The 130,532-nt window shown below is 36.8% G+C and overlaps 1 protein-coding gene across 1 annotated transcript; it reads left to right on the forward strand.

The window, feature by feature from the left end:
- The first annotated feature begins 55,633 nt into the window (after positions 1 to 55,633).
- Positions 55,634 to 105,311, forward strand: LOC136247844 (uncharacterized). The gene is made up of 15 exons (XM_066039665.1): positions 55,634 to 55,691; positions 55,742 to 56,011; positions 65,221 to 65,430; positions 66,185 to 66,352; positions 66,900 to 67,067; positions 67,245 to 67,412; positions 73,710 to 73,994; positions 74,731 to 74,796; positions 74,847 to 75,119; positions 78,634 to 78,732; positions 78,785 to 78,841; positions 91,243 to 91,527; positions 96,014 to 96,193; positions 100,932 to 101,000; positions 103,334 to 105,311. The coding sequence occupies exons 1-15, from the start codon at positions 55,634 to 55,636 to the stop codon at positions 105,250 to 105,252; spliced, it is 4,275 nt and encodes a 1,424-aa protein (XP_065895737.1). The 3' UTR covers positions 105,253 to 105,311.
- The last annotated feature ends 25,221 nt before the right edge of the window (positions 105,312 to 130,532 follow it).

Consider the following 130,532-nt stretch of genomic DNA (forward strand, 5'->3'; position numbering starts at 1 on the left):
CCCAACCCCACAAAGATTAATTGATTTACACAAGCACTTGCCTGAAAAGTTTGATTGCAAAATAATCCAGATTCTGTGGCTTAACTTTACAAGCCATTAGAAAGGCACCAAAGAGGCCACATTTGCATTGTACTGATTACAGTGTAGAAAACCTGTTCTCAGGTAAATAACGTTAGTGTCTTACTAATTGGCACAGTTTGACTTGAATTTAAAACTTGACTTGTAAACAAGATTAGTAACTTGAAACTTTGTCAACCTAAAGTTTTGAACAGTGCATGTACAATAATGGGACAATGTCACTATTGTCTTGAAGGCACACAAAGTTACGTGCTATCATACTGGACATCTAAAAGAGTTTATTCACTTAGCTAAATAATCATATTTGCACTTGTAAAATACTTATTTTAAGAGTAGACAAGATTGTCCTATTAGACATGGTATGTACATAGAGTAAAAAGGGAATTGAGCACTGTTTGTTACTCAGTAGTAAGATCAAGACACACGAGGGCTCAAGAAGCCGGCGCGCCACACCGTGAGTATATTGACAGGAAGAAAGAAAACGTCATTTTCACACATTTGTATCTCGGTGATACCTTATCCGATTGGAACCAAATTTGCTACAGAGTTGCCCGCCAGCTAAGGGAGTCTACATTCCAAATGTGAAGGAAATCACTCAAGCCATTTCCGAGATACAAGTGGCCAAAGTTTCGTTGTTTTTTCTTCTTCGTCTTTTCGCACATTTGCAAAAATTACTATAAAACGCAAACGCGTGCTCCGATCGCCTTAAAATTTGGTACACAGAAGGGGAGTCCAAAGGCGAATCCTAGCATCAAATTTGGTGCAAATCCAATGAATGATTCAGGAGTTATGACCGATTATTCGCGTAAAACAAGATCGATATGTTGTCACGACTACAAGGTAAACCGCTTCATGGAATGAGTTAAAAATTGCTATGTATATGGAGTAACCATCGTAGGAGTGCCTTTTGGTGGTTTGAAAGGAATCGAGATAAAGACCACGGAGATATGACACAAAACCCAACCTGTGTCACAATTACGCGATCGATTTTAAGGAATAAAAAAGTATTAGTTTTCACGCCTACTAGGCAAACTGCTTAGTGCAATGAGCTGAAAATCGATGTATAGCTGCAATAATTTTCATTGAAAGTTCTTGCAGTAGTATAGAAGAATTGGATTACAAACCACTGAGTTATGATTCGAAAGCCAACTCCGTGTAGCAAATGCGAGATCGAGATACTCTAATAGAACAGTCACCCTAATAGAGCATTCAGCTAATTTATTTACTCCATTATAGAATTCTATTACATTATAGGTTATTCTGTAGGGAGTTCAGCTGCAAACAGTTAATCTTATAGACAGTTCAGCAAGAAACAAGTCACCCTATAGAGAGTTCAGCTACAAATATATCGCTGTAGTGATTCAGAACATTACAAGTCACACTGAAGAGAGTTCAGCTACACTGTAAAAATTTAGTAGTGAATTGCTCTGCCACAATACTCACTACTTTTAAGTAGTGACATTCACTACTTTTTGTAGTGAACGTCACTACTTTTTGCAGTGAACGTCACTACTTGGTGGTCAATGTAGTGACGTTCACTACAAAATTAGTGGTGAACGTCACTACACAAAAATAGTGAGTATTGTGGCAGATATTAGTAGTGACGTTCACTACATTTAGTAGTGACGTTCACTACATTTAGTAGTGACGTTCACTAGTTTGTTTTTACTGTGTATAAACAAGTCGTGCACCCTGTAGAGAGTTCGGCTACACTCTCTAGAGAATTCAGCTACAAACAAGTCACTGTGGAGAGAGTTCAGCTACAAAGAAACTACCCTGTAAAGAGTTCATCTATACAAACAAGTTACCCTATAGAGATCACCTGCAAACAAGTAACCCTGAAGAGAGTTCAGCTACAGACAAGTCACTTTGTAGTTTATACAGTGTTCAGCTACAAGTAAGTCACTCTGGAGAGAATTCAGCTACAAGTAAGTCACTCTGTAGAGAATTCAGCTACCAATGAGTCACTCTGTAAAGAATTTTGCTACAAACCAGTCACTGTTTAGAGAGTTCAGCAACCAAAATACTACTCTGTAAAGGGTTCAGCTATATAAACAAGTTACTCCGTAGAGAGATCAGCTAGAAACAAGAGAGAGTTCAGCTAGACGAAGTCATCCTGTAGAGAACTCAGCTGCAAAGAAACCTTGTAGAGAGATCAACTACAAACAAATCACCCTGCAGAGCATTCAGCTATAAACAAATCATCCTGTAGAAAGTTCAGGTACAAACAAATCACCCTATATACAGTTCAGCTACAAAAAAAAAATCACTCTGTAGAGAGTTCAGCTACAAAGAAGCCATCCTGTAGAGAGATCAGCTATATAGAAGAGGTCACCTTGTAGAGAGTTCAGCTACAAAGAAACCGCCATGTAGAGAGTTCAGCCTCAAACAAATCACCGTGTAGAGAATTTAACTACCAACAAATCGCCCTGTAGAAGGATCAGCTAGAAGAGGTCACCTTGTAGAGAGTTCAGCTACAAAGAAACCATCATGTAGAGAGTTCAGCTACAAAGAAATCACCTTGTAGAGAGTTCAGCTAGAAGAAGTCACCTTGTAAAGAGTTCAGCTACAAAGAAACCACTATGTAGAGAGTTTAACTGCAACAAATCACCAGTAGAGAGTTCAGCTAGAAACACATCGCCCTGGAGAGAAGAGGTCATCTTGTAGTGAGTTCAGCTACAAAGAAACCACCACATAAAGAGGTCAGCTGGAAATAAATCACTTGTTGAGAGTTCAGCTACAAACAAATCCCCCTGTAGAGGGATCAGCTAGAAGAAGTCACCTTGTAGAAAGTTCAGCTACAAAGAAACCATCATATAGAGAGTGCAGCTACAAAGAAATCACCCTGTAGAGAGTTCAGCTAGAAGAAGTCACCTTGTAGAGAGTTCAGCTACAAAGAAACCATCATGTAAAGAGTTCAGCTGCAAACAAATCACCCTGTAGAGAGATCAGCTAGAAGAAGTTACCTTGTAGATAGTTCAGCTACAAACAATTCACACTGTAGAAAGATCAGCTAGAAGAAGTCACCTTGTAGAGAGTTCAGTTACAAAGAAACTGCCATGTAGAGAGTTCAGCCTCAAACAAATCACCCTGTAGAGAATTCAACTACAACAAATTGCCCTGTAGAGGGTTCAGCTAGAAGAAGTTACCTTGTAGAGAGTTCAGCTACAAAGAAACCACCATGTAGAGAGTTTAGCTGCAAACAAATCACCTGTAGAGACTTCAGCTAGAAACAAATCACCCTGTAGAGAGATCAGCTAGAAGAAGTCACCTTGTAGAGAGTTCAGCTACAAAGAAACCATCGTGTAGAGAGTTCAGCTACAACGAAACCACCATGTAGAGAGTTTAGCTGCAAACAAATAACCTGTAGAGAGTTCAGCTAGAAACAAATCACCCTGTAGAGAGTTCAGCTACAAAAAGATCACCCTGTAGAGAGTTCAGCTAGAAGAAGTCACCTTGTAGAGAGTTCAGCTACAAAGAAGCCATCATGTAGACTCTGAGAGTTAAGCTGCAAACAAATCACTCTGTAGAGAGTTCAGCTAGAAGAAGTCACCTTGTAGAGAGTTCAGCTACAAAGAAACCATCGTGTAGAGAGTTCAGCTACAAAGAAACCACCATGTAGAGAGTTTAGCTGCAAACAAATCACCTGTAGAGAGTTCATCTAGAAACAAATCACCCTGTAGAGAGATCAGCTAGAAGAGGTCACCTTATAGATAGTTCAGCTACATTTCAAGTCACCCAGTAGAGAGATCAGCTGCAAAATAATATCCTGTGGGGAATAATGGGCATGTTAATAAATATATGTATATAATTTGTACAATTACTAATAAAATCAAAAATAATTGAAGTATTAAAAATCTTCTTTAAGTTCTTTTCTTCTTCCTGTGGTAAATAAAAAAACACATGTGTTAAAAAACCCCCAAAGCCAGCCATTGGCCGGCTTTGCAGTATACAAATACAAAAAGAAGTGATATGTAATCAAAAACAGACAAGCTGTAAAAAAGGGTGCGGCCCCCAAAAAGGCCATGGTGAAAAAAGATGTGAAATCCAAGGTGGCGGCCAAGAAATGGCTGTGATGGTAGGTTAATGGTAAAAATTTTAATAACAACAATTCAGGTGAATTTTGTGCCGCTTGGTCTTGGCAACAAATTCACCTGAATTGTCATTATTAAAAGTTTTACCATTAACCTACCATCACAGCCATTTCTTGGCCGCCACCTTGGATTTCACATCTTTTTTCACCATGGCCTTTTTGGGGGCCGCACCTTTTTTACAGCTTGGCTGTTTTTGATTAGATTTAATTTAACTGGTACTTACACATTTTAAAGTATTATAAAATCGTACACAAGTTTTTTATTACCTCTGTACAATGATATCACAAATGGTTTTGCTTTATCATAATCACTAAAATATTTAAGAACATCACAAAATTGTAAAACATCCATGTCCTTTTTAATAACTGAAATAGCCAGTATAGCTATGATGTGTTTGTTGATTTCCAGGACAGATGGTAATCCTCTTAAATAAGGTAACAAATTATCTGGAACTTCACCGTGTTGTTTTAATTTTGTAATAGTCTTCTCATAATCATGGGGAAAACATTGACCCAATCTTGAGTGGTGCTTCTTCAGCATATGTCTAACTAAATTGCAAAGTATATTATTTATAAACACAGAATAACTAACAAAAGACTGTATAGCTAAAAACAACAATACTGAAATTGTAACACTTCTTACTTTCTTCATTATCAATGCAAATACAATTCATCAGAGTAGTATACTCTGTAGTCATATATTCCATGTTGCCAGCTCTGTGAAGATAATCTGAAATTGTATGTGCGTAGAATCATGTATATAAATACACATACAGCATAATATAGCTACAATCATATTATTTCTTTCTTGGTTAGAAATATTCTCAGCATTGTTGTTATAAGTTTAATTGTGATTTTACACATCTAAATTACAAAGTAAAATAGAGCATTTTAAGTCATCTTGAGTCTCAAGGTACGATAGAGCATTTTTACCAGGTATGTACCCACATGTTCATTTTAAGCCATTTTTGCTTGCGCTTGGCTAACAATTTACTTTAGAATTTTTTTTTCAAGCTGCCAAAAGAAAATTGGTTATGAGGATCCACGCTCCTCAAACAAAATTCCAAAACAGTTTATAAAGTGAAATTGCAATTTACAAGGCCATGGATTAAAATACAGGTGTGCCAGCTGGCAAATACATAGTGTTGGCTTAAGCGTACTTCTTTCTGTGTTGGTTGTATATGTAAGAATGCAAACTTAAAGTAAAAGGGGAGATATTAAATAAAGGACCCACTTATGCATGTACACATAATAATACCTCATGAATGGAATACACATGTATACTTCTGAAACAATAAATGTGACCAGGCCTGTGAAAACAGGGCATGTGGGCACAAATTACACCCCATCACCCTACAGGTCATATCTCAGTATTGGAACTTAATATTTGCATTCTGTAACTTGCATCATAAATCCAATTAAATACTTACTAAGAGATAGCATAATGGTACAAATGTTATTAGTGATGAAAGTTTGAAAAAATAGGAAAATTCATGTGCCCGCATGCCCTATTTTCACAGGCCCAGTCACAAATTTGATAAGCTGTGCAACACATGTTACCAGTACAAACCTTTATAACTGTGATGTTAAACTCTGTGAAGCATTGAGAATTATTACAAGCAAACAAAATAAAAGGTACAGTATATAAAATTAATACTCCTACTTATATCCTGAGTATTTAATGATATAAACTGCTGTCACAGTTACAGCATAAATGGCTTATATGAATCCATAGTAAAGTTGGTCTACCTAGCATCAATAAATGGGGCACACCCAGACATTATCAAGTAAACAAATTGTTGAATAATAATTCCAATTATCTCATGTTGTCATTCTTCAATGCTTTCAGATGGAACATATCAAATTGAAAATTTGCTTCTATAGCTACTGTCAATATGGGCATAAGAACAATTATAGCTACTTGATAAACACTGACAGCTTACTAGTCTAGTAGACTAGTACACAAGAACTTTGTAGTTGAACTTTTCCAGCTACCACTGGAGTTACCCCTGTAAACTTCTTTGACTTACATGGAAGTAATTATTATACAGAAATAGTGCGTGGTGGTCACTATGTGATGGGCATCTGGATTCAGTGGAATGGAATGGTGGAATGGACTGGAGTGGAATGGACTGGAATGGTGGAATGGAATTGAACAGTGCTTAGGTAATGTCAATTAGTGGTCACCTCTTTAAAAGGACTACCTTCTAACAAAGACCACCTCTTTACAAAGACCGTTTTACTTTAATATCTGAATTGTTGTTTTAGAGCCATATAAGACAGTCTTATTGATGAATTGTGTGCCACATGTTATGTCTAGAAAAGCCAGTGATATCTGATTTATGATACAATACAGTAATAGCTATACACCCCATACAAAAACAGCTTGGCTATACAAAAAAAGATGTGTCCACCAAACTAAAAGCAACTGGCAACTAAAGGAGCTAATATCTGGTGAGGCCAAGAAATGAATGTTAAGATATACTGGCAACTATGTATAATTTACAATAATCTTGGTCCTTTATCATTGACTTGTGCAGTCTAACTGTATTCCTAATTAATTCCCTGTAAATCTAATAGGCTAGTAAATTGGTACCTTTCTCAATAGTCCGGCATTGTAGAGGAGAAAAAAGGCAGCTAAATTACTAGCCAATTAGAGTTACAGGGAATTAATTAGGAATGCAGTAAGACTGTACGAGTGAATGATAAAGGACCAAATTTTTATAAATTATAGTGAGTAATTTGCCAGTATTTTTTGGCCTCACCAAAATATTGGCTCCTTAGTTGTCAGTTACTTATAGTTTGATGGGAAAGTCACCTTTGTACAGCCAAACTGTTTTTACATGTGGTATAATTTATGCTGTATTACAAATCAGATATCACTCTGACTTTTCTAGACATGTGGCATACAACTGATCAATAAGACCATTCCATGGGGATACACTCTAAAACAACAAGATAGCAGCATTTTAAACATTAAAGTAAAACGGTCTTTATAAAGAGGTGGTCTTTGTTAGAAGGTGGTCTTATAAAGAGGTGACCACCAATTGAAATTACCAAAGTACCATTCCATTCCACTGTTCCAGTCCATTCCACCATTCCATTCCACTGAATCCAGACGCCCCTATGTGATTAGTAGGCAATCACACACATTTTCGTGCAACTAGGTAATTGTACTCATGACAGCCAAAAATTTGACTGTTACTTGTACAATTATTCCCTAATTGTATTCATATGTATGTGATCACTTAGACTAATTGGGTTAAGTCGACATAAATACTGCTGATTTATAAACAAAAGCCCTTTTCATGCTTTGTAGTGAACATCTATCCAGTTTGTGTGGTCATTAACCTCTAACTGGTGCAATATTGATTCACTCTTTTAGGACTTAAAAAAGCTTCTAAGTTGTTTCACTTAAAAGGCTTCATCTGTCAGCAATTCTGATTGGCTATCAAAATTCCAATACTTGTTACACTTAAAAGGCTGCTACTTTCATGTCACACTTAAAAGGCTTTGTGATTACATTATTTCATTACTGCTTTACAGTGTAATAACAAAAATAAACCATTTGATTGCACTCCAAATATTTATTATTATTTTAAATTCTATCCCACTAGGGACCTGTGAGGACGCTAAAGCCTGTGAATACAGGAATGTTAGATCGCAAAATAAATCACTATAATGATAATAAAAGGGGAGTATGTGTTAATGTGGATAGCCCCATAAGGTTTGACCTACAGGGTGATTATCATTTTAGCTGTGAAATTAAAGTACATAATATCATATTGATGCTTCACAGGCTTAATGATTATACCTAATCATCTTTAGCAAACTTTACATACTGTGCAACTAATTATATACTATTATTTTGTGTTTTTTTTCAAGTAGTATTTGAAACTTTATATTCAACTGGGAAAAATATGTCCTGTGCAAACAGTGAGAATGAACTCTTCTATGAATTAATATATGTGACCGGATTTGCAAAAAGGTACCTTTTTCACACACAAAATTTGACCCATTTTGTGAACTTTAAAGCTTCATAACGTTTTAATCGTGGCAAATATTTGCTTGAAATTTTCAATGAATGTAGCTACAGTATCTGGCTACATTGTGATACTAAGAGCAAGTTAATCAGTATGACGAGTCAAATGTTACATCATTTTGTTTGCTGGTATGTCAAATGTGTGGAAAAGGTACCATTTCGCAAATCCGGTCACATATTTAGCTGTTTATAGTGATTAACGACAATCAGGTCAAGTCTTTATTCTAACAATAAAACACGAGTGAGGTGTTACTTAATGCAGACACTGTATTTGCCATATGCATTGCAACAAATTTCATTTCATTTAGAGTTTGCATAATCAGGCAGCACCACAAGTTAACTTTATTGCAAGAAAATCCACAATTCAATTGAATCTATAATTCAATTGGTTGTCTTATTACAAAATTTAGAGTAGAAGGTATAATAACATGAATTAAATATATATTAATTACATATATAATCACATATAAATGTGCTGTACTTTTGATGGAAGAATGATTAGCAGGCATGTAGTGTCATGTGGTAGCTAGTGTAGTAGTGTTTTTGCAATATCAGTTGAGAATTCATTGTAATTATGACAGGCACCATGCAGTGCTGAATAGTAGAAAGGAAACATGATGTAGTGAAATATTTCAGTATGAACTACAATACATGGTTCAAATGCTATTATGCCAAACAGCTTACCAAGTTGATAATGAAACATATTACGTTCCATACAACCTATTTAATATGATTGTAAACAATTATTATTTTATTATGGTACGTAGCTAAAGGCAAACATCTTTCATTTAGTAGCTTTCGCTTACAGTACAATATACCTCATATTTTTGGCTGTACACAAAAGACGAGAGTGTTTGTTCACACAAAGAAATGATTATCATGATCATACTTCTATAATAACCTAAATTAATGTGACTGGGCCTGCAAAAACAGGGCATGTGGGCACACAAAATTTGAGTACTTTTTCAAACGTTCCTGATCCATAACTTTTTAAGTCATTGTGCTATAGCCATAAAATGTTCCGCTCATAAGGGACATTAAAGTGGCTATGTAATACAATTTACAGAATGCAAATACTTTATTCCAGAACTGAGATATGATCTGTTAGGGTGTAGTTTGTACCCACATGCCCTATTATTGCTGGTCCGGTCACCTACAGGTACATATGTCTGTACACCATCAGTGGCGATTCTAGACCTGACATACACAGGTGGCACAGCAGAAATTTAGGAGGTTTGGCTGTGCAATCCCCAGAATATGTATGGTTTTGCACTTTTAAGGTTTTAAATGGCTTAAAATTGGTGCTAAAGACATGAAAAAATTAATGTTATATTAAACAATGCCGCTCAACTCTAAGATTCTTGAAAGCTTATTTTTCAAGGGGGGACTGTACCCCTATATGTATGCCATATATAGTTTAATCCTAGAATCACCATTACATGAATATTTTGGATTCAGCAATTATTTGGTAGAGTTGGTGTAAATTAGTAGAAACATTAACATTTTTTCATGGTGATTAATGGCTGAATCTAACCAGTGTACATGACTATGTATCTAGAGGTTAAAAAGTAATTGAAGTATCAATAGCCCATTAATAAATTAAAACCATTTTTGTGTGACTTCCAGTAATATGGTGTAACTACATGTTAATTACAGACAAATGCTTTGCAACAAGAATTTACCATGAAATTAATATGTGGCATTCATTAAAATTATTTTTATGTTTTTATGGTGTTTATAGTCATATCTCAGCTACTGAAGGATACGTATATGTAATAGGATGGATGGCTGTGGTATTCGGGATTAATAGTGCGAGCATTGTAAACAGGAAGGAGTAAAATAGTGCGAGGCAAAGCCGAGCACTATTTCCTTCCTGTTTACAATGCGAGAACTATTAATCCCGAATACCACAGCCATCCGTCCTATTGCAAATTAATCCGACAACCATAGCAACTGTTACTAGGCAACAGAAATTCAAAAATAACCACTGCAAAATACCAATCACACTTAGCAACCGTTGCCTGGCAACCGTTGCTATGGTCTCAAAATGACTTTTACCTTAGCAACGGTTACTTAGCAACCGTTGCTAAGCAACCGTATTGTGTCATACCTTGGGGACATTTATCACTATGGTAACAATAGTTGTCGAATCAGACATTTACTTCTAATATAAACACACCACACTATTTTAGCCAATCAAATTAGTATTATAGATTTTTGTCATGGGACCTTGACAAACAAGTGTAATACTAATTCTATTGGCTAATCGCTTGATGTATTTCAATATAATACGTCAAGCTGCTATTGAGAGTATTATACAGTAACACATTCAGTTGTTGGATTATACTTATTATATATTAAATCTTAATGTTGTTCTGTATATGTACCATTAAAATAATCTCACAATGACAAATCTTTTGGTATTAAGGTTACCATCTTGGGACAATGTATATTAAGGCTTTACCGCACAGGGGTTGAAGGTCTGTAGGACACCTGGTCCTACAGCCTGTTTAAAGTTGTTACAGAAACTGTGTTTGAAAAATGGATAAAGGAGAAAAAATCCATGACTGGACCTAGGCAGCCTCGAACCTGCAGCCATCCGATTACCGCTCGAACGCTTACAGGAGTATGCCAGGTGGTCAGGATGTTTTCTCCTTGTCAATTTCATGTATATATATATATATGTATCCAAGGAACTCTAGAGTGACTTATTATCTCGAAGTACCCCATGTGGAACCAAATGGATAATAGTTTATTTTTTAAGGCTATAAAAGAGTTGTAATAATATCAGTAACAATTGCCATTGTATGACCACTCAAGTGTGTCAATATCATTATAGTGAGACATGTTGGTGCAGCCAGTTACCTTGCAGTTCCCACAAGCGGGAGTACAATCAATGTTGTGTTTCTTGTATGAACATCTTAGTGTACTGCAGTCAGTCAGGTAGTTGCATCTGATGTTTAGCCAGAGCATTAGGTAGAGATGTTTGAAGTGGCACAAACCCCTCATCACACTCCTGCCATCCCGAGTCTGTGGGATGAAGGTCTCAGCGGTTGATCCTTGAACTTGAGGCTGTGGTGTTTTGCTGCTGCCAAAATTGGTAGCAAGGACTATGGTTTTCTTTTATGTGGGAAATGTTTGAAGTCACCTTTACACAGAACCAATTAGGCCTGAGGGAATCCAGTGTCAGTGCATCTACCACATCATGTGAATCAGAATTGAACACCTTTGTCTGCATGTTCATAGAACATACCACCTGCTTTGAATTTGCCAAGGGATATCCCCTTTCCGAATCTATAGAAACATGAATGGATGAATAGGATGTTGTTGCAGATATCTTGACCAAGCTTTTCTTTTGTGGCCTTGATCTTCCAAATGTGAATCATTTTTGTGTTCATCTTAGGCTGAGGATGAAAGGAGATGTTGTGGGACTCAGGACTTACATGGTAGATAGCAGAGCAGAACAATGAGGTCTGTGGTGTCATCACCAACTCATTATTGGTGGTAGCACATTGAACAGCCTTCTAAATGATCAAAATAATTGTCAGCATCTCCTGATGCATAGTAAGTTTTGCAGTAAACTGACTGGGATATTAGTTTGGTGCCATCACAACAGTATACTCCTGTTCCTGAAAATTTGTGGAAATCCAGAAATAATAAACAACTATATTCCTTAGTACATACATAGAGTCATAGACTGACCTGGAAATTCATGACACCCTTGGTGTCACTACAGTCTATGTAAAGTTGATAATTTAGAACTATAAAAAGAACACACAAGATTATACAATACCTCTGCATGTATAAACTGACTTGAAATTCATGACTTCCTACCTGGTCTCAAGTTATGTGCGTACCATAATATACCACATCCAACTGCTACTTCATATACAATATATGACCCTATTTTGGAAAACCATACATCTGGGCACATTGGCCAATTTTGTTTTTTTATAGCTACAATAAGCAGAGTGATTATCTACCTTGTGTGAAAATTTTGTGACGATATGTTGAAGCATTCCAAAGATATGGCCAATTTACTGTCTAACACATTACAAACTAACTTTTCATTATCAGTTTATAGAATTGAATAGTGATCAGATGTGACAAATTGATGACAAATCACTTTGTTGACAAAGATCATCATTCTTACAATCTAAAATTAATGGAAAGAGATTCTTGAGAGTTTAATCATGTGTTTTTTGTGCTTTTTCTCAAATAAATCACTTGTAATAATTATTGTGTAAAGACAAGAAAATGTTTGGTTTTGGGAATGAACAAATCACCCAATTTGTAAGTTAATTGTTGTCCCACGCATTGTGAAACTACTACATGGTCTGATATAATTTAGTATATCTCCTAGATAAAAGAAGCTATGGGTGTGAAATTTCACAGCAAGAAGGCTTAATAGTTGCTTTATCAGAATATGCAAAAAAAATATTTATTTTAAAAATCATTGAAATTTTCAATTGAGAATTCCCACAACTTTTACATGTGCCCAGATGTACGGTTTTCCAAAATAGGGTTACATATATGACCAGATTACCTGTAAAACCGACAGGCAGGCATTAAATGCAACATGCCCAAAATCTATGTCACTTTTCACACACATGACTTATTTGGGGATTTAAAAGTTGGCCGGTGACCTCATTACACAGTGTCCTGATTAGACAGGTTTCGCTGTAGATAAATTCAGTTATTTAGACCATGCAGTATGCAGTGTGAATGAACATTATTTTTGTACATGCATCACGTACATTTACTTCTTCCACTTACAGTTTTGGGACTCCTGATGATGTATAATTGGCAAGTGACATTACTGAGAGTTATTTGGTGTGTACATTATTTACGAGTACATCTTGTCGAAGATTCCTCCATGAGCCGGATAATACAGGCATTTGTTGCCACTCAACTGACTCAAGTTAGTACCATCAGAAGTTTTCAGGTTGGTATCCGTGAATTTGCACTAGTGGGGTCAACTAGTGCACATGTCTAAAAGCCAATCGCATACACGCGGTTTATCAGTGTGAGGTGATGTGGCACTTTACATACTAGCATATATCTAGCTGGCTTCATCTTTCTTCACTCCTCCTTTCATTACTGAACCTCCACTCCTCAGTTTGTTACTGAACCTCCACTCCTCAGTCTGTTACTGAACCTCCACTCCTCTTTTCATTCCACGATGAGCTGAGCACATCAGTATTCTCGACTTTTTAATATCCATTTGATTACTTCTCAGTGTACATATTTTAGTTTCAATTTAAAGTGTGTTAGTTAGTTACATCATTGTGTTTCTGTTCTCTTCCTTCGGCACGGTTGTTATTTGTGTTTTAAGCTTTCATCTGATGCTCAAGCCATTTAATAAAGACAGTAGGTGGTAACACGCTTCGCTCATAGGCTCTAGTCGTTCTCACAAAATCTGCAAAGCTTCATCAATGCCATTAAACTTAATATGTGATTCAAATTACAAGAATCAGTGGCACATTTTAAACATGGCTATTTCTGGTATGAGATACTGTTTCCAACCCTTATAAAGAGTTGCATATATATGATGCAATTGCATAAGTAGGATAGCTGTAATTAATGTTGTTGGAAATGTATTGGTCAGAATTGTGCTAAGACCATAATATGCAGAAGTTGGCGGAGAAGGTGTTACCTGTGTCACAGTGTGAAAGGTCATATGTAGCTGTACTACTGTACATGGGTATTAGAGCAACTTACGTATTACATTTTGTGCACTTTGTGATATAACTATAAATTTTCCATACACAATGTACTTTTTGTAACAATTTTTTTCAATATAATACCACTGCGTAGTCGACCTTTTGTGAGCTTTTTGCTTTCGTTCCTGTCTTTATTTCCCTTGAGGCAATATTTTACACTGTTAGAATGTAGTTTCTGATTTTAGCTATTGATTTAAGGAATTCTCTGATTAGGAATTCTGTCAGTCTCGTTGTATGGCAGTGTGTACTGAACAGCTTTGTTCTGGGAAGCTGAGGAAGCTGAACGGTTTCCATCATGGGTGTGTTGGCTACCACTACTCAATCAGGGGTTGTGCATACATACCTAGTCACTATAAGTGTTTAGGTGTGATAGAGAGGCATACTCAGGTGGCAGTATAAGAATACTGTATGTTTTGTTACCAGTTAGGCACTGGAGGGTGAACACAGAAGGCAGAGCCTGTGCAAGGTGTTTACTACTAGCCTAGGAGCCTAAGCGAAAATACATGCCATGCGAAGGGTGTTGGGTACCGAGAAAGCATGTCTAGTCAGGGGCGTAACCAGAAATTTTAAATAGGTGAGGCAGACTCCAGGGGCAGATCTAGGATTTTGCTAAGGGTATTAGAAGTTACCACACAGTGTCGAAGCACACTTCGCATTTTGCCTTCTAGGGGGGTCTGGGGGCATGCCCCCACCAGGAAATTTTTGAAAATTAGGTGTTTCAAGTTTGAATCTGGAGGAAATATTAGTCATGCTATGGTAATAATTATAATAAATAATTGCAAAGACAGTGCACTGGAAAATTAATACAATAATTATGTACAATAGCTTATATACCTTCTGTAAGTGCATGCCCCTTGGAGTTTTGAACTGTCAAAGAAGCACTTGGTTCAAGCTCACGTGTTGACTGAGGCTGAGAAGAATGAGCAGCAGACCCTACAAGCATAAAGGGAATTACTTAAAATCTATAAGGCAAAGCTATTCTCTAGATTAGTTAGTTATTACTAGCCTATTATATGCAAACTAGCATTGGTGTACTTACAACAGAAAGAATACTAAACATTAATATGTTACAAAGAATACAAAGGCAGGCTACAAAGTGGATTCTGAATGATTACCAATCATTATACAGGTCTCGTCTGATAACTTTACATCTGTTATCATTAATGTACGTTTATGAAATGAACGATTATTATGTTCTTTATTAAGTCTTACAAGCAACAGTCATCACATTTCAACATTACTGAGTGTGTCCAGTTTAGTTCTTCTAATACGCATTTTGGTTTATCCAAAAAAATGATCCATCACAGATGTTCCTCCAACATAGCTTGGAACTTTTACTTCCATCGTTTACCACACATTTGGAACTCACTACCTAAAATGGATCTGTCTCTATCTACAAACACCATTAAACACAAACTCTACAACTTCATGTGGGATCATTTCATACAGCAATTTAATGATAGTAATGTTCATAGTTTACATCACCTTTGTCCTTGCTGCCACAGTTCAACAGCATCACCATTGCCAATATATGAAGTACTATTGTGACTAATTACTTATAATTAATTTTGTTTTATGTAGTGAGTCACTGGCAGCACTTGCCAGTGGCTTTCAGTATAATTTTTTTGTACTGAAAAACAATAATAATAAAATAAATAAAATAGAATACTTTGGAATTTATTAACTAAGCTCACCCCATAAATGTGGAATAGTGTTTTGGCACTTCTTTTTTGGTTGTTGTGACCATAGGCGTAGCAAGATATAGTTTAGTGTTGAAGAGTAAAATAAAAAAGTCAATACCTACTAAGAATGGCTGCCCTCCTCTAAATAATAATTTGTATCACTGATAAAGCACATAAAAATCCTTATTTACAACTTCATAGTTTGCTACACTGCTCAGTTCTCTGAATGCTGTGACTGCTTTATTAGAGTAACTGACTGCTCTCAGCTCAAGATACCATGTATGGTAGGGATATATCACTTTTGTGATTTAATATCGTGCACTACTCCAGCTTGTTTCAGTACTTTTTATCAATGTGTCATGGTCCCTACTCTAGTTGCAAATTCCATTTTTTTAACGTAAATTATATCTAATCCAAAACAGCCAAGCTGTAAAAAAAGAGTGCGGCCTTGAGAAAGGCTATGGTGAAAAAAGATGTGAAATCCAAGGTGGCGGCCAAGAAATGGCTGTGATGGTAGGTTAATGGTAAAAATTTTAATAACGACAATTCAGTTAATTTGGTGCCGCTTGGTCTTGGCACAAAATTCACTTGAATTGTCGTTATTAAAATTTTTACCATTAACCTACCATCACAGCCATTTCTTGGCCGCCACCTTGGATTTCACATCTTTTTTCACCATAGCTTTTCTCAGGGCCGCACTCTTTTTTTACAGCTTGGCTGTTTTGGATTAGATTTCACTTCTTTTTGCATTTGTATACCCCAAAGCCGGCCTATGGCCGGCTTTAGGGCTTTTTAACCTGTCATTTTTTTCTTTACTACAGGAAGAAGAAAAGATGAAGCAGGGTGATTTCTTTGTAGCTGACCTCTCTGCAAGGTGATCCTTCTAGCTGATCCCTCTACCGGATGACTTGTTTGTAGCTGAACTCTCTACAGGGTGATTTGTTTGTAGCTGAACTCTCTACAAGGTAACTTCTTCTAGCTGATCTTTCTACAGGGTGATTTGTTTGTAGCTGAATTCTCTACAGGGCGTGTTTGCAGCTGAACTCTCTACATGGTAGTTTCTTTGTAGCTGAACTCTCTACAATGTAACTGAACTCTCTACATGGTGACTTGTTTGTAGCTGAACTCTCTACAGGGTGATTTGTTTGTAGCTGAACTCTCTACAAGGTAACTTCTTCTAGCTGACCTTTCTACAGGATGATTTGTTTGTAGCTGAATTCTCAACAGGGCGATTTGTTTGCAGCTGAACTCTCTACATGGTAGCTTCTTTGTAGCTGAACTCTCTACAATGTAACTTCTTCTAGCTGAACTCTCTACTGGTGGCTTGTTTCTAGCTGATCTCTCTACAGGGTGACTTGTTTGTAACTGAATTCTCTACAGGGTGATTTGTTTGTAGCTGAACTCTCTACAAGGTAACTTCGTCTAGCTGATCTTTCTACAGGGTGATTTGTTTGTAGCTGAATTCTCTACAGGGCAATTTGTTTGCAGCTGAACTCTCTACATGGTAGTTTCTTTGTAGCTGAACTCTCTACAATGTAACTTCTTCTAGCTGAACTCTCTACAGGATGACTTGTTTCTAGCTGATCTCTCTACAGGGTGACTTGTTTGTAGCTGAACTCTCTACAGGGTGATTTGTTTGTAGCTGAACTCTCTACAAGGTAACTTCTTCTAGCTGATCTTTCTACAGGGTGATTTGTTTGTAGCTGAATTCTCTACAGGGCAATTTGTGTGCAGCTGAACTCTCTACATGGTAGTTTCTTTGTAGCCGAACTCTCTACAGTGTAACTTATTCTAGCTGAACTCTCTACGGGTGGCTTGTTTCTAGTTGATCTCTCTACAGGGTGACTTGTTTCTAGCTGAACTCTCTACAGGGTGATTTGTTTGTAGCTGAACTCTCTACAAGGTAACTTCTTCTAGCTGATCTTTTTACAGGGTAATTTGTTTGTAGCTGAATTCTCTACAGGGCGATTTGTTTGCAGCTGAACTCTCTACATGGTAGTTTCTTTGTAGCTGAACTCTCTACAATGTAACTTCTTCTAGCTGAACTCTCTATATGGTGACTTGTTTGTAGCTGAACTCTCTACAGGGTGATTTGTTTGTAGCTGAACTCTCTACAAGGTAACTTCTTCTAGCTGATCTTTCTACAGGGTGATTTGTTTGTAGCTGAATTCTCTACAGGGCAATTTGTGTGCAGCTGAACTCTCTACATGGTAGTTCTTTGTAGCCGAACTCTCTACAGTGTAACTTATTCTAGCTGAACTCTCTACGGGTGGCTTGTTTCTAGTTGATCTCTCTACAGGGTGACTTGTTTCTAGCTGAACTCTCTACAGGGTGATTTGTTTGTAGCTGAACTCTCTACAAGGTAACTTCTTCTAGCTGATCTTTTTACAGGGTAATTTGTTTGTAGCTGAATTCTCTACAGGGCGATTTGTTTGCAGCTGAACTCTCTACATGGTAGTTTCTTTGTAGCTGAACTCTCTACAATGTAACTTCTTCTAGCTGAACTCTCTATATGGTGACTTGTTTGTAGCTGAACTCTCTACAGGGTGATTTGTTTGTAGCTGAACTCTCTACAAGGTAACTTCTTCTAGCTGATCTTTCTACAGGGTGATTTGTTTGTAGCTGAATTCTCTACAGGGCAATTTGTGTGCAGCTGAACTCTCTACATGGTAGTTCTTTGTAGCCGAACTCTCTACAGTGTAACTTATTCTAGCTGAACTCTCTACGGGTGGCTTGTTTCTAGTTGATCTCTCTACAGGGTGACTTGTTTCTAGCTGAACTCTCTACAGGGTGATTTGTTTGTAGCTGAACTCTCTACAAGGTAACTTCTTCTAGCTGATCTTTTTACAGGGTAATTTGTTTGTAGCTGAATTCTCTACAGGGCAATTTGTGTGCAGCTGAACTCTCTACATGGTAGTTTCTTTGTAGCCGAACTCTCTACAGTGTAACTTATTCTAGCTGAACTCTCTACGAGTGGCTTGTTTCTACTTGATCTCTCTACAGGGTGACTTGTTTCTAGCTGAACTCTCTACAGGGTGATTTGTTTGTAGCTGAACTCTCTACAAGGTAACTTCTTCTAGCTGATCTTTTTACAGGGTAATTTGTTTGTAGCTGAATTCTCTACAAGGTAACTTCTTCTAGCTGACCTTTCTACAGGGTGATTTGTTTGTAGCTGAATTCTCTACAGGGCGATTTGTTTGCAGCTGAACTCTCTACATGGTAGTTTCTTTGTAGCTGAATTCTCTACAATGTAACTTCTTCTAGCTGAACTCTCTACAGGATGACTTGTTTCTAGCTGATCTCTCTACAGGGTGACTTGTTTGTAGCTGAACTCTCTACAGGGTGATTTGTTTGCAGCTGAACTCTCTACAAGGTAACTTCTTCTAGCTGATCTTTCTACAGGGTGATTTGTTTGTAGCTGAATTCTCTACAGGGCAATTTGTTTGCAGCTGAACTCTCTACATGGTAGTTTCTTTGTAGCCGAACTCTCTACAGTGTAACTTATTCTAGCTGAACTCTCTACGGGTGGCTTGTTTCTAGTTGATCTCTCTACAGGGTGACTTGTTTCTAGCTGAACTCTCTACAGGGTGATTTGTTTGTAGCTGAACTCTCTACAAGGTAACTTCTTCTAGCTGATCTTTTTACAGGGTAATTTGTTTGTAGCTGAATTCTCTACAGGGCGATTTGTTTGCAGCTGAACTCTCTACATGGTAGTTTCTTTGTAGCTGAACTCTCTACAATGTAACTTCTTCTAGCTGAACTCTCTACATGGTGACTTGTTTGTAGCTGAACTCTCTACAGGGTGATTTGTTTGTAGCTGAACTCTCTACAAGGTAACTTCTTCTAGCTGATCTTTCTACAGGGTGATTTGTTTGTAGCTGAATTCTCTACAGGGCAATTTGTGTGCAGCTGAACTCTCTACATGGTAGTTACTTTGTAGCTGAACTCTCTACAGTGTAACGTATTCTAGCTGAACTCTCTACGGGTGGCTTGTTTCTAGCTGATCTCTCTACAGGGTGACTTGTTTCTAGCTGAACTCTCTACAGGGTGATTTGTTTGTAGCTGAACTCTCTACAAGGTAACTTCTTCTAGCTGATCTTTTTACAGGGTAATTTGTTTGCAGCTGAATTCTCTACAGGGCGATTTGTTTGCAGCTGAACTCTCTACATGGTAGTTTCTTTGTAGCTGAACTCTCTACAATGTAACTTCTTCTAGCTGAACTCTCTACATGGTGACTTGTTTGTAGCTGAACTCTCTACATGGTAGTTTCTTTGTAGCTGAACTCTCTACAATGTAACTTCTTCTAGCTGAACTCTCTACAGGGTGATTTGTTTGTAGCTGAACTCTCTACAAGGTAACTTCTTCTAGCTGATCTTTCTACAGGGTGATTTGTTTGTAGTTGAATTCTCTACAGGTGATTTGTTTGCAGCTGAACTCTTTTACATGGTGGTTTCTTTGTAGCTGAACTCTCTACAATGTAACTTCTTCTAGCTGATCTTTTTACAGGGTAATTTGTTTGTAGCTGAATTCTCTACAGGGCAATTTGTTTGCAGCTGAACTCTCTACATGGTAGTTTCTTTGTAGTTGAACTCTCTACAATGTAACTTCTTCTAGCTGAACTCTCTACAGGATGACTTGTTTCTAGCTGATCTCTCTACAGGGTGACTTGTTTGTAGCTGAACTCTCTACAGGGTGATTTGTTTGTAGCTGAACTCTCTACAAGGTAACGTCTTCTAGCTGATCTTTCTACATGGTGATTTGTTTGTAGTTGAATTCTCTACAGGTGATTTGTTTGCAGCTGAGCTCTTTTACATGGTGGTTTCTTTGTAGCTGAACTCTCTACAAAGTGACTTCTTCTAGCTGATCTATCAACAGGATGACTTGTTTTTAACTGAACTCTCTACAGTGTGATCTGTTAATAGCGGAACTTTCTACTGGGTGATTTGTTTGCAGCTAAACTCTTTGCATGATTGTTTCTTTGTAACTGAACTCTCTAAAAGGTGACTTCTTCTAGCTGATCTCTCTACAGGGCAATTTGTTTGTAGCTGAATTCTCTACAGGGAGATTTATTTGAGCTGAACTCTCTACATGATGGTTTCTTTGTAGCTGAACTCTCTATTAGGTACCTTCTTCTGGCTGATCTGACTACAGGGTGACTTGTTTGTAACTGAATTCCCTACAGAATAACTTACAATGTAATATAACTGAGTAAATTATAAATGCAGCTGAATGCTTTATTAGGGTGACTGTTAATAAGTTATTTTTAAAAATTCCGTAGCAACTTGTTAAAACCGTTTCAGATTGATCTGAAGGCTTGTTTGGGCTTAGTTTTACCTAACCAATACTGTCTCATCGTCTTCAGAGAAAAGTGAGGCTGGTGTTTGAGTGATGTTTTTAATGGACGATGCCCGTGCCTTTGTTGTCCCTACTATACAGTATTATACTACATCTCTACCCATTGTGTAATATGGTTATATTATTCAGTGAACACTTTCAGTTTATAATTATATACATTGTACACACATGAACAGAGACCATTATATACACAATAGCAGTGAATTAATTTACTACATGGTATTCACATAATATAGTAAATATACATGTTGTTTTGATTGGTAAATAATATTGAATCAAAAACAGCCAAGCTGTAAAAAAAGGAGTGTGGCCCTTGAAAAGGCTATAATGAAAAAAGATGTGAAATCCAAGGTGGCGGCCAAGAAATGGCTGTGATGGTAGGTTAATGGTAAAAATTTTAATAACGACAATTCAGGTGAATTTTGTGCCAAGACCAAGCGGCACCAAATTCACCTGAATTGTTGTTATTAAAATTTTTACCATTAACCTACCATCACAGCCATTTCTTGGCCGCCACCTTGGATTTCACATCTTTTTTCATTATAGCCTTTTCAAGGGCCGCACTCCTTTTTTTACAGCTTGGCTGTTTTTGATTCGATTTCACTTCTTTTTGTATTTGTATACCCCAAAGCCGGCCTATGGCCAGCTTCGGGGCTTTTTAACCTATATATATTTTCTTTACCACAGGAAAAAGAAAAAGATGAAGCAGATTTTATAAATACTTTAACTCATTCTGATTTTATCAGTAAATGTACAAATTATATATATAATGCATATATGAAGAGTTCATTATATTATGAACTCTTGCATAAATTTATTACATGTCAATTAATCCCCACAGGATAATTTAACGCTGATCTCTCTACTGGGTGGCTTGAAATGTAGCTGAACTCTCTACAGGGTGATCTGCCTGTACGTAGATGAACTCTTTACAGGATTCTCTCTACAGGGTGACTTGACTCTAGCTGAACTCTCTGCAGGGTTATCTGTTTGTAGTCGAATTCTCTACAGGGTGGTTTGTTTGCAGCTGAACTCTCTACAAGGTAACTTCTTCTAGCTGATCTGTCTACAAGGTGACTTGTTTCTAGCTGGTCTCTCTACAGGGGATTTGTTTGTAGCTGAATTCTCTACAGGGTGATTTGTTTGCAGCTGAACTCTCTACATGGTGGTTGCTTTGTAGCTGAACTCTCTAAAAGGTGACTTCTTATAGCTGAACTCTCTACAGGGTGATCTTTTCATAGCTGAACTCTCTACAGGATGATTTGTTTGCAGCTGAACTCTCTACATGACGATTTCTTTGTAGCTGAACTCTCTACAGGGTGATTTGTTTGCAGCTGAAATCCCTACAGGTGATTTGTTTGTAGCTGAACTCTCTACAAGGTGATACCTCTAGGTGATCTCTCTACAGGATGACTTGTTTCTAACTGAACTCTCAACAGGGTGATCTGTTCATAGCTGAATTTTCTACTGGGTGATTTGTTTGCAGCTGAACTCTCTACATGGTGGTTTCTTTGTAGCTGAACTCTCTACAAGGTAACTTCTTTTAGCTGATCTCTCTGCAGGATGACTTGTTTCTAGCTGATCTCTCTACAGGGCGACTTGTTTCTAGCTGAACTCTCTACGGGTGATTCGTTTGCAGCTGAACTCTCTACATGGTGGTTTCTTTGTAGCTGAACTCTCTACAAGGTAACTTCTTCTAGCTGATCTTTCTACAGGGTGATTTGTTTGTAGCTAAATTCTCTACAAGGTGATTTATTTGCAGCTGAACTCTCTACAAGGTGACTTCTTCTAGCTGGACTCTCTACAGAGTGATTGATTTTTTTGCAGCTGAACTCTCTACATGGTGGTTTCTTTGTAACTGAACTCTCTACATGGTGATTTGTTTGTAACTGAACTCTCTACAATGTGACTTCTTCTAGCTGAACTCTCTACAGGGTGACTTGTTTCTAGCTGAACTCTCTACAGGTGATTTGTTTGCAGCTGAACTTTCTACATGGTAGTTTCTTTGTAGCTGAACTCTCTACAATGTGACTTCTTCTAGCTGATCTCTCTACAATATGACTTGTTTCTAACTGAACTCTCTACAGTGTGGTCTGTTCATAGCGGAACTTTCTACTGGATGATTTGTTTGCAGCTGAACTCTTTGCATGATTGTTTCTTTGTAACTGAACTCTCTACAAGGTAACTTCTTCTAGCTGATCTCTCTACAGGACAATTTGTTTGAGCTGAACTCTCTACGTGATGGTTTCTTTGTAGCTGAACTCTCTATTAGGTACCTTCTTCTGGCTGATCTGACTACAGCGTGACTTATTTGTAACTGAATTCCCTACAGAATAACTTGCAATGTAATATAATTGAGTAAATTATAAATGCAGCTGAATGCTTTATTAGGGTGACTGTTCTATTAGAGTATCTCGATCTCGCATTTGTTACACGTAGTTGTCTTTCGAATCATAACTCAGTGGTTTGTACTCCGATTCTTCTGTACTACTGCAAGGACTTTCTATGAGGATTATTCCAGCTACATACTGATTTTCAGCTCGTTGCTCTAAGCGGTTTGCCTGGTAGACACGAAAACTAATAGTTTTTTTATTCATAAAAATCGATTGCGTAATTTTGGCACAGGTTGGGTTTTGTGTCATATCTCTATGGTCTTTATCCAGATTCCTTTCAAACCACACAAAGGCACTCCTACGATGGTTGCTCCATCTACATATCAATTTTCAACTGATTCCTCAAAGGAGTTTACCCTGTAGGCGTGACAGACCTTCGACCTTATTTTACGCAAATAATCGATCATAACTCCGTGCATGTTCATCGGATTCCTACCAAAGTTGGTACGGAGATCCGCCTTAATGAGCCCTTTACGTGTGCCAAATTTCAGCCCGATCCGAGCACGAATTCGTGTTTTATGGCGGATTTTGCGAAGTGTGCGAAATGAAGAAGTAGAAGAAAAAAACGAAGAAATTAAAACGAAATTTTGTTCGCTCGTATCTCGGAAATGGCTAGAGCGACTTTCTTCATATTTAGTGTGTAGACTCCCCTTGCTGGCCGGCACCTCTCTGGAAAATTTGGTTCCAATCGGATAAGGGATCACAGAGCTACATAGGTGTGAAAATTGCGTTTTCTTTCTTCCTGTTAATATACTCACGGGTGGCACGCCGGCTTCTTGGGCCGCACGACACACTATCGTGTGTCTTGATTATAACATCAGTGGTCTGTATGATTGTGTAAAATCAAAAGCTGAATGATAACAAATTTAAAACAATGATGTACTGTAGTGTTTACTGTGTGCTTCTAACCATAAGTGGACTTTAAAGGTGGACTTTAAAGGTGGGCTTCCTTATGTAACAATGTTTATATTCAGCAAAAAATTAGGAGCTAATAGTAAAAGTTAACCATAAGTACAGTAGCTGTCATTGCTAACAAAATTACAAAATGTAGCTTCATAGTGCATTTAAATAAATGCACAAAAACATTAATGAATATACTTGTGTATGCATGTAACGCGCCTGTTCAAATTTTATACATACATAAGTACACTAGTAGTTCTGGGCCACCAGTGGCTCTTGAAATTCATGATAGCAATATGTTACTTCAGGAATGTTGTTGAGTGTAGTTGCTTCTAGCTCAAATTGTTGAACTTGTGGCTTGTTGCATAAATGCTCTATCCACAAATGAAAATTAATTTGTTGGTACTCAACTCCATCTTGTTTCTGAATGAACCACCACACATGTAAGTGATGATGCAATATAAGACAATGAACATAAAGTGTACTGTAGCCATTGCAATCATTACATTTACAATAATTCTTGTGGTAACCAGTCCACCATAAAGTGATACTGTATATATCACATGAAGGTTGAGGATGAGTACAAGTCCCTGAAAATTTTTGATTTCATTCTTGAATGGGCGTAAAGATCCATGAACACTTCCTAGTATACTGAGGAGAATTATGAAGTTAACATTTCTGTCTAGTGATGATATTCCAAAAAATACAATTCTCATTATAAGCTCTACACCGATCCAATAGTAGTACTTCGTTTTGTAAGATCCTTGATAAGCATCCAGTAGTGGTTTGAATTTATTGATGGAGTAAAATCTTGATAGTGTTCTCGTAAACAACACGACAACATTAAACGGCATCAATATTAAAAGTTGAATTAAGCATGTAAGAAAAAGTATAATGAATTTAACTCCAAATAGGGTTATATTAGCATCAACTGACCATGCAACTGAAGTGTGATTGCTGGGTAGGTGAATGATTTTGGAGTAAGAGAACAACACACTGGACACTGTCAGAAGTATTTTAGTGTAGGACAATAAAAAGAGTGTAGCAAGTACTGGTAGTGCTCTATGTGCTGTGAGTCTCTGTATTTTAGTAGAGTAACGACTTCCCATGATGAGCAATGTAGCAATTAAAATTAGATAGTAGGGAAAAACTAATAGCAGCCACATCTTAGCATAGTCATCCATACCATCATAGAAGCATGTTTGAATACCCAAATCAAGATTGGCTAATGAAATAAATAGGTAAGATGGTGTAAATTTATCTTCTTCAATAAAAAACACTGGAGTATTAATACTGATTATGTTAACATATAATACAAAGGAATTGATAGTTCCATCAGTTACTGTGAGGTTGAGAATGAAGAGTAGTAAGACCAACACAAGACCAGCTACTGCAATTGGTACAGTTAGAAGAATGTAGACATTTGAGCATTGTTGATAGTGAGAAGAACTAAATACAGTGCTGAGACCTTGTTGACACTGTCCACACAATATACCACCCCTGCTAATCTGACATTGTGAGTTGGGAGCGGAGAAGGTAAGATAGGATGAGTGAGGTAGGCAATAGCGGAATGGACACTGCAACGAAATGTGATAACCATAAGTTTTGCTTTGACGTATAGGAAATATCCAAACATTAGCAGGACATAATAATGTCTGATCATTTATGTTACATTGAATATTTATTAACTGTTTGAGGAATGGATGACATTGACATATGCCGTTGACTTTACTGAATCCATCAGGACAAGGCAATTGATTGATGTAATGAATGTTCATCCTCTCAATGTCAGTTGTATCATCACTATGTACTTTGAGGAAATATTCACACCAATTTTCATTGGGAAACAAAATAGAATACTGTAACACATTGCAGGTGTGGCTTTTAGCAATTTGTACAGAATAATTGGTGAGAATGCAAGCAGTTGGTGGTAACCGATTTACATTACTTGCAGCTGTGATTATTGAATAAGGAGATTTAAAGCCAATGATATTATTTATGTTTGTGTAAAGGTGAAACATTTTTGCTTGTCCAGGGTATACAGGATCAAGTATATCCTTATTGCAATCATAAGATGTGTCTGAACCACAATAGCACATAGTTTTGCTGGAATTCTGTGGTATTAATTCAAATGTATCTGACTTTTCAATATACTTTATGAACTTCTTGTTTACCTCTAGTGGCATTGTAGTATTGAATGCTGTCTGTGGTAACCAACTGCAGTGGGCAATAGGAAGATTATTATATGCATACTGTTTGTTAAATACTTCATCGTTATTCTCAAATGTTATAGAATATTTGACACTCTGATATTTGTCATCTAATTGTTCATTACTTAAATACTGGAAAAAACAAGCTAGGTACCAATCCCTCTGAAGCCATTCCTCAGATTTCTTAGTGATCTCAGCAAACTTCTCAAACTTGTTATTTGTGACATTAATTGTTGCATTAATTCTCTTTGATGAACAAAAGTTTCCAATAATTATGATATACCAAAATATATTTTGCTTTTACCAGTGCAAACTCAATGTAATTAAAGCATGTCAAGTTACTTTTTCTTAAATAAATTACATTTGTAGCATAACTATGTTTTTGAACACTACAGGTCCAATCAAATGTAAGTCAGCATATGATAATTTGGTAAGAAAAGGCATCCTATGGTGAATTTGGATCGATGTAATAGTAGTGTTTGTAACAGTGATATGTACCTTTGCACATGGTGGGAAACTGTGTCTTTTGTAAAGCACTGGAAGGTTGTTATGGTGAAACAGTTGCTGATGTGTACATTTATGGGATCAAATATGATATAAATTATTGCACTTGTAATATACCATGGGCTAGTAAGGTAATTGTTAAAAAAATTACACATATCAAAGTGAACAAGATCTACTGGCTGTCTATCATAATAAGCTTCCAGTACACTAATGTCAATTACTTTTTGAAAACTGTTACAAAATTGGCAGTACTGAACAAGGATAGTGTTTTGTTTTAAACTCTTAATTAGTAGTTTAATAGTAATAGCTGTTCCATATTTCAACCCCTGAAACATTGAATGTACTAAATAAAAGTTTACCCTGTAGGACTGTTGGAAGAGATTAAGTAATATTTTATGTTCATTGATATCATTATCATTAGGGTGATAATGGTCAACTATAAGACTGTGATTCTCCATATCCACTTTTGTTTCCACATAATTGATACTGAAAACATTACTTGCAATGTAGGAGAAATGTGAATCACCCATAATGTTGATGCCAACTACACCATATGAGTTATGGCTCTCCTCTATCACTACATGTCTCAGTTGAACATTTGTACATTGCTTGATCAAGACTGTAGCATTGTTATATTCATTTCCCAAGCAGTTTTGAACTGCTATGTTAGTTACCATCAAGTTAGTAATATTAGTCAATACAATACCAACTGATGAGTTACACTGGATGATTGTTGTACCATTAGTTGTACTACCAATCAGTGAAACATTGTGAACATTCTGTATGATGAGGTCGGTGTGAAGGTGATGTAGTCCTGGTAGGAAGAGTAGCTGAGTGTTAGAAGTGAAGTACTTGGTGGTATTGAACATGTAGTGTTGTAGGTTATGACAACGATGACATATAGTATTAGGATAGTAGTGATCATCAGGTGTAATATTGTAGACACTTCCAGCTGTAGTGTTTACCAATAACAACAGTAGAAAAGACAACATGATGCTTAACTGCCTGAAGAGGTATAACATGCTGTACTAAGCTATATACAAGCAATCAGTGACAGATAGAAGGAGGGTGTTGCAAGGATTCCTTTGAGCTGTCCCTTATTGTAAAGGCCTTATCACTTACTGATGGTGACAAAAATCAGTTTATCTATCAAAGAAGGATTTATTAAAATACACCAATTGCTCTCTTTCAAAAGCAAACATGAATGAAAGCTACAACTACATGTACATTGTAGGTGTGTAGGTAGATGACAGCATGCCTTGGAGTGGAATACTTAGTAATGCAAACTCACCTTTTGTAAATCATCACATTAGTAATTGTTGAATACAGCCAGATATCATACAGTATACGATAGTACTGTATAGTAGGGACATCAAAGGTGTGGGGGTGATCCGTGATATAATATAACCCAAAAACCTGCCGCGATTTTTCCTCACAACGACATACGTATATGCATGTGCATGACTAAAATATTACTGCATTTATTTATATCAGAGCAAACACCCAGCAGCGTATTGTTAGTGATAGTTAAAAAACATACCCCAAATGTAGTTGCTTGTGTATAGTTGCATTGAATCCATTGTACACATAATACAAATACGCCTATGAACAATGCAATAATAGAAATGACTTGAATTACTTGATACATTTGTATTACAACATGTTGCTTTGTGTTAATAAAGCAATCACTACGCTATTATCCTAACCGAAACCAAAAACTAAAAATGAACTTATTATAACAAGCATACGACTACAAACTTACGCATATATCTAAGCAATGAGATTTACTGATTCAGAAGTACAGAACCCAGACAAAAGTTACTTGAATGATGGTGCATCTAGAATGAAATACATAATGCTGTACACTGCACTGGCGTATTGTTATTGTTATTACAGCTTTATAGTGACCAGCACTGAAGGTCTGTGCTGCAGCCTTTGAATTACTTAAACTAATAAACAGATATTGGAGACTTTAAGACAACTTTTAACCAGTTAATAGAGTGAAACAGAAAATGGGCCAAAGAAAGGAAAAAAATCCCTCCAACCAAAGGATTCGAACTGCAGACTACATAATGTCCAGTTGAGCATCACACTCAGTCTCCTCCAGGAGGGATGGATTTTCTTCCTTCAAACATAAGTATTTATTATTAATACAGTTTTACAGTGACAAGCACTGAAGGTCTACAGAAATTTGTGCTGCAGCTTTGAATCACCTAAACCACATATGTATACATGAGATAACAAGCAGTTCACAAAATGTATACAATTGATGAAGTAATCTATATGCACATATTTCTTCTGATTGAACAGTCACTTTATCAAAAGAACTTAACATATTGTTATTACGTACATTTTATTATTACTATATCATTTAAATTTTCAGTTTATACTAGTAATAGCATGGGTAGCAGTGAAATTTGGGATAAATACCACGACTGTTGTATTGGAAATGGGGATAAATTTCACGAGGCGAAGCCCATGCTATTCCCAGTTAATACCATACCCGCTGCATATACACATGCTGTGCATTAGCATTGCCATGTACGCAATTTGTCACTATGTACTAAAGCACTACATTGTTAACATAAATTCTAGCCAATGAAATTGCAATTACAACTTTTTCACTGCTACCAGTGAAATACGGGATAAATTTCACTGCTACTATTGAGACTTTTGTATGGGAAGTGAAACAGTTATGGTATTAGCAACTGGAATTAATGATAAGTTATATCATAGATAATATATCTATGGTTATATACTCACAACCAAGTATTAGCAGAGCAGCTAAGCAAACAATTTTGATGAAATCGTTCACTTTGTGATAAGTGATAAAAGCACCAAATTTTCTGTGGAAGTTGAGTAATGTATACTAAATCATTTGAGATACGGTGCCATGTCAAAATCATTGCCTTAGGGCATGTTATTTCTCACTGGTCAGGAAACCATAAAAGTGCATTCTAAATCTTTTTGCTTATATAGCATGAAAGTACTCAAAAATACTTCAAAATGTGTTAAAATAACCTGTTTTTAAACACTTCTAATATAGCCCAATATAAAGTACAGGCATGATCCAATAGAACTAATGTATTATACACCTATGGCTTCATATGCCATGACCCTCCTTGCTTCTTAACATGGAAAGCTAATGACCCGGATGGGCACCTCCCTTGATCAGCTTTTGGATTTGAGCTTGGCTATTCAGATGTAAAATTTCTGTACATTTACTATTAAGCCAGCTCATGGTACTTGTATGGCTTCCCAATACATTTTCTATTGATTTTACTTGTCAGGTTTTCTGAGCATGATATGATTGGTAATTTTAATGGCACCATACCTAATATGAAATAGTATGAATTAAGCAAATGATGTACCAAGTTTGCTGCTTTTATCAGAAAGTGAACATTTTTTTTGTTTAGCCGCTCTACTATATAGGGACCATTCAAATAATGGAAATTAGGTGAACAGATTACAGTAAAACTCAGTTTTTACTGAAGCAGTTTGGTGTCCAAACACTCAGTGGAATGAAACCCAATGCATATGTAAAGTGACTAATAGTAAGAAGGCTAACCGCATTAAAGTGTGTGCAGATTTATTGAAACATATATGTACATAGTTTGACAGGTGCTGAATAGCTGGTGTTAGTAATTTTGTAAGTAAGACACAATCAAATAGTGGAGTAATTCAATCATCTTGATGTGTTTGGATGCATTTTATTAGCAACTAAACACACAACAGAGACAACTATGTAGCAATGATCGCAGTAAAACAAATTGTGCTTCATTTGTATTGCAATAGTACCTCTACAAGCATATAGAGGACTCGCATACATAATGCTTAAATTGATGTAGAACTGTGCAGCATAGTATATGGGTCAACCCATGTCAAATCAACCAGGAATTTAGAGTCACCTCTCGGATTTTGACAAAACTTGTTGTGTTAGTAGTAACTTTGGTGCTTATCACTCATGCAAACTTTTAGCTCCATACACCCCATAGTTTCTGATTTATGACCACAAATATTTTGAATATTTCATGAAAAATTGGTCCATCTCTAGTTACAAAATTGACCGTAACTTCATATAGTGTAAATATTTTTTAACACAATTTTCAGTGATGGAAGGCTGTTGATTGCTATTTCCTGTGATCCTAAATTATGGGATATCTACTTAATTATGGTTCGAAAGTACTGTATATAGTGAAAACTTTAATCCTTTGTATTTTGAGAAATGCTGTTTGAAATTCTTTGAATTGTTTTTGTTAATAATGAATGGATCATGGTCTACATTTGAGTGGTGGGACCATAATGGGCTCAAGAGATATAATGAATTATGTTGTGGTATGCAGTGGAATTTTGTAGCTGTATGGGAGTGTACACCTCAATAATCACTCGCAACAAGGCCATTCCAAGTTTGTCTTACAGAGTGAAGGTGTCTAGGTACAGTGCAACTTGTATTAGTGGCTACCCGTATTGAAAGACCATTTATGTGATGCAGTGAATTTATACTTTTCTAATTGGATATTAATGGATACCACCAAAGCACCAACCCTTTCTAGCAAATCTAAAAATGTTCTTTCTTATACAGGTGGACTTTAAATGAGATCACCATGCATCCACAAACACGTGAATATTGTACCATCTCTTCAGAAATACTTTATTAAGAAATATCCCACCATAGTGCACTTACATACATAGCCCCACTCCACACTATTCAAGTTACATACATAGCTGCATAGACACAACAGACCTCCTCAAAAAGGATACCCAGACACCTTGCTAGCCAGGATATGTTTTCTTGATCTCACCTTATGATTGTACGTACAGTACATTTGAAGTCTATGGTTTCTCACTTTATCAATGGTCCAGGGAATAGAAGAGTTACACTGTATACAATAGATGCATCACTTGTACCAAGAGGTTTTTTTTTATAATGAACACTTGCTTGTACCTCAATGTGTGATATATAGTATTGTAATTAATAAATGGTTTTTCAAAGAATTTTGCTGCATTCATGCTTTGAAGATCAGTACAGGCAAATGTTAATGAAAATGTGGTCAACATGTTTACATCCTGCATGAGTATGAGCATGAATATATGATTTGATCTTCAAAGTGGTCATGAGTGTAAAGTAATTTAGTAATTAATTTCACACATTGAGGTGCAAGTATTGCTTGTATATGGTAAAATCCCTCTATTCCTAGGACCATAATAAAGTGCTCATATTACAGAAACCACATAAGTATCTTGTTCCAAATGTATGTGCACCATTAGCAGAGGTGGATCCAGGGTTTGGCCAAAAGGGGTGCACTATGACCAGCATAGTAGGTAGCTATATAAAGCAGACGCACAGAACCCTGGTAATTACAGGTATCTTATGACTGAAAATTTTGATGTAGATTAGTATTACGCACAAATATCTAATAAATCATGCTTTCTAAGTAGTCTACATTGATCAAGAGCTGTAAGGATCACGCAGTGACATGCAGTCATGAGTTCAGTTACAAACCCAAAGTAAATATTGTTACCAAATGACATGCAAAGGACCAAATGCATTTAAATTCCTAGCAGGCTATATAGCTAAGTGTACATAATTAGTGCAACTGATGCAAGTTTCAATTACCATGGAGATTAGAGTATTTGAATGACTGCTCTTTTAACTGCATGGTCTTTCAATACGGGTCGTGGAGTGTACACCACCAATAATCATTCGCAACAAGGCCATGCCAAGTTTGTCTTACAGAATGAAGGTGTCTAGGTACAGTGCAACTTGTATTAGTGACACAGCAAGTGAAAAATGAATACTGGCTTACTACTAGTACTAGTTGGTTATAGTCAACTGGTAGTGTCTTATGGTACAATTGTTTTGCTCTAACAAACTGGCAATGAATTCTACTTATCCTGGAAAATCATGTAAGCACATTTATGACTACAACAGAGTAAGTCATGGACAATCAGGATATTACTAGATCAAAATTGGTGAAGTACAACGGGTCTATTGTGACATGGAGTTGAGTTGTGGCGGGATCAAAGGAGGTTGGATGATGATAGCCAAAGTTGATACCAGTCAAGGAGATGATTGGCCTGATGGTTGGAGAAAGATCACAAGCCCTCAACCATTGTGTAGGGGATCTGGTGATGCAGCTGGTTGTTACTCTGCATACATCATAAATTACAATACAAACTACAATTCTATTTGTGGAAGGCTGACAGGATAGTTAGTGTTTCTGCATTTGATGCAGGGTTTCTCCCTCACGTTCCATTGATGCACCATATCTTGAGGCTGTTTCCATTACTGTTAGCAACCACCGTAAACATGTGTGGAGTTATGCAACTGGGAATAGCAAACTTGATAATATTCACTCGAGAATTAACTGTCCTTGTGCTAAATATCCAGGTGCAAGTCCTCCACCATTTGTAAAAGACCACTACCACTGTGAGTCAGGTGCTATTAACAGTCCTCAAGACTTCACTGAATTTTATGGATTAGACCCTCTTTGGGATGGTTAGGGTTGTCTTACTGGTGATGACTGTTGAAGCACCCTGGTTTTACTGCCACTTTGTTGAGACAGAGAAAGGATCGTAAGAATCTGTCGTGATGAAGAGTATAGTAATGAAGCCACTCTGATAGAGCAAGTGCAATTGTATAATTAGTAACCGATATTGTTAGTAATGTAGTTGAACACACACGGTATGTATTTTGTTGACATGCTGGAGGATTTAATATGAATGAGTAAACGTTGTGCATTTTTGGTCAGCAAAATATGCACCGAAGCGCAGCTATGCAGTCTGTTGTCAATAAAATAATTTTTGAAACTAAATCTTTGGCTTCTTTGCTATTTGGTTACAGAAAACCTCACAACAATGAATACCCCAGTATGGTATACATATACATAAATAAATCTAGTAAACAGAAAGCAGATTCCAATGATTCAGCCCAAATGACTATGCAAAATTAGCAGTGTGGCCCAGACCATCAATCTAATATGCCTAACAAGCCTAAGATGCTATATTGATATGTACTAACATACTGTACTTACATCAGCACAATCTGTTTGAAAGGTCTACTTTAACTGCATTAGGTGCCAGGGTAACTATAATAAAGCTGAAATTTTATTCCTGTGCTGGAAAGGTTGTTATCACCATCATAAGTAAATGTATGTGTTTAAATATTGGTAAACTGCACTTTCTAGTACATACTGCACGCTAGATATATTGTAGTAGTAGCAGCAAATGCACACTGATGGCTACTACAATGTACTATTATACATGACTACTGCTCCATTCAACAATTAAAGAGAATTCAGCTCATACATAATGTGACTGAACCAAGCAGATTTGAAATGACCTTACTTGACTGTAAAAGCATTAATCAATAATTTATGACAATTCACTAAAACTTATACAGAAATCCTCAGTACAAGAATTGTGCAATGTTAACACTGCTAACATTCATACCAGTCCATCTACTTTGATTTTGTCATGCTGACATAAAGTTCAGTCAAATTGTACTCGTGCAATATATAAAATGCCTTTTTTTTCAAATATGATTTGCTTGTTGAATAGTGTAGTGGAAATTAATTAATTGTTAACAAGAGTTCACAGTATGAACTTTTAGATTATACAGTTGCAGGGGCGTAGCCAGCCAATATTTGATGGTTGGGCATAACATCAACTTTACTACACACACAAGAAACACGCTCACTTTCATGTGCCGAGACATTATCAAGGAAAATTTTGAAAAGTGTATGCACACAAGGCCTACAGCTACCTATGCTATAGTGTAAACACATGCTGCTTGCATGCATGCAAACATTTACTATCTAGCTATATGCTATTCTATTAAACTTGTAGGACAGGCATCCACCGACGATCGTCGTAGCCGAGCATCACGTGACATCAAACTGCTGAATCTACAAGAACCAACAATGTAAACAGTTCATCACATATTCACTACAATCAACTGGCAAGTATAGCTTACAGACCAACCACCACAGCGATATGTAATGCATTTTAAAGTAAATGCCACATGGCCCCAAATTAAGGCCGGGTGTGCTAATTTATGAACTATAATGAGTCTTAATAAATATCAGCATCCCAAGAATGCTTTGTCCCAAACTTATAGCAGCGGGCCAATGTACATTTTGCATGATTCTGGTGCCAACCACAGCTCGGTTAATCAGTACAAATTGTGCACGTGATACTTTATAATGACTTGACCTTTTCTCCATTTCCAGCTGTCTGCCATTATTGTTATCTAGAAGAGTACGTTTTCCCGTTTTCTTTCATCAGCAGTAAGTTAGGCTATACGGTATTATATTATATTTGATTAATGTACAACCTCTATAAGAGGAAAAATGTACATATTTTGATAGGAAAATAATATAGTCAGTTATAAAAATAACTGTTACAACTCTTTCTAAAATGTTCCGTAAGTTACTAGAAGTAACAACCTCCGCAGGCAGATTGTTCCATAACGTGACAGTTGAAGGAAAAAAGGAATCGTGGTAAGCATTAATTCTGGTTGGCAATGTAACTAGTTTAAAGGGGTTCCCCCGAGTATGGTTAGTGTTGTATTCTAGGTTATGGTCTATAAGTACAGAATTATTCAGTATCTTGTACATCATTATCACTTTTGCTCCATTTCTTCATTGTTTGAGCATTGGCAACCCTAGTTGTTCTATCATACTTGTGACCGATGAATATCTAGAAAAGTCATTCATTATAAATCTAACTGCTCTTCTTTCAGTAGAAGGAACATTTTATTTCAAAAATACGCTTGACAGGTCCAAATCTTTTGCTGCCAGCACCATCCACACTGAATCCTACTGACGATTATAGCTTAGAGATACAGTACCACGACTAAAGTGTACCACGCTTCGACTCCATTTTAAATTTCGAATTTAAAACCGCGCCAAGGAGCGTGGCACGTACGTCTACATGAAGCGTAATTATAGGGACTTCCCAAGGGATTTTTACCGCGCAGTGAATCACGTGATACACCATCTATCACGATCCTTTCTTCGAAGTTATGGTTCAACAAATGAGTGGTTCACGTTTACGCTTTACAGTATTAAAGTAGGATCGTTTTGTGTGCTGCTGTGAATCCTCGCCTGAATCTTAAGCCACTTGTGATGGTTGGGCAACAGTTTGTGATGATTGGGCAAGAAACTGTGATGGTTGGGCAAATGCCCACCCATGGCTACGCCCCTGCTGCTCTATTAGAGTATCTCGATCTTTTTTGAATTTACAATCAAAAAATCACAAGGGGGGCTCCAGTCTCCCTTGCCCCCCGGGTTGCTATGCCTATGGTTGTGACTCAGTGTGGTCCTCACTCTGATCATCCATTTTTAGTAGCAAAAAAAGAATCGCCTAACCATTCAAAAATTATAATAAGTGCCAATTGTTGTTTGTAACGAAGCAGTACCGAGGGTAATCTGCTATAGATGGATTCGTACTAATTTCCATGGTAAGTTGCACTAAATAACATATAAATACCAACATTAAGTTTCAAATATCAAAAAGTCCACTACTAGCTTCTCACTTCAATTACTAATATTTGGTGAGGCAGCTGCCTCACCTGCTTACATGGTAGGTACGCCCCTGCTAGTAATATGAAGGCTTAAGATTTTAAGCTTACTGATACCCAATTCTTCAGCTAGAAACTTTGCTCACATACATACGTACATACAGACATACATACATACATACATACATACATACATACATACATACATACATACATACATACATACATACATACATACATACATACATACATACATACATACATACATACATACATACATACATACATACATACATACATACATACATACATACATACATACATACATACATACATACACACATGCCTCTGTGTGTGTATGTATGTGTGTATGTATGTATGTATGTATGTATGTATGTATGTATGCATACATGTATGTATGTATGTATGTATACAATTAGATCAGTTGATGAGATGTTAGATTGAAATATAGTTAAAGAAATTGGATGCTATACTGTGGTTGGAGCCTGGAGGTAATGTGTTCCATTCCTTAATTGTTCTGGGAAGAAACTGTTCATATGTGAAGATGTTCTGGTAACTTTTCTAAAGCTTAATGGTAAGATTAAAACATTGCTAGAGAGACTGAGTGATTATTAATAAGAAATGTTACTACTAGAGACAGCTATACTTAAGCTACAATTATCATGTTCCAGAGTGGTAGCTACCCCTCCTCCCCTTTAAAGTCTGGACTTATCCACCCCTGGTATCAAGACACACGGTAGTGTGTCGTGCGGCCCAAGAAGCCGGCGTGTAACACCCGTGAGTATAATTATTGACAGGAAGAAAGAAAACGCAATTTTCGCACCTCCGTAGCTCTGTGCTGCCTTGATGAAACAAGACGATTTTTGTTGTGGACATTCCCTCCTACTGCAGCACCCCACATTCCAAATTTGAGCGAAATCGCTTCAAGCGTTCCCGAGATATGCGACTTCAAAAATTGGCTTAGTTTCTTCGTTTTTTTTCTTCTTATTTTTCTTCCTCTTTTCGCACACTTACAAAACCTGCTATAAAACGCGAATGTCATATCCGATAGCCTTGAAATTTGGCACAAAGAAGGGGGGTATAAAGGCGCATCTCTGTACCAACTTTGGCCGGAATACGATAAACAGGCAAAGAGTTATGAGCGATTATTCACGAAAAATAACACCAATATGTTGCAACGCCTACAAGATAAACCGCGTATGGGAAGAAGCTGAAACTCAGTGGGTGAATAGGTTAACTATTGAACCTCAAACCTTTAGTAGTTTGAAAGAAATCGAGCTAAAAACCAGGAAGATACAACGAAAAAACCAACAGTGTGTAACAATTACGCAATCGAGATTAGCTAATAAAAAACGACTGCTTGCCACACCTACCAGATAAACCGCTTGGGGTAATTCTTTGAAAATCCCTGTACAGATGAAGTTATCATCTTAGAAAGGCTCTTCAATGGTGTAGAAGAATCAGACCTAAAGCCACGGAGTTATAACACGAAATCCAACTTGGTGTAGCAAGTGCGAGATCGAGATACTCTAATAGAGCAGTCATCCTAATAGAGCAGTCATCCTAATAGAGCAGTCACCCGAAGAGAATTCAAGAGATCAGCTAGAAACAAGTAACCTGTGTAGAGTTCAGCTACAAACAAGTCACCCTGTAGAGAGATCAGCCACAAACAATTCACCCTGTAGAGAAATCAGCTAGAAGAAGTTACCTTGTAGGGATTTCATGCAACTATAGAAAGAGATAATTCAGCTAGAAGAAATCACCTTGTAGAGTTCAGCTACAAAGAAACCACAATGTAGAGAGTTCAGCTACAAACAAATCGCCCTATAGAGAGATCAGCTAGAAGAAGTTACCTTGTAGAGAGTTCAGCTACAAAGAAACCACAATGTAGAGAGTTCAGCTACAAACAAATCTCCCTGTAGAGAGATCAGCTAGGAGAAGTTTCCTTGTAGAGAGTTCAGTTACAAAGAAACCACCATGTAGAGAATTCGTATACAAACCAGTGACCCTGTAGAGACATCAGCTAGAAGAAGTTACCTTGTAAAGAGTTCAGCTACAAAGAAACCATTCTGTAAAGAGCTCAGCTGCAAAAAAAAATCACCTATACAGAATTCCACTACAAACAAATCACCCTATAGAAAGAACCATGTAGAGAATTCATTTACAAACTAGTGACCCTGTAGAGACATCAGCTAGAAGAAGTTATCTTGTAAAGAGTTCAGCTACATAGAAACCATTCTGTAAAGAGCTCAGCTGCAAACAAACCACCTGTACAGAATTCAGCTACAAACAAATCACCCTGTAGAGAGATCAGCTAGAAGAAGTTACCTGGTTGATAGTTCAGCTACAAACAAATCACCCTGTAGAGAGATCAGCTAGAAGAAGTTATCTTGTAGAGAGTTCAGCTACAAAGAAACCATCATGTGGAGAGTTCAGCTGCAAACAAATCACCTGTAGAGAGTTCAGCTACAAACCAATTTCCCTGTAGAGAGATCAGCTAGAAGAAGTTTCCTTGTAGAGAGTTCAGCCACAAACAAATCACCCTGTAGAAAGATCAGCTAGAAGAAGTTACCTTGTAGAGAGTTCAGCTACAAAGAAACCATCATGAAGAGAGTTCAGCTGCAAACAAATCTCCCTGTAGAGAGTTCAGTTAGAAGAAGTTACCTTGTAGAGAGTTCAGCTACAAAGAAACCATTCTGTAAAGAGCTCAGCTGCAAACAAATCACCTGTACAGAATTCAGCTACAAACAAATCACCCTGTAGAGAGATCAGCTAGAAGAAGTTATCTTGTAGATAGTTCAGCTACAAACAAATCACCCTGTAGAGAGATCAGCTAGAAGAAGTTACCTTGTAGAGGGTTCAGCTACAAATTTAAAGAAACCATCATGTGGAGAGTTCAGCTGCAAACAAATCACCTGTATAGAGTTCAGCTACAAAGAAACCACCATGTAGAGAGTTCAGCTAGAAGAAGTTACCTTGTAGAGAGTTTAGCTACAAAGAAACCATCATGAAGAGAGTTCAGCTGCAAATAAATCTCCCTGTAGAGAGTTCAGTTAGAAGAAGTTACCTTGTAGAGAGTTCAGCTACAAAGAAACCATCATGAAGAGAGTTCAGCTACATACAAATCACCCTGTAGAGAGTACAGCTACAAAGAAACCAACATATAGAGAGTTCAGCTGCAAACAAATCACCCTGTAAAAAAATCAGCTACAAACAAATCACCCTGTAGAAAGATCAGCTAGAAGAAGTTACCTTGTAGAGAGTTCAGCTACAAAGAAATCACCATGTAGGGAGTTCAGCTAGAAGAAGTTACCTTGTAGAGAGTTCAGCTACAAAGAAACCATCATGAAGAGAGTTCAGCTACATACAAATCACCCTGTAGAGAGATCAGCTAGAAGAAGTCACCTTGTAGAGAGTTCAGCTACAAAGAAACCACCATGTAGGGAGTTCAGCTAGAAGAAGTTACCTTGTAGAGAGTTCAGCTACAGAGAAACCATCATGAAGAGAGTTCAGCTGCAAACAAATCTCCCTGTAGAGAGTTCAGTTAGAAGAAGTTACCTTACAAGTAGAGAGTTCAGCTACAAAGAAACCATTCTGTAAAGAGCTCAGCTGCAAACAAATCACCTGTATAGAATTCAGCTACAAACAAATCACCCTGTAGAGAGATCAGCTAGAAGAAATTACCTTGTAGAGAATTCAGCTACTGTACAAAGAAACCACCATGTAGAGAGTTCAGCTGCAAAGAAATCACCCTGTAGAAAATTCTGCCACAAACAAATTGCCCTGTAGAAAGATCAGTTAGAAGAAGTTATCTTGTAGAGAGTTCAGCTACAAAGAAACCACCATGTAGAGAGTTCAGCTAGAAGAAATTACCTTGTAGAAAGTTCAGCTACAAAGAAACCATCATCTAGATAGTTCAGCTGCAAACAAATCACCTGTAGAGAGTTCAGCTACAAACAAATCTCCCTGTAGAGAGATCAGTTAGAAGAAGTTACCTTGTAGAGAGTTCAGCTACAAAGAAACCATTCTGTAAAGAGCTCAGCAGCAAAAAAATCACCTGTACAGAATTCAGCTACAAATAAATCACCCTGTAGAGAGAACAGCTAGAAGAAGTTACCTTGTTGATAGTTCAGCTACAAACAAATCACCCTGTAGAGAGATCAGCTAGAAGAAGTTACTTTGAAGAGTGTTCAGTTACAAAGAAACCACCATGGACAGTTCTGTAATAAATATATGTATTACATATATATAATTTGTACATTTACTGATAAAATCAGAAATATTTAAGGTACATCTGCTTCATCTTTTCTTCTTCCTGTGGTAAAGAAAAAAGATAGGTTAAAAAAGTCCCAAAGCAGGCCATAGGCCAGCTTTGGGGTATACAAATACAAAAAGAAGTGAAATCTAATCCAAAACAGCCAAGCGGTAAAAAAAGTGTGCTGCCCTCAAAAAGGCTATGGTGAAAAAAGATGTGGTCAAGCGGCACCAAAATTCACCTGAATTGTCATTATTAAAATTTTTACCATTAACCTACCATCACAGCCATTTCTTGGCCGCCACCTTGGATTTCACATCTTTTTTCACCATAGCCTTTTTGAGGGCCGCACACTTTTTTTACCGCTTGGCTGTTTTGGATTAGATATAACTATTCCAAAAAAATTTCAAAACTTGTTTTTACTGGTAGGCTTTATGTCTATAAACTCAGAGTGGGAGTTTGAAGGGATGTGTGAAATCATACTTATTTCAAGTTGTGCCCCATGAATTGATGCAGATTCATAATTGCCACTTCTACAAACTGGTATTGAATAATGAGCTTCCTTTCAATATGTGATCACTTACAATGTTCATACAGCTATTCAACACAAAATTATTAACACTTTACAGTGACCAGCACTGAAGGTCTACAGCAACATGTGCTGCAGCCTTAGGATTACCTAACCTAATTTCAAGGACTTAGACTGAATGACTTATAGCTGGAAAGGTGTAACAGAAAAGGGGCCAAAGTAAGGAAAAAAATCCCTCCAACCCCAGGATTCGAACTGCAGGTCACCCAATGTCTAGTCAGGGCCACACTCAGTCTTCCTCCAGGAGGGATGGATTTTCTTCCTTAAACCTAAAGTATTTATTATTAACACTTTACAGTGACCAGCACAAAATTGTAACCAAAGTGTCAAAAATTTTCCTGTGGGGCTTATTCTGTAGGTTGCTATGCCCTCTGCAGGTCAGTTTATAGAGTTGTCATTGCTAGAGATTGATAATAAATAATCTGTCTCTTCCACTATGCAGTAATTATAGTGTTTATTCAAACAGAAGTGTTACCAAATTTCAACCTCAGAATGCTCTGCTGAGTGTCTGTTGAGTGACTTGACTGACTTCCACTATAATTCCTGCATAAGAATATCCTATAGATCTGCCCCTATTGCCTAAACCTGAAACCTCCTCTGAGATCTGCCACTCCATGTAACAGTGTGTGAGCTGAAATTTATCCTATTTTTCTTAGACTATACACTGCTATCTCACCATTGGGCCAAAAATCTTGCTATATGTGTGACTGGATTTGCAAAAATGAGCCTACCACACATCCAATTTACCAACTTCGACTTCAGGTTAGAAAATGCCAATGACTTGAAATTTGGTCAGTAGTGAGCAACAACATAGCTTAATGGGTAGAGAATTTTGACTTTGCGGCTTTAATATTTCTTGATACCTAAATTATGATCTTTCAAGTTTGTAGAATTGCATGAGTGTGGAGACTCCTTTTCACAAATCTGGTCACACACACATCCAATTTACAACTTAGTGTTCGATGAACATAAGACTGTCTATCCGTTCAGCTATGTTGTTGCTCACCACTGTTAAGTGAATGGCTTTTTCCAATCTGACATTAATAATATATTGTTAAAGTTGGTAAAATGGATGTATGTGGAAGACCCCTTTCACAAATCCACTGAGTCACATAATTATGCAAATTGCTTATTATGTAGTTGAAATTATAATACCTTTTGCATACTTAACCATATAGTGGTGCTTTTGAAACACCATTCTGAATGTGACTAAATACAGTGGGAATTGTAGTTTTGATTACAAACTTGGTGCTTGGGGTTGAAACTTTCCACTTTGCAACCAAAACATTGATTCTAGTAAAGCTTTAAGCATCTTTAACAGAACTATACAGCAACTGGGGCTGCACCCCACACCCCTAGCTGCAGTCACAATCAATTTCCATACTTGTCAATCTCCATTATGGCTTTTCTAGTGCAAACAAAAATGTAGCTACTGCATGTATATATCCCTATATCCCTTCTATACTTGTATATTGCGTTTATATGCACACGCAATGTAGGTGTATACAGCTATACAGTTAATCTTTAGTAGCATACAGTATGTAAACGACTAAAGCACCACCATACTTTTGACTTCCAAATTTCAAGGGAGATGCACTGGATTATAACTACAGTATAAGTGAATTGAATTTGATCCCTATCATATATGATATTATTCCAATGGTGATTCTAAAAGATGCATTGCCCTTTCCTGGTCAGAATAACCTTTGAGAACAATTGCAACTGGTCATATTATTTTTAATTTTCAAGTTAGTGTAGACACTAGCATTTTTTACTTGCAATTATTGCAATAAGGTTATCATGCATTAATTGTGATTATTGCCATGTCTGGTATAAGATATTTACTTATGAAACAAAGTGTATTGTAAATTGAGACTTATTTTTATGAGTCGTGAGCACTCTGGGCTGTGAGTATTCAATGTGAGACTCTGATATGTATTTGCACCACAAGATGCTGTCAGACCTTCAGTGCTCAGGTTCTACATAACTCCAGTTCTCTAGTCTCTGTATCAATGCTGTAGTCACTGTAAAGCTCAATAATGAAGATTTCTTTAGCATTGTCATTACAGCTTCTGATGGTAACAATTTTGACCAGCTAAACGTTTTCAGAGCAAGCATAGCTATCCACCCCTACAAGGGCTTTCAGTGACTGCCATGCATGGATGCTACACCCTAAAACTCTGTATTAGTAACAATTCAACCACTTAGTTCTTTTTTATACTTAAGTTTTTGTGTTTTCCCTTGCCACACCCACTTGTGACAAATGACTAGGGAGAGGATGTTTCCATAACTTAAAACTAGGATATTGCGATATACTACTGTGTTTAAATGATACCCATATCCTCAGCTTTCATTCAACACCCTGTCACTTGTGTCTTTCTTGTCTACGCTGTCTACCCAGTCATCCATGTCACTGTTGTCGTCCATGTCATCTGTGTCTACTCTGTCATCTGTGTCTTTCTTGTCTACCCTGTCACCTGCATGTGTCTATACCCTGCGTATACAATGTCACCCATGTCTTGCTTGTCTACTCTGTCACCTATGTCTTTCTTGTTAACCATGTCATCTGTGTCTGCCATGTCGACACTGTCACCTGTGTCTTTCTTGTCTATGCCGTCACCTGTGTCTTTTTTGTTAACCATGTCATCTATGTCTGCCATGTCTACATTGTCACCTGTTCTTTCTTGTCTATCCCGTCACCCGTATCTTTCTTGTCTACGCCGTCACCTGTGTCTTTCTTGTTAACTATGTCATCTGTGTCTGCCATGTCTACACTGTCACCTGAGTCTTCCTTGTCTACCCTGTCACCTATGTCTTCCTTGTCTACCCTGTCTACCCTGCCTATGCAATGTCACCCGTATCTTACTTATCTACTCTGTCACCTGCATCTTTCTTGTCAACCATGTCACCTGTGTCTACCCAGTCTAAGCACCAGCTTATTATGCTTTTAATTTTACCTATTTTGCTATACTGCAGTGCTCAAAAGTTTTACCCATTATGCTCCTCAAAATTTATGCCTTATACATAGCCCTTATTTCTGATGTCTTGCCCTTTCTGAATGGACAGCAATACTTTTGGCTTGCATCGGACTTTTAAAAGTAAAAAGTATAATATTGTTGTAAATAAATCTTGGCTGCTTTATGTATTACAAGCATATAAAACAGTCGAGTTGAATGGCGGCTACCTGCCTGCTCTATAATATAGAGTTAGCTACTGACTTTTGTCTTAGAATAAATTAAAATTTTTATGGTGAGCTAATGCATTTCAAAGAGAAGGTTTTATACTTTAGCATCATTATTCTGCCTATTATGGTACCATTATACTTGATGCTTCAAAATACCTATTATGCTAAAAATTATGCCAGCATAATAGGCTGGTGCCTAGCCCTGTCTACACTGTCACCCATGTCTTACTTGTCTACTTTGACTCCTGGGTCTTTCTTGTCAACCCTGTCACCTTTGTCTGCCCTGTCTACTTTGTCTCCTGGGTCCCCCTGTCTTTTTTGTTAACATCAAAGGTAGCTACATTCTGGTAATTTTGTGCTACTGGCTACCAATTATAATTAGTATCTAGTGATGATGCAAAAAATTCTGAAAGTGAAAGCTTAGTTCTTATGAGATACGGAAGGAATATGATTTTAATTGCTATGTATGTATGATCCCAGTACAATACCATGCAGATGAGTGAAACCTTTGAAAAGCAATTTCAAGACAATTATAGATGTAATACAAACAATGTAATTAGAACAGTGGCTAATTGTATACTAAGTGCTCTATTAGAGTATCATTATTTGTTTTTGCTGATTCAAGTATCGCAATTTGTTTTTGCTAATTCAGGTAGATACGTAGCAGTCAGTTAGTTCCAGCCTTGGCATAGCAAACGTTTTTGTACTCCTAAGAGTGGCATATTATTTAGAATTATATTCAACCCATTCATAATCTTTTATATACATAATTATGTAAATTAAGAATGTCCTTGAGGCTTTCCTCATAAAAATAAATATACTACAAAATAGCTGAGAAGAATAAATGTAAAAATTGTAAGAAAAATATCCCATTTTACAGAGCGTCACTACCAGGGATATTCAGTCATAAAGATGAGCAACTGTTTACTTTGGGGAGTATCCTGGTAGAATACTGTGTCCCAAATTCGGATTGTTACAAAGACCACTTTTAGGATCGGTTCCTTGACATGGATTTTTGGTGATTGTATTGCTTTTCACATTATTCTTTTGACTGTAAATAATCTTGTGATTACTAAGTTTTCAGCACAGGTTTATGTTGATGTGGACCAGAGTAAAGATGTGTGTCATTCATTCACGAAGTCTCATGCTCATCTTGGAGTATATCAGAGAGTATGATGATGTATCTTATCTTAAACTACAATTATTTGTTTGCATGTTATGTATGTTTACTTGTGTTAATTTTCTTCACTTAATATACGTACAAATGTACTAGAAACTAAAAATATTGTAGCAATGAAATTTTGGGATGTTTTATCAGTGCCGGTGCAATGCATCATGAGAATCAGGTGTAGCTACTGGCTTCTGCTGGCATTTGAAACAATTGTATACACTCAGCTACCGTAGAATCTGCATGGCTTGCATAGTATGGACATGTGCACCTTAGAATAATCAAATGTAAATATTAAGTGAGCATTATCAGACTTTACTATGATACCAGTATAGAGTGATTGAAATTTTAATGAATACACAGAAATGAACACTCAGCAAAGTATTAATACATGTACAGTTTCTATTTTGTGAGTTGAAACAGTACAAAATGAATACTGCTGTCTGCAGACTTATGTGGAGCCACTGGGTGCATTCAACTTGTAATATTAATATGAAAAGGTAATTTACTTGTCAGTGTTTGTTTAACACATAGTATATGAACAATCATAGTGACTTTTTGATTAGATCTTCTTGAATTGAGACTCTGCCATTGTAAGTTTTGCAAAGGACCGGTTACACTTGTTGTCCATGAGTAGTTGTTATATACCAATCTAGCTGCACTTCTTTTTCTTTTTCAATTTAATATCTTTAATTAAGGGTATGAGGATCCCATATTGTGCATGCATATTTAAGAATCAGTATGACCCAAGGATCTATAACAGGAGATTTTAATGTGGGTAGGACAGCTTCTAAAATTTCTGTGTAAGAAACCCAAAGCAGAAATAGCCTTTTTTGTTGGAGATGTATTCTCAGCTTTTCTTTAATATTACACAGTACTAAACAGGTATATCAAGTCAGTCATCATGTACGGCAGGTGTAAGTAGTCAGCTAATATTATCAGAGTTAACAAACATGGTCACCAGTGTATCGTTTCCTTATGATTCAGTGTGCTTTAATTTGTACTATACAGCCTCCAAAAATGGCGGATCCAGGATGGGGCATTTGGGGCAAATGCCCCTCCCTTCACCTTGTGGTGGAACCAGCCATACTTCTGATTAAAATAGCTAGCTACTAAACTTTATGTCAGTCCAAGATCAGCATAAACTCATGAAAATATGCACATTTTAATAGCATTTATGACAGATCCACTTGAAACCAAAGCGAACCAAAGCCAAAATAGCTTTGAAATTGATACCCAGCACCTTCGTGCATACTAAGCGTCACACAAAAATAATTATCATGTTGCTGTTGTTTAAGACATTCAGAGCCTTTAAACAGCTTTTACGACTTCATAACCACCTGAAAAAAACCTAAATGGCAAAATTAACAGTGAGACACTACTAAGAGGTGATTATTTGCTGCTTCAAAAATGCAGCAGCTATAGTATGTTCACGTTGAGCTGAATCCTGAAAAACAGCTAAAAATTAAAAGTGGATTTTTTCTCAACAGAGTCAACATTTCAGCCAATCAGATAATTATTGGTAACAACAAAGGTGTCAACAACAGACATGTACGGTTTGGCTCCATTACAAGTTCGGGAAAGGGCTGTAATGGACACTGTACTTATACGGCTTCCCCAATAGGAAGTGTATTGTGAAAATTTTGATTGGCCGTAAATATTATGTCAAACATTTGAACAAAAAGATTTTGAAATATTTTTAGTGGGTCAAGCAGTACTACAAATGAGCCAAATTTCAAGATCATGTGTAATTGCATCCATGAGTTATTAAATGTTTTTGAGGATTCAGCTCAACGTGAACGTACTAGCTATAACAAGAGAATCTGGCTCTCCCCAACCATCTACAACTTGGCCTGTTTGTGCCCCTCCCCTTGCCAACTCCTGGATCCGCCCCTGTCTAACTATATAGGCAGTGTATAGCGTGTTGTGGTAAGTTATAGTATGGCTTTTTGTATATATGCACACTTGCACAGCTACATGCACGATTACAATAAGTCAAGTACGCAGTAGTACACAAGAACATGGTATTAACTTAATATACTGCAATTAATCCAATTATATTGCATTTATATCAGGCAAACTGAAAGCACACTGAAGGAATAATTAAGTTATCATGTTTTCAGCATTAGTACAGAGATTCTTGACACAATGGCGAGATAGCATTTTACTAGAGCATTTTGATTGTTAGCAGCATTATTTACTTCTATTTTTTGGTTGATTCCTGGCAGAGATTAACCATTTCCCTTGCTCTTTCCATCTTTTCATTTCCCATGTATGCTTACTATGCAATGGCATCTTAGCACACACAAAGTATGCAAATCATTCATTTTAAATCATGCTCATTATTGTTGTGATACATCTGTTTATTATTACTGGTATTTTTTATTGTGATGGCTGCCAGCTGGTCACAACGATTCCACCAACTGTGTGTCAAAATATACGCACTACCTAATAGATTTAATGGCACACTGGTATGTATTCAGTAATTTAGTTATATGGCCGCAGTTATTACCTCTTTGGTTAGACCCTGGCTCTTCTTAAGTTTTGGTGCATGCTAGCTGTTATTAGAACATTTCTGAAAGGGAAAAGATAAATTATTTTGCAGAATCTGTTAGATGATGCAGATACTTAATATACTCTTTAAATTTTGCTATAATTATTACAATGATATACCGCACAATGAAATAATCAAAATTTTGGAAGCATAAGTGGTAACATTAACTGTGCAGCATAACTATTATACAGAATACTCATTGACACTAAAAAGAGCAGTTTTTGCATAAGTATTCATCAAAATCGGTTTGCTTCACACATAAACTATGCATCCACAATCCACATTTCCTGCATGCAATCCATAAGACATCTTCAGAGGTACTGCTATCATCTTCTTTCCAGCAAATACAGAATACTGTAACTTCTACTGATTGCAATTTTTCAGTTGCATTTTTATGTTTTTCTATTGATGGTTTTTGTATTCTAGCAGAAGAAGTGCTTTTACGTTTAGTTGAGAAAAATCGGAATTGCTTCTTGTTATAGGCATTAGATTGTGGGTTCATTTATTGAGTAAAACTTTGGCTGTCTTGAGCATGGTGGCAGTGTTTATACACTTCTATGCTTGACATTGCAGATTGGAGATATTTTTTGATAATGTCAACGTTTTCAGGACTATAGCTAGCTATGGCATTCATTTATAGCTAGCTACCACTTTTAAATTTGTGCATCAAATTATTTAGTATTTAGGGTCGGGCGCCGCGAGACTAACAAATTATTTAATTCCAATTTGTGTTTTTCAAGTGACCTTGATCTCTGTAACATAATCACAGTCAATTCCTGACAATAAGGGCCCTCTTGCAATCCTTCCTAATATGTGCAGCTTGGTGGTCGTTCATTAGTAAATCACGTGTTATTCAGTTTCCGTGCATGGCGCAGCTTTATAAGCGCTCCTCTACCTCAACTAATAATCAGTTTTCCTCGTGTACTAGCTACTGGAATATTGTTATTGTCATTAGTCTCTGGTGGAAAAATACTTCATCACTGTATGGTGAGATCCATTTGAAGTGTCAGGCGATTTTACAAAGTGACCTTCAGGCTCCGGAACTGCCAAGCTAGCTAGAACCGTGACCTGATTAGTATCATCGGATTAACCACTTGGTTTACAAGGTGAAATTCTTCCATTTAAACTAGCCACCTGATAGGTCTACTGAGAAAAGATAGAAGAGCGTCTACCAGGCCAAAACTGAAGACTGATTCTCCATTCGCGCCGGGAGCCGGCAGGTTGTTTATATTAACCCGTCCACTGCCTGAGTACTTGAAAAAAGTCGGTGGATTAACGCCTCTCTATCAAGCCGGTACAGATTTGACTCCTGCTCGGACTCCTGACAATTATACTACAGCTCACAGCCCACCCAACTGTGTGCACTGAGCCCAAACCCTTCAGTGGTTCCGCGGCCCGGTCCGACATAACTCAGCTACTAGTAATTTCTGATCCGGCAGTCTATACGAGAAGCAATTCTCTGGACTAAGAGTAGCTCAGTACGGTTAGCAGCGAAATACTTGTGCACTGCGTGTGCTGTTATTGTCAACAAGTGATATCTGACCAATTATCAAGTGTAGGATTCCAACACTGGTAAGGTTTGTGGTGGTGAACAGTGCAGAAGCCAGAGAAATTTACTGATAAGAAATTTGTAGCTAAATTCAGTTTTAATTTGTGATCTCTGCATCTTGGTGGTAAGTGTATAACTACACTATAATTATGAAGTCATTGATAGCTAATCAATATTAGCTATAATACTACCACAATTCGCTTTGTTTTTGTGCAATTTTTTTTTGTGATAAAAAATTTTTGGGTAAAAATATTTTTGTATGATTTATCTCTGAATAACTGCTCTATTAGAGTAGTTTGATCTTATAAAAAATTTTTGGTAAGGAATTTTAATACAAAGTGCATACGAAAATTATTTTACAATGAACAAATGCAAATTACAGTATCTTTTCATGACAGCTCAAGTGATCCTGTGCAGGACATTAAGGACATACAGTCATCATATTGGTTGTCCAGTTTATTGTTCTGAACTAGTTTTAGCCAACTAGAAGATCATTTCATTAAACAACTGAATTGTTTCAGTAGAGCTGTTTTAGACAAAGTAGTTGTAAATCTAGTTGCCTAGCAACAGTGATAAAATTTTAGTAAAGTGTCAATTGTGAGGCTGGTAAGATCATATAGTAGTCCACATGTATTAGCTGTTCAGTAAAGTTTATTTAAATAACATATTCAAAATTTACCCTATTAAGGTTATGTACAGCCCAGCATTATATTTAATTTCCCTAAGAATGGTTGTATGATTCATAGGCAGCTAAAAAGGGAGCCCCCTTCGGTCTGCCCTCAGAATGATATCTCACCAACTTCTTGGAGTGGGACTGAAAACCATAAAAAAAGATCGAAACACTTTAATAGAATTCTCAAATACCTTAATAGAGCAGTCAAAGCGCTTCATAAAAATGTGTTCCTAAAAGTAGTCTAAAAAGAAAAATTGCCTACAATGGGAATCAAACCACTGACCTCTTCCTTGATAGTTGGCGTTTTATCACTAGGTTGTTTTGTACTGCTGTATGTTTATTAATTCTGTAGCCCTGTATATGTGACCGGATTTCATATAACAAGGCTTCCACACACACAAAATCAAACTTACGATTTTACCAGAAATGGATTGCTGGTCTAATATACTATCATATTTCACACTGTACTTCCTTCAGCACTGGCAAGTCTGGTTTCTGTAGCAGCTTTCTTCCGACCCTGTCAAAGCCACGAGTGTGAGATTGGCACCATTAAATGGCCGTGGCTTTGTGATAATGGTGTGTAGTGAGCTGGGACTTCACAGAGAGCTCGCCAATAGTGTTCTCAGTCAATTTGGAGTAATTTGAGGGCCATGGAGGGCCATGGAGAGCCCAAACTTGGCCTCTGGACTCCAATCGTCTTCTTACTCCATTTTATACCCGTATATTAATACCACCGTCCACCCCCACCCTCCCACCCTTAGTACTACCATGTGTGATATTACTACCCGCTCGAAAAAAGCTGCTCAAAACAGGACAAATTTTGGGTATCAGAAATGTATACACCCACTCAGTGATAGCTAGTGAACAGATGAACAGTTGGTACAAATTTTGTTTGCACAGCTGTAGGCACTGGGAAGTTATTACACAATGATTCCTTAAAATCGCCATATCTCCTAACAAAGCTTTGTGCGTCAAAGCCTTGTTTTGTCAAATTCAGTCACATATAGTCAACATTGCCAAAAGAGTTTTTAACTGCAAGTAACCTATTTTAAGTACTGTTAACTTAAAATATTTGCTTCAGATTGTACCTATAAATCTGGTGAACTTTGAGACATTGTGAAAGCTGAAACAACTACAGCTTCTAGGGGGCTGTACCCCTGCTGCCAGAGGTTCTATACTCTGGTCAGCCACCCCCCTCCCTCCACATCAACTACTTCCTTTGCCACCGGTATGATAGTCTGCTGACATTCACCTGAGGTATGAGAATGTTAAGAAAACAAAAGTGTTGTGGACAATACATACAACTATGTTAACACGACTTGTTCACTAAAATGCATAGTTTTCTCCTAAAGTTCAATAAATGATTGTTTCTGCTTCACTGTATAGTTCAATATGGGAGGTTTCACAATGCTACCAAATGTTTTGGCAAATGGCCTGTGTTAAGAATTATATTAATTAACAATTAAGAAATCATGATTTACACTTTAGTGGTGTGTCTGTATATTGCAAATCCTGCAAATGTTGTAGACATACATGTACAGTATGTGATTCGTGATGGTTTACTAAAAGAAGATCCATTTTAGGTTGTGAAGATAATGTGTCAATCACCTGTACCAACACCATGTGATAGTCATATGACATTTTGTCATTTGATATCCTGTCACTATAACATTCTTTCATGTGGTAATCCCTACATGGTGTGTCAGGACATTGAAAGGTCACAGGACGGTTTACCATTACACTGCAAAACACTTAAAATCATTTATGTATGTATTGAGTGAAATAATGGTGAATGGACTACTCAACTTGAACACTTAAATACTTTACATAATTATTCAATTTACAGTACATAATCTGTTTTATGCTCTGATTAAAAATGACCTGATTTGCAGAATAAAGGTGAATATTTTAAATGTTAAAACATTAATATGTACCATAGCCATTATAATGTGACCATCCACAGTTTTCCCTGTATAAACAACGGGGGGTGCAGCCCCCATTGCCAAGTATCCTTATAAGTGCCATGCATAAACAACAGCTCTTAGAGAATGCAGTGATATTTGCAAAAGCCAACTGTATGTAGAATTTTTTATCATTCCGGTATCTGTATCTTAATGGCGTACACCTTTGATAAAATTATGATTTTCATGCTTTGTGAAGGGTACATACAGCAGTGGACCCAAGTACAGTACCTGGGACCATAGAACGGTTAGGACCCTATTTCTTATGTACATCATGATGTTTGTACCTTGTACTAGCTAACTCTGCACGTTATAGTAGCATTGGTAGACCATTTTTCTGTCACACAACTCATACCAATAAGAGGTTATAAGTGCCTACTCCCATAAATTCTTCACACTAATACATCACATTAAGTTGCTCATTGTAGAAAGTTAAATTCCTTGTACTTGTTCTATATAGTTTTATACAACATTACAGTTATCATCTTTCTATATAAGATCTTCTACAATAATAATAATAATTATTTTGGTTTGTAGTTTCGATGCCTAACAACCAAGGGTGATTGTGTATTGTAGTATTCCAATGTACTTTAGTATTATGGCAAGAATACAGTATGATATTGGGTAACCATCTATCTTTAGTAAACTATATACTAGTGACCTTTATGCATGTTCATGTTAGGAATGACATCATCACATTTAAGAAATCCTATAAGGCATGTGTTTTCCCTCAAATGTCAGGCAGGAAATACCAATCAGAAATTTTGCTGAGTAAGTAGATCCCATCGATCATGGGACTGTCTTAGGGAATTAGTTGTACCAATGAATATTTCAACTTGAAGACTTTGGATCCAAATTTTATTACAGATACCTATTTTACATGCATGTTAATGTTTGGGGTACTGTATTAACATTTAATATGCTATCACTTTGCTGTGGTATTTGAGACACAACACAAATGAGGATATAAATAATTGCTATGCTCTGAAAAGCCACATTTTGTTTATGCTGTACAGTGCATGAATACTAAAATAAGTGTACAAAGACAAGGAGTTGTTCAGGATCATTATACGTCCATCAGTAATTAACACTAATGGCCTGTTAATTACAAAACAATTATGTGTTTTTAGCTATTTATAAATTTTTTGGGTTTGAGGTTACAAGAGCAATTACATATTGCATGAAGATAAAAAGAATGATAGTTGCAGGGATGCTCTGGATCTAATGTTTGTATAAATTTTATTCCACAAGAATTGGTATAGGTTAGTTTTAATCTGATGTCAATTTGAGGAAAAGTGTTTCATAATCAAGGAATTCTTTTAAAATAGAAGTACTTTTCAGTGTTGTTAAACAAATTGCTTGTCTCAGTTTCCCACTAGTTGGTGATCTTGGATGAATGATTGGTAATATCAAAAGTGTGATGAGGGTGATTTGATAGACTACTAGTAGATAATGTCATACTGTACAGTACATCAGGAGAAGGAGATTTAGCTTAATTAATCTTTCCCTATATCTTGAATGATAATACATAAGTATGAGTTTGGTGGTTATTCTTGGGCTCTTTCAATTTGAATGATATTTTTGATTAAGAATGTCTCCAGAGAATGTTGTGAACTGACTAGTGTGAAATATAAAATGCAGTGTAACAGTTTCATTGTTTTGTATGCCTTTAATTTGCTGTGATGTACTCAAGGTACTGGTCCCATGACAAAGTATAAAACAGACTAATTGTTGTGTATAGGTATCTTAGATCCTGACAACATACTTCATTGTAAAACAGGCTTTAAAACTAAGAATGTGTGTGCTCTTGTAAGCATCAAAATCAAGTAATGAATGGCTATTCCATGAAGGAACAAAATCCAAGTCATTTGTCTGATGGACTGTGAACTTGTAAAACATTCGGTGTCATCAACAAATGGCAAAATCTTTGAATGCAAATTGTTTATATATGTATATAAATGAGAATAATAATGGGCCTAGTATGCTCCCCTGAGGGACACCAGACGAGACTGGGAGGGGAGTAGATAGTTGGCCATTTATGCAGACACACTGGGTCCTATCAGACAAGTAATGTTTAAACCACTTCCACAGGTTTTCTGTGATCCCATATGATCAAAACGTAATAAGTAATCGTCAGTAGGACAACTGTTTGAATTAAACACCTTCCTTATCTAACATGTGTTTGTGTCTCTGTGGTAATAACAAAGATCAGTAAGGGTAGAGCTGCCATTTAGTTCACTGAATTGGTCAGTGAGATATGCTGTGATGCAAATTTGATGGCTTAATACATTTGAATACTTTACAGAGTAACAGTGTTGGTCAATAATTTACCAGATTTGTCCCAACTTGTTTGCACAATCACAACTGAAAGCATTAGTAGCTAGACTTTGGGCATGTTAATAAAACTAAGTGTTAAAGTGCATGCATACTTTTGCAATAAAGATAAACTCTAATGTCAAAATGTTAGTACTATTGTGATTACCAGTACAAGAAAGGTTTGTAAATTTGCATACAGCTTTGTTTTATTCTGATGATATTAGGAAGATATATGTGAAGTACGAGTATCTGTTTACACATGTCGCATTGGAGTTTTCAAAATTTTCTCCTTTGCCTTGGTTATTACACGAACCATACCCAGTAATTTGTGCTGCCTTTTACTAGGGAATATCTCAATTTAGACCTACTATCTGAGTAACAATATTATTAATAACTGACTTATTTCATAAGTTATGACCATTTAATTAGGTGACTGTACTTTATTTTCCCTTTAATTGTCACTCGGTTACTGGTTTATAGTGCTGTATTATACAGCCTAAGGAAATTGTGATCAAGTCAGCTTTTTTTTAGGGCATATCTAAACAGTATTATGAAAGTTAATGCTTAGTACAAATAGCACAAACGTAGTGAATATAAGTGATTTTACAGTATATCAAGAAGCATCTGCAGTATCAAGTACACAGACACTAGCAATAGACAGCGTTTTTCTGACCTACTTCAAGGAGGGTTGGAATTAAATAGAAATCAAAGGGAATGCGACAAAGTAAAATATAAAATTTGTATGATGTTGCTTTGTACCTGTGTGTAATGCGTAATCACAGCATAATAATTTCTTTGTACTATAATGTACTGGATATAGTGGAGAGTCTGGAGACAACGCAATTGGTGACCATACCGTGATGAGTACACCAGACTGTTTGTATGGACAAGTAATTGATGGGATTGTCAGAAAACCTGGTAAGATTACAATTATAATTGACCTGTTCTAGTATTATTATCTTTAACAGAGTTTTCATTTTTGACCAGATCCTACAGCTTGTTATATCAGAGTTTAATACCTAACTATAAACTGACCATTAAAGTTCTAAAACAACATTTAGAAATTCCTAGTGATGTGGAGAGTTTTATTGTCAATGGAGAAAGCTCAAGAATCATATGTCAGAGGATTTTCAATCTTCTATTAGTTCAGTTAGACACTACAAGAGATTACAAACATTTCTGTTACTTATTCAACATGATATCAGTAATGACTGATCTTCCTGATAAACTGAGGACAGGTATTATACTAATCATACAGTGCGGCGGTACTGTATAGCAAAGGTTTGGGCATGGCCCATGAAAAATACATCACCCAAAAACCAGCCTTATTTTACCCTGATGATGATGATGAAGCAGTATTGGTTAGGTACAACTAAGCCCAAACAAGCCTTCAGATGGACCCGAAATGCTTTCAAGTACAGGTGTATTTGCTATGAATTTTTGTATTCTTAAATGGAATTTTATAGTGACTGACTGACTGAGTAAACTGAGCATAACTCGATAATGGCTAAGGCTACAGGCTTGATTTTTTCACTGTTTGATGTTGCTTCAGCCAGATACATACCTTTTGGCATACTGCAGTATGTATAATGCATTCTTCATGGATTTATCAGTGTCTTCATTCATCTTTGCTGACTTGGCCTAAGCCTATTATGCTTTTCAAATTGGCTATTATAGTTTTGAAAAATTCTCCAAAATTACTCCAATTATGCCCAGTTGTTGACCATTATACTCCAGGTATGCTCATATTAATTGTCTTGACATATCTAATGCATCTGTGAATGTTTTATTAGGATATTTCACATGCGGTGACTGTTCTATTAGTGTATATATTCACAAGTACCTTTTTCACTGTGTTTGCACACTATCCCATTCTGCATCATGCAAAATATGCAGAATGTCAGCTTATCTGATAATCAATGCACAAAAATTGTGCCTATTATGTTAACATTATGCTCAATGTTTTGGCTACCTATTATGCCCCAAATTATGCTGGCATAATTGGTGCTGACAGCAAAATGTGTTGGTAACATGTGATGGATTCCCTTCATAATGGTAAACGTCTGTATTTTTCATAGTGGCTACTTGGATTGCAGAGGTGCTTTTTGATTTGTGTGCTGTGTAATGGGTTGAACATTGTTAACAATGATAGCATAATGGATACATTAATTTTCAGACGATAATTGATAGGTTGGGCACACAGCGCCGTTTCTTTTTTTGATATAGTATGCGTGGGTTGACCAGTCATAATAATTTTATTTTACAAAAAAGGTTAACAATCAAGTACACAAAAATGGAATTTTCAACTAGAGTAGGGATCATAGCACATTAATAAAAAGTACTGATTCAGAAACAAGCTGGAGTAGTGCATGACATTAAATCACAGTAAAACAATATAAGAAGCGTTATATCCCTACTGTGCATTTCCATTATGGTATCTTGAGCACAGCAGGGACATTATTATAACACTTCTTATTGTTTTACAGTGATTTGATATCATGTACTACTCCAGCTTGTTTCAGTACTTTTTATCAATGTGCTATGGTCCCTATTATAGTTGAAAATTCCAATTTTTTTGTGCACTTGTAACATACAATAGAACCTCAGTTATCCGGACCCCACTTATCCGGATTCTCGGTTAACTGAACTATGGAAATGTCTCCTCTATTAGAGTAGTGACAGGCCAAGAAATGGCTGTGATGGTAAGTTAATGGTAAAATGTTTAATAACAACAATTCAGGTGAATTTGGTGCTGCTTGGTCTTGGCACAAAATTCACCTGAATTATTGTTATTAAAATTTTACCATTGACCTACCATCACAGCCATTTCTTGGCCGCTGGATTTCACTTTTTTTCACCATAGCCTTTTTAAGGGCCCCACTCCTTTTTTTACACCTTGGCTTTTTTGGATTAGATTTCACTTTTTTGTAATTATATACCCCAAATCCAGCATATGGCCGGCTTTAAGGCTTTTTAACCTATCTTTTTTTTCTTTACCACAAGAAGAAGAAAGTGATGAAGCAGATTTTATAAATATTTTGACTAATTCTGATTTTATCAGTAAATATACAAATCAAGACACACGGTAGTGTGTCGTGCGGCCCAAGAAGCCGGCGCGTAACACCCGTGAGTATATTGACAGGAAGAAAGAAAACGCAATTTTCGCACCTCCGTAGCTCTGTGCTTCCTTGATGAAACAAGACGATTTTTGCTGTGGACATGCCCTCCAACTGCAGCACTCCACATTCCAAATTTGAGCGAAATCGCTTCGCGCGTTCCCGAGATATGCGATTTCAAAAATTGGCTCAGTTTCTTCGTTTTTTTTGTTTTTTTTCTTCTTATTTTTCTTTTTCTTGTCGCACACTTACAAAAACTGCTATAAAACTCGCACGCCATATCCGATTGCCTTGAAATTTGGCACACAGGAGGGGGTATAAAGGCGCATCTCGGTACCACCTTTGGCTGGAATACGATAAACAGGCAAAGAGTTATGAGCAATTATGCACGAAAAATAACACAAATATGTTGTCACGCCTACAGGGTAAACCGCGTATGGGAAGAAGCTGAAAATCGGTGGGTGAATAGGTTAACTATTGAACCTCAAACCTTTTGTGGTTTGAAAGAAATCGAGCTAAAAACCAGGAAGATACAACGAAAAAACCAACAGTGTGTAACAATTACGCAATCGAGATTAGCTAATAAAAAACGACTGCTTGCCACGCCTACCAGGTAAACCGCTTGGGGTAATGCTTTGAAAATCGCTGTACAGATGGAGTTATCATCTTAGAAAGGCTCTTCCATGGTGTAGAAGAATCAGACTTAAAACCACGGAGTTATAACACGAAATCCAACTTAGTATAGCAAGTGCGAGATCGAGATACTCTAATAGAGCAGTCATCCTAATAGAGCAGTCATCCTAATAGAGCAGTCACCCGAAGAGAATTCAAGAGATCAGCTAGAAACAAGTAACCTGTATAGAGATCAGCTACAAACAAGTCACCCTGTAGAGAGATCAGCCACAAACAATTCACCCTGTAGAGAGATCAGCTAGAAGAAGTTACCTTGTAGGGAATTCACGCAACTATAGAAAGAGATAATTCAGCTAGAAGAAATCACCTTGTAGAGTTCAGCTACAAAGAAACCACAATGTAGAGAGTTCAGCTACAAAGAAACCACCATGTAGAGAATTCGTTTACAAACAAGTCACCCTATAGAAAGATCAGCTAGAAGAAGTTACCTCGTAGAGAGTTCAGTTACAAAGAAACCACCATGTAGAGAATTCATTTACAAACTAGTGACCCTGTAGAGACATCAGCTAGAAGAAGTTACCTTGTAGGGAATTCACGCAACTATAGAAAGAGATAATTCAGCTAGAAGAAATCACCTTGTAGAGTTCAGCTACAAAGAAACCACAATGTAGAGAGTTCAGCTACAAAGAAACCACCATGTAGAGAATTCGTTTACAAACAAGTCACCCTATAGAAAGATCAGCTAGAAGAAGTTACCTCGTAGAGAGTTCAGTTACAAAGAAACCACCATATAGAGAATTCATTTACAAACTAGTGACCCTGTAGAGATATCAGCTAGAAGAAGTTACCTTGTAAAGAGTTCAGCTACATAGAAACCATTCTGTAAAGAGCTCAGCTGCAAACAAATCACCTGTACAGAATTCAGCTACAAACAAATCACCCTGTAGAGAGATCAGCTAGAAGAAGTTACCTTGTTGATAGTTCAGCTACAAAGAAACCATCATGTAGAGAGTTCAGCTACAAACAAATCTCCCTGTAGAGAGATCAGCTAGAAGAAGTTACCTTGTAGAGAGTTCAGCTTCAAACAAATCACCCTGTAGAAAGATCAGCTAGAAGAGGTCACCTTGTAGAGAGTTCAGTTACAAAAAAAACCACCATGTAGAGAGCTCAGCTACAAACTAGTGACCTTGTAAAGACATCACCTAGAAGAAGTTACCTTGTAGAGAGTTCAGCTACAAAGAAACCATTCTTTAAAGAGCTCAGCTGCAAACAAATCACCTGTAAAGAATTCAGCTACAAATAAATCACCCTGTAGAAAGATGAGCTAGAAAAAGTTACCTTGTAGAGAGTTCAGTTACAAAGAAACCACCATGTAGAGAATTCAGCTACAAACTAGTGACCCTGTAAAGACATCAGCTAGAAGAAGTTACCTTGAGAGAGTTCAGCTACAAAGAAACCATTATTTAAAGAGCTCAGCTGCAAACAAATCACCTATATAGAATTCAGCTACAAACAAATCACCATGTAGAGAGATCAGCTAGAAGAAGTTACCTTGTAGAGAGTTCAGCTACAAAGAAACCACCATGTAGAGAGTTCAGCTGCAAAGAAATCACCCTGTATAAAATTCTGCCACGAACAAATTGCCCTGTAGAAAGATCTGTTAGAAGAAGTTACCTTGTAGAGAGTTCAGCTACAAAGAAACCATTCTGTAAAGAGATCAGCTGCAAACAAATCACCTGTACAGAATTCAGCTACAAACAAATCACCCTGTAGAGAGATCAGCTAGAAGAAATTACTTTGTAGAGAGTTCAGCTACAAAGAAACCACCATGTAGAGAGTTCAGCTGCAAAGAAATCACCCTGTAGAAAATACAGCCACAAACAAATTGCCCTGTAGAAAGATCAGTTATATGAAGTTACCTTTTAGAGAGTTCAGCTACAAAGAAACCACCCTGTAGCTAGATCAGTTAGAAGAAGTTACCTTGTAGATCGTTCAGCTACAAACAAATCACCCTGTAGAGAGATCAGCTAGAAGAAGTTACCTTGTAGAGAGTGAAGCTACAAACAAATCATCCTATTGAAAAATCAGCTAGAAGAAGTCACCTTGTAGAAAGTTCAGTTACAAAGAAACCACCATGTAGAGAGTTCAGCTACAAACTAGCCACCTTGTAGAGACATCAGCTAGAAAAGTTACCTTGTAGAGAGTTAAGCTACAAAGAAACCATTCTGTAAAGAGCTCAGCTGCAAACAAATCACCTGTACAGAATTCAGCTACAAACAAAGCACCCTGTAGAGAGATCAGCTAGAAGAAATTACTTTGTAGAGAGTTCAGCTACAAAGAAACCACCATGTAGAGAGTTCAGCTGCAAAGAAATCACCCTGTATAAAATTCTGCCACAAACAAATTGCCCTGTAGAAAGATCAGTTAGAAGAAGTTACCTTTTAGAGAGTTCAGCTACAAAGAAACCATTCTGTAAAGAGATCAGCTACAAACAAATCACCTGTACAGAATTCAGCTACAAACAAATCACCCTGTAGAGAGATCAGCTAGAAGAAATTACCTTGTAGATAGTTCAGCTACAAACAAATCACCCTGTAGAAAGATCAGTTAGAAGAAGTTACTTTGTAGAGTGTTCAACTACAAAGAAACCATTAATTTTGTAAAGAGCTCAGCTGCAAACAAATCACCTGTACAGAATTCAGCTATGAACAAATCACCCTGTAGAGGGATCAGCTAGAAGAAGTTACCTTGTAGATAGTTCAGCTACAAACAAATCTCCCTGTAGAGAGATCTAGAGAGTTCAGCTACAAAGAAACCATTCTGTAAAGAGCTCAGCTGCAAACAAATCACCTGTACAGAATTCAGCTACAAACAAATCACCATGTAGATAGATCAGCTAGAAGAAATTACATTGTAGATAGTTCAGCTACAAACAAATCACCCTGTAGAAAGATCAGTTAGAAGAAGTTACTTTGTAGAGAGTTCAGCTACAAAGAAACCATTTTGTAAAGAGCTCAGCTGCAAACAAATCACCTGTACAGAATTCAGCTACGAACAAATCACCCTGTAGAGAGATCAGCTAGAAGAAGTTACCTTGTAGATAGTTCAGCTACAAACAAATCTCCCTGTAGAGAGATCAGCTAGAAGAAATTACCTTGTAGAGAGTTCAGCTACAAAGAAACCATCATGTGGAGAGTTCAGCTGCAAAGAAATCACCACTGCAAAACTTTCAAGGCAATAGCTCTTTCCAATCTGAAGTTATCAATTGTCAAAGTTGGCAAATTGGATGTGTGTGGAAGGCCCCTTTTCGCAAATCCGGTCCCATATGTATTATATATATAATTTGTACATTTACTGATAAAATATTTAAAGTACATCTACTTCATCTTTTCTTCTTCCTGTAGTAAAGAAAAAAAACATAGGTTAAAAAAGTCCCAAAGCTGGCCATAGGCCGGCTTTGGGGTATACAAATACAAAAAGGAATGAAATCTAATCCAAAACAGCCAAGCTGTAAAAAAAGGGTACAGCCCTCAGAAAGGCTATGGTGAAAAAAGATGTGAAATCCAAGGTGGCGGCCAAGAAATGGCTGTGATGGTAGATTAATGGTACAAATTTTAATAACGACAATTCAGGTGAATTTTTGTGCCGCTTCACAAAATTTACCTGAATTGTCATTATTAAAATTTTTACCATTAACCTACCATCACAGCCATTTCTTGGCCACCACCTTGGATTTCACATCTTTTTTCACCATAGCCTTTCTGAGGGCCGTACACTTTTTTTACAGCTTGGCTGTTTTGGATTAGATTATATAATACATGTCAATTAATCCCTACGGGATAACTTTTTTTACAGCTGATCTCTACTAGGTGACTTGGAATGTAGCTGAACTTTCTACAGGGTGATTTGCTTGTACGTAGATGAACTCCTTATGGGATTTCTCTACTGGGTGACTTGACTCTAGCTGAACTCTCTGCAGGGTTATCTGTATGTAGTTGAAATCTCTACAGGGTGATCTGTTTGCAACTTAACCCTCTACAAGGTAACTTCTTCTAGTTGATCTGACTATAGGGTGGGTTGTTTCTAACTGGTTTCTCTACAGGGTGATTTATTTGTAGCTGAATTCTCTACAGGATGATTTATTTGCAACTCAACTCTCTGCATGGTCGTTTCTTTGTAGCTGAATTCTCTACAAGGTGACTTCTTCTAGCTGAACTCTCTACAGGGTGATCTTTTCATAGCTGAACTCTCTACAGGGTGATTTGTTTGCAGCTGAACTCTCCACATGATGGTTTCTTTGTAACTGAACTCTCTAAAGGTAAGTTCTTCTAGCTGATCTCTCTACAGAGTGAATTGCTTGTAGCTGAACTCTCTACAGGGTGATCTGTTCGTAGCTGACCTCTCTACAGGGTGATTTGTTTGCAGCTGAACTCTGCATGATGGTTTCTTTGTAGCTGAACTCTCTACAAGGTAATTCTTCTAGCTGATCTCTCTACAGGATGACTTGTTTGTAGCTGAACTATTTGTAGGGTGATTTGTTTGTAGCTGATCTCTCTACAGGATGACTTGTTTCTAGGTGAACTCTCTACAGGGTGATCTGTTTGTAGCTGAACTCTCTAAAGGGTGATTTATTTGCAGCTGAACTCTCTACATGATACATGGTTTCTTTGTAGCTGAACTCTCTACAAGGTAACTTCTTCTAGCTGATCTCTCTACAGGGTGACTTGTTTTTAGTTGATCGGTAATTTGTTTCTAGCTGAACTCTCTACAAGGTGATTTGTTTGCAGCTGAACTCTGTACATGGTGGTTATTTTGTAACTGAACTCCCTACAAGGTGACTTCTAGCTGATCTTGGTACAGGATGACTTGTTTTCAGCTGAACTCTCTACAGGGTGATTTGTTTGCAGCTGAACTCTCTCCATGATGGTTGTTTTGTAGCTGAACTCTCTACAAGATAACTTGTTCTAGCTGATCTGTCTACAGGATGACTTGTTTCTAGCTGATCTCTCTCCAGGGTGATTTGTTTGTAGCTGAAGTCTCTAATGGATGATTTGTTTGCTGCTGAACTCATTACATGGTGGTTTCTTTGTAGTTGAACACTCTACAGGGTGACTTGTTTCTAGCTGAAGTGTTTATAAAGTTAACTGTAGTTGAACTCCCTACAGAATAATTTGCAATGTAAAATAATTCTTTAATGGAGTAAGTTATAAACGTAGCCGAATGCTCTATTAGGGTGACTGTTCTATTAGAGTATCTCGTTCTTGCATTTGCTACATGTAGTTGAGTTTCGAATCATAACTCAGTGGTTTGAAATCCGACTCTTCTGTACTACTGCAAGGTCTTTCTAGGATGATCATTCCAGCAACGCACTGATTTTCAGCTCATTGCTCTAAGCGGTTTGCCTGGTAGGCATGAAAAGTAATAGTTTTTTTTATTCATAAAAATCGATCGCATAATTGTTTTCGTTTTTTTTTCAGTTAATGACATAAGATAAAACAGTAAATAATAAACAAATACAAGCGATCTTAAATATGGACCTCAGTGACCTGCACAGAAATCAGTGCCTCAACAACGGGACAGCACAAACTGGACCTGGCACCACGAATGCACATAATTGCAGATTGCATAATTGTGACACAGGTTGGGTTTATTGTCATATCTCCATTGTCTTTATCTCGATCCCTTTCAAACCACAAAAAGGCACTCCTACGATGGTTACTCCATTTACATAGCACTTTTCAACTCTTTCCTCAAAGGGGTTTACCCTGTGGGCATGACAGACCTTCGACCTTATTTTACGCAAATAATCAGTCATAACTCCATGAATGTACATCAGATTCCTACCAAAGGCGGTACTAAAATCTACCATATTGAGCCCTTTAAGTGTGCCAAATTTCAGCCTGATTGGAGCACGCATTCGTGCTTTATGGTGGATTTTGCAAAGTGTCCGAAAAGAAGAAAAAAAAATCAAACTTTGACCACTCGTTTCTCGGAAATGGCTGGAGCGATTTTCTTCAAATTTGGCATGTAGACTCCCCTAACTGGCCGACACTTCTGCAGAAAATTTGGTTTCAATCAGATAAGAGATCACAGAACTACATGGGTGTGAAAATTGCGTTTTCTTTCTACCTGTTATATACTCACGGTGTGGCACGCCGGCTTCTTGGGCCGCACGACACACTACGGTGTGTCTTGATTATCAAACATGCTCGAGTAGTGTTTTGACATTCCTTATAAACTTACTGTATTGAATAATTTGGTTAAATATACTGAGATCGACATGAAATTTACCATTAACTACATGTCAGTGTTAACTTTTGAGAGTTGTAGCAATACATAATTGCGTATATATACAGTTGGTACATTAACTCATTATTGTCATTAGCATGTACATTCAATTTGAGGCCAGTAAGAGATATTAACTATTAAAGTACTGGAATTGTCTTGGAGATCCCTGCTGCAGTGATTGTCAACCATGTCAAAGTGAAGCCCGATTTAAGAGAAACACTACAGACAGAGAGATTACAGGCCTGATATAGTTGTACTGTTATAGTATCAGAAGTTATGACGCGTGTACATGACACATTATACGTAATTCATTTTGAAATACTTGTGCACTACATACATATAACCTTGTCAATGGTAGAAGGTGTCCTAAATAACACAATCAAATACGTTTTTGATTTATCCATTTATAGACCAGATTCACAAAACTCAACCATCAAGACAAATCACAACAAGCAGTAATGACCAATTAGAAAATAATTATGCAGTAGACAATATCATTATCCGATGTATAGATGATGGACCATCAGATGACAGAGCAGACAACTACTCCATTTGTAGTCACCATCAGGTTATTGGTAGAAGAAGATGTAGAACTATAACATTCACTACTACTACCACCAGTAAGTGTAACAGATACGTATCACAATTGAAATTGTAAGTGAGAAGAAATTAGGTAAAACAAACCACAATGGCTGGCTTATAGGGACTTGCGGATTTCGCTACTGTAGCATAATTTCAGGAATAATACTGCAGGTAGATAAAATAATAATTCATGGGAAAAAATAAATGTTACCATGAGTTACAACAACAGGGTACAGTATGTGTACATACAGTAAACTACACTCTATCACATAACAAACCATATCTCAGTTCTGTTACAATAGAACACATACTTGTATGTATAACTTTTATTACAAACTGCTTAATGAGCAATGAAAATTATGAGGCATAACATAATGGCATAAAAAGTTATGAGTCTTCAAAGGTTGTAAACAGCAAACTCTTGAATTTTACTTCCATTTTAATGGTGAAATTTCTTAAAAGCTCCCATGAAGCATTGCCATTATTATAATAATCTAATAGAACAGTTACTCTCTGTAATCTATACACGCAATAGCGTGTCATGCAGCCAAGTATACAGCCCCAGCATGGAGCTATGAATTCATAAAAATCACATTTTTCTTTCTGTCAATACACTGACGGTGTAGCATGCCGGCTTCTTGGGCCACATGGCTGTGTCTTGATGTACTGCATGATAACATGCAAAAGCATTAGATGAAAACAGTTTTTCTTACATCTTTGTTTAAGTCTTAAAGAGATAATCAAGTTTGATCCCTTATTCACATTGATATAATTTTTCATTCTCCATCATAGCTACCATGGTTACAGACACAACAACTACTAGTAGTATAGTAACTAGTGATGGTCATCATTTACAAACTAATTCTACTCCAGTATCAACTGATGTGACATTCAGTACAACTGAGTCTATATCATATCCATCATCTACTGGTAATAGTGGAATTGGTGATACTTCACAAGGTATTAGCTTATATGCAAATGCATATTTGTATTATCTATGCTGCCTATATATATATACACACTATTGTGTACATACATACTGTATTAGTAAAGCTATCAGAGGCGGCAGAGTCGCCTATATTTAGGTGGGGCTGGGGGTCTAGCTGGTGATGTCATGGCCTAGTTGTAGTCAAAGACCAAAAAAAAAGTCATTACCTGCTGGCAATAGTTGCTCTCTACCAACTAGACTGTATCTCCTCATTTATAACTAATGTAGCTTGCTACACTGTTCCTCAAAGAATACTGTGACTGCTCTATTAGAGTATCTCTATCTTGACTGCTCTATTAGAGTATCTCGAATGAATGCTATTAAGCTAGGTTCTCCATCACAGCTACAGATAATTTTAGAGGGACTAAGCCCACTCCCATAATTTTTTTCACAGGGACTGCAGCCCCTCCCCCCCTTCTCCGTTGCCCCTGAAAGCTATATGTACTGTAAGTACATACATATGTCTGACTGGTCTTTTTACATGTGTATTCATGGATTTTACATCTTCTATCTACACAGTTACCATGGTTACAGACACAACAACTGCTAGTAGTATAGTAACTAGTGATGGTCATCATTTACACACTAATTCTACTCCAGTGTCAACTGATGTGACATCCAGCATTACTGAATCTATATCATATCCATCATCCACTGGTAGTAGTGGAATTGGTGATACTTCACAAGGTAATAGTTTCTTATATGCAATGCATATTTGTATTATCTATGCTGCCTACATGTATATACACTATCATGTACATACACACCGTGTTAGTAAAGCTATATGTACTGTAAGTGCATACATATGTCTGACTGGTCTTTTTACATGTGTATTCATGGATTTTACATCTTCTATCTACACAGCTACCACAGCTACAGACACAGTAACTACTAGTAGTATAGTAACTAGTGATGATCATCATTTACAAACTAATTCCACTCCAGTGTCAACTGATGTGACATCCAACATTACTGAGTCTATATCATATCCATCATCCACTGGTAGTAGTGGAATTGGTGATACTTCACAAGGTACTTTTGTACACATGTACTGTATGTGCACTTATAAATATTTAGCACACACATATGTAGTACACATCACAATAATAGCAAGCTATAGTGGAATCTCACCAATGAAGGTAAGAAGGAGTTTAACCACCATTAAACAAAACCCTTACATTATAGGATGAACTAAATCATGTGGATAATGTAATGAGGTGTGGCATTATTGTCTTATTCAAATATATGTACATACCTGACTATTGAAAGAATCACTACATGCAAAATAGTGTTGCATCAATTTTATGTACCTAGAAAGCTAAGTGCTATTGCAATAATAAGTACACCACTTTAATCCGTATACGAAGCATAATCCAAATATCTAGAAATCCCAAGCTATCTCCTTCATTCACTAGTTTTAAATTGTGGCTATGAGAATCATGTGACGTTGCAAACAAGGCTATGCAATTAGCATAATATTTCCAAGTAGCGCCTAAGATGTTTCTGCCCTCATCTACATCCAGGCAGCCTGGTTCATGGTCACATACAGCTGCATGTCCATAACTAAGCAATCCATGATAAACAAGCCATGACTGAATTAGGGATTTAATTTCCTTATACTTGTTTGTTATTCCCAAACTATCAATTACTGACTCAAAAGTGAAGTGGCTATTGTGCCTCACTTTCAGCTATGTTCAGTCCATTATGCAGCATTACAAACGAGGAGACATGGACCAATTTTTTGCACATTTTACACCCATTTGTTACCTTGCAGAGCATACAATAAGTTTCCTGCCATTTTAGATAGTTTTTAACTCGATGTTGACTGTATTAGGTGAGTTCCAATAAAAGAGATGGGAGAGGGTGGAGGAAATGGGAAGAGGTTGTTTACAAAATGAAAGAGGAATGCATGGGATTGAATTAGGCCAATTTATGGACCATTCAGGTCTCAAGACTAGCTAAAATGAAAGGAAATTTACAGCACGGATCTTTATTCAACACCACAGAACTGTACAGCCATGTACCTAGGCACAGGAATAATTCCGGAATAATAGGGTGATCTTCCAAAATAACTAATTAGAATTCACACATTTCTCGTGTAGTATCACAGAAAAATTTGAAAAGGAACATCCACAATCATTGCTAGCACAAAATTGGGCAAATAAATCTATATACTCTAATACAGCAGTCACTTACTCAAATGGACCAGTCAGACAAGTTTAGTTGTGACTGCTCTATTAGAGTATCTCGATCTTTGGGTATAGTTTTTATGCTTGCAAGTGGTTATATTCTCAGCTGCAGAAGAATATCCATTTGACTATTACATCACTCCAGGAATATTTGGGAATAATTTTGGGAATAATAGGTAAATAAAAAGAATTTCCCCAAAGAATAATAGATAATTTTAAAAGCATAATGTACTCAAGCCTACATGTAGCTGCAGCCATCCCCAGGCTTGTCAGAGCTCCACTAAGGCCCCATACCGTTCATATGGCTTGCCACTGGGCTTGGGAAAAGCAGTCACCGAAGCAGACCACTCAAGTTTGATGGTGAAATGATAGTTTGATCATGTAGCTGCATGTTAGGCCACCAATTGTAGATTCCTTGTTTCCTGTCACCCACCTGCATGGTAATTTTAGAGCCACATGCAAATTTATTATTGCATTTGATAGTCATGTGACCTAAATATTAATACTGGCAGGGAGTTCAGTTGTGTGGTAGTGTCATTGGGACGAAGACTAGTGTCATGGTGTATTATTGGATAGGTGGATTCTGATGTGTGTTTCTGGTGTTCATGTCATCCGGACTAATACTAGCAGTGAATCTAGCTATTGCTAAACTTAAGATGCACATATTAATCAACACGAGTCCCATTCTCAATCTGTTAGTAATGTGTGAAAAATTCAGAAAATTCATACTGTACAGAGTCAGACTAGTAAGTACAGTACTAGCTAGCATGTGTCACCACAAATATGGCAAACCTAGCAGCTCTATATGTAGCTAAATGCCTTTCTGGCTGCTCAGGAAACACGCAGGCAGCTATTATTACCTATTTAGTATAGTGGAGTAGCCTCCAAAATTGGCAATATTGTGCACTTTTTCATAAAGCCATGAAACTTTCCACATAAATAGTACTCCTCAATACATGTATTTTTAGATGTAGTTCCATCGCTGATTTGATCTTTGGTGACCTTTACGGCCATTTTTGTACAAAAAATTGATCATTTTTGTCTTTACCTCCCTCAGGCAGTAATTAACTTGTTAAAACACGGTACTAAACAAAAGATCTTGCTAATAGAAACAACTTGGTTTTTATTTGAAGTCAATAGGTGATTTCATTACAAAGTTATGATCATTTTTATTAGCTACAAAATTTGATATATTTACCTGCCCTCGAGGCCAAAGGTCAAATCAGCCATGGCACTATATCTAAAATTACATGTATTGAGAAGTACTATTTATGTGGAAAGTTTCATGGCTTTATGAAAAAGTGCACGATTTTTTGGTTGTGCCGCTATACTAATTGTTTAATATCAAGGATATTAAAGGGAGCTTATTATCTCCAAATTGCTGTTTTTTCTCGGATTCTGGAGAGCTAGATTCAAGGTTAGTTGCAGGTGTTGGGTATGGAGGTCCCTAGTTCAAACTCTGGTAAGTTTTATTTTGACATTTTTGTGTACCTTTTTTATCCCGAGTTGACTGCTCTATTAGAGTATCTCTATCCTGTGATTTTACACTTGGTTGGTTATGCTTTATATAATTTTGTCGCTGTAACTCTATTGTTATTCAAACTATCTAAAGGCACTGCTACGATGATCAGTCTATGTACATATCAATTTTCAAGTTATTCCTATATTTGGTTTACCCTGTAGCTGTGACAGAAGTTTGATCTTTTTTAACGTGAATAAATGCTCATAGCTCCTTAAATATTTATTTTATTCACAGCAAACTTGGTACATGATTTCACCTTTATATGCTCTTCATTTGTGCCACAATCAAATCAGATGTTTACGTTTTATGAAAACAAATCGAAGCCCCCATAGCCCCCCCGTACGACATAAGACAAAATAAAGAAATTAAAATGAAATTTTGAATGCCTATATCTCGCAAATGGCTGTTACAAATTTGATCTGCTGTGTGGCATACCTTACCTGGCGGCAGCTATAATACAAAAATGGTGTGCTTTGGAGAAGGGGCCATGGAGCTAGGCACGCATGAAAAAGCTGTTTCTTTCTTCCTACCAATATGCTCACGGTGTGGCGTGCAGGCTTTCTTGGCCACACGATACACTGCCGTGTGTCTTGATTATAACAATTGTCAAGATCCCACTTGTCTGATGTAGACACTCACATACACCATCATGCAATGATTATGACTAGATTCAGGTTTTGCCAAATAGCTGATATGTATGTTACTGGGCTTTGGAAAAATTAGACATTTGACAGTTCAAATATTTATTGCCAAAGTACTGCATAGTACCTATCAACTTCACAGTGATTACAAGTAGAAGGAAAATTAAATTTTTTAGGGATCATAGAAATAAAAGGTAGTGAACAAGGGAGGTTGTCTAAGCCTGCAGACATACTAGTGGACATTTAATCCCTATTTCAGTCTATTCTTCTACTTTATTTGTAAAATGTTATAACTGGTGATCCAGTGCTAGAGTTGCAACGATACAGTGTGTAGACGTATTCAATTTGATATATTGCCTCTGATGTATCACAATACAGCAATATATTGCATGACACATCTAACCAATGGTCTGTCGTTTTTTTTACGGGGAAATAAGTGAGCTACTTTTCTTTGAAAAACCTTACATACCGTTCAGTTTAACCACAATGTATAATAATTTGATAGTCAGCCATGTTAACAAGCTACAACATGTTGATATATCATGATGCACGATATATCAATACGGTTTGACTTTGTATCAATACAGCAATATTGTCTTAAAGTGCACGATATATCGATATATTGGTGCATCTCTAACTAGTACATACTGCATTAATGGTGTCATACTCAATGTTTTTGTCTGAAAGCATGCCCCTACTATCATTTACTGAAAAAGTGATTTAGTAGTAGCGATTGCACTTTGTTTTCAGCTATGTTCCAGCATGTTACACAGAGTTACAAATGAAGAATATTACGAAAACACCTCCGCAAGCAATCAATACAACCACTACGGTAAATATGGATGATTTCAGTTCCAAATGTTTGGAAATCATCATGCGTCCTACCACCAAATTGACACCTTGCGCCATCTGTGAGAAGAAATTCCAACACAAAGGAGGACAAAGGTAAGTCCATGATACATACATTGTACTATTGTGGTATGCCAAAAAGCACCTGTCAGATTGAAATGACGTCTAACAGTGAAAAAATAATACAGTCCGTAGCCTTTAGCCATTATCGAATTACACTTGTCTGAAGGAATCAGGCAGGCAGTTAGTTATAATATTATTCAGTCAGTATATAGAAAATTCTGTTAAATAATTCTTTTAAAAGCTTCATGCAAACTTATCAGAAGCATTTTTGGCTGCTCTGAAGACATGTTTAGACTTGAGTTTACCTAACTGATACAAGTCAGTATATAGAAAATTCTGTTAAATAATTCTTTTATAAGTTCTATGCCAACTTAGTAGAAGCGTTTGTGGCTGCTCCGAAGACACTTTTGGACTTGATTCTACCTAACTGATACAAGGTGCCATGAAGGTATTTGTGAGGCTGATTTCTGGTAAACATTTTTAGTGAGAAAGTGCAAACCTCTCCATATACCATACCATGATAAAATTGTCCTAATGCACTAAACTACTGCAACACCAGTGTCCCCTCCTTGTATCGATGCCACGAGGCACAGAGGAAGCGTGAGTATGGTGACCTTGTCAGAGAGGTTGAGCAGGCCTCCTTCACTCCCCTTGTGTTTGCAACCACTGGAGGTATGGGAAGGGTGGCAATAGTTATTTACTGCCGTTTTGCTGACCATCTATCTTGCCGTGGCTACTAGCTACAGTCAGACTCTAGCCTTTATGCGATGCACATTGCCTTTTTTTCTATTTCGGTCAGCTACAATGTGCATATGTGGAAGTAGGTCCATCTCACATTGCTCCTGTGATGCCTCTTCTGAGATGGGTCGCATTGATGAGTACAGGGACTTTTAAAGCTTTTATTAGTTATCTGGTCTTTTCAGATTCAGTTGTCCAGCATGTGCTATCTTTGTGCTGGAGGTGGTGGCCAAGGGCAATCCATCCAGCCCGGGAAAAAAATGTGATCAGATCTGCAAGAATCCCACATGTTATCATAAGCCTAATTTTACAGTAGAATGCAATAAATGCAATGAGTAAAATATTTACAAAATTGAAAAATTTCATAAATTATTTGAGCTGTTGGTTTCACAATGAAGGAAGGTGATAACAGCAAAAATCATGGCAGCAGCATGATCCCCAAAGCAACAGGAGTTCAAAATCTTTGTTTCATGTCAGTACTCTCAAGGAGATAGAAGATACAACTGCCTCGCATTGAATGAGCAGTTCTCTATCACTCTTTCTCATGTTTTTTCAGTCATAGAAAGGGCCTGGAAGACAAATCTTACCCACTAATGGATTTGCCTATTCATAGAGAATTCGATGGTGTAAGTTGCATCTTGGGTAAGGGACTGCATTCATAAGTTATGATCGTTTAATTATGTGCCTGTAGTTTATTTTCAATATTGTCACTGTACAAATCGATTTTTTCTGCTGTTGCCACTTTGTAGCACTGTATCTTGAAATGTTCATGGCTTCTACAGCTGAAACTTCGGTTGACCATTCCATTGGCTAACTAGATAAAGAAAATGAAATTCAAAAAATGTGCTAACATGTGGGGTTCTTGCAGATCCAGTCACAAATTATGACAGTTGTTAGACGGTACAATTATATTCCAGCAACACAATAGTTTATAAAATTCTAACAATTTCACACAAAACGTTTTCTAAAATTTGGTCACATATTTTAAATCTACTGGTACACTGATACCTGAACTCAGTATAAACTTAACTTCCATACTTTTCACACTTATCTATACATACGTACCACCCTTTTATTTATAGTTCCATAAAAACTCCACCTATCTCGATCTCCCTCTACCCATGTGTGATATTTCTACTCACATAAAAGCTTGAGCATTAAAAGCTTATACACCCACAGAGCGATAGCTAATAAACGTCTTTATTATTTCTGTGTGAATTTTATTTGCATAGCTTTAGATGCTAGGAAGTACAATAAAATTATCTGTGTTTACATTGGGATGCAAGGATAATTTAATTTGCATTTAAATTCATTCTCTGAATTTCAGCTCTTCATCTTGTGAGGTCAAAGTATGATGATATAGTTCAGTCACTACCTAGTGACTATGAGAAGACACTACAAGTTGTACAAGATCATTTAACTGATGATCAGATTTGTGATGTGCTCACTAGTCCCAACTACACTATTGCTAATAAAACTATACTGAATTGTCTAATGGAGAAAGTGAGATCTGCAGCTGACACTGTAGAACTTTGTGATTGTTTAGAGAAGATTGTTTTAGTGCATACTGAATCAGGAGCATTGGCAACAATTATCAATGATTTAAGAATAGGTAATACATGAAATGTACACACATAGGTATGTGTGTATATCAGGAAACATGATCAGGATACACAATAGTGTGTCATGCAGCCAAGGAAAGCCAATGCTTCCGGGCATGCAACAGAAAAATGTGTATTTTACAGGAGTCATAAGAATGCAATTTTCACACATTTGTACCTCAGTAATGGCTAAACAGGAATAGTTCATTTTTTGCAATACATCCCTCAGGGTGGGACATCAGCCATACCAAATTTGAGCTTAATTGGTCCAACCGTCTTGGAGATGTGTCTTCAAAGTTCATCTTATTTTCTTTGTGTTTTTCTTCATCTTCCATTAATTTTTTTTGCATCACTTACAAGAATTACCATAAATTGTGCAAGCCTTTAAGGATTCCTTTCAATTTTGGAGGGCATAAAGAGCATATCATAGTGAATTTATCTTGCAACTTGTGCACAGAAGTGGTGCAAAGTTATGAGCGATTAATACAATTCCAAGTGTGATTTTTCATGCCTGCAGGGTAAGTTACTTACAGAAACAACTTAAAAATCAGTATGGAGACAACCTAAAGTTTTTCGGTTAATAGCTCCAGTCATTTCCCTTGTGGTACTCTCTGAATACAATAGTGAATTGGTCAGTTGATCAGTCAGTCAGTCAGCATAATTATCTAGGTATATGGAAAATTATTAGGTTGCCAATTAGAGGATGCTTCCTGTAATGTATTTAAATAATTTCTTGCCCATGCTTAGCATCTGCTTTTGAACCATCTGTTGGTGATGAGAAAAATCCACCTCAAAAGATTATTGCTAATGCAGGTATGAAAAGTTGCTTATGCATTGTGATAACATTAATATACACATGTTAGATTTTTCTCAACTCAAGACACACTATCACACTATACTACAACTGATGCCTGACAACTATGAACAGAGTGTTGGGAAGTTACAGAATTATATCAGTGATGATCAGATTTGTATGATATTGAGTAGTAGTAACTCTACTACTGCTAATAAGATAATATTGGATTGTCTGATTAAGAGGATGAGCTGTAGGGAAGAATTACTTGATCTGTGTGATCAACTGGAGACTATTACTACATCACATCAGTTGATGGTGGTGATCAGTGAAATAAGATCTGGTAGGTGAAGGTGCAAAAATTAGGGAATTTTAGATACTGGATACAATAGTGGGAATGATAATAATTCTTTGCACACTTATTAATAAAGCCATAATAGTACATTTCATCATGTTTAGAACTTATGTGAATGCATCTGCTGTGAGGAGTTTATTGCTATTAACAAGCTTAAGAAAATAATACGCTTTTAATTGTGTGTGGCTTTAGACTTCCTTAACTCGTGTTAGCATACATAACTGTATATACTTTTCTTTCTAAAGTTTTAAATTTCTTAATCATCATAATCAGTGGCAGAATTAGTGGAATGCTCTGCTGAATGTTGGCATCAGATTAGATTGGTCTTGAACAATAAACATCAATTTTAAAGCATAAATATGTGCAATCTTGCTATGACCACAAGCTATGTATGAGTTTGAAATTGTGTATTTAGTTCATATTTATTGAGTCCTTGAATATCCATGATTTTATGCAGCTTTATATCACAGGAAGATGAGTGTGGGTGGTAGTGTGGGTGTCATGAGGACATTTGCCGTTTTGTTTCTAAATGACCAAGAAGATTATCTACTGCAAAGTTCCGACCCTACTTTAGGACAACTCCAAAAGCACTCAAATTAAAAGAAACACTTTAACTGTCCAAGGATACCCACTTTTAGGGGTTGACTATGCCGAGCCAATACTACCAAGCTGGTGTGAAGGAATAGTAAGGCTGGTATTTTTTACATTACCGAAAGAGCCAAGCTGTGAAATAGAGATGTGGGTCCCCAAAATAACTGGGTCCAAAAATTTGTGAAATCAAAGGTGGCAGCCACAGACTCACAAAAGGTTTTTATTCAAACTTGTCTGTTGTCAGTGCAATCAAAGAACAAAAAGATCAATCACTGCAAAACCAAAAAAGGGGTGCAAAAAAACCCTCAGAAAAAGAAAAAAAATTCAGCCTGAGATTTGAACCCTGGCCAACTAGGTAAGAATAGTTACAAGTGTTATTTGACAACTAAGCCACTTCAGCCAATAAGGCACTTTTATGGTATTTATACTACTTTTAATTAGGGCTGGGACGAAGCTTCGAATGTTCGGTAGGTTCGAAGGTTAAGCAAACTTCGAATTATAAAACTATCCTTCGAAGCTTCGTAATGCACTCATAACCTATAAAAAAGAATTACGAATAAACATTCTGTTCTTTATTGCAGCAGCTTATTCACCTTGCACGATCAATGTCACCTGCCACGCCCATTTTTAAGCCAATAAAAATTTATCTTTCTACCATGGTAGAAGCCTTTATGCCTTATAAAGTGATAGATAATGCATGAAAAACGTCCTTAAAGCCATTAGTTGGCATTTAACTATGCATGATTGCAGTATAGCAGGCACGCCCATTTGCAATCGCTCGATCACGTCATTACAAACTGCTGTTATGCATTATCCAAATGCTTGCAAACTTACAAAATAGGATTAGAAAGATAAAACTTAAACATAAATACAAGAAAACCTACCAACACCGAAGCTTCGAATATTCGAATATTTTATTAGCGAATGTTCGAATATAAATTTCAAGCTTCGTCCCAGCCCTACTTTTAATAGTGCATATAACTCAAGTGAAATATCTGTGTTGTAGACTTGCAATTGACCAATACCAATGCTTATAATATCGGTATCGATACTGATATAATATCAGTATCGGTACAGCCCTAATAATGAAAATTGAGTTTGTTTGTACATTTTATGAAAATACCAAGTAAATAGGAACTTTCAATATTGTTAAGCACTATATCATGCTGTGGAATTTTTCACACACCTCCATTGAGTAATAGCTAATTTTATAGTATGAATGAATAATTACATTTTAACTTCACGTGCAAAAAGGAGTTTTTATTTATTTATTTATTTATATTTATTTATTTATTTATTAAGGCTTTACAACACAATTGCTGAAGGCCTGTAGTACACTTGATCCTACAGCCTGTTTAAAGTTGTTACAGAAAGTATGTTTGAAAAGGTGGAGAAAGGATCTTATAAATCTTTCCAAATTTGTATCAAACAACAATGATATGTAAGAGGGTATAATGTTACCAAATTTCAAGCGGGTACTTGGTTTACAGTTATGGGTTGCCAGGTACATGTAATTGGACAGGCTATGAGGCCAGATCCTGTCACATAAGTAATCTAGTAGCTTAGGTGCTTCAAATAGTTTTGCGGCAATCCTCTAAGCAAAGTTCAATTAACATCATGATATAGTTTCCTTGCATAAAGAAGAAGCCAACCATGTAATTGAAAATAAAGGAAAGGTAAAGTGCAGAAGAAAGGACACGTGCTACAAGTGAGTTTATTATTGTGATGAGAAACGATGGCCATATGCTGCTTTATTTGGCTTGTGGCTGTGATCAAGTTGGTAGGCAGACTGACAACTGACTTTGGTAATTTAATATCCAACCTTCTGTAAGTGTTTTTCCTGTTTTAATGCTGGATTTGATGCTACATATACTAATACTATTCTGTAAAAGTGATTCTTATTGTATATGATGTTTCTCTGATGGTTTTTAAAGGCAGCAGGAATTGTTCAAAACCCTATTGAACAGTACTGTTTGATAAAGACCTATATAGGAATTTAAGTAATAATCCCACTATATGCAACCCGCTGAGTGAAAACCGGCTGTTTTCACAAAATTCTATTTTGCTATAAAACATATTGAAATAAACTGGGAAAAATACACGTGCTACATAAAAATGTGCACACATTTTAATCACTTTGGTACTGTACGTACGTACTGAAACAAAACTCAAATTAATAAAACTTATGCACCATCAGATTCACCTGTTCATAGGGAGTACAAAAATCTTTGTTCGTGTTTGTGTAGCGTACAGAATATGAGGTATTGGAGTTTATTTATGATGCAGTAGAAATAATGCTTACTGTTGTCATTTCATTGTTGATATGGCCTTCTTCTTTGTCCACGCAGAAAAACACAATATGTATCTTGATCGATTTGCCAGTTCATGGTGAACAGACTAAGCTTAACCCCATATTCGTAGCTTGTTTCAGTCATGAGTTATGATCAATTACATAAGTGGCTGTAATTTATTTGCCGTATCGTTGCTGTACAAATTGAATTTTTTCCTGTTCCAACTGTCTAGCGATATAACTCCAAGACTACTTATCACAAAAGGCTGAAACTTTGGCTGTCCACTCCTTTGTTACTACAGAAAACAGAGAAGCAATAAAATGAAATTTGAGGAATGTGCAAAAATTACTGGTTTTTGCTCACATAAATTATATTTAAGAGTGAAACTTGGATTATTTTCCCATTCTATAATACATGTACGTACTGCTAGAATTAACCACTACACAACCCTTTTATTGTATATTTTGCATAAGCATAAGTGTAATAGACATTGTCTGTTGATTTGGGTGGTTTTTATAGTCCTATTGCATGGTATGTATTTTATTATAACACAATTAAGAAAATTGCTACTACTTTGGTCTTATGATTATTGTCATGTCGTTATTTTATTACATACTTAGGTATTCAAAAAAGTATCCAGTTTCCAACCAGTACAACATCCACTAGTAATATGCAGTCATTGTCAAGCGATCAACAACATCACTCAACATCACATTACAGTTAGCTATCTGTGCACAAGTCACTCATTACATACTGAAACTATTGTTTCAGGTATGCAAATGTATCAAAACGTATTTTCAAGAATCAGTTTGGACCCTAATTCAAGAGGTACCTATGTTATACACTTTGTGTGTGTGTATGTGTGTGTGTATGTGTGTGTGTGTGCATGTGTGTTAGGGCTGAAACGGATATCTGTATTATCCAAATATCCAGATAGTAATTTGAAGGCAACCAGATTGTAATAATTTATAGCAATTTATTTGTCTTACAAGAAACAAAGTGCTCATCACGAGATGAATCATTTTCACCATGGAGAGTTAGTAAAGCAAGTTTTATGTGAAGTTAACAGCTGTCTGGTAAGTTAATCAGCTAGTGCTGGAGTGGCCACGCCCATCGTTAATGACCTAGCACAGCTGCGAATGTTGCTGAAAAAGTTGTAGCAGAAGAGTTATTGCCTTATAAAGAGTTCTTTACGACTAGTTGTACCAGGAAAAGGTCTTGTAGCAGCTGCTGCATCTTGTATTCATGCTTTCTCCAGCTGCCAATCTTGTTACAGATGAATTCCATTAAGTGCAAAGTAACAATGCAACATTATCACAAACTCTTTGTTTTTATATGAATACTATGTTTGCTTCTTGTACTAGTAAAACAAGGATATTCACAATAAACTATAAAATGTTTTTATAGTAGGTGATGATGTCACTATCCATAGGATATCCGCATAGATTTGTTCAGGACATCTGGATAGTAAAAGTTGCTATCCGTTTCAGCCCTAGTGTGTGTGTGTGTGTGTGTGTGTGTGTGTGTGTGTGTGTGTGTGTGTGTGTGTGTGTGTGTGTGTGTGTGTGTGTGTGTGTGTGTGTGTGTGTGTGTGTGTGTGTGTGTAAAGTGTAAAGTGTAAAGTGTAAAGTGTATGTGTAAAGTGTGTGTAGCCACTGGTCCCTGTTGTTTGTACTTCCATGTAATCAGGAAAATATCACTTCATGGGAGATGATGATATCTGCTGCTCTGATGCCACTTTGGCTTTATTGAAACAACTTGTACAGACTCCCACTGGCTGCAAACCGAGTTTGGTAGCATCTCTCATCTCTTCATGTTACTTTGTGTACCTATAAATTTCCCCTTTCTACCACTGGTAGTATTTACAGAAAACCCTTTTAAACCATCCAGAAGTTTTTAGTGGTATGATTGTACTCTACCAGTACAATAGATTCCAATTTATACGTAGGTATACGTAGCTCCATTTGCGGTGAAACTTTTTGTAGCCATATGCAAGCTATGAGCACTTGAAAGTGCTATATGTAGGTGTTGTACAAAGTGTAGCTTTTACAAATTAGGTCACATATAATCATTCATTACATTCTGTACAATAGATTGATTACTTTACTTTACTGTTCAAAAGCATAAATGCAATGCAATGGCGTATAAAAGATAATACACTTTGCTGGTGAGGAGTCAATGTTCTTTATGGTCAAGTTGAATGCAAAGAAGGTTCCAGATTTCAGCTAGGTTTATTTTTTGAATTTAATGGATAGTCTTCGTATGAGACCTTAGTGGTACAGCACTTACAGACAGAAAAGTGAAAAAAAGTTGTAATAATTTTGTGATGGTGATTATGCAACAAGACTGTTTTTTATATGTGTACAATACTTTGTAGTACTATATTTCCAATTGTGAAATTGAACCACTTCTAAACACTCCTTTGGCTTTTTAGATATACTGTAGAAACAATTTAAAGTAAAACTATGTCGGGTTTTTCAGGTTGAGTCACCACTATAGTAAGTATTTGCTGGTATCAATGCCATTGCATCAACTGGCATCAAGACACACGATAGTGTGTTGTGTGGCCAAGTACAGCCAGTGCAGGTGCACGACAGATAAGTGTGTATTTTACAGGAACCAAGAAAACACCATTTTCACACATTAGTAGCTTGATAATAGCTGACTGTAACTATTTTTGCTGTGGAAGCTCCCTCGGGATAGGGCACCTCCCATTCCAGATTTGAGGTAAATCAGCCCATCCATCACAGGGATATGTGCCTTTAAAGTTCGTCTTATTTTCTTTGTATTTCTTAATAACCTTTTTTTTGCACACTTTAGAAAACTCATAACTCATGAGTGCTTTAGTCGATTTACTTTTTAAATTTGGAGGGTAATAAGAGTGTAGGACTGCACATTTACAGTCCAATTTTGGCACAGTTCAGACAAAGAACGAGGGGGTTATACATGATTTTTCAAAAATTCAAAGGCAATTTGTTGTCATGCCTCCAGGGTAAACTGCTCAGCGGAATAACTTGAAAATCACTCTTTACAAGGAGTAACTATCATAGTGCAAACCATTAGTAATTTGAAAGAAATCACAGTAGCAGTCATGTAGTTATAACAAAAATGCCAACCATGTATAAAAAGTGCACAATGGAGTTTTGTTGATAAAAAGGTATTACTTGCCATGCCTACCAGGCAAACTACTGTAGTTAATGAAATCAGCTGAAAATAGGTAAAGACGTACATAGATTAATCATTTTAGAGTGATCTTTCAGAGGAATCAGATTAAAAACCATTGAGTTACACTACGAAAGTCAGCTAGGTGTAACAAGTGTGCGATCGAGATATTCTAATAGTTCAGTCACCCTAATAAAACATTCAGCTACATAATAAGTCACTCTGTAAGAACATTCAGTTACAATTAAATCACCATGTAAATTGTTCAACTACAAGCAAGTCACCCTGTAGAGAATTCAGCTACATCAAGTCACTTTGTAGAGAGTTCAGCTACAAACAAGTCACCCTGTAGGAGGTCAGCCACAAACAAGTCACTTCTAGAGTTCAGCTAAAAAGTTACCCAGTAGAGTGTTCAGCTGCAAAATAGTCACTGTGTAGAGAGTTCAGCTTCAAACAAACCACCCTGTAAAGAGTTTAGTTATAAACAAACTACAAACAAATTACCCTGTGGAGAGTTGAGCCACAAACAAGTCACCCTGTAGAGAGTTCAGCTACAAACAAACCACCCTGTGGAGAGATCAGGAACAAAAAATCACCCTGTGGAGAGTTCAGCCACAAACAAGTCACCTGTAGAATTCAGCTTTAAAAAGTTACCCTAGAGAGAGTTCAGCTGCAAACAAGTCACCCTATAGCATGGCCTGAATTTATGTTTTGGAAATGATCTGACAAAACCTGTTATGTGGTCAGACATACTCAGTACTGCTGTACAAAAATTTTCTAAAAATGTTCGGACACTAGCCAGAAATGGTCAGAAAATGGCAGATGTCTGACCATAATTTCAGGCTCTGCTATAGAGATTTCAGCTACAAACAATCACTCTATGGAAGGCTCAGCCACAAACAAGTCACCCTGTAGAGAGTTCAGCTACAAACAAATCACCATGTGGAGAGTTCAGCTACAAAAACTCACCCTGTAGCAAGTGCTGCTACAAACAAGTCACCTGGTAAAGAGTTCAACTACAAACAAGTCACCCTGTAGAAATTTCAGCTACAAATAAATCTCCGTTCATTAACAAAACAATTCACAGTAGGTACAAAAAGTCACCCAGTACCAGTAGAGTTTTCAGTTACAAACAAGTCACTGTGTAGAGAATTCAGTTACAAAAAAGTCAGATTTCAGCTACAAACAAATCGCCTTGTGGAAAGTTCAGCCACAAACAAGTCACCCTGTAGAGAATTCAGCTACAAACAAGTTACTCTGTGGAAAGTTTGGCCACAAACGAATCACTTTGTACAGAGTTTAGGTACAAACAAATTCCCATTTGGAAGGTTCAGCAACAAACAAGTCACCCCTATATACAAACAAATCACTCTGTGGAGAACTTAGCTACAAAAAAAAACCACCCAGTAGAGCGATCAAGTCATCCTGAAGAGATTTCAGTTACAAAAATGTCATAATTTTTGAGAGTTCAGCTACAAACAAGTCACCCGGCATAGAGTTCAGCTACAAACAAATCACTCTCTACAGCTACAAATAAATCACCCTATGGAGAGTTCTGTATTAAATAAGTCACCCTGTAGAGAGTTTAGCTACAAACAAGCCACCTGTAGAATTCAGCTACAAAAATCCACCCGATAGAGTATTCAGCTACAAACAAGTTCCCTGTAGAGAGTTTAGCTACAACAAGTCATTCTGAAGAGAGTGCAGCTACATTGGAAGTCACTCTGTAGCAAATTCAGAAGTTACCTTGTAGAGATTTCTGCTACAAGCTAGTCTACCTGTAGGAGAGAGGATATGTGATAATTTTCATGCAGTATTAAACTTTTTGTAAAAAAATACATCATTATAAAAATGTATCCAAAGAATTCAGTTCTCGATGTCTTCCTCCTTTCTGCAGTATAGAAAAAGCCAAGTAAAAGAACTCCAAAGCTGGCCACAGGTCAGTTTTGAGTATACAAATACAAAAAGAAGCGATATCTATACAAAAACAGCCAAACTGTGAAAAGAGGGTGTTGCCCCAAAAAAGACAGGGTGAAAAAGATGAAAAATTCAAGGTGGCAGCCAAGATATGACCATGATTGTAGGTTAATGACAAAAATTCTCGTAATGACAACTCCGGTGTATATGGTACCAAATCCTAATAAAACTTGTAGAAGGCAGCACAAACTCACCTGAATTGTTGTTATTAAAATTTTTGCCATTAGCCTACCATCACAATCATTTCTTGGCCACCACCTTTGATTTCACATTTCTTTTCACCCTGGCTTTATTGGATGGGGGCCACACTCTTTTTTCACAGCTTGGCTGTTTTGTATAGATTATAATTAGAAATGGACAAGTACAAAAATTATAAAATTTTAAACTAGAGTAGAGACAATAGTACTCATACATAGTACCCAATAAAAAGTACTGAAACAAGCTATATTAGATTAGTATGAAACAATTAGAAACAACTATCCATACTGTGCTGTGGAGATTTTATAATTGAAATACACAGTAGGCATATTCGTTTCTTATTGTTTAACAGTAATTGGACATTACATATGTACGTACAGTACTTCTCCAATGCAGCTTGTTTCAGTACTTACTGTTGTCTTTATTGTAGTTTAAAATTCTAATTTTTTTCTTATACTTGTTTGCGAACTTTTTGTAAATTCGTGACCACTAATATATCCCTCACATGCAACAAATAAATGATTAGTTTTGGTCACAACAAAAAAATGCATCTAGAAATGTAAGCAGTCAGTTAAACTTTGCCAGTTAGTTAACAAGTAATTAACAGCACATACAGATTACTAAACTATATTCACCTACACTGTACATAATATGCCTTTGCCACATCATTTATCATTCTAGTTGACAGTACTACGTCAGTGGCAGATACAGGGGGGTTGCAATGGTTTCAGCTGAAACCCTCTCTGAAAACAGCGCGCACCCCAAATTTATTTACGATCCATGTTGGTAATGATTCGCGATCGTGTGAGTGATAACATTGCCAAGAGTTATATATAGTGTATTATATTAGGACTTTTTCTAATGGTCAAACCTCATACTTTTGCCTTTGAAATTTGTTCAACAGGAGGTAGTGACCTTTCTTTTTTTTTTTTGGTCTTCAACTTAAACCTAGGCTGAAATTGCAATTCCAGAGTGGAATTTCAAAAAGTCTGGATTCTCTCTTGACAGTTATTGAAGACCTCCTCAACCTGAAACCCCCTCTGAAAAATTTCTAGATCCACTTCTGCACTTGCACACATTTTGTGCATACCATTCTACATACCATTCTACATACCTTTCTACAAGCAATACCCTCCATTTCGTGGTGGCAGATAACCTCACATCTACAATGGAGAACAGCTCATTGTACTGTATCAACTTCGAAAATGCATGTATTTCAATATGTTGATGCAGTAATATTGTGTAACATGTAGTGCTGGGCAGTATTGAAAAGTTGTAAACAGTATCCAGTATCTAAAAAAAATATCATGGTATGGCAGTATATAGTAGTGAATGTAGTAATCATTACAAACATATTTAATTTAAGCCTATTACATCATTTCAAGTTACAATTCAAGTTGGATAAATACCACAGGTAAAACGTGCCCAAGGCTAACAGGTTACAAAAATACTTTACTACTGCAATGTAATGAGATAGTAGGCTGGCACAGTGGCGGTGGAGCAGGCCAAAGAGTGAGGGGGCCAGGCCAGCTGTAAGTTAAAGACAAAAAAAAAAAAAAAAAAAGGTCACAGCCTGTTGACAATAGCTGCTCTCCACCAATTATATCTTCTTATTTATAACTACACATACTTAGCTAAGTAATTTGCTACACTGCTTCTCTGAATACTGTGACTTCTCTATTAGAGTATCTAGATCCTGACTGATCTATTAGAGTATCTCGATCTTTTCTTGCAAACAGTGTCCCAAAAAGTGGGGGGGCCATGGCCCCCCTGGCCCCCTTGTCTCAACCGCCTATGGGCTGGCACTACACAGCAAGCAGTAAACCTCATGTTTACTTGGGGGTAGCTGGAAAAGCCGGATACGATCGGATGCAGACACGAACGTGGACACGGACATGGACATTTTCAAAAAGCACCTTTACATTAATATATATCAGTTATTTTTCATACCTAACATTGTGTTTACAGCAGTCTTCACTTCTAGACCCAGGCGTTGATCTTGTCATAGTGCTTATCCATCATAGCACACGCGTGAAGGTCTAGACCAGCACTCCGCAGAATGCCAAAGACCATATAGTGTTGTACACATGCTCTCAATTCTAATACAGAGTTATGTAATTGTAGAAATTAGCTTGTATGCCCCATGCAACTTACAGTGTAGCTTAGCAGGCCAAATCCACTATTTTACACCTTTAGTATAAGGCGCAGGCACTTTTATACCAAGCATTGAGGGTTTCAAGGACCTGGCCCATGAGATTAGGTTGGGACATGCCAGCTTAATCTGAATTAGATTTCTAAAGCATGTGTACAACACTTCATGGTCTTTAGAGTGCTAGTCTACCCTTCGCACATACACTTATAAATGGAATAGCGCTATGACAAGATCGATTCCTGGGTCTGGAAGCGAATGCTGCTGTAAAAGCAATGTTAGGTATGAAAAATAACTGTTTTACAAATTTAAAGTGTATTTTAAAAATAGCCGTGTCCGCATCCGTGTCCATGTCCGATCGTATCCGCCTTTTCCAACTACCCTTTACTTGGGGCATGGGCTTGCAGTCACAACTAAACCTTCAACAAATAACTTAATTAAATGCCAGAGTCTTTATGTCTGGCTTCCCCTGAAGTACTATGCAATGCAATTCATACAAAACCACAGATACTGGTTTCTTTCAATGCTGAATATAGGTAACTATAATGTTTAATGACCATACCGCGGTATACCACCCAGCACGAGTAACATGTATGCTTGTAGCTAGATGGAAGCCCTAGTGTGCTTGACTCATGGCTATGGTAAAGAAATTTACAGAAGTTTTTTGGGTCAATCTTGGGCTTGATTTGACTTAACACATACTGCCATGTTGTTGTGAGGGGAAATCAAGACAGGTTTTTTTTTGGTGATATTTAACCATGGGCCATGCCCAGTCCCTACTATGCAGTACTACCATATGGTATGATAGTATTGCCTTTGTGGAAACCATGTTGGGCTCTCCTGCTAAGTAAATTGCTGACAGCCAAAATGAAGCTGACAACTTGGAAGGTTGATATGTGTGTTGGCTATTTGGAAAGAAAGTTTCATTGCTTTATGTGAAATTTCCAGTTGTTAGATGTTGCTTTGGTAGCTTATGGCATACTGCACTCAGTTTAGTGCAACATTATGGTATTACGGTACAGCTCAACTATAACTTCACACACACATGGTACCCCATGCATGATAGCACACATGATTTTGCATGAAACTGCAGCTAACCACTCATTAAAATGTAATTTCTACTTAAAATATATCCACGCAATTGTCAGTGATATTAAATTGTATGCTGTCAGGCTCATGAGATACCGTCCACGGCTGAGACATTTGCATGGCTACGTATTTCGTGAGTTATCCCTACTGTGGCTATACATGTACGGCTGTATACAATGTGATATATTTCTCGTGCTTTCTTGAATGCTCTGTCTAAGGGTCGTGTTCACGAAGCATCGGGCATCCATTCCACTATGTAAAATCTGGATTCAGTAACTTCGGATATAGCCGGCATCGTTATCAAGCCATCATATCCTTGAACAACTCATCTCAGATAGCTACCACACTTATCAAAGTGCTGCTGGGTGGTATAAACCCTGTACACCTAGGTCTGTTGAGTGCAGCGAGTCTAAAGTTGACTGTCACATTGTGTGATTGTGGTTTTATTTAGGCGATCACGTGGTTCCCAAATACATATACTGATCTGTGTTTGATGTCGCTGTAGAGAACAATGTGTTCATTGACAAGTACGTACTTACAAAGATTATTTGAGTACTAGCTATTAAATTGTGTTACCCGTATCTTACATTTTACTGCGTGGTTTACTGGTTTTCCACTGTATATTCTACAAGAATATTGCATTTTTCCATGAGACCTTCTGCTCTAATGAGACCACATGCGTGCTTTCATTAGAAGTGAGGTGAGTACACAGACATGAGCCACATACTAACATAGCATGGAATCATGCAAGTTCATGCATGATATGATGTAGTTATAGTTGAGCTGTACCGTACCTTTGTGTTCCTTTGTGTTCCTTTGTGTTCCTTTTTGTCCTATTTCTTTTTGATTGCAGTACAAGGCTTTAATTTGTGTTAGCACAATAATTGCTTTATGTGTTGTCTATCATGCAAGGATAAAACTGCATGATTTGCACCACACCCTTCAGCAGTGAAATTAAGTGGGTTGACTAGGTGAGCTTTCCATGTGCAGGGTTGTGTATGCATATTAGCAGAACATAGCCAAAACTAAGCAAAACAGCTACTTTGCTTATAAACAGTATTATGTTACTGTATATTAGGGTTTGGACTTCTCTGGCCAAAAAATAATATCACCCTAAAAATCAGCCTCACAATATCTTCATAGCACATTGGCATTAGGGATGCCCTACATAGAAATTTTATGTCACATGTCATAGAGGTTTATGTCATGACATGTTGTATGTCACGACATAATTAATGTTTCACAACTAAAGCTGTTATTTATGAAACTGTACTGCTATTTTGATTTAAACATGCAAAAATATCAACTTAAACATCAGCAATATTAACTATGACATCAACAACCAACATTGCTCATACTTATTTGTCAATTTTCCTCACATTTATTGCATCAAATTTGATCAAAATGAATGGAAAAGTGTGCATTATTAGGAGATACTTGTGTCACGACATAAAGAAGCCTATAATGTTATATCATATCATGAAGCTTTATGTCACGACATGTCGTAAGTCATGACTATCATGGCATCCCTATGTTGGCATTATGGGTTTGTATGACCAAGCCTAAAAGTTCCTTTAGTATGACTAAGCTTAAAAGTTTTTTTAGTATGACTTGAAGCTAGGGTTGTGCAATAATGAAAACTTTATCATTGTGATATTATACCTCATTGTCACAATTATCACGATACTTGACTACACACGTAAATACTAATTAGATACTGTAAATGTCTCATAAATAACTTATCACTGTGTCACTTATTATGCAGTTGTACTTGCTGTACACCTATCTATATTATCTGGAAACCAGTATGACAAAAATAATAAAAGTATTCATTAGAATTATACCTGGAATTGTAAAATTTTCTCATTTCAAGTTGGCCACATGTAGTTTACAGAAATATCCAGAAATTTCCTATTATTACGATAATGCAATAATAAAATTTTCATGATAATGATAATGACTTTTCACGATAATTGATTGTTCACTATTATTGCACAGCACTACTTGAAGCACTTAATAGTAGGGCTGAGCGATACTACCGTTTTAGCGATATATCGCGATATTTTGAAAGTATCGATATTGTGATATTTTGTTATTAACTATCGTGATACCATGCCTGTACATTACTGTCATTAAAAATCCATTTGTTATGCAGTACTAGGCTAAGAATCCTTGTAAATGATAAAGTCCACCCATCTGGTTTCCCCTGCAGAGAGGTGTGAACACCATAACAACCTCAAAGCATGTGTTACAATAACTGTTACTGTAAACAAGGATGATAGTGGCTAGTTTGTTATCACCTGTAAGGACTTCCTGCAGGAATGCTGAGCAATATGCTATGTAGCACCAGCTATGATTGACTTATTTGTAAGTATCATGAACTATTCAGTATCATGAATAGTGGCTTTAGTATCGATCATGATACTAAAATGGCAGTATCGCTCAGCCCTACTTAATAGGTTGCTACAAATTAAAATTTATTCAGTGGAATTTTCTACTGACTGACTGACTGACTGACTGGCTGACCGACTAATGTCTTCAGACACAAGTGTAGCTCGATTTTTTCATTGTTGGATGTTGCTTCAGCCCAAAAAAGTGCATACTGCAGTACGTACAATGCATGCTTCATGGACTTACCTATGTCCTCCATTGTGTCCCATTTATCTTTGCTGAAAGAACAAGGTGTTGATTTGTGTAGTGCTGCATGATGGCTTTGTTGCTAATGTGAACCGTCCAAGTTTTCCAGATTGATTGCAGAGGTCCTTCTTGTAGTGTTCTTCATTTGTAATGCTGTAAGATGGGCTGAACATAGCTGAAAATGAAGCGTTATGGCCACTTCACTATTTCAATAAATGTGACTGAGCCTGCGAAACTTGGGCATGTGAGCACAAACTACACACCGTCATGTTACAAATCATATCTCAGTACTGTATTTCTATTCTGTAACTTCCAATCATAAAGCCAATTAAATGTTAACTAAGAGCTGGAAATTGTGTTGCCATAGCATAATGGTACAAAAGTTATGAGTGATGACAGATAGAAAAAGTAGGCAAAAATCATGTTCCCACATGCCCCTGTTTTCGCTGACCCGGTCACAAATGATAGTTTGGGCACATGCACAGATGTATTCTTTCTTCTATTGTGGTATGTGCAGATTGACCAGTCACAATAATGTTACAAAAAAAAGCAATTAAGTACAAGTAAAAATTAGGAATTTAAGTTTAATTAGGGATCAAAGAAACAAAAAAGTAGTGAAACACCTATACACCTTAAGATATACTAGTGGACATTTAACCCCTAATTCAGTCATGGGTATAGACTGAAGTAGGGATCAAAATGTCTACTAGTACTCAAATATTGGCAAAACTAATATTTTGCAATTTGCTATAAACTTGTAGTTGGTGAAAATTTGTGTGCACATGTTGTAGTGTACAATCCTATTTGTGCTAAAATGTTAAGGATTCAGTCCAGTCTGGCTTAGTCGCTTTCACGATTGAACCAGGTCCGGATCTGACGTGCTTTATAGAACATCTGGTCCTGGTGCAGCCCAATTTGTATGCCCACTTATCAGGATCATTTGCTGTCTGTATAAGTATACATAGAGCCTCACCTGTTTATTAATGGCTGTGCACAAATTCATGTCTGTTGCGCTTATGTGGAGCCACGCCCACTAGTTGAGTGTACGAGTTCTAGTCTAGTTCATAAGCCATGCCCATTTGTATGCATGGAAAAATTTACATGCTTAAGTAGTATCCACGAAGTCACACTTGGTTTGTTGAAACCTACTTCAACAACTGCTATCAAGAGCTTGACATAAGGTATGAAAATAATATTGACAAAATTTAAATTTGGCATTTTAGTGACGAATTGCCATTTTGCTAAATTTAGTTCACCGCCAAATTTAATTGATATGTTGTGTAATATTACGTATCTTCAGGTGTAGGCAACCTCCCTTGTTTCACAATGTTTTTTTTTATTTGATCCCTAATTGAACATAAAATTCCTAATGTTTACGTACCTGTACTTACGTGTTAGTCATTAGTATAGGGGCACACTTTTGCTTTTCTTATACATCTGGTGCCTTTCTTTCCTTTTATGTCATGTTTTATAGAAGCTTGATGTTGCAAAAGTGTAAACACCCAACTCCATTAGTTTTATTATACCAAAAGCATCTAAACATAAAATAATGAGTTTACCGCATGGGCTATGGTACTCGCGAAATGCTATTAATATGCTATACAGCCTGTACACAATACTTTTCTAAAGAAGTGATTGAGGGTTTCACTGGGTTTGGTGCTAGCCATATAACTCCACTAAAGACAAAGCTAAGTTATTGAGTTATGTTTTGTGAAGGCATCAGTAAGTCCATCAGTTAGCAAAATTCCACTGAATAAAAAAAATTAAATTTCATAGCAACCTATTGGAACATGTCAGGTCACATCTAAGGCACTTTTTTGCTTGATTATATACTGCCAAGGTTCCATGAAAGTATTGGGAGACTGGATTATGGTCAATATTAGTGTAAATTTCCATAATCCGTAATGTATATGGTATTACCGTACTTTAACATGACTGTACCTTGTTTCAAATGAAGTCCATGCACTGTTGTGTATTGATCCATTGCATAGCAATGACATAGATGTTTACCCTTTAGTGTTAGCCTTGCTAAAGAAAAATTACAATAGACTGTGTAAGAGTCTGCCTCAAGACTATAAGAAAACTATTCAGAAGGTGAAGCAAAATATGTCAGGAGTATCATCAATTCTGGAATCATTTCCTTTTCAAATAATGCCATCTACTGAACTAATTAATGAAATGATCATGTGTACAATTATTGGAGGAATGCGAACTGATAATGATGCATTCACTTTATGTGAAATTATGAAGCAATTGGTTGATTGTTCCTCAGCACAACAATTTGTTGAACAGTTACAACATGGTAAGCAATTCCTTATGTACAAACTGCAATATGTATATAGTAAAGTCTGTATTGCTTTGTTGTTATGCATTTCCACAATTCTGTACACTTGTAGGTAAAAAAAATGGGTTCATGCTGATACGATTGTGTCAGATAGACTATAGTACAATGTTTCAGTATCCACAAGCCATCATTAGTACTTGCATACTCAACTCATGCTATATAATGAGTAATTTCTGAAGGATCTAGATATTTTGAAGTGGCCCACTTAACCAAGACTTATTGTTCTTTGAAAATAGATTCCCACAATTACCATTAGTTTTGGTAAATTTGCTATTGCACTATCCAATGTTTTGGGTGGACGCATATATTCCTTAAGTGTAATAGTTAAGCAGTGTAATTGTGTCAAGTAGATAGCAAGCAAATGACTGATCCAGAGTAACTTTGAAGCTGTCTGCCACTATTCTGACAAAGGTACGATTGAGTTGGAGAATTTACTCCATTCTAGGTTCCCCTAGTCACCTCTCCAGTGGATAGGGGCCAGGAATTATTACTACGGTAACTCAGTTTTGGCAAGCACGCATATCCCCACACTTTATGACATGATTTCTACTTATTGATATCCACCTGCAGCTGGACTTCAAAATATGCACTTAGTTAATCTTAAGTTTCAGATTTTGATACTTCTGCACAATTTTCTATAGCCCACTATAACATCAAATGAAAGAATGGCACCAGGTATGCCATAAAATTAATTTTTGCATCTGAGTACATGCCTCAACAATCAATTACTGAAAAGTTAAGTGGCCATTACACTTTGTTTTCAGCTATGTTCTGCCTGCTGCACAGCATTACAAATGAAAAACAATACAAGAAGCATCCCTGCAATCATTCCAGTTGCTACAGAAAATACAGGTGATAAGCATGATAGCTAGTCAACACAGCCACAGATAGGGCTCTCATGATTAATCACTAATATAGATTAATCAATGAAAATATATAATCGATTTTTATTGTGTAATCGATTAACTGTGTAGTATACACATGTCATTAATAAAATTCTAAATGAAAAACTTCTTTGCTCACTACAACAAATAGAAAGCCTCTCCATACTGTTCCATAAAGTGCTAAGCTACAAGAAGTCATACAGCCATGCAAGTAAGTACTGCTACAAGTGTTATAATATTCTTATCCAGATTTTCTGAAACAATAGCTATTATACCTTAAGAATAAAGAACTGCATCACAGGAAAAATAACTAATAAGTAAATCTGTGTATAGCAGCCATCTTGACAACTAATAAATCGCGAAGTAATCTGGACAAGCGAGCATGTATTAAAATATTTGTAGCACCTAATTGTCTGGGTTGTGCAATAGAGGCCAGACCACCATTAGGTAACCAGTCCCTGACTATTTTTAACTTGGTATACAACACTACAGCTAAGGATACCACAGAATTTTAATCCTTTACAACACTTAATGCTGCACAATGCGCATGCATAAGAAATGAGATACGGTATCATAATATTATCATGTGTAGTACTTGAAAATTTAATCTTTATTGCATAAAATTATTCCTTTGGTTTGTTAGATTTATTATTGTAGATAATGCTATGTAGAGAATGCTTTGCTATATGCAAGGTACATGTTCAGAGTTGTGATTTTCTGTAAAAGAAACCATAAACAGGTGTCTTACTAGTAAAGTTTAAAGCAAATTTTACAAGCACACTGTAGATTTTGTAGTTGTTAGATTTCTAACATGATTCTAATGCCATGGGCTATTGTTTAAAAATTAAGACATGCAATTTGTGACTCTTCAGTGGATGAAAATCCCTTCCAAACAATGTAATAATCACCTTAATCTGTCTCATTGATTATTGCATCTTTCCTTTGAATTGGTTAACTACTGAAGAACTAGCACTATGCAAGGGATTGCCCCTGAAGTGACACATACTGCCTAAAATGGCACCTTTAAAAATCATTCTAGAGACATCTTATGCAATGAAAATCAGGTTTACAGAATAATATTAGTCCATCTAACATCAAATACAGCATAAATAAAATCAAGAAAACACTTACAGCAGCCAGATATAGAAATTTTAAACAATTGTCGAAACTCAAATTTTGGTCTGCCAGCCAGCCTGCCTGCTTGACCATAGTCGTAGGGCTGGAAGCCAAACAAAGCAGTGCACAGCCATATTTTACACCACAATAACTCACTCACCAGTGGCATGTGCTTTTTTGGGGTTCTGTTGAGTGTGTGCCCTCTGTACCTTGTCTTTCCTTTATGTCTTCAATCAGGCTTCTTCATGCAACAAAACCACATCAAGGTATCAATTTTCTGTATCAACGCTTGCCTTTAGCAGCATATTTGACACCACAAAAGTATTTAAAGCTCTTACGTTACTGTACAAGGTAGTAAACACCTGGTAGATAGATGTGACTTAAGGGTGGTCTGTACAGTTTGCGTAAGGCTTCCCAAGTTACATGGCAAAACAGGTTATCTTTTACATTGATGGAAATATTATGGTCGTTAATTAGTCTGTGGCTTATTACTGAACTTTTAGCACCTGTGAATTAGGCAACAGGTACGCTCCTTGCTATTATACACCCATATGTTTAAAATAGAGCTAGTCTGTCATTTTTCACCCAAAAGGCATGAAAATGTGGATGAGGCACTGTAGTCATTTTGCTAAAAAAAGTGCTTGTGGTTTTTGATAGCAACGTCAGGTGACAAATAGCATGGAAGTGAAAAGAAAGATTGGTGGCAGTGTCAAACCGGAGGTTGAGCATCTGATGATTGAGAAACTAAAAGACAAAAATAAAAACACACAATAGTTTGTACTGTTTTGTATAGTGTATCATGAAAGTATCAAGGCTCTAGTGTGTAAACTGTAAGACTAGTTCTAGGTTAAAGGGAAAAATTATAACTCGCATTCTACAGCAAATTAGCAGTTGGGTTTGGACTAAATAAAGTGTGCTCTAGTGTTAGCTTATATCCATTAAGAAAGCACAGTATATTTTCCCAAACCATTTGTGAATTATGGTAATTTCATGGGAGCCGTACATGAACTATACTGAGCACCCTTAAAGATAAGTTTAAGATCATGCCCATTAATGCTCTTAGTTAATTAATAATGCTAAAGAACGGAGACTACACCTCTTAACAATCTATTTACTTAAATACAATTACCTCACTGCCTTATTGATCTAGTTAGTGATAACACAGTGAATAATGAATATAGTGACAACACTCCTTGGTAGGTGAGAGGCTGACTCATGATCAGCAGTCGCCCTATTAGAAAAGTGACATGTTTGTAGGTGTATGCTATAACAAAATAAACAAACTAGGATATTTATAAACATGAAGTAGGGATCCAAGCGATATAAAAGTAGTGAAAGAAGTCATGAATGATGGTATTACAGGATAGCATCCCTACTTTAGCATTGATTGCCATCAGTGATGTAGCCAGCCCTTCACACATTTCACCCCATGCAACTAACTAGCACAAAATGCGAGTCCATCCTTAGTGGACTCAATGTACATTTGGTTTGAAAACTGTTTCAAAAGTGCATAAATGTATCTAGCTAGCTAATAATGCTATACTGCTGTTCCTACAGCTTGTTCACTAGTCTAATGCTCTATACATGAATGATATAGAAGCTAGAAATGAAAACTAACTTATTACACCTCCTTGGTTGTACGTTTGTTCTCTTTTAGTTCTCTCAGCTGCACTTGTACACAACTCATTCTACTGCAGTCTGACTCTTAAGATAGTCGTATGGCTTAATTCAGTCACCACTGAATCTTTCATCTCGAACTAACTTCTAACTCTGCTCTGGAAAGGAAGAACGGCAGCTGCAGATTTCCAGAGAGTAAATCATAAATCAATCAATCAATCAATCAATCAAACAGACATGGGAGAATTTAATTTTTCGTGTATCACTCAGGTCACTTGCAGTATAACCTCGTCAACAACAGAATCCATGCTGTTCCTCACAACTCAGTATTCCAGATGTAAAAAAACTGGATTCCCTTCTTCCTTGTATTCATCTTCCCTACCTAAAATTTGGGTCATGTGATGCTGTGCATTAAATAGAAAACACTGAAGCTACCTGGATCACGTGATGTAAGTATTGAACTTGTCTCGATACCAGCTGTTGATTTACAATGAAAATATAGTGCTGCCAAGGTATGCACTACTCGTTTCTTGTTCGTAATATCATTAGTGAGTGGGCGCCGCTGTCCCAGGAAAATTTGGATGGCATGTGCCTACGCCACTGATTGCCACTGAGCCAAATGATTGCTCTAACTTGCCAATGTAGGCATTTTCTCACAGAGCTACGTATGCTGTAGTACCATCATTCATCTCTTGTTTCACTACTTTTCATTGCTTGGATCCCTACTTCATTTTTATAAATTATGAATTTTCAATATGCTAGTTACATTTAGTTATGTAATTATTATGCTGCATAAAATTATGTTATGTTTATGTCATAACTAATAGATTTTAATGAAGCTGTTGACTGTTCTCTTCAAAATGCGATACTATCTAATGAAAACATCCTGAATCCTAGATCACACAATTCTACAAGATTTTCTCCAATGTCACGTGACACTGTAAGCCAGGTTGGCTCAACTCCTAGACCAGCAATCAATGTACCAAATTTACTAAATGCTCCACAAGGTGAGCTACTGTGTATGTAACTGTTTGGCAACGTACCTTTTGGTTTTGCAAATCTAGTCACACATAAGCAGGTCATGATTGTGTCATATGAGATCGTCTGACCTATTAATCAAATTGAATCTTGTTATCATTGTTCTGCACATTAGAGTTGTTGACTTGGTTTCAAGTGTTCCTACATAAGTTCATACTTATACTTACATATACACCTGTTCTTTGTAATTGGTATTGTGACCTAATTTGCAGAAAGGTATGTTCCCGTTTCTCACATTATACATATGTAAATAAAGGCTAAACATTTTGATGTCAGTATTCTGCAAGTTATAAAATTTTTCAGACTCAGCAATGCATTTTAGACTTCAACTATTGTATCTTTTTAACCATTTGTACATAACAATGATACTACAGGAGATGAGAGACTTTAATAGAAGTTTCAGAATATCATATTCTGCTTATCAAGACACATGGTAGTGTGTCGTGTGGCCGAAGGAGCCGGCGCGCCACACCGTGAGTATATTAACAGGAAGAAAATGCAGTTTCCACACTTTTGTAGCTCTGTGATCCCTTTTCCAATTGAAACCAAATGTGCTACACAAGTGCGGCTAGGTAGGGGAGTCCACATTCCAAATTTGAAGAAAATTGCTCCCACCATGTTTGAGATACGAGCGGCCAAAGTTTGGGTTTTTTGTTCATTTTTTTTCATTTTCTTTTCGCACACTTCACAAAATCCGCCATAAAACATGAATGCATGCTCCAATTGGGCTGAAATTTAGCACATTCAATCGGTTCATTAAGGCAAATCTCAGTACCAAGTTTGGTGGGAATCCGATGAACATTCATGGAGTTATGACCAATTATTTGTGTAAAATAAGGTCGAAGGTCTGTTACACCCACAGGGTAAACCCCTTGGAGGAATGAGTTGAAAATTGCCATGTAGATGGAGTAGAGTAACTCACCTAATATCGGACGGGCTCCAAAATTGGACACGATTACTCGAGCTACAACAAAAATTTTCAAACAACTTGTATGTCTTTAGATAGTTCAAGGCTGTGGGACTTTGCACACCAAGTATCAGTTTCCTCAGCTTCTTTGTCTGATGGCAGCAGTCCTGCAAAGTCATTTCCGATTAATACATATAATCTGGAAAAAAGGTCGATTCACGGGCACCCACAGTTTACAAATCACACTTACATTTAATCAACGGTTTTATATCTTTGACTCGAAGAGCGACTCGTCTACTTTCTAAATATCCCCAGTTTATGTAATCAAATCATTTAAATCACAAATTACAAATCAAATAAAATGAGACATCACTAGAATAATAATCGCACCATTAATTTAAGTGTATGGAAGTACAGTATACGGTCTTTATAAAAGTATACGGTGCACATTTTCTGTAAACTTATTTCAAACAACAAATACTTAATTAAGTTTCCATATACTTAAATTTATGGTGCGATTATTACTCCAGTGATGTCTCATTTCATTTAATTTGTAATTCATGATTTAAAGGATTAGATTAAATAAACTGGGGATATTTAGAAAGTAGATGAGTTACTCTATAAGGTAAAGATATAAAACCATTGATTAAATGTAAGTGGTTTGTAAGCTGTAGGTGTCCATGAATCAACCATTTTTCCGGATTATACGTATTAATCAGAAATGACTTCAAGGAAAGTGTTAATACAGAAAATTAATGCCTTGATATAATTTTGTTGCATAAGAAGATGATTACCAGCCTGATTGAAGATAAAAAGAAACTCAAGACATACTGTAGATGGCACACACTCATCAAAATCCAAAAGAACATATTCCACTGGTGAGTTTTTTTACATAAAAAGGTGGCCGTATACTGCTTCTTTTGGCCTCCAGCCTTGCAAATGTGGTCAAGTAAGTAGGCAGGCAGGCAGGCAGGCAGGCAGGCAGGCAGGCAGGCAGGCAGGCAGGCAGGCAGGCAGGCAGGCAGGCAGGCAGGCAGGCAGGCAGGCAGGCAGGCAGGCAGGCAGGCAGGCAGGCAGGCAGATGAAAATTTGAGTTTGGGAATCTTTTTTAATTCTATATCCGATCACCTGTAAGCATTTTTCTTGTTTTTAATGCTGTATTTGATGTTAGGTGGACTAGTAATTATTGATTTTTGTCACATAAGATGTCTCTAAGATGATTTTTAAAACCAGAATTTTAGCTGGCGCTCATCATTTTTTGGGTGATCACTACTTAAACAGTACTACCGTACTGTTTATCACTCAATGGCCATCCCTTATATACTTCAGTTTTCATTGATATTCCAACCTGTATGAACAACCAAGCAACAAGCTTGTATATATAGTTGTAAGACCACACAGTATCATGTGACGCTATGATAGTATACTGTACATGTGTGAGCAGATCTGAGGATACCCTGGCTTCCATGCACACCTCATGCTTTTATGACCAACAGTACAGTCTAGTTTTTCCACTCATTGATTACCCGTTTTATCTAATCCTTAGTACAACATTAGCAAATCTGGTTTTTGAAGCAATTTTTTATTTTCGGACCATATGAAAATGAAAAATGGGGTTTGGCATGCACCATTAATGATTAAGACATGCATTGTTAAAACAGTGGATACTGGCATTATGAAGCCACAGAGAGCTGGCCAGCCTCTTTTTAAACCAGGCGCAAGCCCACAGCTGGTCAAAAGCTGGCTGTGGGCACACGCCTGGTTTACTGAAATTGTTTTCGTAAAAGAGTGTGTGTCTGTGTGTGTGTGTGTGTGTGTGTGTGTGTGTGTGTGGGTGCGTGCGTGCGTGCGTGCGTGCGTGCGTGCGTGCGTGCGTGCGTGCGTGCGTGCGTGCGTGCGTGCGTGTGTGCCTATCTGTCTACCTGTGTTTGTCCGTATGCACCCACGTGAGCAAAATCGTTAAATGGTAAAATCAGCTTTTACATAAGAAGTAAAAGCGAAATGAAGTCTGTATTAAACTTTTGCACAGGTAAACTTTACTCTGAGGTGGTTTCTTTTCGGCGATCTGAAATACAGGTGTGGTGACTCTCCTCAGGCTTTATGAATTACCTTCCCTTTGGGTTTTACAGGCATTTAACAATTGAGAAATAACAATTCAGGCCTCATAGACTACCAGGAATAGCCTATCCCTTTGAGTTGGAAAGGGGGCATATCCCCAATGTATGCGAACGAAAGTGAAGAACAGCTTTGAAGCTTTGCCGATAGATTTTGTGGGGAAAACACTATAGTCAAACTATAAAACAGCTTAGAAGACACTTCTGTGCATAATATGTTGTTAAAAGCAGTTTGTTTAACAAGCGTTTCATTAGCAGTGCATAGCAACATAATTGAAGAATTACAAAAATTTCATGAAGTATGAAATCCGAGAATTACAATAGATTAATATTGCACAATCAAAAATCTATTGGTTAAAATATTAAAATAGTAGTACCATATAGTTGGTTAATTCCAGATGAGTTAGCTAGCTGCATGGTGCCTGGTTTTAGAAGTAGTACAACATCAACTTGTTTTGACAGTGAATAGAGTTTGTAACACCTAGTGTATCCATCTATCAGCTGATTTCATAAGTGCATGTCATAATTAAATTTCTGGTGTCTTTATATAGTAATAGGTTAGGATTTGTTCACTGTCACTGTTCATATATCTGTTGTTTGGTACCTAATCAGAGCTGCTAACCTAGAAGTATTCAAGCTGTTGAATTAGACTAAAGAAGTTACCCACCCACCCTGTTGACCTTGTTAGCCTCTTTCTTAACAGTGGTAGGCGAAAAAAAGCTGAACTGTTAGTTCTAAAATCAGTTTAATTTGAATGGTGTGTGTTATCACTAAATTCTGTTTCAATGTTCTGATTGTTGCAACTAAATGTTTGGAATTCCATTGCAAGTGAAGATCAGCAATGTTTGTTATGACGGAATGTTAGAGCGTTTGTGTGACAGAATTGTTGTGATGTGGCTAAATGTTTTATGTCATAACGACTAAACATTAAATGTTTGGTGCAACTAACGTTTGTTACAACTAAATGTTTGTAATGTTACTCATGACTCGATATTTGTGAAGTGCATGGTGTCTATGGCTTACAAGAGCTTGTAGTCCAGCACATGCTATGGTGTAATATCGGGTGTTAGTAATGTTGGGTTTTGGTAAGTAATGCTGAATGTACTCTATCGTGGTAATATCCTAAAAGTGATAGCACACATCACCAATGTGCTCTACCTCAGCTACCCTACCTTCCCCAAAGAGTTGTATGTTGTATGTACATGTATGTCTAAATGTGCATATCTGTTTTTGTATAGTGATGTGCTGTTGTAATACGTTGTTGTCGCATGCCGTAATGTTATAGAGCTCGGTGCGGTGGAAAGGTGGTTTGTGTAGGAAAGCATGCTGTAATGTGCTGTATGTGCTCAAGTTACTGCAGCATGTTAATAACCACAAAATATCCTAATATACAAATTTCAGGCTTTAAAACCTTGTAAACCCACACACAGATGAGTTTTTGAAGAGATGAATGTTTAGAGAGACGAATGTTTAAAAACAAACTTTATTACCATAGCCTATTAAAAGATAATTACGTATATACTTATGGTGTTATGTATGCATGTGCCAAATAATAGCTTGAAATGCAGATATAGCTTGAAGTATCATATTATACTGGACATATGTATGTTATGTAGTCACAAAATTAAGACTAAAAGATAAAGGATATTAACTGTTTCTGAAGTGCGTAACTTTTATCACATGTAGCAAGATTATCATCATCAAGAAGGGATTTAGAAAATCAGTTAAGATACAAGCAACTCCGCTTACAAAAAGGTGGGTGTCATTGTAGTCTTTTCTGTATACGTAATGTTGGTCAGTAGAATAATTAATATGTATAACTCTTAGTCATCTGGCACTCTTTTCTTATCAAACACTGTCTCACATTGCAAAATAAAAATGCAAAGTTTTCAGATAGGACAAATATAGCACATGTGTTAATTTTATGCATCATATATATGTAATATGCTAGGAGAAAATATAAGACAGGAAAGATTTGTGATCTGATCTCACATTATTACACACAATGGAAAACTATGTTTCTACGTATTTGCTTCAGTACTATACATGTGTACATTTACTACAAATATGTAACCGGCTGCACAAAAACTGGTCACATTCCTCAAATTCCATTTTACTGCTTCTAGTAACTATGGAGTGGACAGCCAATGTTTCAGCCTTTTGACTTGGAGTTATAATGCTAAGTAGTAGGAACAGCAATAAATTCGATTTGTATAGCAACGGTATGGCAAATATATTACAAGTGCTTGTTTAATCGATCATAATTCATAACTGAAACAAGATACAAAGATGGGACTTGGCTCAGTCTGTTCACCATAACCTGGCTAATCGATCGAGGTATAGTGCTTTACCTGTAAGTCTTCAGGTCAACAAAAAAAAGAAAGCCATTCCAACAAGGAAATGATGATGGTAAACTTTACTTCTATCACATCGTAAGCAAGTGCCCATAACTAATGTGCCTTTTGCCGTATAAACACAACACAAAGACTCTCTTACTTTCCATAAATAGGTGAATCAGATGATGCATATGTAAGTTTCAGTCCCTACATCGATTTTAAATTGATAATGTTAATATACTAGTTTGGTTTCTTTGTTATATAGCATACAGCTATACAAATGTGACTGTTCTGTTAGGGTGACTGTTCTGTTAGATTTAAATAAGTTTGTGGTGTCTAAATATGGTGCTTAAGTAAAGTTTAGATAGGGATAGGGAAATTATAGTGCCTTTATATGGTTACATTGCATGAAGAAGAAGGCAACAAGCCTGATTGAAGATAAAAGGAAAGGCAAGGCGCAGAGGGTTATTGTGGTGTAAAATGGTGACCATGTTCTGCTTCGTTTGGCCTCTAGTCTTGCGACTGTGATCAGGCAGGCTGGCATATGAAAATTCAAGTTTAGGTGATTTTTAAATTCTATATCGGCCAGCTGTAAGTGTTTTCATGTTTTAATGCTGTATTTGTGACCTAATTTTACAACACCGTCAATCTGCGCACAATAGTACTTTTGTAATAAAACGCATTTAAAAACAATGGGTAAAAAATGCAAGCTTCAGAAAAATTTACGTCGCCTTGCTGTTTTTTTTTTGTTGTTTTTTTTTTTTTTTTTTTTTTTGGAGTGTCAATTCATTGCCTTGCTGGTCGGTGAATTGACACTCCAGTAGATAAATCCTGGGCATCATTGTGTTCCCTATTCATAGGGAGTTTTAAAATTTAAAATCCTTGATGATTTTTCTTCAATGAATTCGCCTCCTTCCTTCCTTCCAGATCACAAAAGAATACCTTTGGCAAAAACTATACCTTGTTGTATTCACAAATTCATGGCGAATGCAATGAGCAAAGAATCAACTCCATATGCCATTGTGTCAGTACATTAAGATGGTTTATGTAAGTACCTGTAGATTATTTTCTCGATGTCTTCTGTACATATTGATTTATTCGTCCATCCGGGTGTCTACTGCTGTATTTCCCACACTGCCTATCATATGAAGCTGAAACTTAGCCAATCCATTCCTCTGCCCTGTAGACAACAAAGAACCAATAAATCGAATTTTGATAAATGTGCATATATCGACGGTTTTCTAGCATTTGATGTTAGATGGACTATTAATTCCATAAAGGGGACTTTCATTGTGTAAGATGTCTCTAGGATGAATGTAAAGGCAGAATTTTAGGTGGCACACATCACTTTTTGGGGATCCCTACTACCATAGTGTTTGATACGGGAAAAGTTTTGTGAAAGTCACAAACGTAGTCATTTTCATGAAGCTTTTATGCCAGGTAGCATTGAACTTTTTTTGTAGCAAACAAAAATTTCTTTTGATCAGCTAAACTTGTCGTATGTAGACTGCTAATGGCTATATAGAGACAAGGCCGTATATTATAATGTACTTTCATGGTGCAAAACTGACTATTTTATGCCTATTTTACAAAAATGGGATGGAGAGGATAGATGCATGCATTAACAATGTCAACAGTGCACAGTGCTTGCATTGTAGGCAACATATTTTAATCTACACTGAGTTTTTGTCAAATATGCAAGCTTTATGTCTCAATTGATGATAATTAACCATATCATGATCTCCAATATAGGAATAGAATGTCCACCACCTCCACCACTACCCCCCAACTATGTTTGTCGACAACAGTTACTAGATGAAATGGTCAGTAAATTATGTCAATCTACCATGGACCCAAATAGTTATGGAACAAGTTTAACAGTGACTGGAGCTGGTGGATTTGGCAAAACGTCTGTTGCTATTGCTTTCTGTCATTGTCCTGAGGTAAAGGAACAATTTACAGATGGTGTTGTGTTTATAGAACTTGGACCACAAGCTACTGATCCCAGTATGAAACTGAGCCAATTGTATCACTTACTAACTGGTCAATATTTAAAACAAGGTGACATCAATCATGCTGAACAGGAAATCAATAAACTTACAAGCCTCTGTCATAATCTTCTCGTCATTATTGATGATGTGTGGCATGTTGAAGATGCTGAGCCAATAGTAAAGGCATTTAGTAACTGTAAAATAGTCCTCACTACCAGGATGAATGACATTGAACAATACATACCTACCAAACAGGTAGTTAGTGTAGGTCCAATGGAGAAAAGTGAAGCTATCTCTCTACTCACCTATGGAGTAATTGATATCGGTCAACTGTCACAAGAGGATGTGAGCTTACTTGATGAACTAGCTCAAGATGTCCACCTGTGGCCACTGCTTCTGTCCCTCATCAGAGGACAATTGTCACATAATTTAAGACATCAGAATTTATCTCATCATGAAGCCATTAATTATGTACAAGTTAAATTATTTAATAAAGGTTTGACAGCTTTTGACAAAAACGACATTGACAAAAGTCGTAAATATGCAGTAAAGGTTTGCATTGAAGTGACCTTGGAATTACTGAGAAAGATGTTGGCAGATAAATTAAAATCGTTAATATTGTTTACAGGAATTGGTACTTCATTGCAAATGGAGTCATTGCCTAATCTATGGAATATTGCTGAATATGAAGCGATAGATGCAGCTAATGCACTGTGGAACTATGGATTAATACAATATACAGATATCAGATTGCCCCCACACAACAACGCATATCAGTGTATAGAGGTTCATGCTACTATCAGTCAATACATAATCGAAAATATGAACAGTAATGAAGTGCACATTTTGTCACCGATGGTTGGATTGGGTACATATGAATCTGTTCTTGAAGGTATGATACTCTCGGTTCAAAGATCTTACGGAACACAGGATGTGTCATCACTACCAGCTGTGGATTATTTGAAATATCGACTTGGTATTATTGAACACATAGTTTTGCCATTCCATCTCAAGCAGATAAACACATTTTTAATATACGAGCCGCATTATCTCTCAGGTATAATACAACACATACAAGGAGATCTTGTGATATTGCACTGCCCAAAAAATGGCATAATAGCTCCTCCAAACATTCAAGCCTTATTAAAGTCGGTGTCTGAGCAAATTAAATCACTGGTTAATGACTGTCAAAGAATATTATATAATGCTCAGAAAATTAGTAGGAGATTGCGTCAAAGTTATGAAAAGTTCCTTACACAAAAAGACTATTCAAGTTTAATTCAAGTAATTGAACAGCATAATTTAACTAATTCTATTGCATCTGTAGCACAAAATGCAGTTACAGTGGTTAAACAGGTTATCTCAATCTGTGATGGAGAACTGCAATATTCCATAACAGAGAGATGTGAGAAGATTCAAACTATGACAAGTGAGTATAATCCTCTCATTTTAAACATATTGCCTCATATTAAGTTACATATAAAACTAATTCAACAAATTAATAGTGCTCTATTAGCTGGTTCATCTTGCATTGAGCAAATGTGTCACTACATTAAGTCTAGAAAGATTCAAGAAGAGTACAACTTACTGAAAATGAATTGGCTCATCAAACTAAAGGATGTTGCTCCTAATTATGTATATCAAATAACTTCACAGCAAGTATACACGTTGAAGTACTAATCAATAGTTCATAATCATTATCATTAATTTTGTTAATTGAAATAATTATTTAATATCAATTAAAGATCATACAGTAAATAGTTAATTTTAATATCATCTAGCTAGCTACATATGTATTAAGTACTGGCCAGTTTACCTATGTATTATTGATGGATTTCCAAACGAGGCTTTCAATAGTAGCAGTGGACGAGTCGCTGCGTGCTTTTGACAGACTTTAAACATTAATATAGATCACAATTTAGCAGATTTAGTTATAAATGATACAAAGGAACTAACTACAATACCATACAATTACAACTGAACTAGCAATACATAGTTTATTAGCTAAGCCTTATTGGAAACACTGTATACACTACATGTAAACGTCATGCAGACTTTACAATAGGAGAACAAACAACATCACTCACCACAAGTGTATGTATTGATCCACTTACCCAGTGGTGTAAATGCATTGCTCTTATGTATGCTTGCAGTTGTATCCAAGCACCTACACTATGAAACTGATCCTGTAACCTTTAAGTTGTGGTTTACGGGTGGTCATAAGGTGTATAGTCAGTACTATGACTCTTAATGAGCAACTGCAATTCAAAACAAACAAATTCTATTTCTCAGCCACTGAAAATGAAGGTCAAAACCTGAACTTAAATTTAGAGAGATTTCAATCATTTTATAAAATGTTGTAAAATACTGTATGTTTCCATATTTACATCTTACCCCAATTGAAGAATTCTTTTGATAATGGATGTTATATGTATGAATGCTTTATTAGAGTAAACTCAACTGAAGTTCTATCATGTCTGTGTATAAGCAGTGGTATATCTAGGAGGTCCTACTCATAGGTATTTGTATGCAAGATCAATGTACTCTAATAAAGTAGTCATGGCAATCAAAGCAGACAAAATTATTGTTATAACAATCTATGTAGTTAAAAAAATATTCTATTTACTTTATTAGTAATAGCTATATATATATATATATATAGCTGGATTTGACTTGCTAAAACAATTGGAGGGTATACATATATTCCTCAGACACCTACATTGAACTATCCTTGAACAGGCAGTTAGCTATCTTGTGCCCCACTTACCAAACCAGTAAGTATAGATTGTTAACCACTGGTGTTAAGGTGTTTTATATGCAGTACACATAATGTCCTAATCATCATTACATCCACTGAACTACTGTTCGTTTGAACAGTTGTTTTGTTATATATGCATGTCCACACAATTTTAAAGATTTTAATCCCTATTATTATGCAGGTCTAGCCTTCTTACATGTCTATACAATAATAAGTGCCATACTAACTGAAGTGTTGTTAGACAATACTGAGTAGAACCATGAATGAGTAGGAGGGCTATATGAAGTATCACATACTATATCTGTCACATCATTTTCTGTATTAACATGTTTAGCCTTCTCACAGTTCCATAGTGAGATAATTACTTCTTTGCTGGTAAGAATCGAAGTAACTGAGTTTCAGATAACAGCTGTTGTGGCTCCTTAGGTGCATGCCTAGATTGCATGCATACATGTAGATCAAATCAATGTGGATTATTTTACATTCAACAGCGTTTTAGTATCAGAATTCTAACTCTCTGTACTTACAGCATTTTATGATTCTCACAGGTTCCTATTCAGATAGCTCTTGCAATGATGTGGCTACATGATGACAATGACATGTGCAGTAATATAGAATTACTGGTGATGAACACAAAACAAAGTTCCAAGTGTGCATGCACATCTATTTATGGTAAATTGTTAAATGAATACACAGGATTTGTAAAAGAGCTGGCTATCCACTGCAGATAAGTGACAGTTCTATGAGAGTAATATCTAGCTGATCTATCGCCCACATTATTGGATGACTATATTCAATAACAATCTTCATTATCAGTATAACAAATCCAATACTGGATGATAATAGTATACAAACTATTTTAAAAATTGAGAAAGGGAATAGGGATTACCAAAAAAGCCACAATACAAGAAAACATCATCAGCTCATTTTCTGCTGAATTTGTCAACTCTGCTAGTAAGAGAAACAAACCCAGCCAGGAGGATGAAGGCCACATTTCTTGCTCTGTCTGTAGGTTGTTGAGCATGATCTATTGAGATGAATTGCTATCGTGCCAGAACCACTACCACTACTATGGTAGGTATCTCTTGTCTGAGACTTTGGTAGCTACTACTGTATGTTTGTACCTTCAATCCATTGCTCTGATCTTGTCTCAGCAGGAACCTTGTCCTTAGCTGATTGGCCTCTAGCAGATGTCTTGACCTTTCCAAACAGGACATCTGCCCATCTAGTAATGAACTATATTATCCTCCACCTCCCCACCCCCCGGGTATGGTGGGGATTTGACTATTTAAAACTTCTAATTCTCCAAAATTCTAATTCTCCATCATTAGTCATTCTAATTTTCTAATTCTATTTAAAAATTCTAATTTTTCATTATGAAATATGTCATGTCTCATGACAAATTTCATAATAATGAAAAAATTGACTGTTGCCCCTAGCAACCTATATTTGTAGGTGTCAATGTTTTAAGTCACCTCTCCAAGTTTTAAAAGGATAGCATATATAAGTCATGAGACATGACATGTTGAAGTTGCAATTTTCCCATACATTGTCAAAGAGAGGGGCAACAGTTTCCCCTTCTCGGTAATCACACAAATCATGGGATTTATAGGATGTCATATCTTATGACCTATATACACTATCCATTTAAAATTTGGAGAGATTATTGTTAACATTCACACCTACAAATTATGTAATATTGATATATATGTACTTTTGAATTTCTGGTCTTTGCATAATTACGCTGAAATGCCTCATTTTTGTGATTGCCCAGAAAGGGAAACTGCAGCCCTCTCACATAGATATGTATGGGAAAACCACAAATTTCAAAATGTCGTATCTTATGACATATATATGCTATCCCTTCAAAATTTGGGGAAGTTACTTTAGATGTTATCACCTAAAAATGATAGGAAATTCAGGTTGCTAGGGGTAACAGTTACTTCTATATGCTATATAAAGCCTTATTATGGAATGTGTCTATTGATGGGGGTACAACTAGTGGTCAAATTGCCACGTAGCATGGCTACATTACTGTAAAGTTTAGGAAACAGAGTTGTTATGTAGTTTGTGAGTTAAACAAATGCCAAAAATTTCAAATGGTCACTAGAATTTCAGATCAAAATTATACCAAATCCCCAACTTATCTAGCTATCCTGGGAGGTGGATAATGGAGCTTACTACATATAGGTGCATTATAGCTAGGCCTGAGACAAATACAGTAAGCTCAAAATTTTGCCCAAAATCACTGTGAAAAAGATGGGATATAATATGATATTTCCAGTGGCTTATTGAATACAAATAAGCTTTAATATAAATCCTGTATTACACTCATCTTATACTTTAGTATAATGCATACTATACTATTGCATGTATGGTTTCAGTTTATTTACCACATTACTTGAAATAGCTTATAGCTATCTGATATAATACCCACACTATACCATCACATATATGGTTTCAGTATGTTTAACACATTAACTGAAGCCTTACGTGGGGTTGTTAGTATAATACAGGTTATATCAAGCTTTTTTGTATTCAATAAGCCACTGGAAATACCATCTTATATCCCTCTTTTTTCACAGTGAATACTTTCAGGAATTTCCCAAAATTTTCACCTATTATTCCCCTTTAGTGTTCCCATTATGCTTGTATTATGCTCCTAAGTTAGCAACATTTTTTACAGTTATTTTGGAACATTACAAGCGAATGCTCTATTAGACTATTTTACTACAAAGTGACTGTTCTGTTAGAGAGTATCAATCTAAGGAACTGCATTTGAGTGTCACTGCATTTGAGTGCTCTATTGCAGTTTTCAGTTTCCACTAACTGCTCTATTAGAGAATATCAATATATATTTTTATGCAATAAGCCTAATAATACTAGCACTATGCTGGTACAGTACACCAGCCTTTTTTTGGCATGCCGGCAATATTGACGCGGGTCTATACTCTTCGATTTTCTTCACATAGCTCATGTGATAGTGCACTGTGCAACACATACAGTACTGTAGCACACTGGCCACACAACTATTCGTGTCTCACTTCTTGTACACGTGATCATGAGTGCAATCGATTTGCAATTATTGTGATACCCACTCAACAAGGTGAACACACATACAATAGTGACACCCATTCAGTGTCTCATACAGTTTACTAGTACGTAATGTCAGTTTATCACTATGATACACTCACAAAGGCCTTAACTTGCCTTCGTCTGTAGCTTCCTTCTTGCAGGTTGTGTAGATGTCCATAGCTTTTCCACACTTAAATTTATTTCTTCAGGATCTCAGTAGGACCTCTAGAGTCAGTAGCACTTCTTCCTTAAGGCCTCCAGAGACCTCAACCTAGAAAGTGCACTAGGAGTGAGACCTGAGGTTAAAATGAGTGAGATTTGCTTACGTATGCATGAGGTCTCGTCTTATAGAAAAGCTCCTGTAAAAATTGCAAAATTTACAACTCTGTTCGGCTATTTTCACTCCATTTTTAGCTATTAGAGTACTGTTTAGTGCTTTGCCAAGAGATTTGAATTTACATGAGAGATTAATTTTCCAGGAATTGCAATGTGTGAGATGGAAAACCATGCATGAGACAGCCATCTGATGCGTCACGTGCAATGTGTGAGAGTTGAGGTGTCTGGGCCTCAGGTAACAGGTCGAGCTGTGTGAACCTCTAGAGTACACACACTGACATACACACACACATGCCACAAACATATAATAAAACACGCACTGACACACAAACACATAACTTGTGTGTGTCAGTGTAAATATGTGCTTGCGCAGTGTACAATATAAGGGAAAATTATTGCTTGGATAGAATGGCCAATCAAAAGTAAATTTGATTGGCCATTTCTGAAATTGCGTGGCCATAAGATAGAGGTGTACAATTTTGGTGTGCAAAGGACACCCCGCAGTGCGAAGCACAAGTCTTCTAGGGGGGTCTGGGGGCAAGCCCCCCCAGGAAATTTTTGAAAAAGGATCACTCTGAGATTGAATCTGAGACCACTTTCAGCTACTTATCACTGAACTTTAAGCACATGCATTTTACAGAGAATTAATTGTTTATTAGTAATACATGTACAAAATTTGTGTTGCTGCATACATATTTTACAAAAAAAAACTATGAATCAATGTATTGTACAGCCAGTTTGTAGACTTAGCAGGGCTAAATGCTTTGTTACAAGTGGTGTTGAGTCAGCACAGATTAAATTATTAACTAGCTATTGCTAAAGTTTCTCTTGTGCATAGCAATAGATCAAAACTTACTCTCGAACTATCTGTGTGCAGAACACTTTTATCACCTGACTTTCATTCCACTTTCTCCAGCCAGTACATTCTCTACAGATTCTAACCACAAAATGGCCATCCTATACTTAATATCGTACCTCCACTTCGCAAACGCTACTTTCTTTTCTTCTCCTGGAAAGCGCCACTCGTGTAGTCAGTGTAGTGATCGCTTCTTCACAACATCGACAGTAACCCACAATCGATAATTGGGGTAAATACGAGGTGCAGTGCTCTAGCTTACGCATGCGCATCGAGTCGATGCTTCGACGGGATCGAGACTTCACGTAGCGATTAATAGCTTCGGTAAGGAAGGTAACGATACGACAATAATAATAGCTATAATAATACATGTTGTAAAGACTAATAATAAAGAATTACAGTTGTAAAAAAAATTGATCAGCACAAATGGCCGACCAACGGCTACATTGATCGGTCAACCATATGAGTCAACAGCATCACTTGGTCGGAAATGGCCGATGGCCGACCGTTATATTGTACTCTGTTGCGTACTCAGAGGTTCACACATGTAGAGAGTGCAGATTCTCATCAGTAGCGGCTGGGCTATCACATTACCAACCAAAAAGAGCGACAATTTTCTTTACACAATTCCATGTATATTACAGGAATTTCGCACATTCGGACCTTTTTGTCTCCGATGAAAATGTCTACAATTCGTTATGCATTATCCACTAAACCTCAGGAAACACTTTTTGCGCGGTGGTTTGTGCACAGACCATGCAGGCTATAAGTCTTTTGTGTACCCTTTCTTTAGATAAAATTGATAATAATAATAATGATGCGAATAGAGTGAGCTACTTGTTGGATAGTGCGAGTGAATCCCAGCGTTCGAGGGGTCCTCCACTTCCAGAAATGTCGTCGATGACTATGGAAATTTGGCTATTTTTATTAGAAATGTAGAATTTTTTGTTGGAAATTCAGAAATATGTAATTGAAATTTTAAATACATAAATCCATACGAACGAAATTTTTATAATGTTTGGCATCGAATTTTGGTTAAATTTCTGAGAGGTCACATGCACTGGTACCCTCGCCCCAACCACGATAGAGTTGTTCTATACTATATGCGTAGCTATTTTGTACCATACGCGTATGGTACATACCGTATCAGGGGCGGATCCAGACTTTTAAAAGGGGGGGTTCCACTTTGAAATTGCAACTTCAGCCTAGCTGTATAAGTTGAAGACCAAAAAAAAAAAGGTCATCACCTGCTGACAATAGCTGCCACTTCACCAACTATATTTCCTTCCAAATTTATAACTAGATATATAGCTTGCTACACTACTCCTCAAAAGACCACTGCATGTGACTGCTCTATTAGAGTATCTCGATTTGACTGCTCTATTAGAGTATCTCGAGTGAGAAGGCTTTTCAAAAGGGGGGTTCCATGGAACCCTTGGAACCCCCCCTGGATCCGCCCCTGCGTATATATGCGTATACTCGTAATGTTACGGTACAACCATACGCGTATAGTACGGAAAATCGTACCATCTGACTCTGAGTATAGGCATTATAGCTAACCTGCTTTGCGTATAATATCAAGCAGAAGGTTTTTGCACTGCCGTACCTATTGTAGGGTCCGCAATGAAAAAAATCGATAATCACGAAATCACTCCCCTACTCTTTCAACCTGTAGGGCATATCAAAGTATTTTTCTACGTACCAATAAACCTTATTTATCTTTCTCCATACGACGGGAATCGCGATTGTTTTATGCTGGAAATTGTCAAAAATTGCGCGCTCTCCGGATGAAGCATGTGTTCCTTCCCATACTTGGCATATATAGTCCTGGTCTATACCTGATTATAACCCACAGCAGAAATAAATCGATTTGCTACTGTGGATTTGGTACGGAGCTACTCTTTGCTAAAAATCGGCCGAAAATCACGTATTTTTTAATTCGGAGCAACCCAGCAATCAACAAAAGGAAAGCCCACAAACCTTCACTATACAGCAATATAGTTTGGTCATCACTTCATGCACAGCGCAAGTTTCATATGGATTTGAGCTTTCTTTCCATCAAACTATAAGCGGCATGAAGTTTCTTCCTAGCGCGTCTGAGACTAAAATGGGAGGCGTGGCTGCAATAACTCCAAGTTTTAGTTTCTCCAGCAATTGATTTAGATATCAATATTATGTTGTGACCACCTAATGGTATTAGTTTCCAACTAGAAGTGGATCACGTGATTATGGATTGATTTTTCGTGTGCATTATAGCTGTACATGGTTAGCTATGTAGTGGTATAATCTAGGCAAATTTCACTAGTATTTTATCAACATTTGACTAAGACACCACTAACGAAGCTACTAGAATTAGGCATAGTAAAACTTGGGTCCTACCAAAAATGGCAGGGTTGTGTGCATGTAAGATCGAGTTACTCTAATAGAACAGTCATATAAATAGTCGTGGTATTTTAACAGATATGAAGCAGACAGCTGACAAAGACTATTGTATATTATATATATTTTTAGAACCAACAAAAAAACATTTACATCAGTGATTATAAGTTTAGCTAGTTTGTACTTAATTTCTTCTTTAAAGTAATTGGAGGTACAGTATGTCCTCAATCTTTTTTTTACAGCAGGCTGCAGGCAGTTACTCTGTGCTATATTATATATATGAGCCTTTAACAAACAAGAGATTTTAGGTTTTTCACCCATAGCTAATAGAAGGGTATTGCTTATTTTTGGCCTTATCGTGAGAAATACCAAAGACTTGTTGGATAACTGTTATACCAACAGCCACAATGTACTGAGTGCTCTATAATATATGTATAACATGCACTTTGTAGAGCTGTCTATGCATGTGTATATATAGCTATTCCTGAATTTATGTGAGGTTTATAAGTCATTGAAGAAAATTACATGTACTTTAGAAATCACATTTTAAGTCACATTTAAGTTAATAGATCCATATAGTGCATATGGGAAGACATAGGCCATTGAAACTGCATGTTATACCAAGTATCATAAGTCCTTAAACTTATGACTCATAATAAAAAGGATACCTATAGTAAATTTTATGTCTACATCTCACACATGTAATATGTTACCAAATATATACAATACACAGTCTACATAGTTCAACATAAAATGTGACTGGGCCTGCGATAATAGGGCATGTGGGCACATGATTTGTGTCTACATTTTCACAATTTCATCACTCATAACTATTTGTACCATTATGGTATGGCATTGCAATTGTAATTGGCATCATGATGCAAGTTACAGAATGCAAAAATACTATTCCAGTACTGAGATATGACCTGTAGAGTGATGGGGTGTAGTTTGTGCCCACATACCCTGTTTTTGCAGGCCTGGTCACAAATTGCATGCACATCCTACAAGCGAAACAGAAATTTAAAAGTTTGCAAAATTAATTTAGACCCTTTTGGTGGTGAATTTGGTGGATTTTGGAGGTGTCTAAGTTACTTAGACCCTTTTCATGTTTACTTAGACCCTTTCATGTTTACTTAGACCCTTTTCATGTTTATTACGCGCACCCGGACTGGTAGCGTTGGCAACGCATCGCCACCTGAAAATTTATTTTAAACGGTAACGGGTGGAGTAATGGCTTGTTTCTACTAATGAACGCTACATTTCTCTGTTACAAGCAGCTGTCAACAATGTTAAGGTACAACAACTACATAAAGGGTCTAAATAACTTAGACTTCAGACCACAGGGGTCTAAGTAATTTAGTAACCCTCAGGCCCTGTAGTAGCGCCTTCGCTTCGCTCAGGCGCCACGACACAGGGCCATCGGGTTACTAAATTACTTAGACCCCTGTGGTCTGAAGTCTAACTATTACTTAAAATATAATTGTATAGTTGTGCATTTGTGCTATTAAAATTATAATTATATATTGTGTTGTATTTATTACTGTGCAGAGCCTCTACGAGGGAGTATAAGGCACAGGAAATTTACTACATTGCACAATATAGATTGGTATTTGTACCATTGCCTCTGCAACTATATAGAATCATTGTAGTGAATTGAAATTCTAGCAGCATAATTATTCTTATTAGTTAATCTCTTAAGTTTGTCTCTATAAATATTGCCTCTGGGTATAGCCATGCACTCATAAATGAAATTTAATGTTTCAAAATGTATTACCTTTAAGTGGTAATTACAGAATACGGAATCCAATACTAACAGACTATTTCATCAACACCCAAAAACTACAAAGTGTCAAGCAGTATTCATATCTGGGTATAGTATTTGACCAAAGAATGTCCTTTATTCCACATATTAATAGCATCACATCCAAAGCAACCAGAACTTTGAATTTTTGTTAACGGAACTTGTGCAATTGCTCCCAGCAAACTAAATCTAGAGCCTACACTAGCCTCGTCAGACAAACACTTGAATATGCTAGTTCTGTGTGGGATCCCCATCATAACAATCACATTGCCTCTATAGAAATAATTCAAAGGAAAGCTCTTAGAATTTTAATAACTATAATTTCAGTCACAGTGTTACCACATGCTACAAAGTCTCAATTGGCCTACATTACAACACCGTCGTAAATGTATGTGTCTTAGCTTGCTGTACAAATCTATTAATGGCCTTTTAGCTTTAAAAATTCCCAATTATTTCAATGCGATTTCCACAAATAATTTATCATCATCAACCCTACCATTTTACGCATATCAGAACAGATGCCTACATGAACAGCTTCTTCCCTATAAAACAAAAAGAGAATGGAGTGATCTCCCTCAATATGTTATTGATTCTACCTCACTAGATATATTTTAGGAACAATTAGATATTTATCTTAATACTGTTTTATTGTAATTGCTGATTTTTTTTGCAATTGTTCTTGTCCCCTTGGCACAACCAGCTGGAGCTGTCTTCCCAGTATAATAATAAAATTAAATTAAATAATGTGGATTCATTAATGGTGTGCCCCCAACCAGTAATCTGATACCGTTGAGGTTTGTTTCCAATTACACTAGTACTTTTACCCTGATGTTTAATCCTTCCTGTTTATAGGTTCCGCTTATTTACTAAGGCCACTCCAAGTCATACCTTAGTTTCTGGTCACTCCCAAGCCTACAAATGGATGCGGGCGGGCGGATGATCAGGACTTTAGGACTATAGACTCTACTGTGACTATATACTGTATGGTATTATTATTTGCTCAATTTAGTAAATTCATGTTGATTTGTTTTTAGTCAAACTTAACCAACAACATAAGTAGTTGTGCTTCGGCAAAAAATGCACTAGGAAAGTTGTTGATGGATCATGGCTAGCTATACACTGATGTATAGCATTTAAGTATATTTATTTATTTATTTAGAATATACTATAGGAAATGTTTAGCTCATGTAGCTACTTATGCTTTCCAAGTGAAATAAATGTCTCATTAGCTATGTCAGGAAAATATTACTATGACTTATAGCTAAGTTATTCAAATGATCATGATCCAAAATGAAATTTAACTTCTATTTTCACATCAGAAATTCTTCATTCTAATGTGAAGTCGTAGCCCACTAGCTATGTGTTTCCAGCCTTCTATTCAGTAACCTTGAGAAAAGTAACTGTCAAAGTTTTGAGTCATTGAGTGCTCCAGACTAGTGTTTTTTAGTGATCATCTGGGAATGTTTAAACTATAAGGGTTTCTACTTGCCAATCTAATTTTAGTTATGGAAAAGTTCTACCGAATGTTGCCGGCTTTCCATACCCCTGGAGTGTTCAGTGATAAGGAATTTGAAATTACTAGACTAATCATTAGAGGACTACATTTGAATTACTATAAAGTTAAAGCTATGGCCCATCTGCATGGGCTAGTAGTTAATGCTACTGAAATTACTTTGGTTACAGAAGCATTAGTAACAGTTATAATCTGAACAGCTATATAATCAAGGACAAAACTAGCTATAGTTAGAAACATTTTATTAGTGTGGCATATATACCTAATATTAGAGTTAAGAGTAGTGTGACTGCTCTATTGGAATCCCTGACTGCTCTATTAGAGTATATCGATCTTTTACAGTAAAAAATAAGTGTCTTGCTGGGTCACATGCACTTAAGCACCTGTAATATTAATAATAGTCCTCATAAACTAGGGTTCCAGGTTTACCATGCGGGCGGGTGACCAGAAACTAAGGTTTGACTTGGTGTGGCCTAAAGAGAACAGAACAGTAGAGAGATTGGAGACTGTTTGCATAACTGCTCTATTAGAGTATCTTAATCTTACATACAAACAACCCTGCCATTTTTGGTAGGACCCGAATTTTACTTTGCCTAACTCTATGCTTTGCCAGTGGTGTCTCAGTCAAATGTTGATAAAATACAAGTGAAATTTAACCTGAATTATACCACTACATAGCTAACCGTGTATAGCTATAATGCACACGAAAATCAATCCATAATCACGTGATCCATTTCTTGTTGGAAACTAATACCATAATCAATTGCTGGAGAAACTAATACTTGGAGTTATTGCAGCCACGCCTCCCATTTTAGTCTCAGATGGGCTAGGAAGAAATTTCATGCCGCTTAGTTTGATGGAAAGAAAGCTCAGATCCATATGAAACTTGCGCTGTGCATGAAGTGATGACCAAACTATATTGCTGTATAGTGAAGGTTTGTGGGCTTTCCTTTTGTTGATTGCTGGGTTGCTCCGAATCCAAAAATACGTGATTTTCGGCCGATTTTCAGCAAAGAGTAGCTCCATACCAAATCCACAGTAGCAAATCGATTTATTTCTGCTGTGGGTTATAATCAGGTATAGACCAGGACTATATATGCCAAGTATGTGAAGGAACACATGCTCATCCAGAGATCGCGCAATTTTTGACAATTTCCAGCATAAAACAATCGCGATTCCCGTCGTATGGAGAAAGATAAATAAGGTTTATTGGTACGTAGAAAATGCCCTACAGGTTGAAATAGTAGGGGAGTAATTTCGTGATTATCGATTTTTTTCATTGCGGACCCTACCTATTGACTATGCCGGATGGCACTCTGCTTTGGGAAGAGGGAGGGGGAAGGGGCTATTCTCGCTTAGCGGTTTCTGTTTAGTGAAGATCGAGCTAGCTATAGGTATACCTCTATAGAGCAATCACATTTTGATCTGATTAACTATTCTATTCTCTAGAGCTGATATGTATTTTGCTTTACTGTAATTAAGATATAATTTACTTTATTGCATGATGCAAACCTACACTATTAAAACTGAGGTGGTCATAGCACACTTAACCAGCAGCACACCCTTGGGGTGCAGGCACACTTTCAGGATATAGTGTGTGAAGCACACAAGACAAGCAGTGTGACCGTATATTGGTGTACATGACACTAAGATTTGTAAATGAAAAGGCAGGTTAAATAGAGCCGGCACCGGTTACACTGTTTTGCCGGCTATTTTGCCGGCAGTAGAGGGTATAATACTTAGAATGTCACATGCATTAAAAAAAACTTGTACAAAAAACCTAAGAAAGCGGAAAAAAAGTTGTCTAAGCGAGTGCTCGAACCCAAGCATCCGTACTCATAAGCAATGTTCAGTATAACGATTATACCACCGGTGCTACAGCTATACTCATCTCCTTTAGTTTCTACCCTATAAACATCCGACTGAAGTGACTTCTCTATATAACAAGAGTGAAGAAGAAACCAAAGCTGAACCCTAGCCTACCCCTAACGCTAAGGAACTATTTTCGCGTCCCTTAAAGTTGAATGCTCGGGGCAACCTACTAGACGCGTACCCTAAAGTTGAATGCTCGGGGAAACCTACTAGACGCGTGCCCTAAAGTCGAATGCTTGGGGCATATTGGACGCGTACCCACTCGAGCTCGCCTAGACACAACTGGTTTGTTTGATAGTCCAGCAAATGATGGACTTGTGCCGGTAAAATAGCTGCTCACGTTCAGTTCGTAACCGGTGCCGGTACTATATCCGCTTTGAAATGGAAAACTATTTTCTGCTATTATAGACAATTCTAGTGTTAAGAATTAGGCATCCTTTATCATTTAGAGGTAGTAGGATGTATAGAAAAGCATCAATTTTATTGAATTTATGTGCTATAAATAAACTTATTTTGTGCTAAGCCATTACACAGACATACTACAATAAAATGTGTATTTGTGCATATGTGGTATGCTCTAAATGTGTTGTACATAGCATGTACTCCTGTGGTGTATGTGATGAGTAGGAGATGATAGTTCACATTTGTCCATTAGTTAGCAAATGTGAACCCATTTGTCCATTAGTTAGCAAATATGAACCATCATCTCCTACACATCACATACTCCACCGAAGTATGTGATGTATGTGTGTGTGATATGCACAAAAGCACATTTTATTGTAGTGACAGTTTAAGTCGGTGAACAAAGCCGGTATGTTTGTATCAATAAAGTAACCAATTTGCATTAACCAAGAGTAAATTTACTCTTGATTAACATTAAATCATAGAATTTCCATTAGATTAATCCAGTCAACAGTAGAGAGATGAAAAATTTGTATACTGATGATCAGTGGGGGCCCGTACATATCTTAAGGTAGCCTCAGTTCAATGAAATTAAACCCACAATCAAACTCCAGGCTTGGTGATATATGCATTTTGAAACGATGTTTAAGTATAGATTTGAAAGCAGTAAGTTGCTGACTGACTAATAGTGTTGTGTACTGCTTGTAGATTGTTGACATTCCAGGAATATTACACCAATTGTGAAACTGTAGATGATGTAATATTTCACAATAATACTATGATAAGCGGTTGACTTTGATAATGAGTGATATCCGCAATGGCATTTTTTGACGTTGCGATTACAAAATTTGGTGTCATAATTGACAAAATGGCTGTGTTAGTGTGGGGGCTTTAGAGACTTTGGCGCACAGCATTCGAAATGAATGTTGTCTGTACATTTTTACACATGGAACCATGAGATAATAAAGGTAAGAAGTAGTACACGTACCGTGACAGTGCAAAACAAGCTCCAACAAGGAAAGCAGACCGAAAATTTTAAAATTGCACACAAGTAGGCTTATTTGAATTGCCTTATATACTATAAGCCTCACCTTTGCCCTTATTCAAATTTATAAATGCTATCATAGGGAAACACCATCTCGCCCAATACCTCCATGTACAAAGTCCCCACACTACGGCAGCCATTTTGTTTTGTGACATCACAGATAATGCATGCTACATCAAGAAACGTAATTGCAGATATCACTCATAAAGCCGTTACATTCTACCCTTCCACTCCTGAATGCACAGGTGCTTTTTTTCAGCTGTACATGTATGGTCACACTATTATTAGTGTGACTAATATGGTGTGCATACTACTCTTGTAAGGATGTGCCAGTTTGGACAATAATATCACACCTGTGTTAGTGTGTTGTGGCCATTACTGTATTTACAGTGTATTTAAAATAAGGCATTCCTCAGTTAAAATAAAAGAATATTGATGGCATGATATTTTGCATGATATCTATAAGTGATGAAACTGACATTTAGGGCAATATATGATGAAAACAATAACCCCCTTCACACTGTTGGCAGATCCAGTCTTGAATTGTGTTAAGTCCCGCTTATCTGGTAGGATCTAATGGAATTCTACATATGTGACCGAATTTTGGAAAATCACCCATATGGGCGCATTTGACACCTGAAATATTTAATGATCAAATAACAAGCTTTATTGTGCAAATCTAATTGTTGATGGTTTTATGCCATTCTCAATACTTTAAATTACAAGAAAATCCTTGAAATATTTTCAAAATTGTTCCCTGCTCTTAATAGCAACCCACTAAACACGAAAATTCTAATTATTTCATGTGCGCCCATATGGGTGATTTTCCAAAATTCAGTCACATATATATATATAGTCAAAATTAATAAAGATCAATCATCTAGGTTGGAAACTTCACAAAAAACATAATATCACCTAACTACATACAGCTAGTATAAGTCTGAGCAGTATAAATCAAAGGAAGGGGATTAAATATAATAAGTCTTGATTTATACATAGTCATTGGTGTATAATCTATAACAAATTTATGTATCTTGTTGTCTGCTTAACAAATGGGGGGTGGAGGGTGGCGGGGAGGGCAAGAGATAGACCTCAAAATGGAGGCAGACCATGATTGGAGTCCAGACACGAGATTACAGGGCTGTGCTGGCTCCTTAGTGGCTGATATGTAGCAAAATCAACAGAGAAAACGTCTAGCCAACATTATAGGGCTGTCCACCAGTAAACCACTGATACTTGCCAAGCCAGGTCCTTCACAAGGCCTGAAACCGCCATTTGAGTACTCCACACCATGCAGAAAAGACGTCTGTTAAAACCAGCCTCGAGTAGTTTGAGTAGTACTGAGGGTCAAAACTAGTAATACGATAGTGTAGCTATCCACTGGTGGTGTTAGTTTGATTTTTCCTGAAGTGTGATTTGGATCGGTTTTGTAAAATCTGGTCACATATATGATCGTATATAGTTGCACTTAGCGATGAACATCCACAATTTAATGGAGTTTTCAATTGTCCTTGTGCTGTTGTCCCTGGTTGGCAGCTGAACTCTGATTTTGGTAACAATTATTACTGTGAATCGGGTACTAATGGAGCAACAAATGAAACTACTTATTATTTGTCTGATCCTTTGTGGGACTGTTTAGACTATCCTACTGGTACCACTTGTTGTGGCAACCCCAACCTACCATGGTTCTATAGAGAGTGACTATAGATGATATAGAGGTGAGCATTTGTCTCAATGAACAATTTTACCATGAAGCTCTCCAGATAGAATCAAAACACACGGTAGTGTGTCGTGCGGCCCAAGAAGCCGGCAACACCCGTGAGTATATTGACAGGAAGGAAGAAAACGCAATTTTCGCACCTCCGTAGCTCTGTGCTGCCTTGATAAAACAAGACGGATTTTGCTGTGGACATTCCCTCCACCTTCAGCACTCCACATTCCAAATTTGAGCGAAATCGCTTCGCGCATTCCCGAGATATGCGACTTCATAAATTGGCTTAGTTTCTTCGTTTTTTTTTTCTTCTTATTTTTCTTCCTCTTTTCGCACACTTACAAAAACTGCTATAAAACGCGAACGCCATATCCGATCGCCTTGAAATTTGGCACACAGAAGGGGGGTATAAAGGCGCATCTTTGTACCAACTTTGGTTGGAATACGATACACAGGCAAAGGGTTATGAGCGATTATTCACGAAAAATAACACAAATATGTTGTCACTCCTACAGGGTAAACCGCGTATGGGAAGAAGCTGAAAATCGGTGGGTGAATAGGTTAACTATTGAACCTCAAACTTTTTGTGGTTTGAAAGAAATCGAGCTAAAAACCAGGAAGATACAACGAAAAAACCAACAGTGTGTAACAATTACGCAATCGAGATTAGCTAATAAAAAACCATTACTTGCCATGCCTACCAGATAAACCGCTTGGGGTAATGCTTTGAAAATCGCTGTATAGATGGAGTAATCATCTTAGAAAAGCTCTTCAATGGTGTAGAAGAATCAGACTTAAAGCCACGGAGTTATAACACGAAATCCAACTTGGTGCAGCAAGTGCGAGATCGAGATACTCTAATAGAGCAGTCATCCTAATAGAGCAGTCACCCTGAAGAGAATTCAAGAGATCAGCTAGAAACAGGTAACCTGTATAGAGATCAGCTACAAACAATTCACCCTGTAGAGTGATCAGCTACAAACAATTCACCCTGTAGAGAGATCAGCTAGAAGAAGTTACCTTGTAGGGAGTTCATGCAACTATGGAAAGAGATAGTTCAACTAGAAGAAATCACCTTGTAGAGTTCAGCTGCAAAGAAACTACCATGTAGAGAGTTCAACTACAAACAAATCGCCCTGTAGAGAGATCAATAGAAGAAGCTACCTTGTTATTATTGTTTATTATTATTATTATTATTATTATTATTAATACTTTACAGAACTGTACAGATCAATAAACAAAATTAAACAATATTTAAGAGCTTATAACAATTAAATTACAGAACTAAAGGTCTACCAGTGTCTTGCACTGGTAGCCATAATTAATTACTTACAAATTACAATAAGCTATATAACTACAAATAATAATTACAAGGGGTAGTATAAAGAGTACAAGTTAAAGAATAAAATAATTTGTAGGAGCTGGAATGTTTAAACATTTGGAACAGGGCAACGGAAATAAAAAGTACATAGGTTATTACTGTCAAAATTGTTAACAAAATGATTCCTTGTAGATAGTTCAGCTACAAAGAAACCATCATGTAGAGAAATCAGCTACAAAAAAATCACCTGTAGAGAGTTCAATTACAAACAAATCTCCCTGTAGAGAGATCAGCTAGAAGAAATTATCTTGTAGAGAGTTCATCTTCAAACAAATCACTCTGTAGAAAGATCAGCTAGAAGGAGTCACCTAGTTCAGTTACAAAGAAACCATCATGTAGAGAGTTCAGCTGCAAACAAATCTCCCTGTAGAGAGATCAGCTACAAACAAATCACCCTGTAGAAGATCAGCTAGAAGCAGTCACCTTGTAGAGAGTTCAGCTACAAAGAACCATCATGTAGAGAGTTCAGCTGCAAAGAAATCACCTGTAGAGAGTTCAGCTACAAACAAATCTCCCTGTAGAGAGATCAGCTAGAAGAAGTTTCCTTGTAGAGAGTTCAGCTACAAACAAATCACCCTCTTGAAAGATCAGCTAGAAGAAGTCACCTTGTAGAGAGTTCAGTTACAAAGGAACCACCACGTAGAGAGTTCAGCTACAAACTAGTGACCTTGTAGAGACATCAGTTACCTTGTAGAGAGTTCAGCTACAAAGAAACCATCATGTAGAGAGTTCAGCTGCAAACAAATCACCTGTAGAGAGTTCAGCTACAAACAAATCACCCTGTAGAAAGATCAGCTAGAAGAAGTCACCTTGTAGAGAGTTCAACTACAAAGAACCATCATGTAGAGAGATCAGCAGCAAACAAATCACCTGTAGAGAGTTCAGCTACAAACAAATCTCCCTGTAGAGAGATCAGCTAGAAGAAGTTTCCTTGTAGATAGTTCAGCTACAAACAACTCACCGTGTAGAAAGATCAGCTAGAAGAAGTTACCTTGTAGAGAGTTCAGCTACAAAGAAACCATCATGTAGAGAGTTCAGCTGCAAACAAATCACCTGTAGAGAGATCAGCTAGAAGAAGTTTCCTTGTAGATAGTTCAGCTACAAACAAATCACCCTGTAGAAAGATCAGCTAGAAGAAGTTACCTTGTAGAGAGTTCAGCTACAAAGAAACCATCATGTAGAGAGTTCAGCTGCAAAGAAATCACCTGTAGAGAGTTCAGCTACAAACAAATCTCCCTGTAGAGAGATCAGCTAGAAAAAAATTACCTTGTGGAGAGTTCAGTTACAAAGAAACCATCATGTAGAGAGTTCAGCTGCAAACAAATCTCCCTGTAGAGAGATCAGCTACAAACAAATCACCCTGTAGAAAGATCAGCTAGAAGAAATCACCTTGTAGAGAGTTCAGCTACAAAGAACCATCATGTAGAGAGTTCAGCTGCAAAGAAATCACCTGTAGAGAGTTCAGCTACAAACAAATCTCCCTGTAGAGAGATCAGCTAGAAGAAGTTTCCTTGTAGATACTTCAGCTACAAACAAATCACCCTGTAGAAAGATCAGCTAGAAGAAGTTACCTTGTGGAGAGTTCAGCTACAAAGAAACCATCATGTAGAGAGTTCAGCTGCAAACAAATCACCTGTAGAGAGTTCAGCTACAAACAAATCTCCCTGTAGACAGATCAGCTAGAAGAAATTACCTTGTAGAGAGTTCAGTTACAAAGAAACCATCATGTAGAGAGTTCAGCTGCAAACAAATCTCCCTGTAGAGAGATCAGCTACAAACAAATCACCCTGTAGAAAGATCAGCTAGAAGAAGTCACCTTGTAGAGAGTTCAGCTACAAAGAACCATCATGTAGAGAGTTCAGCTGCAAAGAAATCACCTGTAGAGAGTTCAGCTACAAATAAATCTCCCTGTAGAGAGATCAGCTAGAAGAAGTCACCTTGTAGAGAGTTCAGCTACAAAGAAACCACCATATAGAGAGTTCAGCTGCAAACAAATCACCCTGTAGAAAAATCAGCTACAAACAAATCACCCTGTAGAAAGATCAGCTAGAAGAAGTTACCTTGTAGAGAGTTCAGCTACAAAGAAACCATCATGAAGAAAGTTCAGCTGCAAACAAATCTCCCTGTAGAGAGTTCAGTTAGAAGAAGTTACCTTGTAGAGAGTTCTGCTACAAAGAACCATCATGTAGAGAGTTCAGCTGCAAAGAAATCACCTGTAGAGAGTTCAGCTACAAATAAATCTCCCTGTAGAGAGATCAGCTAGAAGAAGTTTCCTTGTAGAGAGTTCAGCTACAAACAAATCACCCTCTTGAAAGATCAGCTAGAAGAAGTCACCTTGTAGAGAGTTCAGTTACAAAGGAACCACCACGTAGAGAGTTCAGCTACAAACTAGTGACCTTGTAGAGACATCAGTTACCTTGTAGAGAGTTCAGCTACAAAGAACCATCATGTAGAGAGTTCAGCTGCAAAGAAATCACCTGTAGAGAGTTCAGCTACAAATAAATCTCCCTGTAGAGAGATCAGCTAGAAGAAGTTTCCTTGTATAGAGTTCAGCTCAAACAAATCACCCTGTAGAAAGATCAGCTAGAAGAAGTTACCTTGTGGAGAGTTCAGCTACAAAGAAACCATCATGTAGAGAGTTCAGCTGCAAACAAATCACCTGTAGAGAGTTCAGCTACAAACAAATCTCCTTGTAGAAAGATCAGCTAGAAGAAGTTTCCTTGTATAGAGTTCAGCTCAAACAAATCACCCTGTAGAAAGATCGGCTAGAAGAAGTAACCTTGTAGAGAGTTCAGCTACAAAGAAAGCATCATGTAGAGAGTTCAGCTGCAAACAAATCACCTGTAGAGAGTTCAGCTACAAACAAATCTCCCTGTAGAGAGATCAGCCAGAATAAGTCTCCTTGTAGAGAGTTCAGCTACAAACAAATCACCCTTTAGAAAGTTTAGCTAGAAGAAGTTACCTTGTGGAGAGTTCAGCTATAAAGAAACCATCATGTAGAGAGTTCAGCTGCAAACAAATTACCTGTAGAGAGTTCAGCTACAAACAAATCTTCCTGTAGAGAGATAAGCTAGAAGAAATTACCTTGTAGAGAGTTCAGTTACAAAGAAACCACCATGTAGAGAGTTCAGCTGCAAAGAAATCACCCTGTAGAAAATTCAGCCACAAACAAATTGCCCTGTAGAAAGATCAGTTATAAGAAGTTACCTTGTAGAGAGTTCAGATACAAAGAAACCATTCTGTAAAGAACTCAGCTGCAAACAAATCTCCTGCACAGAATTCAGCTACAAACAAATCACCCTGTAGAGAGATCAGCTAAAAGAAGTTACCTTGTAGATAGTTCAGCTACAAATAAATCACCCTGTAGATAGATCAGCTAGAAGAAGTTACCTTGTAGATTGTTCAGCTACAAACATTCACCCTGCAGAGAGAGCAGCAAGAAGAAGTCACCTTGTAGAGTGTTCAGTTACAAAGAAACCACCATGGAGAGTTCTATGATAAATATATGTATTATATATATAATTTGTACATTTACTGATAAAATCAGAAATATTTAAAGTACATCTGCTTCACATTTTCTTCTTCTTGTAGTAAAGAAAAAAAGACAGGTTAAAAAAGTCCCAAAGCTGGCCATAGGCTGGCTTTGGGGTATACAAATACAAAAAGAATTGAATCTAATCCAAAACAGCCAAGCTGTAAAAAAAGTGTGCGGCCCTCAAAAAGGCTATGGTGAAAAAAGATGTGAAATCCAAGGTGGCGGCCAAGAAATGGCTGTGATGGTAGGTTAATGGTAAAAATTTTAATAACGGCAATTTAGGTGAATTTTTTTGCCAAGACTAAGTGGCACAAAAATTCACTTGAATTGTCGTTATTAAAATTTTTACCATTAACCTACCATCACAGCCATTTCTTGGCCGCCACCTTGGATTTCACATCTTTTTTCACCATAGCCTTTTTGAGGGCCGCACACTTTTTTTACAGCTTGGCTGTTTTGGATTAGATTGTATATACAGTGAAATTTTCCTGTGTATTATTCTGGAGATTAGTATTCCTGTTAGCTTTGTAACTGTACATAGGTTTGGTCATGATGTCTTGCACAACTTCAGTAACTCGGTATGCTAAAATACAATTTTATATTTGCACACATAAAAAATGCACATACCGTAACAGACATATACCTGACCTAAGTTTGGAGAATTATTAATATTTGCATGAAAGGTTTAGAGTAAAGCTTGGCCCCCGCTGTTTGGAAGGGCCAAAAGCTATGGGTTTTGAATTTTTGTCTTCAATGCAACCAATGGTAGATGTTGTGTTATAAGTTCACTTTAGTCCCATAACTGCATGCACTCACACAACATTGGTTGGGCAGATAAATTCAAAGAATTTTAATATTAATAACGTTGGAATAGAATGAGCTATTTACCTCAAAGAAAAGTTAAATTGTTTCTTAGACCGACACTTTTAACAGTGTTTATTATCAGTGTGAAATAATGCCTCAGGGAGATAGAGGCAAAAAATGATGAGTGCTCACTGCAAATTGGCTGCACATATGAAAGTCGAATGTGTGGTTGGTGGCACTATATCAAAAGATAAATGCCATAAGGAGAGCAATCAGGTTTGTTTAAGCAATGTTGGTTTGATTACGCTGATTTCTATGCATTACCAGCAGAGGAACTGGAGTCAATTTTAATGAAAACTATTATAGCGTATACTATAGATCAATCTCTGACATTTAACTGCACATATAGGAAGTTACAGAAGTTATTAGCAAACTAATGCAACTAATTTCTGATTACATTGTAACGTACAATATTTTACAGTACAAGAATTTAATCCCCCAAAATGACAAATAGTAATTATGCATACACAATAATTGATCCTCAATTAGGTTATAATGGTAATATTCACCTTACGCTATCCATAAGCTGTAGCTGAGTTTTATCCTCAGGAACTTTATATAATATATCCATGCATGTTCAGTTGATTCACATACAGACATAACTTAGAATGAAATCACCTATTGACTTGTAACGAGACTTTTATGGTATGTTTTAATTGCATTAATTAATATCTCAGGGAGACAGAGGCAAATAATGACAAATTTCAAAATAAAACAGCTGTAAATGTCATCAAAGGTGAAATGTGTTATGGCACTAAAATAAGTTTCATAGCTACATTTATATAACAGCATCATTACATTAGGAATTAGCCTGCATGACTAAGCTAGCGCATACTGACAATTCTCAGTGTAAATTATTCATTTGCTCTTACCTCTGTGGCAGAACGTATTTGTGACTAGGCCTGTGAAAATAGAGCATGTGGGTACATGATTTCTGCCTACCTTTTCAAAGTTTTGACACCCACAATTTCCAGCTCTTAGTAAGCAATTAATTGTTGTTATATATGATGCAAGTAGCTGTTCTAGTACTGAGATATTTGTAGAAGTTTCATAATGGTATCACATATTATGACAAATTGCTTGCACTATGCCTCTCTAATATTACAGATGCACTAGCTATAATAAAACAAGCATGCAACTCCTTGTAAAGCAAATGGGATATGAATAAAGATTTAGAACAGCTTTAACCATACAGAAATGCCCATGAGCTCTTGAGCTCTTCTTGCAATGATTAGTAGTTAAATTGTCAAATCATAGAAGGGATTACTGTCAGTTCCAGAGAACTTAACATGATAGTTAAATCTGAAGAACTTCTCCCCTAAGTACATTTAAGTAATGTCATCAATATACACATATGTATATCTATCACAAAAGAATATGTTTAATAATACACATAGTACATATTTGAATACAAAGAACTTTTAGACTACCACATGTACGTGTTCAGTAAATAAGATGAAATCATTCGCACCTGTTATATAGCACACATGTATAATTATGTGCTATACCTCTTGAGCCAAATATTAGTGGTATACTGGTATCGAACCAATACCAATTTATTACTCCTGTAAAATAATATCTAATCAAAAACAGCCAAGCTGTAAAAAAAGGAGTGCGGCCCTTGAAAAGGCTATAATGAAAAAAGATGTAAAATCCAAGGTGGCGACCAAGAAATGGCTGTGATGGTAGGTTAATGGTAAAAATTTTAATAACGACAATTCAGGTGAATTTTGTGCCAAGGCCAAGCGGCACCAAATTCACCTGAATTGTTGTTATTAAAAATTTTACCATTAACCTACCATCACAGCCATTTCTTGGCCACCACCTTGGATTTCACATCTTTTTTCATTATAGCCTTTTCAAGGGCCGCACTCCTTTTTTTACAGCTTGGCTGTTTTTGATTAGATTTCACTTCTTTTTGTATTTGCATACCCCAAAGCCGGCCTATGGCCAGCTTTAGGGCTTTTCAACCTATATATTTTTCTTTACCACAGGAAAAAGAAAAAGATGAAGCAGATTTTATAAATACTTTAACTCATTCTGATTTTATCAGTAAATGTACAAATTATATATATAATGCATATATCAAGAGTTCATTATATTATGAACTCTTGCATATATTTATTATATGCCAATTAATCCCCACAGGATAATTTACAGCTGATCTCTCTACTAGGTGGCTTGAAATGTAACTGAACTCTCTACAGGGTGATCTGCTTGTACGTAGATGAACTCTTTACAGGATTCCCTCTACAGGGTGACTTGACTCTAGCTGAACTCTCTGCAGGGTTATCTGTTTGTAGTTGAATTCTCTACAGGGTGATTTGTTTGCAGCTGAACTCTCTACAAGGTAACTTCTTCTAGCTGATCTGTCTACAGGGTGACTTGTTTCTAGCTGGTCTCTCTACAGGGGATTTGTTTGTAGCTGAATTCTCTACAGGGTGATTTGTTTGCAGCTGAACTCTCTACATGGTGGTTGCTTTGTAGCTGAACTCTCTAAAAGGTGACTTCTTATAGCTGAACTCTCTACAGGGTGATCTTTTCATAGCTGAACTCTCTACAGGATGATTTGTTTGCAGCTGAACTCTCTACATGATGATTTTTTTGTAGCTGAACTCTCTACAGGGTGATTTGTTTGCAGCTGAAATCCCTCCAGGTGATCTGTTTGTAGCTGAACTCTCTACAAGGTGATACTTCTAGGTGATCTCTCTACAGGATGACTTGTTTCTAACTGAACTCTCAACAGGGTGATCTGTTCATAGCTGAACTCTCTACTGGGTGATTTGTTTGCAGCTAAACTCTCTACATGGTGGTTTCTTTGTAGCTGAACTCTCTACAAGGTAACTTCTTCTAGCTGAACTTTCTACAGGGTGACTTGTTTCTAGCTGATCTCTCTACAGAGTGATCTGTTCATAGCTGAACTTTCTACAAGGTGATTTGTTTGCAGCTGAACTCTCTGCATGGTAGTTTCTTTGTAGCTGAACTCTCTACAATGTGACTTCTTCTAGTTGAACTCTCTACAGGGTGACTTGTTTCTAGCTGATCTCTCTACAGGGTGACTTGTTTCTAGCTGAACTCTCTACAGGTGATTTGTTTGCAGCTGAACTCTCTACATGGTGGTTTCTTTGTAGCTGAACTCTCTACAAGGTAACTTCTTCTAGCTGATATTTCTACAGGGCATATTTGTTTGTAGCTGAGTTCTCTACAGGGTGATTTGTTTGCAGCTGAACTCTCTACATGGGAGTTTCATTGTAGCTGAACTCTCTACAATGTGACTTCTTCTAGCTGAACTCTCTACAGGGTGACTTGTTTCTAGCTGATCTCTCTACAGGGTGACTTGTTTCTAGCTGAACTCTCTACAGGTGATTTGTTTGCAGCTGAACTCTCTACATGGTGGTTTCTTTGTAGCTGAACTCTCAACAAGGTAACTTC

This window comes from Dysidea avara, chromosome 2, assembly GCF_963678975.1.
Source record: "Dysidea avara chromosome 2, odDysAvar1.4, whole genome shotgun sequence".
NCBI classification, from domain to species: Eukaryota; Metazoa; Porifera; class Demospongiae; order Dictyoceratida; family Dysideidae; genus Dysidea; species Dysidea avara.

Excerpts from the sequence above, each read along its gene's own strand:
- LOC136247844 (XM_066039665.1), top strand. The coding sequence starts at position 55,634 with ATGAGTACACCAGACTGTTTGTATGGACAAGTAATTGATGGGATTGTC. Across the intron at positions 67,068-67,244 it reads AATTGGTGATACTTCACAAG|CTACCACAGCTACAGACACA; the intron begins GTAATAGTTTCT and ends CTATCTACACAG. Across the intron at positions 73,995-74,730 it reads TATCAATGATTTAAGAATAG|CATCTGCTTTTGAACCATCT; the intron begins GTAATACATGAA and ends GCCCATGCTTAG.